General features: G+C 38.1%; 2 protein-coding genes across 8 annotated transcripts; one reads left to right on the plus strand and one right to left on the minus strand.

Annotated features, from left to right (window-relative positions):
* Positions 1–25,034: 25,034 nt before the first annotated feature.
* Positions 25,035–59,689, minus strand: TYW3 (tRNA-yW synthesizing protein 3 homolog). 4 transcript variants are annotated; one of them, XM_015142351.3, is made up of 6 exons: positions 59,129–59,689; positions 48,348–48,428; positions 46,293–46,391; positions 35,245–35,316; positions 31,656–31,789; positions 25,035–25,502 (listed from the first exon to the last, which is right to left on the minus strand). In XM_015142351.3, the coding sequence occupies exons 1-6, from the start codon at positions 59,171–59,173 to the stop codon at positions 25,286–25,288; spliced, it is 648 nt and encodes a 215-aa protein (XP_014997837.1). In that variant the 5' UTR covers positions 59,174–59,689; the 3' UTR covers positions 25,035–25,285.
* Positions 59,690–59,776: 87 nt separating this feature from the next.
* CRYZ (crystallin zeta) lies at positions 59,777–87,679 on the plus strand. Of its 4 annotated transcripts, XM_015142315.3 has the most exons (10): positions 59,800–59,884; positions 60,495–60,566; positions 68,004–68,120; positions 69,553–69,705; positions 73,454–73,617; positions 78,560–78,611; positions 82,963–83,112; positions 85,964–86,065; positions 86,181–86,276; positions 86,713–87,679. In XM_015142315.3, the coding sequence occupies exons 3-10, from the start codon at positions 68,010–68,012 to the stop codon at positions 86,872–86,874; spliced, it is 990 nt and encodes a 329-aa protein (XP_014997801.1). In that variant the 5' UTR covers positions 59,800–59,884; positions 60,495–60,566; positions 68,004–68,009; the 3' UTR covers positions 86,875–87,679.
* Positions 87,680–106,739: the final 19,060 nt, after the last annotated feature.

The following is a 106,739-nucleotide window of genomic DNA, read 5'->3' on the forward strand; positions in this document are numbered from 1 at the left end:
GGCCAAATATGATCTGCTGCCCATTTTTGTAAATAAAGTTTTATTGAAATATAGCTAAGATCATCTGCTTTTCCTAATGGCAGAGTTGAGCAGTTGTGACAGTCATTGTATAGAGTGCAAAGCCAAAAATATTTACTATTTGGCCCTTTACAGAAAGATTGCTAACCCTTGGTCTAATGTATCAAAATCTGATCTTTAAATTAACAAAAAAACCCTTAAAATTATAAAACAAATACATGTTTATTGTAAGAACTTTGCAAAATACCAAAAAGTTCCAATATTAATCCTATTTGTCCTTCATTTTCCCTCCCTAAACAATTGGATCTCAGAGCCCATAGGTGGAGCTGAGCCTGGAAGTTGGGTAAGGGTTTAGGAGTTGCAATGGCCCAGAGGAAGGGCACACCTTACCCATTCTCCTTAGTGATTAAGATACATTAGGAGGGCATATTCATAGGAAGACTGCCCTGCATGGGGAGTTAGAGCCCAAGCAAGGTAAGGAGGGCATTCCTGTGTGTGGACAGCCCAACATGTCTTACAGAGCTCCAACGGGATAAGAAGAGATTGGAGGGAGGGGGTTGCTGTGGGGTGTCAGATCCTGAGTAGAATAGGAGATTGCTACACACACGGGCATTAGTCAAATAAGAAATACTAAGAATCATGGGAACTAGGTTTCTCACTGTCAAGGAAGGGATTTGCAAATATGAAAAGGATGAAAATGGGAAAGAATCCTGTGAGATTTGCTTGGAATTGAAGGCATTGGTATTAATTTATAGATTTCAATAACTATAGGAATATATAAAAATAAATATAGATGTAAATATGGGTATAAATGCAAATGTTTTACAGCTCTGTATACTGACGGCCCAAGAACAGTAACAAGCAAGTAATTAGCATATTTGGCTCTAAAATGTTATCTTTTAAATGCCATTCTGCAGTAAAAGAGATCAAGACTCCTTAGAGAAATGACTTGGTCCAGGACTGGAGCAAGGAAAATATAAGATGAGCTCAGAATACCTTGCTGTGACAGAACGCAAAGAAGTACTCAACAAATGATGAGGCATGTAAGCTTCCACTGCTCAAACAGAGGACAAACTAAGCATCAAAATAGCATTTTTAATAGATTACAATAAAACAAAATAAGAAACCAGTTAATAAATTTGGAAGTTTATTGAGAAGTCTGATGAGAAAGGATATTAGCATAGTGCCAAAGTATCTGTCTATAAAAACACTTCTTAATTACAAGTAAGAATAGTAACTTTACATGGAGAAGCCTAGAGGACACAATTTTAATAAAATGATCAAAGTTAACATGATTTGTAATGCTGAGAAATCAAAATTGTGAACTACCTGATAGGATACAATGAGAATACATCATTGCTTCCTGTGATATTCGTGCCACAGATGCATAACCAGAATCTAATCATGAGGGAATTCCAGACAAACACCAATTGAGGGACAATCTAAAAATCACTTGCTTGTAAACTTCAAAAATACCAAAGTTATGAAAGTCAAAGAAAGCTTGAGGAACTATAGGAACTATTCCAGAATAAAAGAGACTAAAGGGACATGAGAACTAAATACAATATGTGATCCTGGACTGGTTTTCTTTTGCTACGATGTACATTTCGGGGGACATTTAATGGAAATTAAATGGGATTGAAGATAGATAGTCATAATGTATCAATGTTATTTTCATGATTTTGATAGTTTTCATGTGATTGGGTATCCCTATGAATGTCTTCATTTTTAGGAAATACAAGCTAAAGTAATCAGAGATATTGGAGGTAATATGTTGGCAACTGACTCTCAAATGGTTTGTGTTATGACCATTTGAGGGTTGCAAATTAAATTTATTTATATTATACTTACAACATTTCTGTTAGTTTGAGACTGTTTCAAAGTTTAGAAAAATATCTTTCTTTTAAGTTAAGAGAACAAAAGTCACTTGTCAGTTTTCTATCCAAAGATAGGTAACCATTTTTTTAATTAACTTTGGTTTATAGATTTCCAGCTTTTGTTTCTGTGTATGTATTCTAAAATATTATTTATTATTTGTAATTTTAGTAAACTGGATCATACCACTTTTAATATTTCATTTTTTTTTTACTGAAGATAGTATTTTCTCAATTTATTATTTGTTAAATAATCAAATATTAGTCTTCATTTTTCTACAAGTTCACCAATAATGGCTATTATAAATCATTTTATTTTTAGCAAAGAGTCAAAACAAAATATTTTAATTTTAATTTTTGATTATTAAATAGATTGTATCTTTTAGATATATTATTGGCCATTTGTGCTTCTTCCTGTATAATTATTTTTTGTCTTTTTTGCTAATTTTCTGCAACAATATCCCTTTTTATTGATTTACACATTCTCTTTATATGGAATGATTTTAACTCTTTTTTCTGCACACATATATAATAGGTATATTCTTTTTCACTTATATTGACATTGTTTCTATTTTCATTATTTTTAGGAAAGAAAAAACTTCTCAATTGTCATTAGTCTTAATTTTTTGTATTGCCAAATGTATTTATTTTCTTTAGAGTGAGGTTTAGAAAAGCATTTACCACCTGAAGATCAGATAAATATTTATCTATTTATATATACTATATTTTAAAAGTGATTTAAGTTTTTCCCAGAAGTAGCAAGTGAAGATCCATTGAGTCACAAAAGACAACACTTTGTTTTTGTTTTTGAGGCGGAGTCTTGCTCAGACGCCCAAGCTGGAGTGCGGCGGCGCGATCTCGGCTCACTGCAAGCTCCGCCTCCCGGGTTCACGCCATTCTCCTGCCTCAGCCTCCCGAGTAGCTGGGACTACAGGCGCCCGCCACCTCGCCCGGCTAATTTTTTTGTATTTTTAGTAGAGACGGGGTTTCACCGTGTTAGCCAGGATGGTCTCGATCTCCTGACCTCGTGATCCGCCCGTCTTGGCCTCCCAAAGTGCTGGGATTAGAGGCGTGAGCCACCGCGCCCGGCCAAAAGACAACACTTTTACAAACCGTATACTCTGCTCAGTTAGGTCTGCTCCTGGACTCTGAGGCTTTCTTCCACCCCAGAATAATCCTTGCTTATAGGCTTGGCTTCTTGGAGCTGGAGGAGCAATTTTCTACCTCCAGAAATAGAGTATGACCCTACAATTTGGGGACCCCAATCTGATGCAATGAAGATTTCCACATGATCATCTTTGTAGTTTTTAATGTTGTTTGTGGTTTCTATCTTGATAAAATAAAAATCTGCTTTTGTGGTATATCAAAACAAATAGAATTATAATAAGTTACATTCTAAAAATAATACAACTGTTTAATAAAATATCTGTAGTATTAAGAGGCAAACATGTCTTGGTGTAACTGACATATATTGTAACACCAGTGATTTGTTTGCTAATAATTTACATCCAAAGGTTTAGGATAGTCCAAGTTTAGCCTCAAACAGCTTAAGGCAAGAATAACTAAGATTAACCCTTTTGAGTATTTTTGGCACCTTGTTTTCTTTCTCAAATTTAGTTTTTAGTTTTATCAAAATTTGTTCGTAGGTTAAAGAGTAGAACACTAACACTAATAGTAGCAAGTGTGGTAGTCTTTAGTGCTTTTTGCCAAAATTTCTGCCTCTCTCTTTACTTCTGAATACGTGGTAGAATTGGATGTTTTTGGTTCCCTTATATTTGTGTGGAGCCAATGTGTTGTAAATAGAAGTGGGGTATGAGGTGTGTCACTTCCAGGCTGGAGCATTTAATTACTAATGTGAGGCTCTCCAGTACGTTTTTTTGACTGTGGTGCAGTGGCTGGCAACATTCAAGATGGTAGCTACTTCATCAGCCTGGGTCTATGGGAATACAATGAATAGAGACTGCTCCTGTCAGCAGTGGACATTTAATATGAGCAAGAATAAATATTGATGCCAAACGTCACTGAGATTTTGCGATTTTTGTTACTGCAATATAACGTAATCTACTCTGATACATATAATAATGGTGATACTATAATATATTGTTATTTTATATTATCTATCATAAGTATTTTTATGCTTATTTACTATTATTTTATCATTTTTAAAAACAGTATTATTTTATTAATAGGTTATATTACTTGCTAGTTTATCATTATTATAATAGCAAACAGTTATAATGATGTGTTAGGCACTATTCTAATGTTTTACCTGTATTAACTAATTTAATCTTCACAATTATTCATAGAAGTGCCGTTATTATCTCATTTTATATGTGACAAAACTGAGGACAAGGTGATTACATCACTTTTCAAGTAAGTGGTGGAACTGAATTGTGAGCCCAGGCAGTTGTTCCCAGATTCCAGCATCTTAACCACTAAGGCCGTTTTAGAAAGCTTCATTAGTTTTCTATTGTATAACAAATTACTCAAACTTAGTTACTTAAAACAACACTCATTTGTTATCTCACCATTTCTGTGGATCAAGTGTCTGAGCCTGAGTTCTCTGCCTCAGGATCTAAGCAGGCAGCAATAAAGGTATTGGTTTGGAGGCTTGAATGGGGAAGAATTTACTTCCAAGCTCTTTCAGATTGCTGGAAAGATTATATTTCTTGCAACTGTATTACTGACGAATCTGCTTTTTGCTAGCTGTTGGCTAGTGTCTACTCTCAGGACCGAGAGGGCACCTGCAGTTTTTTGCCATGTCACCCTTTCCATGGGCAGCTCATGACATGGAAGTTTGTAATGGAAAAGGTGGAAAACCTTCATGAAGAGATGAGAAATTTAAGCAAAGATGTGGAAACTATAAAATAGAGCTAACCTGGGATAGAGGAGCAAGTCTGAGTACTGTATGCTGCTTGACACTTAGATCAATATTCAGATAATCGCCATGGAGAGAGTGCTATAAATTGAAGGAGGAGAAGATGAAGCGGGAGGAGAAGGGGAAGGATAAATGAAAGGACAAGGGGAGAGGGAAGCGGAGGGGGAGAAGGAATGGAGGAGGTGAAGAAAGAAAGCACTTTTGTATTAAAAGTTCTGTAACACATTAGAGCAAGGGCAGATCTGCAGATGCATCAAATAGAATGTAGTGCAAACAGTCGGAGACATATGCCCCTTTACCATGCTTCTTTGGTGCATTGAGGAATGCAGTGCATTGGAGGTAGCCAGCACCTAGCAGAGCAGTGATAGGGCATGGAGAGAACATCAGGTTCCTGAAAGCAGGCAGTGTTAGTTTCTGACAGGAACAGTGGTGTTTGGTATACACTACAGTATATAACAGAAGCACAAGTGAAGATTAGCAAATGTGTTAGCATCCCAATGGAAACAGTAGTAAGCAAATATCTCAAAACAATTTACTTAGTTTACACATGGTATCTTCTGGAGACTCCCGGAAAAGGTACTGGGGACTTTTCAGGGCCCTGGTGTCTTGCATAGTATGTGGGGGCAAAAAAAAAAAAAAATGACACCTGGGTTATTACGGTTAGTATTCTAACTGTAAAATAGGCTGATAAGCCCTGCTTTTACTCCGATTTTGATAAATTAAATCTATTTCCCTTGTTGCAGAACTTTCATGATGAGAGAAAAGTGGCTTTTTTCTTTCCTGTGTATAAAGTTGCTCAGTTGATATAACAGTCACTTAAGAAATCAAAGAATATTCACTCTGTTTTAGAATAAGTCTTGTTGATCCAAACCACAGGTGTTATTCTGCTAATGGTTTCATTTGTTCTTGAAAGAAATCAACAGTCTTTTCCCCTTTCTATTTGGCATTCTTTTCTTTCCAGAGCATAGCTTATTGTTTGGGGGCTCTGCCTTTTCCATTTTCATTTATAAAAACTACTAGGCACTGCTTTAGTTACTTTACATTTATTGAGACAATTTCTTATTCTCAACTAACCTAGTTTTATTTCTGGTGAAACTTGACTATCCTTAATAGGCCTTTCTATTTTAATTCCTTGCTTATTAGCACTGCTTTTCAATGTCACTGGGTTGATTACAATCAAGAGCTTTAACTGCACCATCCTTCAGTTTAGGTTTCAGTGTATGGATTTGAACAAATTATGCAACTCTGTCAAAAAAGGATTAACCTGTCCTTAAGATTGAATCATATTCTTAGCAGAGTCTCCATTGAAAGTCACTTTTTAAAAAAGTAATCCAGGTGTCTCATAGTACCAAGTCAAGTATAAAAATAATAGAAATAATGACTTCTTTCTACTGTGTACAATGAAATTTGATGGAAATATTCAGGCCATACAGCACTTGCCATTTTTAACATTATATTTGCAATAACATTTGCAGCTATAAGATAAAATATAATAACGATAATTACTGAATTCTTAGTTATATCCACAGTTCTTGAAAAAAGAAACACTTTTAAGTTCACTAAGTCAAATAACAGTCCTTAATGTTTTGTGCAATTGTATGTTGTGTTTATTGGGTATTGTTGGCTAAATTCTTATTGGTAAAAGGGTAGAAGAGAAATGAGAGGCTTCTAGAGCGACCAAATTGTGTTATAGTTATATCTTGCTTGTGATATACAACAGATATCAGATGGAAATCTGGACTTACAAAGTAAATTCATTAAAAGTTGATAACTTGATTTCTAAAAGGATTCACTGCAAGGGGTTTTAAATTGTAGTCTCTAGAAAATAATGAAATGCTTATCAATTTTATTGCTAAAAGCAAGGTACATGTACCTCTGCTACTTTAGAGCTGAGCCGTGGAGATTACAAAAACGTTTTGGGTTTTCCTTACAGGTAGCTCCCGACATCTGCCCTCTGACCCCCTACCAAGGAACTTCAAAAGCAAATGAATTAATTACCAATAGTTTTGTCCACATTTCTACCACATTTGCCTGGTGAGCTTAATATTCAGCAATGGCTGTAAAGGTGCTGCTGCTGGTAATCAATTTTGTGAGTATTGCTTAGAAGAAAGCATTTTACAGATAACATCCTGCAGTAGGCTTGGGAGGGCAAAGCTCAGGGTCTCTTGCTTGAGAATAAGCTTTTTTACATCCTGATTTTTCCTGTCATTTACTGTTACTCAGAGGGAGAAGCACAGAGAGTGGGGTTTTGTGGCGTTGGGTTCATTTACATCTGCATTGTTCAAAACCACTTGTGACCTGAGCAAGGCTGAATTTTGAGATTCTGTTGACCTAGCAAGGAAAAGATTTAATGATGAACACGAAATTAGAAATGAAGATTTTAAACAACAACAACAACAACAAACTTGTTTTAGTGAAAAGTTTCATATTACTTTAAAGGAAATGTAATGCAAAACAACTTCTTTCTTCTCAAACTGACATGAATGTGATTGTTGATTTTGTTTTTAACCTTTTACTTTTCTATCCTACTCTGATTTTCTTTAAACAATTATATTAGGAACTGATGGGATATTGTTCTCCATTAAGAGTTCAAAAGAGATTTGCTCAAAGTTAAAAACTTTTGTGCTTTAGAGACGCTATCAAGAAACTGAGGAGTCAACCCGAAGACTGTGACAAAATATTTCCAAATCATATGTCTAATAAGGGACTTATGTCTGGAACATATAAAGAATCCTTACAACTCATTAGTAATAATTTTAAAACACACAAAAAATGGGGAGAGGACTCAAAGAGACATTTTTTCAAAGAAACATACAAATGGCTAATAAGCACATGAAAAGATTGTCATCATTAGTCATTAGGGAAATACAAATCAAAATCACTAGATAAAATTTTCACACACTAAAATGGCTATAACAAATAAGACGGACAATAACAAGTGTTGGTAAGGTTGTGGTAAAATAGGAACTTTATACATTGTGGTGGGAATGTATAATAATGCAAACATCTGCAAAACAGGTTAGCAGTTTTTAAAAAGTTAAACATAGGTTTATCTTATGATTCAGCAGTTCTGTTCCTAAGTATCTACACATGAAAACATATGTGTACACACGGATCTATACAGGAATGTCTGTAACAGTAATAAGGAGAATATTCCAAAAGTGGAAACAATTCACATCCAAATGTCTGTCACTGGATTAATAGATAAAATGTGATGCATTCGTATGATGGAATACTATTCATCACTAAAAAGGAAAAAAGGACTGTACATGCTACAGTATGGAGGAAACTCCAAACCTTAAAAATATCTCAATGAAAGGGCCTGACATAAAAGAACACATATCATATTATTCCATTTATATGAAATGTGCAAGAAAGACAAACATATAGAAATAGAAAATAGAATCATGGTTGCACAGGGCTGGGGGTGAGAATGGAGAATGATTGTAAATGGGTGTAAGATTTCTTTTTAGTATGATAGAAATAATCTAGAATTAGGTTGCAATGATAGTTGTGCAATTCTAGAACTATACAAAAGTTTGTTAATTCATACATTAAATGAATGAATTTTATGGTTGGCAAATTATAACTCAAGAAAACTGGTGAAAAATTCATTACGAGTTTTGACTCAGATTTTGGGGAACTACTACCTACCAGATGGTATTAATCTTTGTGAACTTCCTTTTATTACACAGGTTTATTATGACCCAGACTCAAGAGTGTTTTTAAGAAAATTCATTTTGTGGAAGTTATTTGGACATTTTAATTTGGGGGAACAGGAGCAGAAGAGGGGTGTAGGGCACAGATTCTTACATGTGTATTGTTATTTGAAGATGATCAGCTCATTCTAACATTGAAAGTCCAGTTTCTTTGGTGATTCTCTAATAAGTTTCAAGGTATAAAATGAGCTGAGTTTAACTCCTAATAAAAATATCCCTTACTGTTGACAAGAATATATCTTTTTAAACTTAGAGGAAGTATTAAGTAATTTTTGAACCCAATAATGTAAGTTTCTATTTTAAAGAGTTTTTAAATACCTTCTTTCTATAGGCTTTAAATATGGTGAAAAACTTATAAAATGCCCTCTAAAACAAAGCAAACAAGAAAGCTCTTGTTTCTGTATTATTTTCCAGAGAACAAAGACTATGCTAGTGTTAAAGTTGAGTGTGCCCTCTGATGCCTCAGCCCCAGCTTTGTACCACTATACCTGTTTGTTTGTTTGTTTGCTTTTTGGATAGAGAAATGGGAAATATGCTCTAACAAGCTTCAAGTCGCTTTCCAAACTTATTTATTGAGTGTAGAAGTTCAAGTTCCAACATGACTGTTATTTAGAGCGAAAAACTTCTCTCTGAAAATATAAAATAGGCACATTAATAAGCCAAATGTACATTCGTTACCTGCTCCCATCCCCCCCTCCTTTTTTAAAGAGAGATACATTCTGTATGATGGAGGCTAAAAGGTGGCAGCTGTGCCAAAGTAGTGGACCCTAAATCGCTGGGCAAAAAGGAGAGGGGGAGGCTCTGATTGCTCACAGTACAGGAGTGAATATGCGCTCTCAACCACAAATCAAGCAAGCTGAAGAAAAAAAAGGCCCAATCAAGGCAGTAATGGCCTCCACTTCACAATCAGACAAGTGCTTCTTACTTGAAAAATCCTACCATTTATAGCTGATTGCTAACCCGAGCCTCATTTCTAATCTAAAGGGCGAGTAATAATTTGGAAAAGGAATTATAACAACTTCCCAACAATTTAGCAAATTGTTATTATTTCAGGGGAGGGAAGGGTGGAAAGGAGTTGCTTTTGTAATGTGTTTCTCTTGTGGGCTACCATTTTCATGACATCAAATCCCATTGCCACTATGCTAGAATAACAACTAATATATATTGAAAATGTGCTTTTTAAAAAAAAAAAAAAAAAGAAGACAGAGAGAAAGATGATATTGTATGCCATGTCACATGTTTCAATGTGGTAAAATTAAGGGTCTCTAAAGAAGAAAGGAGGAAGAGGAGCTGTGAATTCTTTTGCATAATTTACCTATAATACTCCCAAATAAGTTTGGGTGATTCTCTCTCAGTAGCACTGTTTGGAAAGGATTTTGACCTTTCAGAGAATTTGACTTCACAAAAGATAATACCTTTAAATGCTTCACTGAGTTTGTTTTTCTTTCAGTGTTGATGAATTTGGATCAGATAAGGTTTTTATTACTGAAAATATTGTAATATACAGTCATTATCTGCAACCTTATTTTTTAGCTTCTAACTTAGAATGTGTATGTACATATGTACATATATTTGAAAGATATATATATAGCCAAGCATTTCATTAATATTTTAAAATGAGGCTCCTTTTACATGGATACCATTTTGGAGATTCAGCCTCTTTATTATTGTACAAATGAGAAAACAGAGGCTACAGTAAGGTAGTAATTTCCTAAAGGTCACACAGCTAGTCAGTGACAGAGATTAAAATAGAACTTGGTTGACCATATCTGACTACAATACCTTTTGTATTATAACTTACTTTTTCAAGATCATTCTTTCAAATGGCTTTAAATTATGCATTTTTAGGAATGTGGCACATTAGCCTCATGTATTAAAGGCATCAGTGATTTTTGGTAATAGAATATGCTTGACATTAACATGAAACTTTAAGCCTGAAGTGTAAGCATTAATATTGTTTCCTTGTGTTTTGCCACTTTCCATTATCTTTATAATAAAACCTATCTGTAATTTAGAACCGTTTTGTCCTCAGATCTGAGAATGTTAAATGCCATCTATTGAAAATATGCCTCGTTCTCTTTTATTTCCAAAATTAAAACAAGCTAATTAAAACTGAATAGATAATTAGCAGAACCAAAACACAGTATTGTTCTTTCATTTCCCTTTTATAGGTAGGTAACGAATAACAGAATTTGGTAAGCAGAATGCAGGCCTCTGCTGCAGTTACAGCTATATATGGGGCAACTGTCATATCTGGAAAATCAGGCCGTAATTTTGATTCTAAGTTAGAAAAAGGGCAATTCTCTATCATTTGCATCAATGTAAGCTTAATAAACATTTTTTATCACTTATTCATTTTTAGCAGAAAAAATAACTTTCTTTGGAATTTTCCATATGTTAGGATATGCTAGATATGGAAAACATATCTAGTTTTTGAATCAAAGGAAATATTTTGATTTTAGATTGAAAAGGTTAAACATAATATACCATGCTTTCTGAAGCACAGCCGATTTTAAGCAGATCTAAAAAAAATAGATTTAAAGAAACAAATAAAACTCTCTTTATTTATGTGTGTAACTTGAATAAGGCAGCTAAATTTTTCAGATATGCAGAAATGATTTATAGCTTGCAATTACCCACTCCATTCAATATAAACAGGATCATAATTCATATTACATAATCTAGAGCTCATGTGAAAATACATAATGCTATTCTGAAAAAAAATAGTTTCTTATGTCATCTTGCATGTCTAGCACCATGCCCTTAAAGTGATTTTTTAAAAATAAATAAGTAATTTATATTATTAAGTCCCAGAGAGGAAAAGCAAAGAACTTTTAAGAAACTGCTTGAAATTCTAAAAACTTTTAAGGGTAGAAAATCTGAGCTATAATAGAATGTGTTCATTTTGTTAAGGGAAGAACACAGTTCTATTCTAACAGATGCATGTGCTATACTTCAGAGCAGTTTGAAAATTAGAGAAAAATAAGTAAGACTTCCATTGTAACTCAAGAGGATCAGAATATAAGGGCTTGAAGAAAAGGGCCAAGCAAATCTCTAAAGATGACAAAATAGTAAATAGCAACCAGGGGCAAAAGGTGAGATGAAACATGATGCCTTCAGGAGTGGAACCTGAACATTTTAGCAGAATTAACAAAAATGAACTCGAGATAAGAAACCCAAAGCACTTTTCGGTTTTACTTTTGAAAAGTAGACACTGTAACAGAATCTGTTCACACCTTGACTAGGGGAAAAATTAGGAATCCTAGCCCAGGAAAATGTTTCTCCAGGATAATGTTTTCCTAGGAAATGTCATATTCCTACTCTCTTTTATTAAAACTAAATATCATACACTGTTGCCACAAGCTGAAATGACCCCTAGTGTTAGGAAATAGGTTCCTTACAGTGAATCACAGGCACCAAATATCATCAATAGATACAATAATGTTAGCACACATTTTGTCTGTGCCTCTAATATAATAGGCTGCTTTAGTTAATACAAAGAGACACAATCAAAGCGTATGATCAAGGAAATCACTTTTCTTTTGCCCATTAATAAAAGAATATCTAATCCTCAGAGCCACTCAAGCAATTTGAGATTCTTGTCATCCAGAAAGGACTTTGTTTTCATTATACAATATATATTTATAGCCATGAGTTATAGCAGATGTAACTACGAGAAGGAAAAAGGAAAGATTTTTTAATAAAAATTCTGGTAGCATCGTCAAGGATAATGTGTGGAAGAATTTCAAGACAAGTTTCTTGAGTAATAAAGTTACTTATATATGGGAAATCCTAGCTTTTATGGCTAGATGGAAAAGTACTCAAGCTGTTTTAGCTGTGCAAATCATTAGATACATTATAAGGAGACTCTGAAACTTAAGTATTTAAAAGTACTGTCTCATTAAACCTACATAAATGAAGTCTGTGGTAGCCACTTAAGTTTTATATCTTAAAGAGCAAACTTTGGGGTAGAAATATAATATTAAGGAATACAGTTCTCACAGGGTATCAAAGAAGTACAACATGTACATTGTATAGAGGTCTCTTTACTAAGAAAATTATTGCTGAAAGAGGATTGCATTACAATCCAATAATTAATAACTAAACTCTACTATGATTCTTTTTGTATTTATATCAAATAACCAAAGCTAGTAAACACCAATCAGTGTGGTTTATAGAAGCAAGGAGAGATTAAAACAAAAATTAACAAAAAACCTTCACTGATTATAATTAATGTGAAATGAAATATTAAAATACAAAATACAGGCATATACTTAAGCTTTTTAGAAATTATCAATCATAAATGAGATAGATACTTAAGAATAAGAGGTTTTATTTGCACTGCATTATTTATAAATGAAAAATAGAAAGAAATGAAAGTAAGAACTAATGATTTATAGATTTATGATATGGGTTAAAAATAAAAATTACTTACCTAACATCCAAGCACAATGTAATTACATTTAGAAAATAAATAATACTACATACATATGCATATTAGAAATATAGAAATCCACTTTCAAATACATGTTTTGAACTCTGCTCTGAGATTAATTCGAAAGCTTTCCTGGAAGAAAAAAAAATACCAACCTTCTTATGTGCTTATTGCTACCAGAGTAATTATCTAAGAAGAATATGCCATGATGATAAACTTCATTACTCAATAACATTAGTAAACATTAAAATATTTAAAGAATACTGTACTGTATTATGGTTTATTCTATTTAAATCTCACAATTATAGCAGTCTTTTCTAACTTGTATTGCTCTATGGAATGAATTGCTAGGATTTGATAATCTCCTGCTAATGCAAGCTGATATTATAGTCATATGACCTAATTAAACATTAGGATTCATATTTTAAATGTATAATTACCAGAGTGTCATTTTTAAAAATGTAATTACTAGTTTCTACTTTAATAGCAAAAATTGGTGTTCATGTCAACAGACTAAGGAAAGTTTTCTGAAAAAATGTCTTTTTTCTCTGATTGTAAAGAAACAATGAAAAATCTCAGTGTCGAAAACCATTATTAATATTATTTTCATGAAATAAATTCCCTTGTTTTTTATCATTGTGGAAATTTCTGCTTCCAGAATTACATTACATGTCATTTCTTATTGTCACTTAAAATTCATTCATCTTTTCTTGCAGAAGTATATTTTCATTTTTAGCATTTAAGAAATTCATCTAACAATGCTAACATGATATATAAGTGAAGAAACAAATTTCCATTATTTTAAAACAAAATAGACTTAAAGATTTGGGGCTTTGGGGAAGAATTTTTCATTTCTGAATTGCACAAAATCATTCATAATTACCTCTTAGTGATTTCGATATCACAAATCCCTTCTGATTAGCCCTCTTAAAAAAAGAGACAAATCTGCTTCGGAATTGTTTAGCCCTGTTGGAAGCCCTGTCTTAGAGAACGACAGATTATATAATTAAATTGAATCGTGTATTTTCCATAGAAAGAAGGCATGATACTGGAACTGATGCAAGCTATATGCTCATTTCTATATTTAGACGCTCAACATCAACAGGGCAGCAGCCCACTGACCAACCAACCGAGTTAAGGGATCATATGTAGCTTTACCATTTAAAAAATATGGAAAGGCAGAAAAAGAAAGTGACTATAGAAGTGGCTGATGAAATGCAACCCTTTTAAATAACCATACTTCATCCCTTGAGTGAAAGAATGTCCCCACAAATAATATTTTCCCATTTAGGAGATTGATTTACTAAGAGTGCAATATAGAAGTCTGGGGAAGCAGTTAAGTTTAGCATCCAAAACGGAGATCCAGGCAAGAAAGCAAAAACGCTAAGTTCACGGAGGAACACATGCCAAATACCTCCAAAAGTTTGTAAGTGAAAATACAAATGTGATATTTAAGAAAAATCCTGCTTTGTTTTTCAAATAAAAAGTGCAAACTAGAGATTACAAGGATAAACCAGACGTTACTGGGACTAAATCTAACACACACTAGCAGTAGCAAGGGAACAAATCGCTAAAGGCTTCTCAGAATTTGGTTATTTTTATCTTTGCATGAAGGACAATATTTCTTATCAGACTTTACTTCCAGAGTCTCTTAATTTATTTCTACTTTTCCGCCACCAACCAAAATTGTAATCCTAAGTACTCAGCTGTGCTGTATTTTGAAATCCTCAGCAGTGTTCTCTAAGCTGAAAGTGTATATTCCATTTTACTTACACCATCACAAAGAGAAATCAGTGTCACAAAATCCCTTAAAATTAAGAGATCAAAAATAATCTATCAATAGTTGTACAAAATCTAGAATAAGTTTCCATTAGGAATTAATTACTATCAATCTTAGAATGATTGTTTTAAACTGGAAGCAATGGATTATTTAGAGACTTGGTGGCTAAATGTAGGTAAATATTGTAACTACTATTTGTTATTCAAGTATTGAACATTACAGTTAACATAAAGAATAAACAGGACTGCGTGAGGAATGGAAATATTAAAAGTATAAAAGCAAACAGTTTGACACAAAAATCTATAATCCTAATACATTTAACTGTAATTGTTTAGTTACAGTTGTTTAGAACAATTTCCTTAGAGACTTATACACAAATAAATAAGCCCTGTCTATTATATATAGGCCTCTAATGAAATTGGATAGAATAGGATAAATAAGATTTATCCCTTGAATTTGTACAAAATGATGTTGATTATGAATTCCTTACATATATACATGATGTGTGAATAATATATCTAAAGATATGAAGATTTTTTAAATGATTTCACAATTTTAACTAAATGCAGGTTTTAGATGGAAACAGCCTAAAAATTTGAAGTAAATCTTGTTCCCAATATTTCTTTCATTTTACTCTTTAGAAATAACATAATTTTAATGGCATACTTTAATAACAAAGTGAAAACTTCTGGATAGCTTTTGCTGTTAAAATACCATACAACCAAATTATCCTTTGATGTTAGATAATTTAATTTATTAGAAGGATAAGCAGAAATTATGTTTTCCTAATGTTATTCTTTCTTAAAAATAAACCTATCAAAATATTATAGAATTGATTTTATAAAAAAAAAAAACACAAACCAAAGCCTACTCCGTCTTAAATGAAGCGCAAACTGCTGTGTCCACTGCGTGTAGTACTCTGCCACCTGGTGGATAATTGTGAAAAATCAGACAATGTGAGTGTTTGGTTTCTCCTTTTTCCTTCTTATCCACCGTTTCATAGAACCTATGAATTAAACTTCAATTTGACAATGTGCCTATTGCTGTGGGAGATAGTGGCTGTAGGAGAGATTGGTTAGTCTATGTGACTTATTCATTTGCTTTTGCCTCATTTCAAAGCATCATTAAAAATAACCATGAAGATTAACAGGTTTGAATAATGTATTGACAATTGTTAAGTACAATGAAATTAGCCAATATTTCTTGATCTCTGCAAAGTTATTTTCTCCAAAGAGTTAAGGACAATTTATTTAAGTCTTACCATGTCACAGAAAATAGGTAGGAGTTGGTATGAAAAGCTGAGGAATAAAGGAATTCATTAAATGAATATAATGAGACTATTTCAGTATATTAATGTGAACATTCCTGCTGCTATATGACAGAGAAATGAACTTAGTAGACAGCTTTATATGTCATTTCTGTCAACACATCTCATGGATGATGTAAACTCTAAGATCTAACCTTTGAATAATGATTATTTACTGATTATTATAGACTGATGAATAATTCTATAATTAAAAAAGAGAAAATGCTGTCATATACACACTTACTGCTTAGGAACTTTGTTTCTAAATGCCAGTTCCCACCAAAATGAATTGGGGTTCTTTGGCTGATTCTATGGCTGGGGGCAATGAATGTACAAGATGAGCCTGGAAAGCCTCCTTGTGCAAGATAATGAAGAAATGCTCAAACACTAAAAGAGATATGTTAAAAAGTAGACAGAGGTCAACTTGAAGGGACTCCCACTGGTCAAATCTGGAATAATATGAACATTAAAATAAATAATGATAGCAATGGATTATAAGCTTTTGAATCAAATAAGAATCCATGAGTTCATATGATAGTTGATGTGGGGAGAGTGTGTGAAAGTGAAGCTATCTTTTAAAGTCGAATGCCAATTAATAAATGTAGAAGGAATAATGGAGGTAACAAATCATTATTTTGCAATCATAGTAATAACTTATTTGCAGAAGAATAATCAACAGATGCTGAAACTAGTGGGTAAAAGTTGGATAAAAATAGGTTATTTACATATTCTCAAGGTAGAGCATCCTTCAAATTTCTTATTAATTACAAAAGGGAAAATTACCGTTAAACCTAGCAGACACCACATTAGCCAAGAGATCAAAGTTAACATAACCAATAATGGGACAAACTGAAATCCTGTACCTACTGAAGTCATGCTTTGACAAGAACACATCACTTATATGATATTCTTGCCCCAAATGCATAGTTTGAATCTAGTTAAAAATGAATATTAAAAATATAAATTGATGGCTATTAAATTTTCCTGTATTCTTCAAGCCTATAAATGTTATCAAACACAAAGGCTTATAACCAATTATGTACTTACTATTAAACAAGATTAAAGAAACATGAAACAAAATGCAATTCAGTTTATCCTACAAAGAATATCATTGGGACAATTGATGACATTTGAGTAAGTTTTGTAGATTATATAATTATGTTGTATAACTGTTAAATTTCCTGATTTTATAATTGTGCTGAGATTATATGAGACTGTCCTTGTTCTGAGGGAATATACATTGAAATATTTAAGAGTAAAAGTAAAATATCTTTAACTTACTCTCAAAAGTTTATATATGAAATTATTCATATGTACTATATGTCTATATATGAGAGAGAAAGAGAGAATGGTCACTCTGGGTACAGTATATTCAGGAATTCTTCATGCTATTATAACTTATTTATAGATCTGAAATTATTTCAAAATAAAAAGGCTTTCAAAAGGCTTAGTGTGAAAAAATAAAGACAAGATATATCACGTTTAGTCACAAGGTATATCTTGAAATACTAACATCTGGAAATTTGGATATTTCGTGAGATATAAAGAATAGTATTATGCACATGTTTAGTGACTTCCAAGTATCTTTTTTTTTTTTAACTTCAGTCATTTAACTTTATCAATTTCAAGATTCTTTCAAGAAGTGAATAGTAATAGAATTTGGTTAGGGATTTTGTCATTTGCTTATAAAATGATAAATTAGATAATACTCATGAACTCTCCCATCTACAATGCATTTATAAACCAGAATAGAAAGTACTTGTTAAAAAAACAATGACGTCCAAGACGCTGCAGATATAAAAATGTTGGAAAAACAGCTTTGTCCCTCAGTTAGTCAAAGTTTAATAGGATGGTGGTGATGGATACATACGTATGTATGCAATTAATAGCTATCAAGAGACTCCTTGGTTTGTGTGGTTATGTAAGTATAAACAAAATGCTATGTATATATAGTAATGGGAAAGTGCTATGGAAAAACAGGAATGGAAGAAGTTAATTATGAAATGAGCTTTTAGGAAAGCGTCCCAAAAGAGGTAACATTTGAGCTGAGCCCTGATTGATAAGTAAAATTTAAAGAGCACTAAAGATCCTAGGCAAGTGCCAACACAAAGTCTTTAATAACGTTATTAGAAGGAAAGCTCTGTGAAGGCAGAGACCTTGTCCTGTTGCATGTGACTGACATATAGTAGGTGCTCAATACATATTAGTCATGTAAATGAATAAATAATAAAAATGGCATGTAAACAATCTGGTTATTGAAAAATAGTTACTTTCTTCTTGCATGGCTTAGATTTGGTAGTGGTGATGACATTCTTTTCAATTATCCTTGGAATAGCTAAAGAACGTAGATCATTTCTGTAATATACAAGTGTATGAAATGTTTGTGTAAATACAATTTATTGAAATATCTGGGAAAAGGTATATAGAAAGAAATAATTATTAGAAACTTTAAATAATCTGTCTCTGATTTGAAAATGAGCCAAAAAGAACTAGAAATAATAAACTATAATCTTTGAAATGTAAAACTCAATGGACTGGATAGGCAGTAGATTAGACACAGTTGAAGAGGGTGTGAGTTACCTAAACAATAACCCGAATGAATGACACAGAATGACACACATATAGATGAAGAGAAACTGGTGAAGGGGGATTAAAAGATTAGACAATATGGAGAATAGACCCATAAGTAGGTATAATATATGACTAATAGACTAATAGTCCCAGAAGGAGAGAACAGAATTGAAGAGAGATGAAAAGAGGCATAAAATATGGACTTTAGTCAAGAAATATCAATATTGGCTTATCAATTGTAGCAAAAGTCCCATGCTAATGTAAGATGTAGGATAAATAAGATAATAGAGGAAATTGTGTGCAGGCAGATAAGTGGGTATGTGGGAACTATCTGAACTTTTCCTCTCAATTTTTCTGTAAACTAAAACTGTTCCAAAACTGTTATTAAAATAAATGAATAAATAAGTAAAATGTACAATGAGTTACAGTTATAGTTTAAATTCAACCACATTAAAGGCAAAACCAAAAAGGGCTGAGAAATACATGCTTAGCAAGAATAGAATGCATAAAAACCTAGGACATTAAAGGACTAAGTTTAAAAACATTAGCATTTGTGAATATTAAAATCCTATTGTATTAGAGAAGCGTGAATGTTGACAGAAGCACAGTAGAGTATGAAAAGAAGAGGGCTGAAGGTCAAAGCCCATTTTTTGAAGCCAAAAACTGTAACCAAAAAATAGTCACTACTATACACCTTATATGGGAGTGTAATGTTTACTCCCCGCAACTCCAATCAGATTAAAGCCTGCTCAAGGGCCCATCTATAAGAAGAATGATGGTGATCATTTTTCATGGTTCTTCAACACTTAACCCAGGAAATCATATAACTCCTCTCAAAATGGAGAAAGCCCTTGTTTTCAAAACGTGGTGCTCATCACTGCCTTTGTTCACATTTGAAATCAAGTGGCTCTGAAAAGGACAATGGTTTACTCCATCTAAGGGTAGCCACTGAGACCTTTGCCCTAGCTTCCAAAACATCCATCCTTGCAGGCTTCCAAACATCTACTCATTGTCCTGGAACCTAAGGATGCCAAATGTGAGCAGGTGTCAAGTCCTGGCACCTCACAGAACCTGCAGCACTCTGCATCTTTCTCAATGTGGGAAGCAGGGGTAAACACCCAGTTGAGTGGGAAGACACCGATTCCCCTTAAAGCACCAAGCCTCACGTATGTGCAACCTGTGCAGCTTGCATAGGGCCCCGTGCTTAGATGTGCCTGTACTTGATTTAGTGCTCTGCTGTTGCCATCTTGTAATTCTTAAATCTTTTATAAGGGGTCCCACATTTTCATTTTGCACTGTCCTTGGAAAATTATATAGCTGGTCCTGCTCTCATCTCTCATTTATTATATAATATACTAACATAGTCATAGAGTTTAATTCTCCCCAAAGATCTAACCAAAGTTTGCCAATGTTGGTGCCCACAGGGACCAAACAATGTTTAAATGATTGAAGCAGTTGTGACAGGGAACCAGTAGGGGGTGCTGGGTCTGGGGTGGATAGGAAACCAAGTCTTATCCAGAAGGAGGAGCTAGTACTTGACTGGCTAAGTGTTGTCCTGCGGGAATGCGAGACTGCTGTAGCCAGATCTCCCAATAAAATCACACACACAAAACAGAGATGCACTTTTTATTTTTAAATATGAAATCATGATATTTTAAAATGTTGATTCAATTAGAAAAAATATACTCTGTGTGGGCCAAACAAAACATATCTGCTTGGCCATAACTTGGCCAAGTCATAGTTTATGACTTCTGGCCTAGGACCTCAAAAGCAAAAGCATGTTCCTTAGTTTCCCTCTTTTTTTTTTTTTCAATAAGATTGACAACTTCATTTTTCCTCTCTCTTTTAGAACACAAAAGCAGTTAACTTGTAGGTGATATGGAGAATCCAGACCTTAGGAAGAAATGTTTGCCTTTATCCTGGAGGAAGGAAAAAAATTACTTTTATTTTGGATGGATCCACTACAATGAAAACCAATATAAAGCCATTCTCAATAGGTAGGTTATCGTGTGTATTAAATTATTACTAAACTGCTGTGTTTCAGTTATTGATATTGTTGATCAGGCATAAAGAAAATACATAAATAAAATAGTTGTGTGTTGTTTGACAATAGAAACATGTTCTGAGAAATGGGTTGTAAGGTGATTTAGTCATGCAAATATCACTGCTGGGCTACATGGTAGAGCCTATTGCTTCTAGGGTACGATACCCGTACAGCATGTTAATGTGCTGACTACTGTGGGCGACTGTAACACAATGATAAGTGTTTATGTACTTAAACATATCTAAACATAGAAAAGGTACAATTAAGATATGGTATAACAGGTGAAAAATAGCACATCTGTACAGGGCACATGCCATGAATGGAGCTTGCAGTACTGGAAGTTGCTCTGGGTGAGTCACTGAGTGGTGAGTGAATGTGAAGGCCTAGGATGTTCTGTATAAACGTATTACTCTATAAATTTTATAAACACTGTACACTTAGGCTATACTACCTTTCATTAAACATTTTTTCTTTCTTCAAGAATAAATTAACCTTAGCTTATAATGAACATTTGGTTTATAAACTTTAATTTCTTAAAACTTTTTGACTCTTTTGTAATAATGCTTGGCTTAAAGCAAACACATTATACAGCTATAGAAAATATTTCTTTATATCCTTATTCTATAAGCTTTTTTTTCTACTTTTTTTAACATTGGAAAAACCATTTGTGAAAAACTAAGATATAAACACACACATTAGCCTAAGCCTACACAGGGTCAGAATCCTCAGTATCACTGTCTTTCTCCTCCACATCTTGTCCCACTGGAAGGTCTACAGGAGCAATAACACACAGGAAGCTGTTATCTTCTATGATAACAATGCCTTCTTCTGGAGTACTTCCTGAAGGACCTGTCAGAAGCTGTTTTACAGTTAACATTTTAAGTAGAAGGAGTATACCCTAAAATAATGATAAAAAGCATAGCATAGTAAATACATAAACCAGTAACATATTTATTATCAAGTATTATGCCCTGTACATAATTGTATGGTCCACAGTTTTATATGACTGTCAGCACAAACATGTGAGTAATGTGTTGTGCTACAGCTTTACAATGACCGCATCACTAGCAATAGGAATTTTTCAGGTCCATTATAATCTTACGGGGCCACCATATGGTATATGGCATATGGTCCATCATTGATTGAAATGTTGTTACATAGCTCATGACTGTATATGAAGGAATGTTAAGGAGTGAATGGGATTCAATGTCTTCTCAGTTTTATGGCCAGCACCTGGTATCTCCTCACTACTAACCAAAGTAATTCTGTTACCTTACATAAACAGATTGGCAAGCAGCCCCTCTCTTCTTGGTCCTCATTCACATGTCAGTTTATGGAATCTTTAAAATACATAGTTCTTTTGGAGATCAGTTTAAATGAGTGAAGAAAAGTCAATGAGCCTCTTAGAGAGATTTTAACACTGTAGAATGTGTTGTCACTTCACCACAGGATAGGCTTGTTCCACCTGCACTCTGTCTTTCCTATGGTTCTTATTTATAACTTTTTTTTTTGTTACTATTCATTTCTCTTTTCATTTACTGTACTGCCAGGCAGATATTTCCATATTCTGTCCACTAGACTAGAAGAAATGCTCCAGGCATTCTGACACTGAGTATCCTTTCCTGACAAAACTCCCTTCCCAGAAGGGCTGCTGTATATGTTGGTAGATAAGGATGTGCACTGCACAACTTCAACGAGCGCCATTGACATTGTCGTCTAGGGGAATGTTCCCTCCCAAGTGGTACAGAGTTCAACTTACACAGCTGAACAAGTTGCCAAGGTTTCCTGGACACTGCCTTAGACCCAATGGTAAGGACTATAGCTTACCTAAGCTCTTGCTTACTCTCCTATAAAGTGTACGCATGAAATCTATGGCACAGGTACACTGCAACATCTGTTCATGTGACCCCCCCCTTTTTTTTTTTTCATTAGAAAATCTTCAATTTCTCCTCAAATGCTGTCTTCAGGAATAAGTCTGTTATCAGTGAGTTCTAAAAGTGCTGGGCTGATTTTATCAGAAAAACTTGGATGAGCTGTTTGAAAAATAAAGATTCCTAGGCTCCAGGATTAAGATTCTGCTTTGGAAGATCTGCAGCAGGGCCTATCCTCTGGGCAACAAAGTGATAGTCTGAAGCTCCACACTTGTCATTACTGGCTTATGAGACAAGGAGTGTGTGCACGTGTAGTGGGGGGTGCAGGAAAGACAATGAGTGTGTGTATGGTTGGTGGGGGGCACGGGATACAGGCTTCCAGGGATTTCCTTCTCTCCTTTAGGCTGGAGAGGATCCAGTAGCCTGAAGCGAGAGCAGCAAAGCACACAGGCTGGAAGATGGGGCACAGCATTGAAATAAGGAATCCGTGGCTATCTGAATGGCTTTGCAAAAGTGTCCTCAACAATGTACCCCAACAATTTGATATTTGATATTATCAGTACTTTCTTAAAATTAGACTTCTGATTCTGGGAAGATGGAATAGGCATACTTTTCTCTATTCCTTCTATTGACTGCAACTAAATACTCTGAGCATTGTATACAAAACAAACATAAGACTCTGACAGGTAGAGAGAAGAAAGTGGACCAGATAGGGATTTGGGGGATCTGAAGAACAACACAGTGGCAAGTTCCCGTTTTTTGTTTTTCCTCCTTACATACCCTAGACTAGGCACTGCAAAAGCCAGCAAACTGAAAGTGTCAATGGGCTCAGACAAAAAAAAAAAAAAAAATTCGCAACCAAGGGCTGTTCTCTGTAGCCCAAGGAAAGGAGAAGTCTAACAAGAGAGAAAAGTTTTAGAAAATAACAGCTCTACTGGAGAGATCCAGCAGTTAGCCAAAGCTTAGGAGGCCAGTCAGGGCAAGAAAGTTGGGAATCACCGTCTGATGGGTTAAGTCTACTGGAATTAATGTGATGGCTGGGATGAAGAAATGCAAAATGAGGGCCAAAGACAGACATCTGGTAATGCCTACAAAGTTATTACCCTTTGGTTTACAATTAAAACCACTTCTGAGTATATACATACACACACACACATATATATATATGTATATATGTATATATAATACCTAGTGTCCCTCCCTGGAGATTCCTGGGTTCTTTTTATATTTTTTTCAAGATGCAATAAATGTTGAAAACTGCTACAAGTATTGGAGGGAAAAAGAACCAAGGACTTGCCATAAACAGCGAGGTGATTCAGAAGACAGCATTCAGGAAGGCCCTGACAGGGCAGATCACGAATGCAAGAATGGCCAACAGCACCACATGCTGCAGAACAGCAAGGAGATCGAGGACTCAGGGGAAGTCGTTTCTCAAACAATGAAACAAAAGATTGTTTGAAGATGTCCTAAATGTTGTGGGAATACTAAAAGAAATTAGGTCAGTAAATATCAGCATCTTATTTTATAGGCCCCAAAGAGACCAGTCCAGAACAATGAAAAAAAAAAAAAAAGAAAAAAACCTGACAATAACTTCAGAGCTGCCTGGACACCGCCTCTGATTTTATTTAGAGGACAACAGATGTCCACGAATTCTACCTATTTGGAAAATGAGAATACAAACTGCTACCTGTTAAGACAAGCAAATGGGGGGCAAATCTAATTCACGTAGTTAACTTAGATAAACTATAACAATATTAGGAAATGCCCAAATCACAACTCAACGTTCACTACCTTTTATAATTTGACACTCTAGTATTTTTATAATTTATTAGTTCCATGATTAGCAATTTCCCTTTAAATATATATTTTTATGACTTGGTACATTCTGAAAAAATAGTATGAACTCATTCTCATTTTATCCTAAAACAGTAGATGTGCATAATGATCTATTAGTAAATGCTTTCGCATTTTAAAACTTGATACTGGCAACACTCCTATGGTATAAATAAGGCAGGTAATAGAATCACTATTATGGAGAAGAGAAAATAGAAGCCCTAGGAAATTAAATGATTTGCTCAAGGACCTCTAACTTCCATGTAGAAGTCAGAATTCAAACCCAAGGCTTTTGATCCTTAAAATTTTTCATAGCACATTCGTTCTATTAGGATGCTTGGTCTTAGTAGTCACTTCTCATCAGGCTTAGTGAAAAACTACGCCCATGTGTTTCACAGAGACTGTGTCAGTGGTAGGCTTTGTGAAAAATGCTGGGGAGAGAGGGTTCAGATATTTTGTCCTGAACAAAAATGTATCAGTTTCTTTATCCACAAAGTCCAAAGGGAGGAAAAAACTTGTTACTGGACTCCATGGCAACAGAAGCAAACTTTGACCCCTCCTTTAAAGGCTGGAGGTTTCAAAGTTAAAAGCAATATTATTATAATTTTTATTTAAATATCTCTGATGTTAAGCATTTCTTGAAAAGGTGTACTTAGTTTTCCTGTTTTACAGAAGTAGACATTAAAACAAATAAAAAGAGAGTCATTAAAAAAATCACAATTTTATTTTTGCAATAAATCTCTGTGACTAAAAAAGGCAGTATTCAATGAGCAAACACACAAAGCTATTTTAAAAAGACATCTATTTTCATAAGATAGGTTTCTCTAAAATGTAGAGAAATTACATCTTATTTTTCTAAATGGCTGGTACACTCAACAAACTAAAATACTCTTATAAAGAGCAGCTTTATAAAACCTACTAGAAAGGTTACGACCAAGACACGTCAGAACCAAAGCTTAGTAGCCTTCAGGGAAGATGGTAATATTGATTCCTAGATCGTCATCATCATTTTCAAGTTCTTTATCATTTTCTTTAGTAATACACTGGGCATGTGCTTTTTCTGGGTTTCTTTGTTTCTTATGAGTATATGATGAGTTATTTTTCTCTTTGATCTTGGGATGTAAGTTAGTCATAGTTTCCCTTTCCAAAGCATGATGTAGGCAGTTATAAAACCTGTAAAGAAATAAGTACTACTGTTATATCTGTGTGTACTGAAACCAAATGATGGAAATACACCAAGAGCTTATAAGTTATGTAAATCTGACTATGTCCCATATTAGCTTTATAAATATAAAATAAATCAAATGAATAATATGTTTTATAGGGAAATAAATGCACTTTAGTTCTTTAAGAACAGCCCTGAAAATTGGATTGGAATCACCTCTTGACAATCTCTGTCCTACCTCACTTTCCATCCCAAATGTAGGGGTCGAAGAAGAGGGTAAAAAAGAATGGAATTATAATTACATAAATGTAATGGCTCATTTTAGGTAATTTGTGTAATATATGGGGTTACAAATACAGATCACCTCTACATAACTAGAAATAACTGCTTTCAATATTTTTCTTTTCAGTTTATTAATGTAGTCTGAATTAATGTATTTATTAATCCATATACCTATTTTTTCACAATTAGAATATTACATATAAAGTTTTACATTGTTTTTTCAAGTTTAACATTTATTGAGAACGGCAGTATAACATTATGTCACCTAGATTGGCCTTTATTTATATTCAAAATTTTCCTGATACAAACAAAAATGTGGTAAGCATTTTTGAAAGTGATGTGAGTTTTTAGCCACTTCTTTACTACAGACACCTAGAAATATCATTACATGGTTAAAGGGCATAAACATTACAAGACTCTTGATAAATACTGCTTGTTTTCCACAATAGATATTCAAAGAAATATGCTTCTAATAGCTGCACTTGAGAGAGATCACTACACCCATACACTCAATATTCCTACCCAAAAGTACATTCTACCTGGATGAGTGGAAATGATATTGCATTATTTTAACTTTCATCTCTTTGTAAGTAAAATAGAATGTTTCTCATTTATTAGCTATTTGAATATTTAGTGTAAATTATTCTTTCCCTTTATTCATTTTTCTATTGGAGTTTTAGTGTTAGTTTTGTGATACAATAAACTGTAGGCTCTCTGAAAACCAGGCCTCGTTTCTTTTCTACCCTCATGTTAACACCTAACACAAAACTCTGTTTGACACAGTAGCCTTCAGTCTATGTTGGAAGGCAGCAGGCAGCTTGTGTGTTGCATGCATTTGATACCAACATTCCTTTGGGAAGGAGGATGTCAGCTAATTCCAATTAATTTCCCACAGTCTTGATTTTTCATATTTATAAAGCTGGATATTATTATCCTGTAGTTATCAGGGTTGTCACAGGATTACAGATGATATATGTAAGTACCCAGAGAATTAGTTATCAAAAATGACTACTTTTATAGAATATAGACTTCAAGAGACCAAGGATCTGTCTTCTGTTATATCTTAGCATGCAGTAGAGTGCTGGCATCCTCAGTAAGACTATATTGAATAAATGAATGAATAACCCCAGATTAAAAATGTAACTATAAATGTATTATCCTAGGTCCCAAATTAGAATGATCTGAAAGTTAAGAAACCCCCTTGCCACTGCAGAGATCTCATCTTACTTTTATGTCCTATTATAATGGGAGACTATGGCAGGAAATTTTTGATATCTACAGAATAGTTCTCTATTTGGACCAATTTTCATCTTTGTTTGATTCAATAAACAGGCTAAGTTCTACTTACAAAGCCTATAAAACTCGAAAACTCCAAATATCCACCTATTCCTAAATACATCACCTAACTCTAATACATATACAACACGATGAGTACATATCCTGTCCATTTTCAAGAACTTACACACTCATCACTGTACACGTTGATATCTAGTGCTGTGCTTGGCAAATAACAGATGCCATTCATCACATTAAAAAAAAAAGTAATTAAAAAAGAATGCATGCCTTACTTTAATCAACCGTTAAAGAACCTGAGAATTCAAAGCTAGGTCCTTAGGGTACCAAAACAACCGGTAAAATGGAACAAAGATCCATAAAACTGAATGCCTTTAACAGCACCCAAGTCACCTGTTGAATGCTTTGCTGCTTAGAAATTTCTTCTGCCCAATACCCTAAATCATCTCTCTCAACTTTAAAGTTCCACAAATCTCGAGGGCAGGGGTAAAATGCTGCCAGTCTCTTTGCTAAAACCTAACAAGAGTCACCATTGCTCCAGTTCCCAATAAGTTCCTCATCTCCATCTGAGACTACCTCAGCCTGGATTTCCTTGTCCAAATTATAATCAGCAATTTGGTCAAAGCCATTAGATAAGTCTTTAGAAGTTCCAAATGTTCCCACATTTTCCTGCCTTCTTCTGAGCTCTCCAAACTGTTCCAACCTCTGCCTGGAACTGGTACCCAGTTCCAAAGTTGCTTCCACATTTTTGGGTATCTTTTCAGCAGTGCCCCCTCTACTGGTACCAATTTACTGTATTAGTCTGTTTTCACACTGCTGATAAAGACATACCTGAGACTGGGCAATTTATAAAAGAAAGAGATTTAATGACCTTACAGTTCCATGTGGCTGGGGAGGCCTCAAAATCATGGTGGAAGGTGAAAGGCATGTCTCACATGGCAGCAGGCAAGTGAAGAGAGCTTGTGCAGGGCGACTTCCAGTTTTAAAACCATCAGATCTTGTGAGACTTATTCACTATCACAAGAACAGCACAGGAAAGACCTGCCCCCATGATTCAGTTACCTCCTTCCAGCCCCCTCTCACAACACATGGGAATTCAAGATGAGATTTGGGTGGAGACAAAGCCAAAACATAGCACTATCTCTTTCTCCTTTGTTCATGCTGTTCTTTTTTATCTATCATGCTATTTCCCCCTTCCGCAGAGCTCTTCATATAATAACCCTGCCTGCATTTTAGGCCCTGCTCAGTGACTTCTTCCATGAAGCTTTCTTTGATTACACTATACCACTTCTGAGTATATATCCAACAGAACTGAAAGCAGTGACTCAGATACTTGTACAATCACCATCAATCATCATTTATCACCAGTGATGTTCAGAGCAGCATTATTTACAATAGCCAAAAGGCAAAGACACTTTAAATGTCCATTGACAGATCAATGAATAACAAAATGCAGTCTATAAATACAATGGAATATTATTCAGTCTTAAAGAGAACCGAAATTCTGATACATGTTACAACATGGATAAATCCTGCATTAACTAAGTAAAATAGGCCAGATACTAGAGGATGTATATTGTATGATCCCACTTAGATGAATTATCTATAATACTGGAATTCATAGAGAGAGAAAATGGAATAGTGGTTACCAGGGGAATGCAGTATGAGGAATGGAGAGTTAGTGTCTAGTGGGAATAGAGATTTAGTTTGTGATAATGAAAACGTTCTGGAGATGGACAGTGGTGACAGTTGCATAACAATGTGAATGCACTTAATGCCACTGGTAAAATGGTAAATTTCCTATTACGTACATTTTATCACAAAATAGAGTAAAAAAAAAAAAAAAAAAATCAACCATTGAAAGTGGATTCAATTACTTTTCTTCCAGATTTGTTTTATCAACAATATTACATGACAATATATTCTGCCCTTTTATTATGCATTTTATGTAATATTTTCTCATTACACAGTTGGTGAAAAGAACATGCCTAGTTTTATGCTACTCATAGCCAGATGGTGGTTTCATCTGACCCATGTGCTGACTGCTTATTAACAGATTCAAAGATAGCCTTCCTCTTGTAGTTAGTCAATAGCTATCCAAAGTTCTCTAGATCGTTATGTATGGATTGTCTTCCTACATCTGGTGCCAGTTCCTGTCTCTTCCAGTCTCCAAATTAGCTGTTTATAAAGCAGGCTGCTGTTTGAAGGTCTTGTCTTGACAGCTCCAGAAACAGGAACCCAATGGATAAGTCTCTTCCCACTAAGAAGTGGGCTTAGGAATTGTTTCTCATGAATAAGGCCTTCTTTTTATTAAAAATATTTTACCTGTCTAGTTTTCACATTTCTACAATATTTCTTATTGCTGAAATGTTTCTCAAGAGTTTTTGAGTTTTTGAAATTCTCTGAATTGTGAAACTTTGGTCCTTTGGCAAACCAATCTTAGTACTTAATTAATGTCTGATTGCATAACTCATCACCTCCAGTATTTTTTTCTCTTGTCAACATCAGAAGAATAACTCTTTCTCTGCATTTGGTTGAACATACAGCTGTTCCCAAAGGAGCTCCTTAATTTGTTCTCACTTTCTAAATTCACATGTAATCTTCTAATCAGTATCTTAAGACATTTTTACCCTTCTTTAATTTTTCCCTGATTTTATATGATAAGCATGGCTCTTAATGGCAGCATGCACATTATAATCTCAAAACATATTTTTGAGTCAATGGATTTAAGCATAATTTGATTTTATAGTTGGTGAATGTGGCTCAATTAACTTCACCAGGTGTATAGTTAGTTGATCTTGGGCTCTATTTATAAGCTTGTTAAAATTCAAGTAAGGAAATGGAGAAAACTGATTTGCTACCTCCTATGTTTTAGCAAACAGTCTCACTGGATTACAATTTAGTAAGTGGTAAACTTATGGAATGGTACCAGTAAATACTTACGTATAGTAGTCTGTAGTCTGGTGGAGTGGGTTGTTGCTTATTTAAAAGTATTACTTTAGTTAGAATACTTGCTCAAAGCATTTTGTGGTCAGGTTTTTGGTTTTTCTCAACCAGGGTGTGGCTGGAAAATTAAGCTCTAGTATCCTAAGACATCCATTGTAAGTAATGAATTAACTTCTCTCCAACATATCTAAAATAGTACATGTTACATAAAATCCTTGAGAGAATTCAGAAAATAGTCACTCAAATAACTTGGTGAATTGTGTGGTTCAAATGAGGAACCCCAGCTGAGAAAGCCTGGATGGTGATATTTTTATGCTTATAGGTTTATTCTCCATCAATCAAAGACGGAGAAGGGCTATCCTGTCCTGAGAGTCCAAAACATAACAGGGTCAGGGCAGTCATTATAAATACACTACCTAATGAATATAATAATTATTCTTTAAGATAGGTATTTCCCAGAAGTCAGAGATAAGAAAATTGAAGTCCAGAGAGTTGAGCAATTTGGTGGAACCAGACTGAGTAACTCAGAACCAGGATTTGAACCCAGTTCTGCCTCGGTGGCCTACTTCTACTTCACTTCACCCTTTTACACTGCCACCACTAGCACTCCTGGCCTTCAATGCTTCAAAAAAAGTTCTAAGTATTAAAGAATCTTAAGCATGCAAGTTAAGCAATAGGAATCCTTTGCACTTTACAAACATGATTTGATAAAGAATGGCTTAGCAGACAGGCATCCTAGAAGCATCCTGAATGAGGCTATTGCGATGGTTGTGAAGGAGAAAAGCAGCAGTATGGATGGAGACAGAATGACTGAAGAGATATTCAGGCAGCGATTGACTGAATGGAGGTAGCCAAAAGGGTGGGGAGAAGAAAAAAAGAAAATTATAAATGACATCAAAATGGCTATTACTCCTTCGATAACTCAAAACTGTGCATCTAGCTGATGGCAGGTCAGTGGCATTACTTTCATATATGAAAGACAGCATAATATTTACTACTTTATATAAAATCTTTATTCTTAAGAAAAAGTTGTAAAAGAAAATAATATAAAAGTTTCCTTTGCCAGGAGGTAACGATGAAGAACAAAAGAAGTATGGAGATGTGAAGTGAAAGCTATACCTTCCTACTTAGAAAGTTACGGCAATTCTAGATCTAATCCATGACAAGAGTTTGGTATTAAACTAGCCTAAGCCAGAGAAGTGAAATATTTATCAGACAAAAAGTCAACCAGGCTGTTCCCCTAAACAGGAAAGTCTAGGTAATCTCTGATAGGTCACATCTAGGGGCAATGTGCACCTCTTCCCTGGCCGCCTTCAAATTGATCAGTTACGGTTCCTGTGGTGCTGGGCTCTTTCTGGAATGATTATGTTTCTCCCCTTTATGCCGGCTTCTGGTGGTCATGTGCCCTACCATTCCCCAGAAAGCCTCTCCCGTATGCTCCATTTAGTGCCCATGGCAGCCTGACCTACTCTCATCTATTACTTTGATCATCTTTTTATTATTAATGATAATAAAAGTATTTTTTAATTATCTACAAATAGATGAGCAATTAGCATTATAAACTGAAGATGGTATGTATTAATGTTTTCAAAGATGACCTAGGCATATAAGAATAACATGGAAATACCCAGTTAATATACCTCTCAATTCTTTTCTTGTTTTCCTCCATTTTTTGATTTGCCACATTTAACAGGAAGTCAATATATTCCTCTGTCACCATCAGTTTTCCTTTATGGCTTAATGGAACTTCTAAGCCATGTGTACTCCGGACAGCCTACGAGGAAAAAACAATTTAGATATGAAGACTTAGATACCAGAGACACTGAAAATAACTCAAGAAAAGTCCCAGTCAGGGCTGTGTTTGAACATACTTTAGTTCCATTACAGCAGTTAGGTTAGTGCTTTGATAGAATTTAGCTGAACACAGTTAAAGGAGATTAAATAAAATTTTTTCCATCATCTACAGTCATTTCTAAAGAAAGACATTCTATACATTATCTTTCAGAGAGGCAGATGATATCAAAGAATCAAATAACTTTTAACAATTTCAATCTCACTATAGCTTAGAAAGCCATAATACACAACTTAAAGAAATAAAACCTCAACGGAAATCTCAAGGGAAAATCAAAAGGAACTGGATGCCAAAGAGTCTCAGTGCTCCTGGAGCAGAGCACGGTTACAAGAGTAAACCACGCCTCCTCTATCATACACAGGAGCTGCTTCTCAGTGCTTTAGGGTTCACAGTCTTAATAGCCCTGTTGATGAAACAGTCAACGTGTTCCAAGTAGAGGCAAACACTGGATAGAGGTTAAGAACAACCATACAAATGCTGTAAAAATTATTATGAGAATAAAAATTCACTCCATAAACTTTTTTTTTTTTTTTTCAGAGTTTTGCTCTTGTTGCCCAGGCTGGAGTGCAATGGCACGATCTCAGCTCACGGCAACCTCTGCCTCCCAGGTTCAAGCGATTCTCCTGCCTCAGCCTCCAGAGTAGCTGGGATTACGGGCATGTGCCATGCCTGGTTAATTTTGTACTTTTAGTAGAGACAGGGTTTCTCCATATTGGTCAGGCTGGTCTTGAATTCCCAATCTCAGGTGATCCACTCGTTTGGCCTCCCAAAGTGCTGGGATTACAGGTGTAAGCCACCGTGCCTGGCCACTCCATAAACTTTTATTGAGCATCTGCAATGTTCTAGGCTCCCTATAAGGCATGAAGATACAGGGTGCCTATAACATGACCTCTGACTTTAAGAGTTATGACAAGACGAAACACACATGCATGCATGTACATGCACGTACACACACATACACACACAATGGCAAGAAAATGTTGAAGAGAAGCAACTAACTGAGTCTAAGAACTCAGCTTTATGGGAAAGGCAGCAATTGAGTTGGGATTTTAAAGGATGAGTGCAATTTCAACACACAGAAAAATTAAGAAGGGGCTGGGCATGGTGGCTCACGCCTGTAATCCCAGCACGTTGGGAAGCCAAGGAAGGTGGATCACCTGAGGTCAGGAGTTCGAGACCAGCCTGGCCAACATGGTGAGACCCAGTCTCTACTAAAAATACAAAAATTAACCGGGCATGGTGGTAAGTGCCTATAATCCCAGCTACTTGGGAGGTTGAGGCAGGAAAATCACTTGAACCTGGGAGGCGGAGGTTGCAGTGAGTCAAGATCGAGCCATTGCACTACAGCCTGGGCGACAAGAGCGAAACTCTATTTCAAAAAAAAAAAAAAAAACAGGCGGAGGAGGAGGAGAGGAAGGCAGAGGAAGAACTCCAGCCAGAGTCCAGCCACAGGGACAACTTATCTGTGGGCATAGAGATATGAAAGAGCATGATACCCTTGGAAAACAACTAATAGTTCTATGTGGCTGGAGCATAAGTATGTAAGTGGGAGATGAACATAAACAGGTAGATGCAAAATAGTCTGGGTAAGACCTTGAATACCAGGAAAATGTTTGGAGGACCTGAGATTTTTTTTTTTCTTTTTTTTGAGACGGAGTCTTGCTTTGTCGCCCAGGCTAGAGTGCTGTGGCACGATCTCGGCTCACTGCAACCTCTGCCTCTCAGGTTCAAGCAATTCTCCTGCCTCAGCCTCCCAAGTAGCTGTAATTATAGGCACATGCCACCATGCCCAGTTAATTCTGGTATTTTTAGTAGAGATGAGGTTTCACCATGTTGGTCAGGTTGTCTCAAACTCCTGACCTCAGGTGATCCACCCACTTTGGCCTCCCAAAGTACTGGGATTATAGGCATGAGCCACTGCACCAAGCCGAGGCCCTGAGCTTTTTAAAGGGGGATTCTGATAGCGCTGGTTGGACGGACTCAAGGAGAAGGCCCAAAGTAGGAAGACTAGTCAGGAGACAATGTTAAAGACTGAGGTTAGGGATCCTGAGGACTGGGCAGTACCAGAAGACCTAGGGTGGGGTCAAGTATTAGAAACAAGGGGCAGCATGGATAGGACCTATAATGAATTGAATATGGAAACAAAGAAGAAGGTGAAAGAATGGCTGTTTTCACTTGGGTTACTAGATGGAGTAAAGAGTGAGATGAGGACACAAACCAGTACCACGGGCTTTAATTTTCTTTTCTTTTTTGTTTGAGACAGAGTCTCGCTCTGTCCAGCTGGAGCGCAGTGGTGTGATCTCCGTTCACTGCAACTTCCACCTCCTGGGTTCAAGCGACTCTCCTGCTTCAGCCTCCTGAGTAGCTGGGACCACAAGTGCGCACCACCAAGCCCAGCTTATTTTTGTATTTTCAGTAGAGATGGGGTTTCACCATGTTGGCCAGGCTGGTCTCAATCTCTTGACCTCATGATTTGCCTGCCTTGGCCTCCCAAGGTGCTGGCATGAGCCACCACATCCGGCCAGGCTTTGATTTTCTATTTAGCCATGCTTTAAGGGTGTCCTCTTTTGTCATCCACCCCTATTTGGGAAATACGTTATTGTTAAAAATAGGTAGAAAATAGGAGAGTATAGGAAGATAGAAGGAGGGTAATCTCAGATAGTTCAAAAAATGCCATGCCAAACAGTAAATACCAAGAAATCAGAATAGGGCAAAATACCTAAAGGCTAGCTTGCCTAGAGAAGGACTCGAAAAGAAAGCAAGTCTTAAAGATCATCTAGTCGAAAGGTCGGCAAATCTTTTCTCTAAAAGGACAGATAGTAAACATTTTTTGACTTCGAAAGCCATATAGTATTTGTCACACCTACTAAAGTTTGCCATTGTCTCACAAAAGCAACCTTAGACAATAAGTAATCAAATGAGTATAGTGGGATCTGGCCCCATGTGGGCTGAATGTGGCCCTAGGATAGTAGTTTGCTGGACCACTGATACTGCTGAGAAAATTCAAAACCTGAGGGGCCGAGGAGCTTGCCCAAATTCACACAGTACAGCTGTGATCCAGCAGGTATCAGTACACTCTCTATGACTCTTTCCATGATGTCACAGTGCTTTTGGGCTTTGCCTACTTAATGAGGAGGGCAGAGTTAAGAATCAGGTTAAAAGTAAATGGAGAAGAATATTATAAAATAAGACCTCAAATGTAAATCTAAACTCTGGACTTAGCCCTGTAGGAAGGAGTAAGTCACTGAAGGTTTATGAGTAAGAGAATGGCAAGAAGATTTGAGAAAGGAGACATTAAAGGAAGGAGTCTAATTAGGTTATTCAATCTCTGGATCACTTTACACTAAAAAAAATTGCTCTTTGACAAAATATCTTACCAACATAATTTTTCCTCTCTTTCCCACTGTTATGCCAGAGTTCCTGAAACCAGAATCTATTGCCACGGAATGCTGTAAGAAAATAAAACTTGTTAAATTTTGATACTGTGGGTAATCAGATCATCTGTTTAGCTCCACAAACTACAGAAGCATATATGACTCTAAAACCTATTAAGGTTTTTAAAAATTTTTTTTTGGCCAGCCAATACTGACTATGCTTAAAAATGACTTTGATCAAACTCCTAACATCAGGAAAAGTATTTAAATATGAACTACAGACATGTCATTGAGAAAGAGTAAAAGTAGAATTCAATCACAAACAGTGACATTTGGCTAGTGATTGCTTCCAGAAAGCAGAATGTAACCAAAAAACAGTCATTCTTCTAATTGTGTTGTGTAAAAATAAACAAAACAAAATCTTTTAAAATAAGTAAAATGTTTCTCAGTTTCCTTTCTATTGCTTAAAAATCTTTGTTGAAATGATAGAAGAAAGCATAGAAAGCACAAAAATTCTGATCCGACTGGGGTGGCTTTGTAAGTTATTTTATCAGTCTCTAAATGTTAGAGAGCCCTGGGGAGCAGACGTGGGTCCTTTCTTTTCTCTAGCTCAGTAGTTCCTAAGCAAGAATAATTTTGAATCCCAGGGGCCATCTGGCAATGTCTGAAGACATTTTTGTTGTTAAGTTGTCACCACTCAAGGGAAGAGGAAGGGGGATCTCTAGCAAATAGTGGGTAGAGGTCAGGGATGCAGCTTAAACATTCTCCATTGTATAGGACAGCCCCCACACAAATAATTATTTGATCTGAAATGCCAGCTGCGCCATGGTTGAGAAATCTTGATCTAAGTACATGCTCTCCTTTTGAGATTCCCTGGTTTAAATATCATATATATACATATATGTTTACCTGTATATATGTATATCTATAGATCATCTATATACCTATAGATATATAGCTATATAGATGAATCCCATTTCCAATTCAGATCTCTACCCTGAAACTGATTCTCCCTAATATAAATCTATTTCTCTCACATCCAGTCTTTCTAATTTCAGTAAATGACACCATCATTCATCTAGCTGCTCAAGCTTCAAACCTAGAGAACCCTGATGCTTTCTACCTCTTCATCCCCTATACCCAATTCCCATTGATTCTACCTCTATGATTACCTCAAATTAATCCAGCTCCTGCCACATCCACTGCTCACTCTTTTCAAGTCTCCATCACCTTTCTCCTTAACTTCTGGAGGAGTCTCCCAATTAGTCTCTGCTTTCATTCTTGCCCCCTTCAAACCATCCTTGCAGACTAGCCAGCGACAGAATCCAAGCTCTAAACCATGACTAATGATGTTCTATTTGCTCTAGCCCTGGCTATTTTCTCTAACCTTGAGTGGCTTCCCTTCTGTTCTTTGAATATTCCAAACCCTTTCCTACATCAGCTTCTTTATTTTTGCTGTTCCTCTATCAGTACTACTCTTTTCCTGGCTGGTTTCTTGTCATTCATCCTGTTTCCATTTAACGCTACTGCCTAAAAAGGTCGTCGTCTTCTTTTTTTTCTTTTTTATTTTGAGATGGAGTTTCACTCTTGTCACCCAGGTTGGAGTGCAATGGCGCAATCTTGGCTCACTGCAACCTAGTGATTGCTTTCAGAAAGCAGAATGTAACCAAAAAACAATCATTCTTCTAATTGTGTTGTGTAAAAATAAAGAAAATCTTTTAAAATGAGTAAAACATTTCTCAGTATCCCTTCTATTGCTTAAAAAACTTTGTTGAAATGATATAAGAAAGCACAGAAAGCGCAAAAATTCTGATCCGACTGGGGTGGCTTTGTAAATTATTTTATCAGTCTCTAAATGTCAGAGAGCCCTGGGGAGCAGACGTGGGTCCCTTCTTTCTTGTAGCTCGGTAGTTCTTAACCACCCTCTTTAAAGGCAGCTCTGCCCTGACTGTCTAGTGGAGTGCCCTGCTTATCTCCTTCATAGCATGTCTCACAGTGAGAAATTATGTTTATTTATGTACGTACTGTCTGCCTCTGTCCCCTAGAATACAAATATAAGTTCCTTAGGTAAGGACCCCCCTCAAAAAGGGGCTGTGAAGAAATGAATTTCTCAGTTCCTCTAAGTCTACTTCAATTTGCTCCCTGAAATGTTAGCCTTCCAATGAGGCTTAGGCCCAGAGAAGAGCACAGCTGGGCTTAATCAGGATTAGCACAGAGAACAGAACATGGATATAGAAACAGGAGAGTTAAAGTCTGGAGACACATCAGGGATGTGATGTGGTATAATGAGACTAAAATAAGGTTAGATAAAAGTTCAAGGTTAGAGCAGAGACTGAAGCCATGAGCCACTGAATGATTAAACACCATGTTTTGGAGACTATCTCTAAATGCTCATGTTCCTCAGGCCCTCTTCTCTTTTTCTTCTGTACTTTCTCCACAGGTGATTTTATCTAGGCTCATGGCTTAAAAGAATAATTGTGTATTGGTGTCTTCTCAATGTTTGTCCCCAATCCACATGAGTTCCAGACTTCTACCCAAACATCTATTTGAAATTTTCACTTAGGTGGTGGTGTTAGGGACTGAATTGTGTCTACAGGGCTTCAAAATTCAAATGTTGATGCCCTAAACTCCAATGTGACTGTATTTGGAGATGGGGCCTTTAAGGTGCTAATTAGGGTTAAATGAGGTCATAAGGATGGAGCCCTGATCCAACAGGACTGGTGTCCTTACAAGAAGTAGAAGAGACAAGTGACGTGCATACACAGAGAAAGGGCCATGAGAGGACACAGGGAGAAGGCAGCTGCTGCAACACAAGGACAAGGGCCTCAGAAGGAACTACCCCCTGTCAGTACCTTCATCCTGGACTTTCAACCTCCTAACTGTAAGAAAAATAAATTTCTGTTGTTTACGCTGCCCAGTCCATGGTATATTGTTATGGCAACATTAGCAGACAAAAAACAGGTTTCTTATAGACATTTCACACTTAACATATGAATCACATTCTTGATTCCCATTCCTTCTGAGAGCTGAAGCCAACTGGACTTCCTGAGTCTACTTGGGAGTTGGAAAACTTTTCTGTCTAGCTAGAGGATTGTAAATGTACCAATCAGCAGAAGATTGTAAATGTACCAATCAGCACTCTGTAAAAAAGCATCAATCAGCACTGTGTCTAGCTAAAGGATTGTAAATCCACCAATCAGCACTCTAAAAATGCACCAATCAGCGCTCTGTGTCTAGCTAAAGGATTGTAAATGCACCAATCTGCACTCTGTAAAATGGACCAATCAGCTCTCTGTAAAATGGACCAATCAGCAGGACATGGGCGGGGCCAAATAAGGGAATAAAAGCTGTCCACCTGAGCCAGCAGTGGCAACCTGCTTGGGTCCCCTTCCAAGTTGTGGAAGCTTTGTTCTTTCATTCTTCACAATAAATCTTGCTGCTGCCCACTCTTTGGGTCTGCACTACCTTTATGAGCTGTAACACTCACTGTGAAGGTCTGCGGCTTCATTTCTGACGTCAGCAAGACCATGAATCCATCAGGAGGAACAAACAACTCTGGATGCGCCACCTTTAAGAGCTATAACACTCACTGTGAAGGTCTGCGGCTTCATTCCTGAAGTCAGCAAAACCACGAACCGACTGGGAGGAACAAACAACTCTGGATGTGCCACTTTTTAGAGATGTAACACTCACTGCGAAGGTCTGTGGCTTCATTCCTGAAGTCAGCAAGACCACGAACCCACCGGGAGGAAAAAACAACTCCAGACGCGCCACCTTTAAGAGCCGTAACACTCACTGCAAAGGTCTGTGGCTTCATTCCTGACATCAGCGAGACCACAACACCACTGGGAGGAACAAACAACTCTGGACGTGCCACCTTTAAGAGCTGTAACACTCACTGTGAAGCTCTGCGGCTTCATTCCTGAAGTCAGCGAAACCATGAACACACTGGGAGGAAAAATCAACTCTGGACATGCCCCCTTTAAGAGATGTAACACTCACTGCGAAGGTCTGTGGCTTCACTCCTGAAATCAGTGAGACAGCGAGACCACGAACCCACCAGGAGGAATAAACAACTCCAGACATGTCACCTTTAAGAGCTGTAACACTCACTGCAAAGGTCTGCAGCTTCACTCCTGAAGTGGGCAAGACCACAAACCCACCGGAAGGAAGAAACTCTGGACACACCCATCTTTAAGAACTGTAACACTCACTGCGAGGGTCCGCAGCTTCATTCTTGAAGTCAGCAAGACCAAGAACCCACCAGAAGGAACCAATTCCAGACACATTTTGGCAACCCAGATGGGACATATTTTGGTGACCCAGATGGGACAATCGCCTATTGCCAAGTGTTGAGTACCATTGGACCCCTTTCACTTTGTATTCTGTTCTATTTTACCTCAGAATTTGGGGGCTACATACCGGGCACCTGTGGGCCAGTTAAAAGTGACTAGCGCGGCCGCTGGACTAAAGACATGGGTGTCAGGCTTTCTGGGAACGGGCTCTCTTCAGAGTTGGGAGCGTTGGTTTGCCTGGAACCAGTTTCCACTTTTCCTGTACTTCCGGGCTGAGCCGAGGGTCGACAGAGAGGAAAGCCATTCAGCTCTGGGGTCCCAACAATAAGTTGGTTGGCCCTGCAGCCATGAGCAGAACTCTCAAAGTCACGTTGCCCAAGCAAGACTCACCCATCTATCCTATCTATCCTGACCCTTGCCTCCTGGGTCCTAATACCTGTCAGACAAACTTTCTCTTGTCTCTCTTCTCCAAGGCTAGTCCTGCTTTTAAAAACCACTCCCTGTCTCTGGTGCTTTTCTAGTTTCTCCTATAAGAATGATTTCTAGTATAAACTTCAGGACTCTGTTCCCTTCTTTAGGTACCCAGGCTCACCAGTCAGAAAGACATAATTTTTGCCTAAAGCCTTGTCAGGTTGGGGGAACTATCTGGAATTTTAGGATCCCTTCTCAGACAAGCAGACTAGCAAAAGCTATTTCTGAAGCTATGATATGGGGAGCTTCAGAAATGATATTCTTCCTATTCAAGTGAGGACAAAAGGCATCACTCTTCCAACTCTGGAGATACCTTCCCTCCCTCAGGGTATAACCCTCCACTTCATTTTGGGGGCATAACATCTTTACAGGACAGGGATAAGGTCCCAATACTAACAGGAGAATGCTTAGGACTCTAACAGGTTTTTGAGAATGTGTCGGTGAGTGTAACTATTCCAATCAGCAGGGTCCAGGGACGTCGCAGGTTCTTGGGCAGGGGGAGAAAGGAACAAACCAAAACCATGGCAGTTTTGTCTTTCTGATGGGAAACACTCAGGCATTAACAGGCTCACCCTTGAAATGCATCCTAAGCCATTGGGACCAATTTGACCCACAAACCCTGAAAAAGAGGCAGCTCATTTTTTTTCTGCACTACAGCTTGGCCCCAATATTCTCTCTCTGATGGGGAAAAATGGCCACCTGAGGGAAGTATAAATTACAATACTATCCTGCAGCTTGATCTTCTCTGTAAGAGGGAAGGTAAGTGGAGTGAAATATCTTATGTCCAAGCTTTCTTTTCATTGAAGGAGAATACACAACTATGCAAAGCTTGCAATTTACATCCCACAAGAGGACACCTCAGTTTACTCCCATATCCTAGCCTCCCTATAGCTCCCCTTCTTATTAATGATAAGCCTCCTCTAATCTTCCCTGCCCAGAAGGAAACAAGCAAAGAAATCTCCAAAGGACCACAAAACCCCCTGTGCTATCGGTTATGTCCCCTTCCAGCTGTAGGGGGACGGGAATTTGGCCCAACCTGGGTACATGTCCCCTTCTCTCTCTCTGATTTAAAGAAGATCAAGGCAGATCTGGGGAAGTTTTCAGATGATCCTGATAGGTATATAGATGTCCTACAGAGTCTAGGGCAAGCCTTCAATGTCTCTTGGAGAGATGTCATGCTATTGTTAGATCAAATCCTGGCCTTTAATGAAAATAATGCTAATAGCTGCAGCCTAAGAGTTTGGAGATACCTGGTATCTTCGTCAAGTAAACGATAGAATGACAGCTGAAGAAAGGGACAAATTCCCTACCGGTCAGCACTGTCCCCAGTATGGATCCCCACTGGGACCCCAACTCAAGATCATGGGGACTGGAGTCATAAACATCTGTTGACCTGTGTTCAAGAAGGACTAAGGAGAATTAGGAAAAAGTTCATGAATTATTCAATGATGTCCACTATAACTCAGGGAAAGGAAGAAAATCCTTCTGCCTTCCTCGAGAGGCTATGGGAGGCCTTAAGAAAATATACTCCCCTGTCACCTGACTCACTCGAGGGTCAGTTGATCCTTAAAGATAAGTTGATTATCCAATCAGCTGCAGATATCAGAAGAAAGCTCCAAAAGTGAGCCCTGGGCCCTGAACCAAATCTGGAGGCATTATTAAATGTGGCAACGTTGGTGTTCTATAATCAGGTCCAAGAGGAACAGGTCCAAAGGAAAAGCAAGATCAGAGAAACGCCACAGCCTTAGTCATGGCCCTCAGACAAACAAACCTTGGTGGTTCAGAGATGACAGAAAAGGGAGCAGGACAATCACCCAGTGGGACTTGTTACCAGTGTGGTTTGCAAGGACACCTTAAAAAAGATTGTCCAATGAGAAGCCGCCCCCTCGTCCATGTCTGCTATGCCAAGGCAATCACTGGAAGGTGCACTGCCCCAGAGAACAAAGGTTCTCTGTGCCAGAAGCCCGCAACCAGATGATCCAACAACAGGACTGAGGGTGCCCAGGGCAAGCACCTGCTCATGTCATCACCCTCACTGAGCCCTGGGTACGTTTAACCATTGAGGGCCAGGAAATTGACATCCTCCTGGACACTGGCACAGCTTTCTCAGGGTTAATCTCCTGTCCTGGACAGCTGTCCTCAAGGTCCGTTACCATCCAAGGAATCCTCAGACAGCCTGTAACCAAGTATTTCTCCCACCTCCTCAGTTGTAATTGGGAGACTTTGTTACAGATAGTAAGTATGCTTATCTAATCCTACATGCCCATGCTGCAATATGGAAAGAAAGGGAGTTTCTAACCTCTGGGGGAACCCCCATTAAATACCACAAGGAAATCATGGAGTTATTGCACACAGTGTAAAAACCCAAGGAGGTAGCAGTCTTACACTGCCAAAGCCATCAGAAAGGTGAAGGAGAAAAGGCAGAAGGAAACTGTCAGGCAGATGCCAAGGTCAAAATTGCTGCCAAGAAGAACCTCCTATTAGAAATACCTACAGAAGGACCCTTGGTATGGAGCAACCCCCTCCAAGAGATTAAGCCCCAGTATTCCCCCACTGAAACAGAATGGGGACTTTCACGGGGGCATAGTTTTCTCCCCTCAGGGTGGTTAACGACAGAAGAAGGAAAGGTACTTACACCCAAAGCTAGCCAGTGGAAAATACTTAAAACCCTCCACCAAACTTTTCATATGGGTACTGAAAACACTCATCAAATGGCCAAATCCCTATTTACAGGGCCAAATCTCCTCCGGACCATCTGACAGGTAGTCAAAGCATGTGAGGTGTGCCAAAGGAATAATCCCTTGGTCCATCCTCAGGCACCTTTGGGGGAACAAAGAATAGGTCACTATCCCGGAGAGGACTGGCAATTAGACTTCCACCCACATGCGTACGTCAAAGGGGTTTCAATAATTGTTGGTCTGTGTTGATACCTTTACAAATTGGATAGAAGCTTTCCCCTGCAAGACAGAGAAGGCTCAGGAAGTGATTAAAGTCCTAATTTATGAAATAATTCCTAGATTTGGGCTTCCCCAAAGCTTACAGAGCGACAATGGTCCAGCTTCTAAAGCCACGATAACTCAGGGAATTTCCAGGGCACTAGGGATACAATATCACCTTCACTGTGCCTGGAGGCCACAATCCTCAGGCAAGGTCGAGAAGGCAAATGAAACACTCAAGAGGCACTTAAGGAAACTAACACAAGAAACTCCTCTCCCATGGCTTACTCTTTTGCCCATGGCATTGTTGAGAATCCAAAATTCTCCTCACAAAATGGGGCTCAGTCCATATGAAATGCTGTATGGACGACCTTTCCTCACAAATGACCTGCTACTGGATCAGGAAAAGGCCAACTTGGTCAAAGATGTAACTTCTTTGGCAAAGTATCAACGAAACCTTAAAAATCTACCTGAACGATGTCACAGAGAAAAGGGAACAAAGTTGTTTCAACCAGGAGCTCTAGTGTTGGTTAAATCTCTCCCCTCTACCTCCCGATCTATGGATTCTTTGTGGTAAGGACCATACTCGGTAATCCTCTCTACTCCCACTGCAATTAAGGTGGCAGGAGTGGAATCTTGGCTTCACCACACCCCAGTTAAATTTTGGATACCCCTGAGAAACCTGCAGGACCATCAGCTCAGGAGTCCCAAGATCAGCCAGACCAGCCTCGATACACCTGCAAACCACTAGAGGACTTGCATCTCCTATTTCGGAAGGAAACATCCCAGACTAAAAAGGCTCCTATCACTGATCCTGAGGAAGAAAAACCCCTTCCTCCTTAAAAAAGATAAGTGAAAATCTACATAATCTTTAACACCTCTCCTTGTCCCTTTAATGGAATCCTTTTACTATTTCATCATATTATTAAGCAGCATACTAACCATACTCTTTGCCATAGGACTACATACCGTAGCCAAATGAGTTCAACTAACAACTTCTACCAAGGACCCCTGGATCGACCTGCTGGCCCTTTCACTGGCCTAAAGAGTTCCCCTCTGGAGGACACTACAACTGCAGGGCCCCTACTTTGCCCCTATCCAGCAGGAAGTAGCTAGAGCCGTCATCGCCCAATTCCCAGCAGCATTTGGGGTGCCCTGTTTGGAGGGGGGATTGAGAGGTGAAGCCAGCTGGACTTCCTGGGTCGAGTGGGGACTTGGAGAACTTTTCTGTTAGCTCCAGGATTGTAAATGCACCAATCAGCACTCTAAAAACGTACCAATCAATGCTCTGTGTCTAGCTAAAGGACTGTAAATGCAGTGATCAGCACTCTAAAAACACATCAGTGCTCTGTGTCTAGCTAAAGGATTGTAAATGCACGAATCAGCACTCTGTAAAAATGCACCAATCAGTGCTCTGTGTCTAGCTAAGGGACTGTAAACGCACCAATCAGCACTCTGCTAAATGGACCAATCAGCACTCTGTAAAATGGACCAATCAGCAGGACATGGGCAGGGCCAAATAAGGGAATAAAAGCTGTCCACCTGAGCCAGCAACAGCAACCGCTCAGGTCCCCTTCCAAGCTGTGGAAGCTTTGTTCTTTCATTCTTCACAATAAATCTTGCTGCTGCTCACTCTTTGGGTCCACACTACCTTTATGAGCTGTAACACTCACTGCAGAGGTCTGCAGCTTCATTCCTGAAGTTAGCGAGACCACGAACCCACTGGGACAAACAAACAACTCTGGATGCGCCACCTTTAAGAGCTGTAACACTCTTTGAGAAGGTCTGCAACTTCACTCCTGAAGTCAACAAGACCACGAACCCACCAGGAGGAACAGATAACTCTGGACGCGCCACCTTTAAGAGCTCTAACACTCACTGCTGCGAAGGTCTGTAGCTTCACTCCTTCAGTCAGCAAGACTGAGAACCCACCGGAAGGAAGAAACTCTGGACACATCTGAAGGAACAAACTCCAGACACACCATCTTTAAGAACTGTAACATTCACCGCAAGGGTCCATGGCTTCATTCTTGAAGTCAGCGAGACCAAGAACCCACCGGAAGGAACCAATTCTGGACACACTTCAACTTCAGCACATTCCGTCTGGATAAAGGCTACTACCACAGAGCCAGGGTCTCTAGCCAGACCTAAATAGTTATCCTTGATTCCTCTTTCTCCTCCTCCCTCTGGCTGTCCTTCCCCAGGCAACCTTACAAGTCTGTTGATTCAAATGCTGAAATACATTTTGAATCTATTCCTTTCTCACCTGCTTTGGTGCTATCACTTTAGGCCAACCCACCACCACTTCCCACTTAAATCACCACAAACTACTCCTAACTCATCTCTTTTCACTTACTGCACTCCTTTCTCTATGCTGGAGCAGAACTGAGTTTTTCAGAACAGAAACCTAGAAAGCCACTCTTTGCTTAAAACTGTCGCTTCAATAACTTTTCCCTGAACTCAGAAAGCAATTCAAACTCTTTAATCTGGTCTACAAAGCTTAACTGACCTGGCCTCAGCCTCCTTCTCGCACTTTCTTTCCACTCTCTAGACCCATTGAAACCTTGTATATACCTTTCCATCTTCCTGGAATGTTCTTTTCTCAGCTACATGCCTAGCTCTTTCTGTTCCTTGTAAGTCCTAGCTTAAAGAAACGTTTTCAGAGAAGCCTGTCTTCAAGTCAGCAGCTTTTTGCACTGTTCTCTATTACCAGATTGTTTTTCCTTTGGTAGAACATTTTGCAACTTGCAGTTTTTTTAAATTTAATTTTATTTTATTTGCCTGTTCACTTGTTTGTATTTGCTGTCTCCTAACTTTGGGAGAGGAAGCAAGACAGTCTCTAATCTTGTTTATCGCTGTGCCCCTAGTACTTGACACACTGAGACTCAATACATTATTGTTACTTAAAATACAATTTAGTTTTATATATAAATATACAAAAGGTATAAAAAGGAGAATCAAGACCAAACAGATATTTACCTCATGCTCATTTAAATGGGAAAAATGAAATATTCTTTAAAATGCTTAATTGCACATGTAGTTCCACAGTATTTTTTCTTAAAGCTTGGCAAACAAAAACAAAATATAGAATGCTGAAGTACAATTTATAAATAAAAATGTTAAGAAAGAAAACAGGAGCCATAACCTGGGACTTATATTTTCCTAGTAATGATTAGGTACTCTTTTTTCCTAAAATTAAAAATGAATAGATTGAGCAGACCAATTAATAATAAATATATAACTAGTTGAATAAGGTAATATCTCATTGATGTTTATAGCAGGTTAAAAGCTTAAAATTGCATCTACCCACATATCTATAAATTTAAGTACAATTACAACAAAATTTTACCAGAATCCGTGCATCCTGCAATTGTTGACACTGCACGTGAAGAATAAATGGTTCAAATTTCAAAGTGGCATCACCATTTGCTTTCTTCAGAGCCACAATCTAAATAAATGAAAAGTGGTATCAGACACAAGCCTATGGCTTGTCCTTTGATTACCCTTTACCCCATACATAACTTCAATTTCTCTTAGAAATTTTCAGAATCACTCAGCGTATTTTTTTTCTGCAGTAACTTTTCCCTCTGCTTTCTTGGTTCTTTTTCACCCAAAATTTGCTTATTTTCTTAAAATTTCTAGTTCTCCCATAAATCTTCTATACCATTCTTTCCATCTATTAGTGTACTTTGAAGAAGTAAACTACTACTTTATTTAATTCTGTAACAGATCTTTCATTAAGGAATGGAGTATAAAAACTGTATTAGGATTGTTTAAATTTTTTGTTAGATTGAGATACAGAGAAATGTAATGTAAGAGAAGGGTCCAAACAAAGCCTAACTGCCACCCATGTTCCCAAGAAGCATTCTGTACCAAGCACCAGTGCTTACCAGCTGCACTATTAAGCTCACAAATAGCCGTGCATGCAAAGAGCTCAGTGCACAGCCAGCAAGTTCCTGTTCCCTCTGTAATAGGCACACATACAATTCCCTTGGAACTGCTTAGCTACATGAGAACAAATGGCTCCTGAGCATGTTCCTAGCTTTCTGTATTTCAGACCCTATGGGGCAGTGGTCAGGGTCTGGGGGCTACTGCAGCACAAAGTGGGGTACATGCCATCACTCTGCCCTGATCAGCTGTGGAACCCATCTGCTAGCCATGGGGACTGACACATTGAAGGGCTAGATCTTGTGTACTCTCTTTCCTCCTGCTATAAGCAAATGTTACAACACTTGACCCTAGCATGCATGTTTGTTGTTGTTAGTGACCTTAAGTCATGTACTAGTCTCTTCCCTAGGTAGCACTTGCCTGCCTTTTAACTTTGGCTGCACCGATGTTACAGTGCATCCAGCGGCATAGTCTGACCACCTAGTGAAACATGTAATATTGTGTCTGAGCTATAATTTATACAAGACAGTTATTATTTCTGTCTGCCCAGTATCCCTGGGCAACATCGTCCGTCCTTCACGCCATTTGATTTCTGGTAGGGCTGTCAATCATTACCCTGTCACACATCACTCTCCCTATCACAGTATCAGAGGTGCCAAGTGCTTGCTTATGTCTGATCAAGGATATTATTATAGTCCACTAGCAAAATTAATTGACCTAAGAGAGAGAGCACCTAATGTAAGCAGGACAACTCTGAGTCCTTCTCTAGGATGAATACATGAATTGCAGGAAAAGGAATTCTTTTTCTACTGGTGTTGCTGGCAGCTACCATTTCTGCAACAAAGATTATCTGCAGCAGAAGAGAATAAAGGCACATTGCAAAGAGAACCACTGCCCAAAGATGGAGATGAAGTGGGTACTCAGAAGATAAGATTTGAACATCTGAATCAGCAATACTTGATTCAAGCTCTATCCGTCCTTTCCAGTTAAATAATCTTTTTTGCTTAAAACAGAATTGGATTTGTAAATTCACTGGGAATAAAAAGTGCCTGGCTGATAAAAACTTATGAATTCATCTAAACTCTTTATCTTAGAGAACTCAATAACCCAGCAGAGATATGAAGATTTTCAAAAAGCAGTGCAGGTAAGTCATGTATAATTTATTTATATCAGTAAAGCTGGTAACACAGAGATAGTGCTAATCCCCTTCTCTTTCTACAGTTTGTTCTAGGTTACAGGGTTATCAAATAGCAGAATTAAAATTCAAAATTTGGATCCAATAGGTGTCCAATATCTATGAACTTTCTGCTATGTCCAAAAGGATGTGTTGAGTAGCAGTAAGTAATGCTTCCATACTTTTATCTCCTACAACCCAAAAAAAGTCATTGTAATGAAAGCTCTCTAGGTTTCATAATCTTCAGCCATTATAATTCTGCATATAAATTACTTTGAATTTTCTATTCTTGTCATATGTATTTAAAGTACCTGAATTTAAAAGTTTATTTCCAAAACTTACCACATCATCTTTTTCACAAGGTTTGTGTGTAACTAGTAGCCAGCCACAGTTTTGTTTCTGAACCTCAAAACCATTTATACCCTAAAATAAAAAGTAACATAATTTGTTAATCATACAATATTTTACAAAAATAATAAGCATAATGTATAGCATGTTGTAGGCTTTCTTAAACTAATAATCCCAAGTTAGGATTTTAAGTATTAATAAAAACAATTCGGTATTTTTGGGTAATGTTAACCCAGAATAAGAATGAGCCCAAATAACCTGAGGTAGAAAATTATTTGAAAGGTAAAACTACTTGATAAACATCTTCTGAAATACGGTCATGATTTTGCAACAAGAAAAGGGATTCGTACAAGGGATAATACTAGCAGCACCTGAGTTGTACTCTATTTGGCTAGCGAAGTATTTAAAAAATGAAAAAAAAAAAAAAAAGAATTTTAATTCCTTTTGTAGGACAGCACTGTCCTAATTCCACACAAGACCTACTACCCTTAATTGTACCTATGCCATTTACACATTTATAATACTTTCTTAGTTTCTAGAGGCATAAATTCGTGACCTCTGAATTAGACTGCATATGTAGTCCTGAAGGATGGGGCTAAGACTGAAAGGTCAAAATTTCAAGAAGGCAAACATTTTAATATTAACTTAAATTGGACAAATGCTTATTTGCAAAGTTCTATTAGGTACTTTGGGTATACATAGAACCTACCCCTCAAGGACACTGGAAAGAGGATGCAGGAAACCACATGAACAGAAATCACTATACTCAAAGTAACTATAATTCATACGATGGATCCACAAGAGACTCTGCTGTCTGGCCTTGGAACGGGGAATTGCTATGCATGTCCTAAGTAAATATTCTGACTTCATTGTATGACTTCGGTGATGATGACTTATGTATCTGATGTTGTGCTGGCTACTCTAAATCTTAGAGCCAAATATATGGCCCACTTCTAGCCACTTCACAGAATCTAATGGTAGGATTGGAAACTAATGCCATCACTGGCTTCATCTTATCTATATTTTCTTTATTCAGATTTTCCCACTTTTTATTTTTTTTTGTGTGTTGCCTGTTTGTAAGTTGCCCAAAATCCTTACTGAAATAAGGCAGATTTTAAAATAAACTATAATACAAGGTGTAAGATAAGAAATAAAAGTCTAACCAGTTCAGAAGCAGTCATTATTCCCAAGTAGGTAGTATGGGTTTGTGAGTGTGTTCAAGTGGGAGAGTGGAGTTTTTGGAATCATGCCTCAGATATGCAGAGATGGGAAAACATTTCAGGAAAAAAAAAACCAACACCCAAAAACGTGAGCAAAAGCAAACAAATGCAAGATGAAAAAGAACAGTTCAGTTTCAGCAACTAGCTAAAGATGAAGGAAAGCAATGAAAAAAAAAGGTTGAAAGGTATACTAGAGTAAGCATTTGGATATTCCGATGTAGAAAAATGTGTAATAAAATACAACATAGGTGAGAGGTAAGCAGAGTTGTGATTTGTCAAACATGGTTTGGAGAAGAGCAGTTAAGTGGCTTGTTAGAGAATCATTGCAAAAGTCAAGGTGAGATAGAGTTGTGGAAATGGGGCAAGTGAGAGTGTGTGGCAAGAATGCCATTGCTCTGGAGGTAATGGAAGTGATTTAAAAATGAACAGGCCCTGCTAACTTGAGAGATGAGCAAATAAATGATCAGTCAATAATGGACCTAAAGAATGAGCCTAATAACGTGCTGTCTTCCATGCTGTTAACCTAATATTACAAATAAAATCAGTACATAGCCAACTTTTACAGTGCATGGGCCAGGCACAATGCCAAATATTTCAAATAAATTATCCTATTTTCTCCACACAAAATCCCTATAAAGCAGATACTTTTCATTATCCTCAGTTCATAGAACAGGAAGGGCAGAGTTGAGATAACTTTCCTAAGGTCACATTAAAGAGAAGACCACCCCTCATACCGTCTTATGCCCAATTTCTGCCTCCAAAGAAAGAAGTAAAAACTAAAAGGCAGAAATGAAATCCACGGCAGACAGCCCGGTGCCACGCCCTGGGCCTGGTAGTTAAAGATCGACCCCTGACCTAATAGGTTCTGTTATCTATAGATTACAGACATTGTATAGAAATGCACTGTGAAAATCCCTATCTTGTTTTGTTTTGATCTAATTACCAGTGAATGCAGCCCCAGTCACATACCCCTTGCTTGCTCAATCAATCACGACCCTCTCACATGCACCCCCTTAGAGTTGTGAGCCCTTAAAAGGGACAGGAATTGCTCACTCAGGGAGCTTGGTTCTTGAGACAGGAGTCTTGCCGATGCCCCTGGTCGAATAAACCCCTTCCTTAACTTGGTGTCTGAGGAGTGTTGTTTGCGGCTCGTCCTGCTACATTTCTTGGTTCCCTAACCAGGAAGTGAGATGATTGGTGGACGGTTGAGGCAGCTCCTTAGGTGGGTTAAGCCTGCCCTGTGGAACATCCCTGAGTGGGACCCCAAGCAGCCGGAGCGACCCGGATCCTGAGAGCACTCCCGGGTAGGTATTTGCCCCGGTGGGGTGCCTTGCCAGAGCAGTGTGTGGCAGGCCCCTGTGGAGGATCAAAGCAGTGGCTGAATACCTGGAAGGAACGGGCACTTGGAGTCTGGACATCTAAAACTTGGTAAGACTAGTCTTTGAAACTTGCCAACTCTAAGTGGAAGCGTGGCCTGATCACCCATGGTGTGCCTTTATCAGCACTTTGGTTTTGGTTTTGACTTGGTTTGAACTGCTTGACAGGATTGGTCTTGGGAACTTGCCTACTCCATTTGAGTGGAAGCGTGGCCTGATCACCCATGGTGTGCCTTTATCAGCACTTTGGTTTTGGTTTTGACTTGGTTTGAATTGCTTGACAGGATTGGTTTTGGGAACTTGCCTACTCCATTGGAGTGGAAGTGTGGCCTGATCACCCACGGTGTGCCTGTACCAGCACTTTGGTTTTTATTTTTGACTTGACTTGGCTTGCTTGATACTTTGGTTTTGGTTTTGACCTGGCTTGGATTTCTGGATACTCTGATTTTGGTTTTGATTTTGGTTTTGCGCAAACTGCAAAAGTGTGCGTGTGCCCTTTTTACTCGTTCTCTGTTTTGTGGTGTGCGTGTGGTGTGAGCGTGGTGTTTTGTCTTGAAGAAGCGTAGGTCAGGCACAAATAAGTTCACCCTACTAGGAACCATGTTGAAAATTTTGAAAAAAACATTTAAAGGAGACTATGGAGTACTATGACACCAGGAAAACTTAAAACTTTGTGTAAGATAGACTGGCCAGCATTAGAGGTAGGTTGGCCATTAGAAGGAAGCCTGGGCTGGGCACAGTGGCTCACGCCTGTAATCCCAGCACTTGGGAGATCAAGGTGGGTGGATCACGAGGTCAGGAGATCGAGACTATCCCGGCTAACACGGTGAAACCCCGTCTCTATTAAAAATTCAAAAAAATTAGCCACGTGCAATGGCGGGCACCTGTGGTCCCAGCTACTCGGGAGGTTGAGGCAGAAGAATGGCATGAACCCAGGAGGTGGAGCTTGCAGTGAGCCGAGATCGCACCACTGCCCTCCAGCCTGGGCAACAGAGAGAGACTCTGTCTCAAAAAGAAAAAAAAAAAAAAAAAAAAAAGAAGGAAGCCTGGACAGGTCCCTTGTTTCAAAGATATGGCACAAGGTAACCTGTAAGCCAAGGAACCCAGACCAATTACTGTACTTAGACACTTGGTTACAGCTGGTTTTAGACCCCCTGCCCCAAACACACAGTGGTTTAGAGAACAGCAGCATAAGCAGCTGGCAGAGGCAAGGAAAGATCAGCAGAGAGAAAGAAAGGAAAGAGGTAGAGAGGAAAAGAGGCAAAGAGAGAGAGGAAGAGACAGACAAAGAGGGAGTCGAGGAGAGAGAGAAAGAATGAGAATGGCAGAGAGAGAATGGCAGAGACAGAGAAGAGATGGAGGCAAAAGGAAAGTCAAAGAGAGAGAACAAAGTCAAAGAGAGAAAGAACGAGAGATATACAAGTAGTTAAAAAAAAAAAGAAGTGTACCTTATTCCTTTGAAAGTCAAGGTAAATTTAAAACCTATAATTAATAATTGAAGGTATTCTCTGTAACCCTATAACCCTCCAATACCACTTTGTTGTCAGTGTAAACAAGGGCATATCCCGAAAGCACTGAGGCTTTCCTATCAAAAATCCTTAACCCAGTAACCCATGGATGGCCCAAATGCATTCAATCTGTAGCAGCAACTGTTTTGCTAACAAAAGAAAAAGAAACCAAGGGGGGGGGGATGGGATTTATATAAAAAGAATGTTATATAGTAAATTCTTGTCCTGAAATAAATTAACTGGTTGTTTAAAGAAAGAAATGTTTGTAATAAGTCAGAAAGTTAAGGCATGTCAAAAAATTGCCTGTAAAAGTCATGAAAGAAAAAAAGGTTATTAAAAAAAGTTATAAAAAAGAATTTATGCAAAAAATGTTGTATAATTTAAATGTAACTAAGCCTTCTGAATGTAAAACTATGGGGGAATAAAACAGTTTATGTGCAAGGTGTATAAGAAAAATAAAATATACCTTTGGTAAAAGGATTATAAGGTGGCATAAGAATGTACATTTTTACCTACATTAAAAACTTTTTAAAAAATTATTGTTTTGAAGGTTTAAGCAAGTTTTAAAACATTAATTGTAAAGAAAATTCTGTGTGTAAACATATTAAAGTTAAAGAAGTATCATCCAGTTTTTCTGTGAACTGGACATTAAAGTAAAAGCATAACACATTTTTCTTAAAGCACCAACCTTCTCTTTAGCAAATATTATAAAAGGTTAAAAAGAGTCTACAAAATCTTACCTTATGGTCAAACATTAAAAATTAGATAAATATGTCTACAAGGTTTTATTACAATTATGTTTAACATTAACAACCCACTAATATAAAGATAAAATTTAGCTTATCTCGTATAAAAATCATATGAGAAGCACTGTTAAATGTAAAATGGTATTTGGCTTTCTTTGGTTTAAAAACTAATAAAAATAGGTGCTAAAGGAAATTTCTCAGTAGGCATTAAGGACTATGAAGTCCACTGCCAAGGTCCCCACATTTGAAACAAAAGGTCAATTTCTTAAACATTATATACTTAGTTTATCTTCCACTTTCCTTTGTCTCAAAAAACAAAACAAAACAAAACAAAAAAACACTAAAAGTCTTTTAGCACATGTACCACCCCTAGAATTTCTGGTAAACCAGCACCAGCCTGAAGATCACGTTCTCATCTAAAGGTAGAAAGAAGAAAAACTTGAACCAGCCTGGGAAGGACCCTACCTTGTGCTGTTAACCACCAAGACTGCTGTTCATACAGCAAAAAAATAGACTCATCACACCCAAGTCAAGAAAGCACCACCCCCTCCAGAGTCGTCGGCCATAGTCCCAGGGGAAAACCCTACCACATTAAAGCTAAGAAAAATTTAACTCTTTTCGTCTATTCTATTACTCTTTATTCTTTCCTTGTTCTACTGCTGACCATCTAGTTATTAACATAACCAAGTCAATTTCACCTCAAACTATTGCATTTAATGCTTGCCTTGTTATACCCTGTGGGGACTTGCCAAGTCAAAGACAGCTTTCTACTTCAGAAAAGTACTTCTGTCCTCCTGACTCTCCTCAGACTGGGCATTAGTAAACTAGGACCATTTAATCCAGGGAGATTTCGATAAAGACCCCAGTGCCAACCAGGAGTCTTGCCCCCCGATGTAGTCTCCATAGTTGGTCCAATGTTCGGTGGACCACTAAAGAGCAAGGATGGACTGCCCCAACTGGATTTTGTAATTTCCTAAAACCATATATTCATTTTACTAGAGGATCACAGAAGTTAAAGACTTAAAACAAACTTTAGCAATTAAGACTGGGTACCAAGATGCAAACGCCTGGTTAAAATGGATCAAATATTCCATTTGCACATTAAACAAAAGCAATTGTTACGCTTGTGCACATGGCAGGCCAGAGGCCAAGACTGTCCCCTTTCCACTAAGGTGTTCCTCCAGTCAACCAGGTGTGGACTGCATGGTAGCTCTTTTCCAGGATTCTACAGCCTGGAGTAATAAGTCATGCCAAGCTCTCTCTGCTATATCCCAAAGTCCAGCACCCCACGGGTCAGCCCCCGAAAGCCATCCAGCCTCCATCTCCCAAGTTCATTTTGTGTCTCTCACGATAGGGAGGAAACTTAGCATTCCTTGGAGACCTGAAAGGATGCAGTGAGCTTAAGAATTTTCAAGAGCTTATCAATCAGTCAGCCCTTGTTCATCCCTGAGTGGATGTGTGGTAGTATCATGGTGGACCTTTACTGGGCACTCTGCCGAGTAACTGGAGTGGCACTTGTACTTTAGTCCAATTGGCTCTCCCTTTCACCCTAGCATTTCATCAACCAGAAGGAAAAATAATAATAAGACATCAAAAATCGAGAGAAGCTCCTTATGGGTCTTTGAACTCTCATGTCTATTTAGACGCAATTGGAGTCCCACGAGGAATACCAGACCAATTTAAAGCTTGAAATCAAATAGCTGTAGGATTTAAGTCAATATTTTGGTAGGTGACAGTTAATAAAAATGTAGATTAGATAAACTACATCTATTACAACCAACAGCAATGAGGTTTTCATGAGTTAAAAGAAAAACTCATGTCGGCCCCGGTCCTGAGGCTACCTGACCTGACAAAACTCTTTACACTCTATGTGTCAGAAAGAGAAAAAATGGCAGTTGGAGTTTTAACTCAGACTGTGGGGCCCTGGCCAAGGCCAGTGGCCTATCACTCAAAACAACTAGACAGGGTTTCCAAAGTCTGGCCCCCAGGTCTAAGGACCCTAGCAGCAATGGCCCTTTTAGCACAAGAAGCAGATAAACTAACTCTTACACAAAACCTGAATATAAAGGTCCCCCCTGCTGTGGTAACTTTAATAAATACCAAAGGACATCACTGGTTAACAAATGCTAGATTAACCAAGTACCAAATCTTGCTATGTGAAAATCCCCAAATAACCACTGAAGTTTGCAACACCCTAAACCCCACCACTTTGCTCCCCGTATCAGAGAGCCCAGTTGAACACAACTGTGTAGAGGTGTTGGACTCAGTTTATTCTAGCAGGACTAACCTTCGAGACCATCCTTAAACATTAGTAGACTGTAAGCAGTATATGGATGGGAGCAGCTTCACCAACCCCCTGCAAAGTGATTCCGAAAAAGACGACAAGCCCTGCTCCAGTCACACCCGGAAGCTGACTGGTCCACGCACAGCCAAAGCATGAGGAAACTCATCGCGGAACTCATTTTCCTTAAAATTTGGACTTGTACAGTAAGGACTTCAACTGACCTTCCTCAGACTGAGGGCTGTTCCCAGTGTATACATCAAGTCACTGAGATAGTACAAAAGGTTGCTACGGTCCTATAATTTTACGGTTATTATAAGTCTCCTGGAACTCTAAAAAGAACTTGTTTGTATAATGTTATTCTATACAAGGTATGTAGCCCAGGAAATGACCAACCTGATGTGTGTTATTACTCATCTGAGCCTCCCATAACCACAGTTGTTAAAATAAAATTAAGAACTGAAGACTGGTAGGAGCTCATAAATGATACGACTAAAGTGTTAGCCAAAACAGAAGAAAAAGTGGTGCCCAAACAAGTCACCTTAAAATTTGATGCCTGTGCTGTCATTAACAGTAAGTTAGGAAGGGGATGTGGCTCTTTTAGTTGGGAAAAAGGCTATATGACTGAAAATAAGTATATTTCACATGAATTAGGACTGTGTGGAAATGAATGTGGATCCTGGTCTTCTGTCATTTGGGCCACTTGGATAAAAAATAAAAAGGATCCAGTCCACCTTCAGAAAGAAAAAAATGGCCCTTCCTGTACTAAGGGACAATGTAACCCCTTAGAGCTAGCAATAATGAATCCCCTTGATCCTCATTGGAAAAAAGGGGAGTGTGTGACCTTAGGAATCCATGGGGTCAGACTGGATCCTCGAGTAAATATCTTGGTTTGAGGAGAAGTTTACAAATGCTCTCCTGAACCAGTGTTTCAAACTTTCTATGATGAACTAAATGTACCAGTACCAGAAATTCCAGGAAAAACAAGAAATTTGTTTTTGCAATTAGCCAAGCATGTAGCCCAGTCTCTCAATGTCACCTCATGTTATGTATGTGGAGGAATTGAATGGGAGATCAATGGCCATGGGAAGCCCGAGAATTACTACCTACAGACCCAGTTCCTGATGAATTCCCAGCTCAAAAGAATCACCCTGATAATTTCTGGGTCCTAAAAGCCTCAATTATTGGACAATACTGCATAGCTAGAGAAGGAAAAGAATTCACTCACCTGGTAGGACAACTTAGTTGTCTGGGACAGAAACTGTATAATGGTACCACAAAAACAGTCACTTGGTGGAGTTCAAATCAAACAGAGAAGAATCCATTTAGCAAATTCCCAAAGTTGCAAACCATGTGGCCCCACCAGGAGTCCCACCAGGACTGGACAGCCCCCACTGGATTATACTGGATATGTGGGCATAGAGCTTATACGAAATTACGTGACCACTGGGCAGATAGTTGTGTTATTTGCACTATTAAACCATCTTTCTTCCTACTGCCCATAAAAATAGGCCAACTCCTGGGTTTCCCTGTCTATGCTTCCCACGAAAAGAGAAGCATAGCTATAGGAAATTGGAAAGATGATGAATGGCCCCCTGAGAGAATTATACAATATTATGGGCCTGCTACTTGGGCACTAGACGGCTCATGGGGATACCAGACTTCCATTTACATGATCAACCGAATAAGGTTACAAGCTGTCTTAGAAATAATCACTAATAAAACTGGCAGAGCCTTGACTATTCTGGCCTGGCAAGAAACTCAGATGAGAAATGCTATCTATCAAAATAGATTGGCTCTCAACTATTTGCTAGCAGCTGAAGGAGGGGTGTGTGGAAAATTTAACCTTACTAATTGCTGTCTACACATAGATGATCAAGGGCAAGTAGTTGAAGACATAGAGATATGACAAAACTGGCACATGTGCCCGTGGAAGTGTAGCATGGATTTGATCCTGGGGCCATGTTTGAAAAATGGTTCCCAGCGCTAGGAGGATTTAAAACTCTTATAATAGGAGTTATAATAATAATAGGAACCTGCCTACTGCCCCCTTGTTTGCTACCTGTACTTCCTCAAATGATAAAAAGCTTCATCGCTACCTTAGTTCACCAAAATACTTAAGCACAAGTGTACTATATGAATCACTATCAATCTGTCTTGCAAGAAGACATGGGTAGTGAAAATTAAAGTGAGAACTCCCACTAATAAAATGAGTGAGAGTCTCAAAATAGGGGAATAATGGAGGAGACCACCCCTCATATTGTCTCATGCCCGATTTCTGCCTCCAAAAAAAGAAGTAAAAATTAAAAGACAGAAATGAAATCCACAGGCAGACAGACTGGCACCACACCCTGGGCCTGGCGGTTAAAGATCGACCCCTGATCTAATCGGTTATGTTATCTATAGATTACAGACATTGTATAGAAATGTACTATGAAAATCCCTACCTTGTTTTGTTCCAATCTAATCACCAGTGTATGCAGCCCCCAGTCATGTACCCCCTGCTTGCTCAATCAATCATGACCCTCTCACATGCACCCCCTTAGAGTTGTGAGCCCTTAAAAGGGACAGGAATTGCTCACTTGGGGAGCTTCGTTCTTGAGACAGGAGTCTTGCCGATGCCCCTGGTCGAATAAACCCCTTCCTTCTTTAACTCAGTGTCTGAGGAGTTTTGTCTGTGGCTTGTCCTGCTACAACACAGCCAGTGGTTTTTACTCTAAACAATATCACTCCCAAGCAGCTTTATCCTCAGGGGATATGTCCCCAGACCCCCTAATGGATGCCTGAAATCTCAGAAGAATGAATTTCTTTTTCCTTCTTCACAATTTCACTGACACAGACTCATTCTTTCCATAGATCTTAGCAACCTCAGCATATGTTGTTTTTTCTTTCCTTAAGAACTTTCACCTTTTCACTTCAAAGGAGCACTTTATGACTTACTGTTGTCAGATCCAAATAGCCAGCATCATTACTCTCATACTTTGGGGTCATTATTAAGTAAAATAAGAGTTACTTGAACACAAGCACTGTGATACCACCACAGTGGATCTGATAACCCAGAAGGCTATCAAGTAGCTAAAGGGCAGCAAGAGTATATAGTGGAATATTCCGGACAAAGGGATGATTCACCTCCCATTCTGGAAGGAGCTGGTTGGCCCAACATTTTATCACACTACTCAGAACAGCATGCAATTTAAAACTTACTAATTGTTTATTTCTGGAATTTTCATTTAATATTTTCAGACTGCTGTTGACTGGGGTAACGAACCTGCAAATAAGGAGGTATGGCTTGTACAGCTGCTTCTTGATTTACGATGGGGTTACATCCCAATAAATGCGTCATAATAAGTCAAAATGCATTTACTACCTCTGTAAGCCCATCACAAAGTTAAAAATCATAAGTCTAACCATCCTAAATTATATACAATCTTACTTATCTGCCTAAAACTACCAGAAGGGTAACAAGAGTTGTAATAATGGAGGGGCTCACTAGGAGGCAGTGAACTCCTTAACCCTGGTGATGTTCAAGCACGTAGTAACAATGTCAGAGCTGTTGATGAGCGGATTCCAGCATTCAATACCTTGGCAGGCTACAAAGTCTTTAAATTCCCTTAGTATTCATAAAATAAAATCAATTTTCTAACCTTTGCCACACAAGATAGTTCCCAGGTCAGCAGTTTCAACATCATTTGGGCACTTGTTAGAAACGCACAGGATCAGGCCCTACCCTACACCTGAAGAATCATAATCTGTATTTTAAAAGATCCTCAGCTGATTAATTGCCACATTAAACTTTTAGAAGCACTAATCTAATCCCCTAAATTACACATATAAAGAAACAGACCACCCTGCGGAGGAACAAACACAGACATGCTGGATCCGGTCGTCACTGGGTGGGCACAGGGCTCCTAAAGTTTCGCACTAGAAGGCAGGCGATGGACGGGAGCAAAAGGGCCCTCACCCCGTCAAGGAGTAGGATGCGGCCAGCGCAGGAGCTAGTGGTGAAAAACTGATCTCGCGTGTTCAGAAACTGCACAAGCTCTACCACATCCTTGTCCACACTGCCCTTCCGGCTGAGGTCCGCTTTGCTCAAACACTGCGCCTTCCATTTCCTGAACTCCGCGCTGCGATCCATGTGTGAGGGACTCAGGGTCCGCGCTCTGCTCCTTCACGGTTGCCTAGTCGCTCCCCGGGGGCGGCCATATTGAAGCGAGCGGTGGCCGAAAAGGTCCAAACTTCCTCTGCGTTCTTAATTTGGGAAATTCTAGTGCCTTCGCCTGGGGTTGGGGAGAGGCGCACAGCGTGGGCGGAGCCTGCAAAAGTTGGAGAACTTGTAGCAGACCTCATCCTGTGGAATCTGAAGAGGCCCACGCAGATTTTAATTCCCACTCTAGATTCTGGTAAGTGGTTTTAAAAACTCTCCTTAGTTGTTCAGACAGCGAATCTCCCCACTGCTCGTCCAAGTGCAACAGAGGTTGATTTTGGCTGCACTCCTTTCCTGCCCTCTGTCCTCTCAGAGAATTAGTGCGTAAAGACCTCCAGACCAAAGCCATTCCCCTCCAGGGGCTGCAAGTTCCCATCCATAAATCACGTAGGGAGTTTTGCGCTCTGGTCCTGCGTTTAGTGTCTGAGTTTAGGCTACCACACCATGAGGCGTTCGTTGGAACTACCCCTGCCCAGCCTCCGCCCCCCGCACTCCCCGACCCCCAGTCCCACGCTGCATCCCCCACGCCAGTCACCCGCTTGATTTTCCCTGCAGCCAGTGCCTGGGTTTGGGGATTCCTGCAGCAACGCGCAGCGGTCTGTCCGGGGCCCCTTCCCACAGCCTAGCTGTAGGGGATTTCTCCTAGGTAGGGCCCCTTCCCACAGCCCAGCTGTAGGGGATTTCTTCTCCTAAGTAGGGCGCCTTCCCACAGCCCAGCTGTAGGGGATTTGATTTCTTCTAGGTAGGACCCCTTCCCACAGCCTAGCTGTGGGAAATTTTTTTCTCCTTGATTCCCACAATTACAGGTTTCCCGGAGCTTGCCGCCTCGTCTTCCTTGAGCTTTGTCATCAGGATTGCAGTCTTACTTTGAGAGAAATGTATGTTTTTATTGACCCTGTGACGCCCCCCACTTAGAATAATCTTCAAAAGAAAATTACGAAACACCCTGTTAACACATCGTTGGATGTTCATACTGAGTTTCTAGAGGAGACTCAGTGACCAGGGAAGGTGTGTCAATGATTAAACCTAAAGGCTAAAGTTTGGAATGCTTGTCCGTAGCTAATGGAAATTGCTGTGTGAGTCCCACTGAAGCCACTGTGATTGCGTGTCTGGTTAGCGCAGTGAGTTCAGCAGCAAATCTCTCCGAGCTCTACTCCCCCAACATTAGGAAACAGACTGCCCCGTTCCATACCATCAGGGAACCTGGAGGAGTCCGGAATTATCTATTAAACTCCTCCCTTCTTCATACCCCGTCCTGTCACAAGTGAACAGAAGTGGCCTGATAAGATCACACAGCCAGGAAGAGACTTTCTCTGACCACTTGTAATTCTTGACTTTTTTACCTTCTGGATTAATAATAAACCATATGCTTACATGAGTCATTTTTTATTAGCAACAGAACATTTTGTAATGATTGATTTTTTTTCTAAGTTTTCAGTTTTTTAAATTCTTGCCAGAATTCTTATTTAATTTTACTTTTGCTCTTGTCTCATCATGTTCCTTTGTCCTGGCTTTGTGAATTGATCTGTTCTTCCTATGTTAAAATATAATCCTAATATTTTCCCAATTCCTTTAATTTTCATTTAAATCAAATGGATACAAGCATGGCCAGGAAAAAGATCACTGTTGGAGGAGGGATTTTAGATTTCCTATTTCCTAGATTTGTAAGGCATATTGGCAACCTTTCAGAGGTAAAATAAAACCAAAAATTAAACCAAGGGACTCCAATTTTTAAAAGTTTACATTTGATAAACAGGAAGGCCTGTTTGAAGTATAGTTCAATTAAAAACCACAAGCAATGGAAAGGTCTGTCCTGTCCACAAGGATCCGATGCTAGGGAGTAATTTTTTTTACACATTTTAAAAAATAGAATCATGTCCTTTGTATTTCTGCTGCATTCCCTGACTTAGTGGGTATTTGAGAAATTTCAAACTCTAAGCAGATGCCTTAGTCATAAAATATGTGATTCTCCCCGCAAGTTAGTTTGATTTCACATTTTCTAGCTCAATCTTCCTCACTATCACTATTGTAAAGTTTCTCTTTCTTTCTTTCTTTCTTTCTTTCTTTCTTTCTTTCTTTCTTTCTTTCTTTCTTTCTTTCTTTCTTTCTTTCTTTCTTTTTTTTTTTTTTTTTTTTTTTTTTTTTGAGGCGGAGTCTTGCTCAGTCGCCCAGGCTGGAGTGCAGTGGCGCGATCTCGGCTCACTGCAAGCTCCGCCTCCCGGGTTCACGCCGTTGTCCTGCCTCAGCCTCCCAAGTAGCTGGGATTACCGGCCCCCGCCGCCTAGCCCGGCTAATTTTTTGCGTTTTTAGTAGAGACGGGGTTTCACTGTGTTAGCCAGGATGGTCTCGATCTCCTGACCTCGTGATCCGCCCGCCTCGGCCTCCCAAAGTGCTGGGATTACAGGCATGAGCCACCGCGCCCGGCTGTAAAGTTTATTTCTATGAAGTAAAGGGTCTTATATGCCAGCATCTCAAAGGGTGAGATGAAAAGGATTGTAAACTTAAAAAAAAAAAAAAAATCAGCTAACACCATTTAATTATAGGACTTGGGTTCTAGCTTTGCTTCTGTGTGACCCTGGCCAAGTCTCTTAACCTCTTGTGATGTTTTCTCATCCATAAAATGGATGGCGATTTTATTTTTACTTCTGCATAAAATAATAGTTTAAATAACTTCTCTACTTGTTGTGAAAATAGTTATGTCAGTGAAAGTGAGAGACTTACGCTTTTTAGAAGAAATCCAGTATTACAGGAGTTTAAGTATTATCCTATTTGCTATCAGTATGCCACGTTATTTTATTATTTGTATAATCTCTTTTGACAGGCTTCATCATTATGAAGCATATAATGATCCCGTGGATAGGTGAGTTCAAAGGCAATGAGTGCAGGTTGGAGCCTGATCAATCAGAATGCTAAAGGCTCAGTGGGAAATAAGATCAGCTGAAGCAAAGTAGGAGATAGTGTGGTCAGGCCATGCCCCATCACTTTGAAGCCCACTAGTGTAATGTGGTAGTTTAGTACTGGGCAAAGCAGATGAGTCCTCTTTCTTTATTCCTTTCTCTCACTTAGCCAATGCCAAAATGTGTGTGTTTGGTGGGGGGGGGGGGGGCGCCCGGCGGTGTGGGGGGGGAGATACAGCTCCTGTTTCAGAGTAATTTTACTTTTATTATTACAACAGTTTTTTTTTTATGGTAATTGTGAGATGTGAGTGAAAGACATAGGTAGGAAGTAGGTAGATATGGAAAATGGAAAAAGAGCAAGCATCTCATAGGGTATGTGTGTAGGTGTGTGAGAGAGAGAGAGCACCCAGCTTACAGAAGCTAGGGGCAGGGTGGGGCATATTCTCCTTGCTCTTTGTGTTCTCTGAGTTTAACACACTGCTTCATGCACAGTTAAGGTTCAGAAAAATACACATTGGGTAACAACCAATGTTTGGTATTAATGTTTTGTTTAAGTCATCTTCACCGAATTCTTTGAGAATAAGAGCTGGTTTTGACAACCAGAGTCGTGTAAATATCATTATATTAAATTAAAGATAATTACAGAACTATAGAGTATATTTTTTTCATAACATTTTAGTGACTTCTGTAGTCTGCTTTTTTTTTTTTTTTTTTTTTTTTTTTTTGGGACTGGGTCTCAAACTGTCATCCAGGCTGGAATGGTGCAGTGCCACGATCACAGCTCACTGCTTCACTGCAGCCTTGACCTCCTGGGCTCAAGCGATCCTCCCAGCTCAGCCTCCTGAGTAGCTGGGACCACCCGTGCTTGTCACCACATCTAGCTAATTTTTTTTTTTTTTTTTTGTAGAGATGCCATTTTGCCATGTTGCCCAGGCTGGGCTGGGTCTCCTGGGCTCAGGCAATCCTTATGATTCAGAAACTGAAAAGAATAGAGGGGAAAACAATAATAATGTCTACTATATACAAGAGCATGTGTTTGCTAAGTTCTGTGCTTGGTGCTTGCCATGTCTCTAGCATATAACTCTGAGTGGGAGCCCAGATTTCAGATGAGGAAACAGCATCAAGAGGTTGACTGCCTTGCCCAAGGCCATGTGGCTGCTACATGATAGAGCTGGGACTCACACCTCGAGCTGCGTATTCCAAAACCTGCTCTTCCCATAACACCATGTTGAAAAAACAAAACAAAAACAACCTCTGTGTTCTTATATCCACCATCTCATCTGGGCAACCTGTTTCTTTTTTATTTTCTTGACACTTTCACTTTCTTGTCTAAAGAATTCTCAGCTAGAGTGAAGACCTGAATGGAAGTAGAGTGGTGAGATTGCTGAGTAGGAGTGGGCTGTTTTTCCCAGCCCTGCCCTCTGACAGATCATCTCCCTGTCAGACACTGCCAAGCTGTTTTAAAGTGCAATCTTTATGCCGTCTGCCTGCTTCTGCCTCTTTTTTTCCCCCGAGGACCACCCTTCAGGATATGTCATTGCTAAACAACCTTTGGAAATGTCACTTTCTCCTTTGGGCTAGACACTGTGTTAAATCATTTTAAGGGTTTTAAAGGGACACAAACTTTTGATTAATTATATCAGGAACTTTCCATCAATAACACTACCAAAATACTTCTGATTCCACCCCCTGCCCCAGCCACTGTATGTGGAAATGTGGAATGACATTTTATAGCCAGTATGGGCTCTGTTCTGAGTAGTCCTGTATGGAGTTCTGATACAGTAAAAGTCTGAAGTCTTTCGTATCAGGTCCTGGTTTCTGCAACTCTTCTTAATGTTTAAACTTCTTGTGGTTAAAGCAGATGTTTTAGGTGATGGCAGAATCTAACACTATTTGGTTGATTTCAAGAAATTATGATAACCCACAGATATAATTATGGGGATATAGTCAAAACCTTTCATTACATCTTTACAGGTACAGAAAATTTTCTAAGATTATATAATTTTCTGTACAAATGTTCTTTGTCTTTTTATAGGTTATTTGAACTCTGAGTTTCCATTTAATTTGATATTAACAGTGATATGACAGAAAGGTTAGCTGTGCCCTTGTAATTTATAAAAGATTGCATATGGTGCACTGTTTTTAGTGTTTGACGTTTTCCCCTTTTGTTAAAATGAATGAACTACAGAAAGCCAAGTGTTTCGACATTGATAAATCTCAAAAACTTAATGCTGAAAGGAAAAAGCAAATTGTAGAATTCTTTTTCAAATCAGAATTTGCTTTTTCCTTTCAGCATTAAGTTTTTGAGATTTTTGTGTTCCCTAAACTGTATGAATTTTGAAAACATGCAAAACAATAACACATTGTTTAATATTACATACACATGTAGAAGTGATATTAAATGTTTGAGAATGATGAGTACTGAATTCATGGTTATAGTCACCTCTTGAAAGGGTGGGCCAGAAGCAGGTTTGGCTTCAATTATATCTATAATAGTTTAGGTTTTTTAAATGTTAAGATTTGTTAAAGCTGGGTAATATGGTTTGGCTGTGTCCCCACACAAATCTCATCTTCAACTGTAGCTCCCATAATTTCCACGTGTCATGGGAGGGACCTGGGGGAGGAATTCAATCATGGGGCAGGTCCTTTGCATGCTGTTCCCATGATAGTGACTACGTCTCATGAGATCTGATGGTTTTTTTTTTTGTTTTTTGTATTTTTTTTTTTTTGACAGTCTTGCTGTGTTGCCGAGGCTGCAGTGTAGTGGCTGGAGTGTAGTGGCACGATCTCAGCTTACTGCAAGCTCCGCCTCCCAGGTTCATGCCATTCTCCTGCCTCAGTCTCCCAAGTAGCTGGGACTACAGGTGCCCACCACCACACCTGGCTAATTTTGTTTGTTTTGTATTTTTTAGTAGAGACAGGGTTTCACTGTGTTAGCCAGGATGATCTCGGAGATCTGATGATTTTATAAAGGGGAGTTCCTCTGCACATGCTGTCTTGTCTGCAGCCATGTAAGTTGTGCCTTTGCTTTTCCTTTGCCCTCTGCCATGATTTTGAGGTCTCCCCAGCCACGTGAAACTGCGAGTCCGTTAAACCTCTTTCCTTTGTAAATTGTACCCAGTCTCAGTTGTTTTTTCATAGCGGTATGAAAATGAACTAATAATAGTAAATAGGTACTATTAGAGTTCGGTACTGCTGTAAAGATACCTGAAAATGTGGAAGCGACTTTGGAACCGGGTAACAGGCAGAGGTTGAAACAGTTTGAAGGGCTCAAAAGACAGGAAGATGTGGGACAAAAGTTTGGAACTTCCTAGAGACTTGTTGAATGGCTTTGACCAAAATGCTGATAGTGATTTGGACAATAAAGTCCAGGCCAAGGTGGTCTTGGATGGAAATGAGGAACCTGTTGGTAACTGAAGCAAAGGTGACTTTTGTTGTGTTTTAGCAAAGAGACTGGTGGCATTTTGCACCTGTCCTAGACATCTGTGGAGCATTGAACCTGAAAGAGATGATTTAGGGTATCTGGCAGAAGAAATTTCTAAGCAGTAAAGCATTCAAGAGGTGACTTGCGCATTGTTAAAAGCATTCAGTTTTATGTATTCACAAAGATATGATTTGGAATTGGAACTTATGTTTAAAAGGAAAGCAGAGCATAAAATTTCAGAAAATTTGCAGCCTGAAGATGCAATAGAAAAAAATCCATTTTCTGAGGGAAATTCAAGCCAGCTGCAGAAACTTGCCTAAGTAAGGAGGAGCCAAATGTTAATCATTAAGATAATGGAATGGGGAAAATGTCTCCAGGGCATGTCAGAGACCTTTGCAGCAGTCTCTCTCATCACAGGCCCAGATGCCTAGGAGTTAAAAAATGGTTTCTTGGACTGGGCCCAGGGCGCCCATGCTGTGTGCAGCCTAGGGACCTGGTGCCCTGCATCCCAGCCATGGCCTAAAGGTGCCAACATACAGATCAGGCCATTGCTTCAGAGGTGCAAGCCCGAGGCCTCTCAGGCGTTCATGTGGTGTTGGGCCTACCAGTGCACAGAATTCAAGAATTGAAGTTTGGGAAGTTCCACCTAGATTTCAGAGGTATGGAAATTCTTGAATGTCCAGCCAGAGGTATGCTGTAGGGATGGAGCCCTCATGGAGAACCTCTGCTAGGGCAGTGTGGAAGGGAAATGTGAACCGGGAGCCCCCACACAGTGTCCCTTCTGGGGCACCACCTAGTGGAGCTGTGAGAAGAGGGCCACTGTCCTCCATACCCCGGAATGGTAGATCCACTGATAGCTCACACTGTATGCCTGGAAAGGCTGCAGACACTCGATGCCAGCCCATGAAAGCAGCCAGCAGGGAGGCTTTATCCTGCAAAGCCACAGGGGCAGAGCTGACCAAGACCATGGGAACCCACCTCTTTTTTCAGAGTGATCTGGATGTGAGATGTGGAGTCAAAAGAGTTCATTTTGGAGCTTTAAGATTTGACTGCCCTTTTGGATTTCAGACTTGCATGGGACCTGTAGCCCCTTTCTTTTGGCCAATTTCTCCCATTTGGAACAGCTGTATTTACCCATTTCCTGTACCCCCATTGTATCTAGGAAGTAACTAACTTGCTTTTGATTTTACAGGCTGATAGGCAGAAGGAACTTGCCTTGTCTCTGATGAGACTTTGGACTGTGAACTTTTGAGTTTATGCTGAAATTAGTTAAGATTTTGGGAGACTATTGGGAAGGCAGGACGTGGTGGGAGGTAATTGAGTCACGGGGAAGGGAGTTCCCTTGCTGTTCTAGTGATAGTGAATAAGTCTCACTAGATCTGATGGTTTTATAAAAGAGAATTCCCCTGCACAAGCTCTCTTGTCTGCCACCGTGTAAGACATGCCATTGCTTCCCCTTTGCCTTCCACCATGATTGTGACACCTCCCTAGCCATGTGGAACTGTGAGTCCATTAAACCTGTTTCCTTTATAAATTATCTAGTCACCAGTATTTCTTCATAGCAGTATGGAAATGAACCAATACACTGGCTGTCACGTAAATGTTTGAAATGTTTCATAATTTAACAAAAGGAGGGCGGTTTACCTAATGTTAATAAAACTAAACTCATAAAATTTCTAAAATCGCAACCCAAGCAAGAAAACCTAAATATAGTATCATGCTATGTCTATCCAGATGTTTTTGTTTGCATATTTGATTCCTTTGTTGAAGGCACTGAATCCCTACAGTAAGTATCATGAAGTATTTTGCTTTGTAGCTGAGGGATTTGTAAGATGAAAGGTCCTTAAACATGAAATGAGATCAGTGGTAAGCTCATGATTTAAATTGTTATTTGAAAAAATTGTTTGATCTGCTCCCTCCAGGGGGGAAAAAACATGATGATATCTTAGATACAACGTGACAATACATTAATTTTTTTCTTTCTTTGTATCTAGATCACCATGGCGACCAGACAGAAGTTGATGAGAGCTGTTAGAGTTTTTGAATTTGGTGGACCAGAAGTCCTGAAATTGCAGTCAGATATTGCAGTACCAATTCCAAAAGACCATCAGGTAGAAATAAAATTACTTTATTGAGGCCATAATTATACTGAGTGTGAGTCTCTTGCAAATAGTGTTCAAAAGAAGCAGAGTCACAATTATTTTTAAAGACATTGAATTAGGATGCAATTTACACTACATATACATATGGACATTGATAAAGTTAACATAAACCTGATAATTAGTGAAGTAGATATATGAAAAAGAATAACCTTTGGTTATAAGAAAATTTTTGATGTAGGGAATGATCTGTGTAGTGCAATAATTGGATTTTTCTGAATGGACACATAAGGAGTTTTGAATAAGTTATTCTATTACAAACATTCATGATTTTTATTTTTTGCATGCTGGGAAAACAATTTTCTTTTGCATTCATGCTTTTTCATGTGTGATTCATGAGAATTTAAGTGTATAGTTTAATCACCTCCAATGACTTTAATAATATACTTTTGATTTTAAATTATGTATTTTTATTACTGCACCCTCCATGCCTCCCAAGTCTAATTTTCTTAGCAAGCCTATGAGAGTTTTTGCAGTTTGGCTGTAACCTATCTTTACAAATTTTTTTCTCATCACTCCCTCTCCATATAGAAATATAGTGCTGTAACAACATGAGATTTTGTCCAGTTTCCTTAAGACTCCCTTTCATTCCTCTGTCTTTGCACATGCTATTTTTTTTTACCCAAACTATCCTTTTTCTCTCATTCCTAATTTCTACTTATATTTTAAACCGTAACTCAAATACCACTTCCTTTATAAAGCCTTCTTATAGCAGAGGTAATCATTCTGTGTTAATTAAGGTAAAATTAGCTCCTACAATTGCTGTAACCTAAAAATTACAATGGTCCAGCCAGGGATAATTATTTCTTATACACTAAATTTAAAAGTTCTCAAATGTGGGTGGGTAGCTGTTCTCCAACAGTGACTTAGGGACTCAGCTTCTTCTTTCATGTGGCTCTGCCACCTAACCCCTGTCTTCTGGGGTCTCCATAGAAGAGGAAAAGCACAGTGTGGCTTGGCTAGGAAGTTTTAATCGGTCAGGCCTGCAAGTGTCTGCTGTCACTTTTGCTAACATTCCATTGGCTAGAACTCAGTCACTTGGCTAATCATAACCATGAGGGAGGTGAAGAAGCACCACTCTTTCTGTGTACCCAGGAAAAGGAAAAAATGGGTTTGACGAACATGCAGAGGTCTCTACCACATATCCCCTTAAATATTTCTTTCACTATTTTCCCCAAAATGTTTTTAATACAGTACATAGCCATTCTGTCATACTTATTTATGTTAGCCTGTAAAACTGGAATGTGAGGTTGTTGAAGGCAAGCACTTACTTGTTTTGCTTTTTTCTCCCATTTTGATAGCTCCCATAATCAGCACAGTCCTAGCATAAAGTTAAATGAATGCCTATATTCTTTCTGTGAACTAAAATACATTGTCATTGCAGGTTCTAATCAAGGTCCATGCATGTGGTGTCAACCCTGTGGAGACATACATTCGCTCTGGTACTTACAGTAAAAAACCACTCTTACCCTATACTCCTGGCTCAGATGTGGCTGGGGTGATAGAAGCTGTTGGAGATAATGCATCTGCTTTCAAGGTATTGCATTTTTAATTATTTCTATTTGGCTTAATTTATTTCCTTAAAATATTTGAACATAGCTTTCAACTGCATCTTATTTAAGGCTTTAAAAGGCCCTGTTACACAATTTCTGCCACTTGGGGGACTCCTCTAGTCAAAAAAGAAATTAGATTTTATCCAGAGGCCTTATTTGTTTACTACATTGTTGTGAATAGGTGCTGGATGATTTCTGTATCTTCATGTCCCCACAGAATGAACTGTGATTTTTTTGATTTAATAGAAATATGTAAGGAAAGAAAGCACACAAGGAAGTTAGACTATTTCCCAACTCTTGATGATACACAAGCTAAAATAATTTTTAATACCTTTTATAAATTTTGCTTCATAAGATAAGGTTAATTCTTTTGAAAAATAAGTAAAACATGAAAAAATGCAAGGTCACTATACAATTTTGGAGCTCTGACTCAGTCACTGAAAATGTTATGATCAGGATATATATATATGTGTGTGTGTGTGTGTGTGTATATATATATGCCAAAAGGCATATTCATAGTAGACTCATGTCCTATCATCTTTCTTCATAATTCCTTGACCTACTCAACTTTGGCAGCACCTTACCAAAATTAGGTTGAGACAGAGAAGATTACTGTTCCCCTGTACAGGAAGACTCGCAAATTCATACAACCTTCCACTCCTCAGCCTGTGGCAACCTGGTTTCTGCCCCCATCACTCCACTGAAAGGACTCTTGCTAATGTCACTAATGGCCTCTGTTTTGCTGGAGTTAATGGGCCCTTTTATGTCATTATCTTTCTTGACTTCTCTGTGACATTTGACACTCTCAGCCACTTAACTTTTTCTTTAAAAAACTTTTTCTGCAGCTTCTGTGACATCATTTTCTTCTGTTCTCCTCTCCCCTTCCTTTCTGGGCCTCTGTTTTCCGGCCTCTCTTTTTCTCTGGATATTCCTCAAATCTTGGTGTTGCCTAGGGCTCTCAGTCTCTATTTAGACCTCTGCTTTCTGTATTCTTTACCTTTTTCGCAATCTCATACACTCTCTTTGTTGCCGTTATCACATGTTACATCTTTAGCATAGAATTTTCTGCTGAACTCTGGATCTGTGCTATCCAAAACGGTAGCCACTAGCCACATGTGGCAATTTAAAATTCAACTTAAATTCATATTGAAAATTCAGTTCCTGAGTCACTCTAGCAACATTTCAAATGCTTAATAGCCTTCTGTGTCCAGTGGCTGCCCTGCTGGACAGTACAGATGTGAACATTTCCATCACTGCAGAGAGTTCTGTTGGAGACACTGGACTCACATGGTCAACCTCCAGAAATCTCGTACAAAACGTGTCTAAAACTAGCTTATCTTTTCTCACTGCAGATAGTGCCTCTCTTGTGTGACTGTCCTGGTGACTTCTGGGATTTGAGGATTACTCCTCGCTTTCCCTTACTAGAACTGTTTTCTCTCTCCTTTCCATTTCCACTGCCAGTAGTTTAGTTCAGGCTATCTTACCTACTTAACTACACCCCTGACCTGGATTTCTATAATGGCTACATAACTTTCTCTTTTCCCTGGAATTCGTCCTTAATCTAGAATGAATCATTTTATAAAATTTAATTATGATTGTTATACACCTCTGTTTTTATTCTTGCATCCATGTCTTGTAGACTTCAGGAAGACTCTTAAAATTCCTTATTGTTATGAAATAAGACTGTTTCATGCTCTCTCCCATCTATTTTTCCAGTCTTACCTCCCACTCCTCTTCACAGTGTAGTTTATTCTTCAGTAATGAACTGTTTGTCCTTCCCTGCACATCCCATGCTCTCTCATCTCTGTGTTTTTGTTCATATTGGTTCTTCTAATGAACAAAATTTAATTGAAACTTAAAAACATGGATTCAAAGGATTTTACACTTTAGCTTCAGTTTCTTTTCATTTTATCTCCTGAAACGGTTACATACCACACGTTAGTCTGCTTACTCATTGGTAATAAATGCTGCTAATTTCTTGGCATTTATTCCTGTCCCTATCATTTTGCCAACTTTGTTTCCTTCACCCGTAATGACTCTTCCCCATTCTAGTTTTCAAAATCTTGTCCTGTTCTTCAAGATTTACCTCAATTATTAGCTTCTCAATGAAGCTATTCCTAATTTCCTCTACTTAGAAGTAATTTCTTTCTTTTTCTTTTACCTATCCTCAGTGGCTAATCATGTTTGCCTTGCTTTTTATAATTATTTCTATCCTTTGCTTTTCTCTCCCCCTAGAGTCTAGGATGCTTGACATTAGGGACAGTGGTATTGATGTCCCTCACATAACTTGAAATAATGCTTTCTATATAGTATATTCGCAGTAAATGTTTGAATTATATTGAAATCAATTCAACATGTTTTTTAGCTGTAAAAACAGGATTAATCTTCATCATATTTGACATTTCTAGGCAACCATATTAAGTGGTGGTACTTGTCCTTGATTCTTGGATGGCTTCTGAATCTTTTTTGTCTTTATCCTATCAGATAGCATTTCTACATTTTCAGATTTCTGTTAAAGTATACTGAGCAATCATTGCCTTAATAATTTGCCTCTTCTAAGGAATATTTACTTTTTTTTAAGAAGGAGGAGTTAAGGCAGGTGGTTATAGTGGGCAGTCCAATTTTCCCTAACGTGCGAATTACATACTGGACCAATAATGCCTGGCTGGGGCATTACTTCCCCCTGAGTCCTGCATCTGCTTTTTAATAGTGAGGTCCAACAGACATTTGTTGAGACTTTACTGTGTTTCTGGTGCCGTGTCAAGAAGAAGGCTGTCCTGGGTCATCATGCTGTCAGGGTCCTAGTATGGTTTTCTGCCTTTGGGTGTTTGCATGAGACATAGTGGCAATGCAGGGGTGAGGAAACTCATGGATGGGATTTAGAGGAGGTGTTTGGTGTGTGGAAGAAACTTCAGATTTTATTTGTTTCTTCTCCCTAGCATTTTGGGCAAAAATAACAGTTTATGTTGACTGCTATTTGCTAGCTGCTTGATCTGAGGAAATTATTGAACTTCTTTGTTCCTCAATTTCCTCATCTGTGTAGTGGGGATTGCTCTAAAATAAGAGAGAATAAACATGCCCACCTCACTGGCCATTGTGAAGATGAAATTAGATAACACTCCAGAGACACTTAATGCAGTGCCTGACATAGCAAGCTCTTCATGGACTGAGCCATCAGCATCATCATGATGCCATTCAAGGAAGTTTATCCTTCCTTATGTTTTTTTCTGTTTTCCTTAGATTTTCTTCCCATCGGTTCCCATTATTAAATATTTTTAAATGTTCAGTATTTTAAAATGATTTATGGCTGGGCACGATAGCTCACACCTGTAATCCCAGCACTTTGGGAGGCCAAGGTGGGCAGATCACGAGGTCAGGAGTTCAAGACCAGCCTGACCAAGATGGTGAAACCCCGTCTCTACTAAAAATACAAAAATTAGCTGGGCGTGGTGGTGCGTGCCTGTAATCCCAGCTACTTGGGAGGCTGAGGCAGGAGAATTGCTTGACCCTGCGAGGCAAAGGTTGTGATGAGCTGAGGTCATGCCATTGTACTCCAGCCTGGGTGACAGAGCAAGACTCCAACTCAACAAAACAAAAATTATTTATATGAGACCCTAGATATAGAGAACAATAGATAAGTACTCACTTATTTCTTATTATAAAGGATTATACCTATTTTGATGTAATATTTTTAGAATACAAATGCATGTATTCATTTGTCTCTTCCCCTAGAAAGGTGACAGAGTTTTCACTAGCAGCACGATCTCTGGAGGCTATGCAGAGTACGCTCTTGCAGCAGACCACACTGTTTACAAACTACCTGAAAAACTGGACTTTAAACAAGGAGCTGCCATCGGTATCCCATATTTTACTGCCTGTCGAGCTCTGATCCACAGGTAATAACACACTTTGTCAATTTTATGGCCAATGCCAAATGAGGGCAGTGTTAACTGCCTCCCTTCTAGTTGTCTGTCCATCCATCTGTTCATTATTTTTGGTTACCATTTACTTACCATTAAACATTTATATAATGGAAACTGTGAATTTGGGAAATTGTACTAATCATTGGGGATACAAAAAAGAGCGAATGCTGTGTTCAAGATGCTCATAGTCTGGTAAGGGAAATGACATTAGAATGATCATATTTATATATAATGTGGAAAGTACAGTGGTAGAAATGTACATAGAGATATATAGGCTCAGAAGGCATGTGCCTATGGTGATGAGGTAGGGCTTCCTGGCAAGGTGTAAGACTTATTATTTTCACGGTGGCTAACGCCTGTAATCCCAGAACTTTGGGAGGCTGAGACGGGCGGATCACCAGGTCAGGAGATCAAGACCATCTTGGCTAACATGATGAAACCCCATCTCTACTAAAAATACAAAAAATTAGCCGGGCGTGGTGGCAGGTGCCTGTAGTCCCAGGTACTCAGGAGGCTGAGGCAGGAGAATGGCGTGAACCCAGGAGGCGGAGCTTGCAGTGAGCTGGGATCGCTTCACTGCATGCCAGCCTGGACGACAGAGCGAGACTCCGTCTCAAAAAAAAAAGAAAAAAAAGACTCATTATTTTAACTTACTGTTTTAAAGCCATGGTTCAAGAATCTTGTTATCCATTAGAATCATCCAGGCAGCAATTTAATAGTACACTATAGGGCCCTACCCCAGACCCTCTGGTCAGTTTCCATAGCTGGTGCCTGAGAATCTATATTTTAATCCCATCTACTAAGTATTTGAAAAGCATCAGAGGGAATTCACCTGAGGAATGGTAACTAGAAGGAGAGAGGACATTCTAGACATTGGGGATAGTATGGGGAAAAACAGTGTGGTGTGTGGGAACAGCTATAGCAACTTGATTTTGCTAGAGAGGAAATTTCAAGAGAAAGAGTAGTGAAGAATAAAGTTGGAACAGAGTAATCTTTCAATAAATGTTAGCTGTCATCAAATAGATAGAATTCAGATTGTAAAAGACAGATTATAGAGCTCATCTATTGCACTGTAAAGGACTGGAAGTAATGAAATGCTTTATTCAGGAGACTACCATTGTGATATTTGTGTTTGATTGAGATCACTTATCTGCTGTGTGTAGGATGAATTTGAGGATAGGAATGGAGAGAGAGATAGGAGTATCTTATAGGAGTCTCCACTAGACAAAATCCTTATGGGTCAGAGCAAGGGTTCTGGTAGAAGAAGTAAGGAGAGAGGAAAGAATAACTATTTAGTGGGGGTAAAATCAGGGGTATTTGGTGATTATTTGCAGGTAGAGAATGAGGAAGAGCTTAAGAGAAGTCTAGCTTTCTAGCTTGGTTCATGTTTAACTGTGACAAAGAAAAGAAGGAGAAAGTTTCAAAGGGAAGCTGTATTCAGTTTTGGATTTGAAATTATGAGAGACACATCCTAATGGAGAGGTTCAGTAGCCTATTGGATAAAAAAGTCAGAAGCTTGAAGACTGGAGATAAAAATTTGGGGATAGCAGCATGTAGGTAAGAATTGACAAGATGAAAAGTGATTGAAATCCCTCAGGGAGTGAGAACAGTGGAGTGAGAATAAAACCCTCGTGAACATCACCATTTAAGAATGTAGTCAGAGAAAAAGGATAGACTCGTAAGAGACTGAAAGGATTCCATGGCCGGCAGAATCTAGAGGTCATGGTATCCCTTAAGCATCCAGTGAATGCATGGGCTTTGAAGACAGAAAGGCCTGGGTTAATGTCTTCACATAGTGCTAGTTGTATGACCTTGGTTAAGTTACTTAAACATCTCAGGTGCAGTTTACTGGTTTGAGAAACATAGATAATAACAGCACCTACCTGCTAGGGTGTGGTAAGAATTATTTGGAGGTAATGTGTATAAAGTTCTTAGTACAGGGCTCACACAGGGTAAGTTCACAATCACTGCTGGCAGCTTTAGGAGTGGCAATTGATAGTGCTACTAAGGAGGGAGGCCAGCTGTCAAATGCAACACAGAGGTCTGTTCAGAAGCAAATAACAGTTGGGCCCAGCAATTAAGAGGTCATTGGTGACATTAGTCAGTTCCTTTTCAATAGAATGGTGGGAAGAGTTTGATTGAGTGGATTGAGGAAGGAAGAGGAAATCAATTCCTTGAGTGACGACTATTCTTTTAAAAATCGGGGAGACAAGGAAGAGAGAGTAGAAGGTTACCTGAGGAGAGTATGTGGGAAAAAGGGATTTTTTTTTTTAAGGATAGGCAAGACTTGAACATATTTACAGATCGAACAAAATCTGCATAACGTAAGATGGAAAGGACTTAGGACATAGGTAGAGAGACTGGCTTCCAGTATGGAAAGGACAGCTTATCCGTAAAACCTAGAGGGGTAAAGATGATATAATTATGGGAAATATTTATGGGTAGGGAGGTGGAGTGTTGAAGGTACTTGTATGTCATTGCCTCACTTTTCACAATTAAGTAGGAGGCAAAAAGTGATATTTTAACAGTCAGAGCTGAAGTGGCACCAAAATGCATGGTCATGTGATTTTTTTTTTTTTTTCTATAATACTTAGTCATTTGAATAAAGTATCAAGGAAGCTAGATTTGAACATTAATCCAGGGCTGGAATATTGGTGGCAAAATAGAATGGTGCAAAGGAAATGAGAGCACAGGGGACTGCGGGGAGAGGAGGTTGGGCAATCTACTATGGAATCCAGGCTGAGGAGGGATGGAAGGAAGGCCAGGAGCAGCAAGTGGACAGAAATGGAGTTGTTGAGAGTCAGTAATCTCTGCATAGTTGAAGAAAGATTTTGAGAGAATATGGGTTTTCAGAATTAGGATAGATTAGTGTCATAATCCTGGTTATTGGCATCTGGTACTTCTCAGGGGGAATGATTGCTGATAGTTATAGCCCTGGGAGACAGTGGCTATAAGTGGAGGAAAATTCAGGAACTGTGGTGCTTGATTTTCTGGGGAATGCTGAATCTCCTTGATTGGAGCTGGATTTGGGGTGGAAGAGAAAGGCTATGTGCCAGGTCTTAGTCTTCAGTGACTAGAAGATGGTAGGGAACAGCAGCGTGGAAGGCCAGGCTGAGTGCTGTGAGCGCCAGGGAAGATGACTGTATTAGTCGGGGTCCTCCAGAGAAGCAAATAACAGGATGTGTGTCTCTTTGTCTGCCTGTCTATCAGTCAGTCATCTATCTATTTGATCTATCTAACCTATCATTTATCTCTGTATAAATTCCTTAAGAGTCAGTCACTGTGTACACACACAGACACACACACACACACACACACGTGCGCACGCACACAGATTGATTCATTTTAAAGAGTTGGCCCATGAAATTGTGGAGGACTGGTGAGTCTAAAATCTGTTGCAGTGGGCCAGCAGGCTGGAGACACAAGGAAGAGGTGCAGTTTAAATCCCTAGAAAGTTTGCTGGCTGAATTTACTCTTGCTCATCAGAGGTCAGTCTCTGAGAACAAAAGCCTTCAGCTGATAGGATGAGGCCCACCCACATTCTAGAGTGTCGTCTGCTTTACTCAAAATCCAGCTATTTCAGTGTTAATCTCATTTAAAAAAACAAAACAAAGCAAAACAAAAAAAAAACACTGTTACAGAAACATCCAGAGTAATGTTGGAACAAATATCGGGTTCCTTGGCCCAGTCAAGTTGACACATAAAATTAACTGTCACAGCGACTCTGCACAAGGATTCAGGAAAGGATTTGCCTGCTTTTTCTCCCCTCACCCCAGGCCTAGAGATTTTTATGAGAATGTGTCTTTAGTGTTTGAGGGACATCTTACAAGAATTTTTGAAAAATTTCGTTGGAAGTATTTCATATCCCATAGTTTAACACTAGTGATCCTATCCCCTTATGTTTATGTTTTACTTTAACATATTGTCCTCAGTCTCTTTAGCTCCAAGCAAGAGTGTGGGAGAAAGCTTCTCTTATTGCTCATTGTTGCCATTTCTCAGTTGTTGGTGCACAGCTGGGAGCAGGACTCTGGTTACTGTGTTCTCTTTCCCAGATGGAGCATAATGTTCCATAATGTCTCTACAGTGTGGCCACCCCACATTGTTCAAGGAAGTAAGAGATCCTTCCTAAGAGTCAGATCTGGATCCCACAGCATCTGCTGGCTTGTGACATTGGCACTGTCCATCTGGAATAGTGAGGCATCCCCTCATGCCTTGCTGCATGTCCCTTCTTTTCAGTATATACTAGAAAAGTAGTCATGTGAACCAGAAGTAAAAAGAAAATGCCATTTCACCAGAGAATCTGGACATTTTAGGGGATGACATGGGAATCTTTGTGATAGGATTTATTGCATTTCCTACTCTCTGACCTTTGCTGACTCAGCTTTGCTCTCTGAAGTGAGAGTACAAGGCTGGTGCAACCTGATGTTCGGAGACATGGAGAAGAAAAAAATACTTTCTTTCCTCGGGCAAAAAAAATAGCTACTATGTTTACTTGGACATTACTCTAGACCACAGAATAAAGACTGAGCTATAATAAACCTGCTTTGAGGCCCTTTCTGTGGGGATATATGGGAATGAGAGATTCCAGATCCTCCAGGCTCAGCAGTTTAACTTCATGACCTACAAGGACTGTAGCTACTCAGAAGTAGCGCCGCATAGTGATCCCAGTGTCCAGTAGCATAGTGCCTGGAACATAAAAGACTCCCAGTAAATACTTGTTAAAGGAATAAATGAATTGAAGGCTTTGTTTATTCTGTGAAGCTTAGGGAATATTTGGGGCTGTATATCAGGTTGCATTTGCTCTTTGTGTTAGTGTTAGCCAGACTAAGGGTAGAAATTCCTTATGATGATGAAAACACCTAAGATTAATTAGCTTCAAAATATAAGATGATGTAACTTATACTTTCTTTTGCAGTGCCCGTGTGAAAGCTGGAGAAAGTGTTCTGGTTCATGGGGCGAGTGGAGGAGTAAGTATTTTTTTAGTATATTTTGAAACAAGCTTGAGTTTATTTCATTATAGTTGCTTTGGTCATTTTTAAAAGTCAGATTTATAAATATAGTCAAAGATGCTTTTTTTTTTATGTAGTAAAACTTTTTTGATTTTGGTCTTCTGAAGGTGATATTTAGTCATTAGTTTAGTATTTCTTGGTTAATAAACCCAACAGAGCACCCCTTCAAAAATATGTTAGATTTCCCACATATAGTGGGTGTGGACTAAGATAAACTGGCCTTGTTTTTGCCTTCAAGTAGCATATAAAAATATTTATTTAGAATTTTAAACAGTTCTTTAAGGTCGATATTAATTCCATATTCCCTTAGATAAGGAAACTAAGGCTCATTAAAGCTTACCTATGTTGCCCCAGACAGCACGGTAAAGCTACACTGTGAATTCTTAGTCCTCTATATCTCTCTTCCGCTGCTTGCCTGCTGTGCTTTGACGACATTCATGGAGTGCAGTATACAGGCCTGTCCTTAACACCACAACCCATGGCTGAAAATGCTAATGTGGGGGAATGGGGGAGGAGGACTGTCAACTTAAAATAAGCCCTTCAGTGAAATCATCCAACACACGGCTGTGAGAAACCTCTTCAAGAAACTAGCTGCCAATCTGTCTCTCAGGAGCTTAGAGTGAAAAGTTAGACCTCTCCAGTTAGAATTTAACAAGAAATCCACATGAACTCTATCAATGGATGCTTTGGAAATTTTGGAGATAAGATTTTGCATTTTAAAAATAAAAGGCCTGGGACTAGATACTTACTTTGAGGAAGCTGTTAACCCTTACAGAGCACTGTGTATTCTGGAGAGTGGATTGAAAGAAGTAACATATTAAATGGCTCGTTGTCCCCTGAATAATGATTGGTATCTTGAAAATGTGAATTTACCTTTAAAAGTAAAAGAACAGGTAGTTTCAGTCCTTTTTGTCTCTGTTTCTTAGGTAGATGAATCACGAGGTTTCACACCTAGCTTCCTACACTTCCAATAGATCAATTCTAAAGGATTTCACAGATCAGACAATTTATTAAAAAACACCAGGATTGTCTTTATGGGGCTTGAGAAAATATGACAGATACACCTTGTCCAAAACTCCCATTGTTTAACTTCACTGAAGAGGCTATTTTTGGGTTAAATTAAATTTAACCCTAAATAACGAAAGGATCTGTCAAACACATAAATTTATTTAAATTACCCTGGCTTTCAGAGAGCTAACATCGGGCTTTGTGCAGAAGGGAAAGATTTCAGTAGAAAGGGGAGAGAAGAGTTTAAAGAAAATCTCTTTATATTCCCTTTACCCTCTTGTAAAAAGCCCAGTTGCTTCACCATGACTTTTTTTTTTTTTTTTTTTTTTTTTTTTTAAGGTAAAATCCACACTGTTCTCTGAGCTGGCTGAGTTTGTTAAATCCTCGGCTGGCAGGGATAGGCTAGTGACCTGGTGTGTGAAGCGCTTCTGATCCTCCCTGTCCTATCAGAGGGAAACAGTACTGGGTTTTGCCTTGCTTCTGTTTGTACTTTCTGTCCTCATTTAATTCAAATTCCTTGGGGATTATGTTGTGTGTTTAAAATGGTGTGGAATTTATGAACACAGCTATTATCCAGATATGTTGGTGAGGAGTGCCCTATTTTAGTGTTAGCAAAATAAGTAGAAGAAAAATAGTTGACACATAATGGTGCATAATCTGTTGAAGGAGTATTGCTGGTATAATTGTTGACAAGAATAGAATAAACAGTGCCTTTTTTAAAGAGCTATTGAGTACCCTTTTAAAGCAGTTAGAACATCAGGAGATGTAGTTACATTAGCTTTTTAAAGTATGGTTTTATTAGAGGTCTTCTATTTAAATTTGAAAATTAAAGTAGAAAATCAGTTGGGCCCACCCCATAGTGGATTGCGTTTTATCTAATTAGATGTTTCTCTCCTCCGTCAGACAGTGAGTTCTATGTATTTGTTTGTTTCAGTTAAGCAAATTCCTGCCATAACCTGGCTGAGTCCAGCCTCGTTATTCCCCTGTGCCATATAATCTTTAAGGTCCATTTCAGGCCTGGAAATCTGTTACAACTTTAATCTGTTTCTATCATTAGTTTTCATCTTAATTCTTTTCTTGCCCAACCCGGTCCTCCCTATAAATGACTGATTATGAGTAGCGGGTGATTTTGCATCATTTCTCCTTCCGCTCTGGGACATTTGGCAATGTCTGAAGACATATTTGGTTGTCACAACTTGGGGAAGGGTTTCTGGCATCTAGGGAGTAGATACTCTTCAATACATGGGATAGTCTCCCACAGCAAATAATTATCTGGCCCAAAATGTCAATAGTGCCAAGTTTGGGAAACTCTATTCTAAATGTATGTGACACTTATTTGTATAATCATTTGTCATCTAATCAGACATATTTCCTAGTATTGTTATTTAAATAATTGCTCTTTTGTCTGTCTTCTTAAACTACTTTGATTTCTCTTTTGTGCTAAGCTAAGCACATTGATCTGGTATTCTAGTGATTTCTTACAATCCCAGCACTTTGGGAGGCTGGGATTTTGCCAGGTTGCCCAGGCTGGTCTCGAATTCCTGACCCCAGATGATCCACCCACCTCAGCCTCCCAAAGTGCTGGGATTACAGGCATGAGCCACCATGTTCCACTTAATCCTTTGGCTTTAAATACCGTCTGTAAGATAATGAATCTTTAATATATATCTCCAACTGAACTCTTTTGAGTCCATACTCATATTCACATGATTGCTGAACATCTTCGCCTTTAAGTAGAGGAGCACTGTACAGCTCAACATGTTCCAAGTGGTTCTTTTATTTTTATTTTTTAGAGACAGAGTCTTGTTCCATTGCCCAGGCTGCAGTACAGTGCAGTGCAGGATCACTGCAACCTCAAACTCCTCAAAGTCCTGGGCCCAAGTAGTCCTCCCACCTCAGCCTCCCACATAGCTGGGATTACAGGCATGCACCACTACACTTGGCAAAGTGAAATCTGGAGATTTTCACAAACTTAGTGCTCTCCAGTCTTCTTCTCAGTTACTCTACCCAGTTAATCTGGCCAAAGACATAGGAGACATCCTGTATTTTTCTCTTTTCCTCTGTGAGGAAGTCGCATTAGCTTACTTCTAAACTATATCTGAATTTGTTTATTTTTTCCAGTGCCACCACCTTTGTTCAAGCCCGCTTCATCTCTTATCTAGACTGCTCTAACAGCTACAAACGGATCTTCCTCCTCCCATTTTCCTCGCCGCCTTCGTTGTGCCTCACATATAATTGGAGCAACCTTTTTAAAGCCTGAGTCAACCAGATCATTTCCTGGCTTAAGCTCTCCAGTGGTTCTGCATAGTTTTTAATATACTCAGAAGCCTCTACCTTCACCCCTCAGATCCTATGTGACTCGGCATTTCTGGCCTCATCTTCGACCCTTTCGCACATGCCCCTCCCTGAACCACACTGCCCCTCTTTCTGTTCTTTGATCCCAACTGCATTCCCACCTCCCCAGGTTACCCGTGGCCATTCACTCTGCCCACGGCATCCTCCACATGGCCGATCGGATGTTCTTGTGGCTTGTTCCTCACTTTTTTCAGGTCTCGTTTTTTCAGTGACCCTTCTTGATGACCTAAATAGCCCCTATTCCTATCTCTCTAACCCAACAGCCAGTCTTATTTTTTCTTAGCGCTTTTATTTCCTGAATTTATTTTATTCATTCAATTTGTTCATATGACGATTATCTTCCTCCACCCTTAGAATGTAAATTTCTTTCTTACCTTAAGTACCATGTCTAGCACATCGTAAACACTCTCTAAACATTCACCGAATGGATGAATTAGTTAATTTGCCCGTATACCTGTCTCTTCTACTTAAATGTTAGAAGCCTTACATTTGTTATTTAGAATTTCGTATGCACAAAGAAGTCAGAGAGCATGTTCTGATCATCTTTAAACCCTGCAAACATATTGATGCAGTGGTTAAAAACTCAAGTTCTGCAGTCAGACTGGTCTAGCTCTTCCTGTTTCCATCTCTGCTTGTGACTTGGCCAAATTACTTATAATTTGAAGCTTTAACTTTCTTATCTGTAAAATAGGGACAATAATAGTATCTACTTTATAGGGTCATTGTGAGAATAAAATAAAGCAATATGTAGAAATTATTTAGTATGGGTCCTGGAATATTTTAAATGCTCAGTTAAAGTTAGCTGTTTTTCTTATTTCTTCATTTACACTCTTAAGTTCCTTAAAGTTAGGGTGGGTCCCATAGGAATCTTAAGTTCCTTGTATGTATTTAAGTGTTTGCAGGAATGCAGAGAATATGTAACTCTTGGGTTGTATTTGTTTTTCAGGTTGGATTAGCAGCATGCCAGATTGCTAGAGCTTATGGCTTAAAGGTTTTGGGCACTGCTGGTACTGAGGAAGGACAAAAGATTGTTTTGCAAAATGGAGCCCATGAAGTGTTCAATCACAGAGAAGTGAATTATATTGATAAAATTAAGGTAAAATTTTCCACCATTTTACAAATGTCAAACTTTGTTCCTTGGAGACTTACGTGGTTTTTTAATACGTTTTTAACCAACTACTCCTTTAAAGCTGTTTGCTTCCGTTTTTCAGTGCCTGGATGAATTTTTATGCGTGTTTTAAAACTTTATTTAAAAAACAGAGATGTCTAAGTTTTAAACCTTCACTATCATTTTTATATTGTTTATGTGTATTAAGTAGAATATAGCTTCTCTAGAATCTTATAGCTATAAAAATTGATTTTTTTAATGCAAATAACTTTTTAAGTACAGCTGCAGCTTTGTATTTGCAGCTGTGAGGTATTCTTAATATAATTTCAACTGATGTGAATTCTCCATGGAAGGTGAGATATCCATAGATTACAAACCGGATCTGTGTGGCCCAGGGAATGAAGTTCATTTGTTAGCTGGATGTTTTGGAGGAATAATCACTACTGCATCCAAAATGGTGAGGTGGCATTTAGTTAGTTGCTGCATTTAACAGAATTCAAGCAGATTCAGAAGTTCTTCACTTGTACTATAGTAGCAGTTTGCTAAACACTTATTGCTTTGCTAATCCTCAACCACTTCCTCATGTTAGGGAGATTAGAATTTCCCAAATATTGAGTACTGTGTAAACTAGATCATTACAAATGAAGGAAAAAATAGGAGTGAGAATTTATTACCTTTTTGGCAATCATCTTACCAAAAAGCCCAGCAAAAGCACTCCTTTGTTATACGTCTGGGAAACCTAAGATCTAGCACTCACTGCTGATACCATTATCCAAGAATATTCACAAAGATGAAAAATGGCCTGTTATTTTAAGAGTATGGTTTTTGGTTAGCAATAATCTAATTTTAAGATCATGAGGTCTTGGGAGCTTCAACTGACTCCTTCTGCTTAAGTCTCTCCCATTCTCAAAAACATTCTCTTAACCTTTATCTCATCCCCCTCTCTCACCTCCTCTTTCCCACAAAACTTCTTGAAAAAGTAGTATTTATTGGTTTTACTTCCTTACCATCCATCACTTCTCACTGCAGTTTTGCTTATAGCCCAAGTATTTATACTGCTTCTCAGAAGTCACTGAGAAGCTCCTAATTAACAGTCTGCTGGTCTTCTTTCAGTCCTCATCTTGTTTGATTTTTCAGGAGCATATGACCCTGACCACATTTCTTTGAAACTGGTTCTCTTCTTACTTTCCTGACTTTTCACTTTCAGTCTCCCCCTCTTCATGTTATTTAATATTCATATTCCTTAAGTTGTTTTTGCTTGGTCTCACATCTTCCCTGGTGCTAGACTTTCATCCTGATCAGTCTCATATACTCTTGTGGCTCCCTTAATACCCATATGCTGTTGATTTCCAAAACTGTCTTTGGCGTGAGTTGACTTCCTTCATGCCATCAACCCGCTAGACATTGCTACTCATCTGGTCCCCCAAGAGAAAAACCTTCATTTTATTTGTTTTTCCTGTCTTTTAATTATCATTTTCCCTCCCACCCAGCAAGTTGGTTACCTCATTTTATCAGTTTCTTCTCTGACATGCCTTTCAAATGTATTTCCTTATCTCTATTCCACTCACCACCATAACTTAGTTTAGGCCTCAGTTTCTCCAGCCTTGACTGTTATTCATAACTGAACTAATAAAAAAACTACAGAAACAACTAAAATGGAAGCTTTATGAGGACAGCAGTTTTGTCTCTCTGTTCCCTACTGTACTTGCACGTGCAATAATAAACACCTGTAGAAAACAACAACAACAAAAACACAATCCAAATCCTTTAACATGGCATTCACTGTATTTTCGCTATCTGTCCCAACTTACAGTCTCCTCTCTCCTACCTCTTCCTCTTCCTGCCACTCCCCCTTACCTGATTATGTACTTCAGCTCCGCTTGTATTTCAGTCCTGTGGTCTCAGTCCCCTCCATCTTTGCTTTTCTGTTTCTTTGGTCCAGACTGACTCAGCCTCAGATCTAACTTCCCCTTACTCATCTTCCTTTCTTTTGGCTTAGGAAACTCCTATTCATCCCTCAGGGCCAAGTTCATCATCTCTGTGGAACTTTCTCTGACCGTGGCAGGCAATCAAACCTTAACCTTTTTTCTCTGTATTGTATGATTTATTTCTGCTAATGTGTTACTTAGCCCATTGCATTACAGCTATGACTGTAGTATTTCCTGTCTTTCTCACTAGTTTTGTTTTGAGCTCCCTTTGTTTGTCTTTGCATTCCTAGTACCTAGTGTAATCCCTGGCACAAGGATTCATTTGTGTGTGTGTGTTAATATAAAATGAATATAATGTAGATGTGTGTAGCTTTTTCTAAGAGCCAGCATCCATCATCCAAGAGCCCAAAAGAATTAGTGCGTTAAACAGATTATAAACCATTTAGAACAAAACCAGATGCACTAAAACAACAAAAATCATGGAAAACCAAACAGCTAATGATATTTTCTTTTGCTTTTTGTTTATTAATAAAAATGGGAGCCCCCTGGGGCTTTGGGACTTTTGATTTGTTGTTTCTTTATGAAATTTTATTTTAAAGATAGAAAATTTTCAGCTATGGAAAAGTATTTTATACTCAAGTTGAGTCTAGCACCTGAAAATTCCAGGCAAATTTTATTTCATTACAGCAATGTATTTAGTACAAATCGTTAGCATTTTAGATGTTCTGGCTGGTACCTTGGAATTACATCATAATTATATAATTAGATTATTTAAAATTTTGCATTACTAGTTTCAAAGATGTAGCATTTATATATCATTTGAAACATTTTTATAATATCTTGTATAGATAGTAGCTATTTTACAGTTTTTCACTTGCTATCTTACTCTACATTTCTCTTTTATTATATAGAAATATGTTGGTGAGAAAGGAATTGATGTAATTATTGAAATGTTAGCTAATGTAAATCTTAGTAAAGACTTGAGTCTTCTGTCACATGGAGGACGAGTGATAGTAAGTATTCCTTTTCTTTTTTTTTTTTTTTTTTTTTACCATTTTAATGTTTTACCACAATTTAACACTATTTTGCAGTAATCTTTAACTGTAGACTTGCCGTTTTTCATATTAGGTTGTTGGCAACAGAGGTACTATTGAAATAAACCCACGGGACACCATGGCAAAGGAGTCGAGTATAATTGGAGTTACTCTCTTTTCCTCAACCAAGGTAGGAAAAGAAGTACTTCTGATTTTGATAACTTAAACATTGGTACAGTTTGCCTATTCAGGCAAACAGAAAGTTTGAGTAGATGTTAAACTTAGTTATATGACTGGAGGGAGTTGGTAAGGATTAGTCACCAGAAGGACAGCTAGGGTAACAATATAATTTATATCCAAGTAAGCATACTTTTTGAGATAGAAATGTGATACTAGTAATTATTTCAGGACAATAGGTATTTTGTACACTAACACTGTCTCGGGCAGATAGGATTTATGGTTATCATGTAGAGAACTACTTTTTCTATTGTTATGGACAAGTTGACAAAAGTCACACATTTGTAAGAGGCTATGGAATAACACTTAGATTCTGAAGTTTTTTTAATGCTTCTGAAAATTAAATCATGGTTCACTACAAAAAGAAATTTATTTTTCCTTTTTCTTAGGAGGAATTTCAGCAATATGCAGCAGCCCTTCAAGCTGGAATGGAAATTGGCTGGTTGAAACCTGTAATAGGTTCTCAATATCCATTGGAGAAGGTGGCCGAGGCTCATAAAGATATCATTCATGGCAGTGGGGCTACTGGAAAAATGATACTTCTCTTATGATGAATTCTTTCATGGATTTCCTGTGTAATCAGAGGTACTGTCTTTCCCCCAGTTGTACTTACCCTATCTTTTCTTTAATTAATATTCGATTGCATGAGTTTCTTACGTGAAAAAATAAGATTTTTCTTTAAAGAACAGAGGCAGAAGAGTAAAATTCATTGTATTGCTAGCAATATTTTTTTTATGCCATCTGTCTCAAATCAAGGAGTCATCATAGTAGGAAATAGCATGTTAGTCATCGTTTGGCATGAGGGTGCATTCCAGTAATTCTTAATTGATACTTGATTAATTCCATACCTTTGATTAAAACATGCTAGTTCAAAATAAGACTGCTCAGTTTCCAATGGTTTTCAAGCCTGCTTACCTTTGTAAAGGTTCTCTAGTCTCTGATTAGCCATGGCTGTATTGGACTTTGAACATTTTCTGGACTCAAAACCTCTACTCTAAACTAACCTCATTTGGATGTGTAAGTCTTTTGTAAAGGCAAAAATAAATAATGTCCAGGATAATTTATTAGTTTTCTCAGTATTTTCCCAAATATTAGAATATTTACTTCATTATTGGTTGGCTGCCAATGACCCCATATGTTCTGTGAGAATACGAGCTTTATCTTTGATATACTGCATAGTCTCCAAATAGGTAATACTTCTCAATTGATTAGATTTTCAGAGTAAATTTAGAGTTATCTGTTTGTCTGGTGAGGGTCATATATTTTGTTGAAATAATTAAGCTCACAAATTTGATAAACGAAGAATTGTCTTCATTTGTCTCAATAATGTGTAATAAAATCTATAGAAAATCAAAACCTGCTTTTCCAGTTTTTATAGTATTTGCCTCTCATCACTTCTGCATAGCTCCTGACAGTTACTTCTTAACAGTGTTCTATGCTGGAAGCCTTTATCTAAACTAAATACAGGGATGACCTCTTAGCAATCTTGCCATCAATATTGTATTCAAGGAAATAAAAGTTTGATTATTTGTTATTTTTGTTTTTCATCACATGAGCACATCCTTTTGTTGTGTCACATTTTGTGGTTGATTGTTTTGACCTGATTTGTTCTGTTGAATGACAATTTCTGGCTTGAACATGGAATCCTGTTTCAGTAATAAACAGAAAATACTGCTAATTTCTATAGTTGAAGGATATTATTGGCTTCTGGCTGTATGTGCCATGACTGAAATGTTTTTGCTATTAGCATTTTCCAAGTTTATCCACTGTTTCTCTTATAGGTTAAATGCCCTGTAAAATTACTTAAAAAAAAAAAAGAAAAGTGTTAAGGCAATGCCATCAATATAGGCTAGCATTTTATGTGCATCCTAAAATGGAGGATTCCTTTCCATGCAACAAGGTAAAAGAATAATTATTCTGTAAAAGTCAGTTTAATCTGTTTGTACATTTGCCTCATCTATAGAAAGAGCTAAAGCATACAGATGACTTAACACTTCAAAATACATCGATACAGTTTAATTAATTTTGAAGGTAAAACTAGCCAAACTGTATGCATTAACTACCATTTTTATGAATATGTAGCACTAGGTATGCTCTCTGCATAAATCTCTATGGTTTTAGTCTTGTTCCAACTTTCAACCAACTGCATTCACTACTTGGTTGGTGCCTGTGGCCTTAGGTCTACTACGTAGTCATCAGTGCTCGTTCTTGATGAAGAGTAGAGAATAACCTGTATAATAAACAAACATTATTTAACTCAGTCTTTTGAATGTCTGTTCTTGGTTGCTTTGACTTCTGTGACCTAGTCATATAATGTTTTAGAGACCAAATTGGTCAGCACCATGAGCCCAAATAGGTGAATCAACATACCAAAGGTCACATGACTAGGAGATTCAAATTCAGCTGACTTTTTTGTAGGCTGTCAATATAAAATCATACATTTAAATTTCCAGGCCTTTGGCTTTCCTTGCTCACTGTACCTCTGGCTTCTCTAATAGATTATTCTATGCTTCCATTAGTCCAACAAGTATTTATTGAGTACCTAGAGTCTGAGAAAGTACCCTGTTGAATTTTGAAAATACAGAGATGTATAAGACAGAGTCCATATCCTTGAGCTTATAGTTGAGTAAGGATGAGACCCAAGTAAAATATTTTAGAATATAAGAGGTGTCATACAGGGTTCTCCAGACAAGCAATCAAAATACAATGAGATGTGTTTGAAAGAATTTGCTTATGCAATTATGGGTACTGGCAAGTTAAAATCTGTAGGGCAGGCCAGCAGGCTAGAAATACAACTAGTTTCTATTGTTGCAGTCTTGCAGAATTCTTTCTCTGGGAAATAGTTTTTCTTCTTAAGGCTTTCAACTGATTGGATGAGGCCCACCTGCATTATTGAGGGACATCTCCTTAAAGTCAACTGAAAATTTTGTATAAACACATAAGTAGGACATGATGACTATGTTGACACAGAACTAACCATCACAAGGGTTGGGCTCTTAGTGTAGCTTGGGATTTGCAATCACACCTTTAATACATTTGATGTTAGCTGTCTCCCTCCACGGTAGCTTTAACCATAGAGGTAAAAAATAGGATGCTTCTGAAAGGAAAACAAAAACAAAAAAACTAGCATTTTATAATGCCCTTAACTCAGCCTGTTGAGGCAAGAAATTATATGTGTGCCAAGGGGCTTCCCCAATTTGTAGTATAAAGAGCTTTCTTTTTCTACACAATTTCCAAGAACAGCAAAACCTGTCAGGTCACTTTGACCTACCTCTTTCCACCTCCTCGACCGTATCTCGCAAACAGAAAAACACCTCAGCTCAATGCTCCATCATTTCTAATGCTTTCATTTTTTTAGTACAGTGCGTTAAAAAGTCATTTAAAAATTGTCATATGACAATTTTGCTAATTCATAGGGCTCATACTGTGGAAACTTCCTACATCCAAGGACAAGGCCTAGGAAATGTTATAGAAAGAAACGTAACTTCACTTTGGTCTGTGTCGACCCCTAAGTCATACATAGAGACAGTCCATGTATGTCGTTAAAAGTGAGTCTAATACTGATCCCAAAGTTATGTGATACGGATGTTCATTAAATGTGCTAAATATAACTACAGGTAGCAGTCCCTGATTTATTCATTCCCAACTTCACGTAAAAATACCCACAAAACTCCAGTAGTACAAGACAGTGAATAGTAAACCATGTGCCAAAATCCACTGGGAATTTCTGACATCAGTGTCAATTTGATTCGGTGAACCAAATTATCTACAGAGTAGGCAGGAAAAAGCCACAAGTCAATCACTGCCTCTTAACTTGGGACACAGGAGGTACACTGCTTGGAAAACCAAGCCCCCCCGCCCCCCACCACTTTTTTTTTTAAACCAGAAATCATCTGAACTAGCTAGAGTTGAGGTCTAGGTCCACCCCACAGTATCCTTCAGCTCCTTGCTTTCACATGCATTTTAGAGTCTACAGGTTTCAGTTTTCAGTACAGCTATAGATTAAGGAGGAAGACGGAGTGCACCCTCAGATGTCACCACAGAGAAAATCTTGCAAATGGATGGAGAGTGGAATTGCTGGAGAAATACAAGACTTGTGCAGACAACATTTGTCTGACTCGAGCAAAGCCAGATAATGTAGAAATTGGAGCAGAAGATGCCCATGCCTTAGTCCAGCAGGCCCTGGAATTGACACAGAGTATTGAAGAGGCTAGCTCACTCCAGATATTGATCTGGAAGAAACTGAGCTCTCTTATGGGCAGGGAGGAAGGCCACAGGTACAGCTCTGGTATAGTTGTCGAGAGCATGGGTTATGAAGGCAAAGAAACTGGATTTAAGCACTATTATTGACCAGCTATGGAATCCTAGGCAAATTAATTATTTGGAGCTTCAGTTTTCTCTTACGTAACATGGGAAGAAAGGGAAGTCAGAATTGTAAGAATTAAATGAGCTAATGGTCATGTATTACTTAGCACTCTGTCTTGCACAAACACGTGTTTAAATAATAACATTTTTGTTAGCCAAAAAAGAGTAAATTGGGGCAAAGAGGAGGAATGAAGAGAGAGCATCCTGAAATATGAAAAAAGGAATCCCAAATGCAAATCCCCAGAGGAAGTGCAAACGAGCATAACTAACATTACAGAAAACTTGGTCACGTGAACAAATTTCATAACTCTCCAAAAGCGTAGAGAAAAATGAAGAAAATAATATGATAGAACAGACAAAAAGCAAAAACCTTTAAATTATAGGGATGGCCCCTAAATTTCACAGAATAATGAAAGAAATAATAATTAAGGAAAATTCCTGGACTAAACCAAAGAGCTAAGTTTATTCACTGGTAATATTAATTAGGTTTGTGTAAAATTAATGAAGACCTGGAAATAAGATAATATCCTTTAAATGTTTAAATTTCACATAGATTTGGAAGGGAGCATGCCAAAGGATCATTATTTACAATTATGTTATTCAAAACCTAGAAAATGCAGGAGAACAAATAGGAAAACTATTGATAAATTAAGAAAACTGGTTAATTATATAATAAATATATATAAATTAATATGCATCAGTAATGATTCATATTAGAAAATTAGAAAATAATGAAAAAAGATCTCTTTCACAATTGCCATGCCACTACTATCACTAATTTTAAAAGCAGTGAGAAATACCTTATGTGTATAATTGGATTGTTTGTAATTCAAAGGATAAATGCTTGAGGGGATGGATACCCCATTCTCTGTGATGTGCTTATTTCACATTGCATGCCTGTATCAAGACATCTCATGTACCCCATAAATATGTACATGTGCTATGTGCCTACAAAAATTTAAGAACAAACAATTTTTAAGTAGTAAAATACAAGCTACCAAATTTACGAGAACACACAGGACCTTTACAAAGAAACCTACAGAAGTCTCATGGAGGACAAAGGATTACTCAAAGAAATGATTCTTGGTCAGATTCATGTGAAGATTCTCCCTTCATACGCTAGAATGTCAAAGTGATTTATATCAAAATCTCAATAGGAATTTTTAGAAACTTGACAACATATTTCTAAAGTTTTTTTGAGGGGGAGGGGGGAAGGGGAGGGGGTGGCAGGGGGAGAAAAAGGCAGCCAGAAAAAATCAGAAAAGAAAATGAGCTGGAACCAGTCCCAGCAGATGTGAACATTTTTTTCCCAAGTTAGAGTTACTAAGGTGGAATCGTATTGGCTCAACGATAACTAGATTAGTGGAACAAAATAGAGTCTAGGTATGCTGCTCCCTTTTGCGGATGGTAAAAATGGCTTTTCATTGGGGAGAGAGGTTATTCAATAAGAGAACTAGCTCCCCATTTGGGAAAAAAAATAAATATTCGACTACACTTCGAGCATCAAAAACTTTTAGATGAGCCAGGTGCAAGTGGCTCACAGCTGTAATTGCAGCACTTTGTGAGGCTGAGGCGGGCGGATCACCTGAGGTCAGGAGTTGGAGACAAGCCTGACCAATATGGCAAAACCCCATCTCTACTAAAAATACAAAAAAAAAAAAAAAAAAATAGCTGGGCTTGGTGGTACACGCCTGTAATCCCAGCTACTCGGGAGGCTGAGGCACAAGAATTGCTTGAACCCAGGAGGCAGAGACTTCGGTGAGCCGAGATTGTGCCACTGCACTCCAGTCTGGGTGACAGAGCCAAGACATGGTAGAATATTTTTATAATCACGCGGGATGAAAAGCCTTACACCATTACTCAAAATCCCAAACTATGAAAGAACAAGAAAAATGGGAAAAGTAGAAAAAGATCTCCAATAGCAGATAAAAATATTAACCTTAAAAAATTCTCCAAACTAATTAGTAAATTCAAAACATCCCACAAGAGAAATGGACATGAATGGATACAAGACAAAATACATATAACCAGTGAACTTATGGAAGGAGTTGTTTATTCTCACTAGTAATAGAGGAAATGGCACTCATGTACTATTGGTAGGAGTATAAAATTGTTTCTGTTCTGGAGAGCAGATACGTAATGTCTTTAAATTTTAAAATGTGGATTTCCTTTGATCCATTAATTCCACTACAGAAATTTATCCTAAAGAGATAGATACATCTGGAAAGATGTGCCAAAATTGTTTTCATTGCAGCATTGCTTATTATAGTACAATATTGGAAACGACTTAAATTTCCATCAACTGCATGATTAAAATGCCAAAACATCCATACAGTGCAATACAATGTATCTATTATAATGACAAAGTAGACCCATAGTTCTAGACATGGGAAAATGTTTAAGGCATAGTGTTAAGAGTATTATTAATAAGTTTAAAAAGCAGATATGGGAGGTATGTAGTATACTTCTACTTCTATATAATTCTTCTTGTGTATGCATTTCAAGAGATTCCTAGTAGATAGTTATCAAAATGATTTGTCTTAGTGCTGAGATTATAAATATTTTCCCAACAATTTTAAAACATTTTCAAATTTATTATTTTTAATAAAAACTTATTTATGACAAATTCAATTTAGGAAGAATAATTTATTAAATAATAAATATTAACAAAATCTAAAAACTTAATATCAAAAATAAAAAACTACTTCGAATTTCCAAATATATGTATATTTATATTACCTTGAATCTTCTGTAATTGTATGTCTGTGCATTCAGATTAACAGTTGTCCCTCAATATACATCAGGGATTGAATCCAGAACCCTTGAGTACGCCAAGATCCTCACATACTCAAGTCCCACGGTCATCCTTGGGGAACCTGCGTACATAAAAAGCTAGTTCTCCGTATTTGTGGGTTTCACATCCTGCAAATACACCTGCCTTTGGTTGAACAAAGTCTGCATATAAGTGGACCCACACAGTTGTTCAATGGTCAAATGTATTTCTTACTTGTGCTAATAACTTATGATTTATTCTATAAACATGCTCAGTAAAAAATTATAGTGTGTTTGTATTGAATTTGAACTAAGTGGATCATAATGATTTACTTATTTTTGTTTTATTGAAATAATAAATTGTCCTTTGAAAATATTCCATTTTATTTTCAAAAGATAAAGTATTCGTCAGGTGATGAGAACTATTCTTGGGGGAAAACTCTGTGTTTGCATTTCTCGAAATAAACTATTAGACTTAACTCATAGTTAATACAAAACCTAAAATTAACTTGGTCTTATTGATTTGTTTTGGATGTTTATTGTGATTGTAGCATCACATTTGAAATCCAATTGTAAGCATCACCTCTAATCAAAGCTCTTTTAGTATGGTGTGACAAATGCATTTTAACAAAATTTTACCCATGTTTTATGTGGTGAAATAATATTTTGCTTAGGAATTAGCACTGTAATTCTGTTTTACAGTTTATCCATGTAATTTGAGTTTTTACATGTCTTGCAGTTTCTTTCATCCTAGAGTAGCTTTTGAGTTTATTAGCTGGTTTCACTTAGTCTTGTTTATAGGCCTATCACTATAGCTTCTAAGTGCTTCTCAGATTATGTTCCCTTTTATGTCTATCAAACTGCGTTTCCACATAAATGAAAACTCTTCAATTGCTGGAATTCTTTGCTTCTTTATTGTCAGCCTACTAGCTAACCACATGAGGAACACTACTTTCCAGAGTTTTGTTCTACCCTATGGTAGGCAATTTATCTGGATTTTTTTTTTCCAATGAAGGAAGTAATCCTATTCACACTTACAATTTTATTTGCATTCTTTTGTCCCATTCTTCTGCTTCATTGAAAGTGATGGCCTTCCTTCTTACTAAGCACAATTTCTCTAAATCTCATTGCTCTGGCCTCTCCATGAACTTTGCTTAATCAGCCCCTGAAACTTGTATCTTCATCTTCTTTCTAAAAATGTAAACATCTCAATGCCTTTCCCATCCTGACTTTCAGAATATCATTCTCCTGGTATCCCTGGACCTTCTCAGCTTTATTTGCAAGCATCACTTCTTCCACTCACTTTTAAAATGTTGCTATGCTTTACTTTCTGTTTTTTATTTTTCCTCTACACATTCCCTCTGGCTGGCATCTGAACCAGGCCTCAGTATCACTGGGTATTGGTGACCCTCAAGCCTTTATCTCTAGCCTGTTCTATGCCCTAAGGTCCAGATATTAGACTGACAACTGGTTATCACTCAGATGTTTCAAAAACTTCTCAAAATCGACATGTTCCAAATCAAATTATCCCCAGTAACAAACCTGTTCTACTTCCTGTATTTCCTATCTCTGTGTATAAAGACACTGTGTACCTAGTTAGCCAAGCCTGGCAGTCATTCTTAATGCATCCCTCTGCCAAGAACCCCTTCCAGACTGAGTGCACAGTGGAAAAGTAGCATCACCTAAGTGCAGAAGAGCAAGGAGAAGCAGAGGAGCAAGACTTAGCAGCTGCAAGACAAGGAAAAGTAAAATTGGTCTAGAGAACCCTGGACCCCCAGAAGTACTTGGTGAAGATTTTTCAGGGAACTCTATGCCCTGAACCAGGCACTGGGGTCACTGAATAATATAATTTGCATCATTACTATTTCTGTGGCCTCATTTGCCCTACCTGTTAACCCCCAGGTGGTGAGGACTAGAAAAGGTTGTACACCTTTCTAAACTCAATTAGAGAGGGAGGAAATCAAGTTCTAGGGCAGAGCTTCTAGACCTTCCAGATGGCATTTAAATTAGCCTCTGAAATACATGTTGTGGGCCAGGCTCAGTGACTCACGCCTGTAATTCCAACACTTTAGGAGGCCGAGGCGAGCAGATCACAAAGTCAGGAGATCGAGACCATCCTGGCTAACACGGTGAAACTGCGTCTCTACTACCAAAGAGTCATGGTGGCACGTACCTGTAGTCCCAGCTGCTCAGGAGGCTGAGGCAGGAGAATCACTTGAACCCAGGAGCAGGAGGTTGCAGTGAGCTGAGATTGCGCCACTGCACTCCAGCCTGGGTGTGAGACTCCATCTCAAAAAAAAAAAAAGAAAAGTACATGTTGTGGATATTAAAATCATGGGTCTTAGTCCATTTGGGCTGCTATAACAAAGTACCTTAGACTGGGTGGCTTCTAAACAACAGAAATTTATTCCTAACAGTTCTGGAAACTGGGAAATGGAAGATCAAGGATCCGGCAGATTCAGTGTCTGGCGAGGACGTGCTTTCTGGTTCATGGATGGTGCCTTCTCACTGTGTCCTCACATGGTGGAAGGGCAGAGCTAGCTCTCTGGGCACTCATGACCTAATCACCTCCCAAAGACCCCACCTCCTAGTACCATCACCTTGGCACTAGGTGCTTGTGCCTGTAAATTTTGGGGGCACAGAAACATTCAGACCATATCAATCATTTTCCCTCATTTCAATTTTACCTGCTCTTTGACCTCATTCGGTCCCTCTCTTCATTTAATCTCTCATTGCCAATCTCAGTCCAATGGCCCTAACCAGCTCTTACATCCCACTAAGCTTAAGTTGGTCACTAAAGTACCCTCAATTATCTTGAATCACCATCCTTCTACAAAAGTCACTCATTGAAATCTAGCCCTGGATGGAACTTGTAATCTACCTCCAACTTCCAGCTTTTTCACCACTTCATATATCATAGATGTAGCCAATCATAAGGAGCAGGTGCTGTTCTGCCTTCCTCTCCAATTTGCCCTTCAAACCCAGCACTCTCCTGCCTCTAGTTCTGCTCATGCCATTTATTCCCATTTATTACCTTTTCTCTGATTAAATTTGAAAATTAATCATTTGATTAGTTTTAGGATGATCTGTGTATGTCTTTGTGTGCAGTATTTAGAAGATGAGATAGGCATCTTTCCCTTTGGGAGGTGAGTGGAATAGTGGGAGCAGCTATTCATTAGATGTCACTCTAGTCATGATGGAAAGGGAATTGCTATAAACCTCACAATAGACAAAGAGATGGACTGTGTGAAGCTCATGCAGTTGCTAATCAGGAGGAATGAATATTTTCATTTTAATTTTAACTTTTTTGCCCTATAACTTAAGGAACTTGAGATGATGGATAAGACCTAGCATACCCCAGGCACTCAGATGTCAGATGAGTGAAAGATTATAACAACCTGTAATTATACAGGTTTTCCTACCTGTACAATTTTCTCTCTCAGGATTAATGTGTCACTGATCATTAGAGAAATCCAAAGCAAAACCACAATGAGATACCATCTCACACCAGTCAGAGGCTGAGGCGGGCGGATCACCTGAGGTTGGGAGTTCAAGACCAGCCTGGTGGTCTTGACCAACATGGTGAAACCCCGTGTCTACTAAAAATACAAAAAATTAGCTGGACATGGTGATGGGCGCCTGTAATCCCAGCAACTCTGGAGGTGGAGGCAGGAAAATCGCATGAACCCAAGAGGTGGAGGTTGGAGTGAGCCGAGATCACGCCACTGCACTCTAGCATGGTGACAGAGCAAGACTCTGTCTAAAAAAAAAAAAAGGTCAAAAGATAACAGATTCTGGTGAGATTGTGGAGAAAGGGAATGCTTATACAGTGTTGGTGGGAGTGCAGATTAGTTCAACCATTGTGGAAGACAGTGTGGTGATTCCTCAAAGACCTAACGATATAAATACCATTTGACCCAGCAATCTCATTACTGGGTATATACTTAAAGGAATATAAATCATTCCATTACAGACACACACACACACACACACACACACACACACGTATGTTTACTGCAGCACTATTCACAATAAGCAAAGATGTGGAATCAACCTAAATGCCCATCAATGATAGAATGGATAAAGAAAATGTGGTACATATACACCACAGAATACTGTGCATCCATAAAGAATGAAATCATGTCTTTTGCAGGGACATGGATGGAGCTGGAGGCCATTATCCTTAGCAAACTAACATAAGATCAGAAAACCAAATGCCACATATTCTCCCTTATAAGTGGGAGCTAAATGATGAGAACACATGTACTCATAGAGGGGAACACACACTGGGGCCTATCAGAGGATGGAGGGTGGGAGGAGGGCGAGGATCAGGAAAAATAATTAATAGGTACTAGGCTTACTACCTGGGCAATGAAATAATCTGTACAACGAACCTGCAGGACATAAGTTTACCTATGTAACAAACCTACACATATACCCCTGAGCTTAAAAGTTAAAAAAAATAATATATTTGCGTGTTTATGTGTGTGTACATATATACATACATATGTATGTATACATATTTAATTTGAAATTTAAATTGTATTGCAGAACACCACACAGAGGTATATATACATGTTTGTACGTTAATTGTAAAGTAGAAATTTGACATTTGACAAATCAAGTATGAAAAAGCTGGCTGTATGTGGCTTTATGTGCAACGAAAGCTTAGCTCTGGGCACCTGTCATCTTGCTTCAAAGCAAAGCTTATTTTTGATGTTTCAGAGAAATAAAATGGAATTAAAAAATAAGTAAAACCAATCTATTAAAATTATTTTTCTTTATTATTTTGTTTAGGTGAAACAAGAATCTGCTTCTCTTAACCTTATTCAATTTTTTACCTTTAAAACTTTTAACAGCCTAACTCACATTCTAAATACTGAAAGTGCATAACATAGGTCAGTATTAATTTTTTAAAGTCAATTCAACTTAGTAGAAAAAAGCAATTGATGTGCTTCAGTAATAACTTCCACTTGTTTTAACTTGTTATATTAGCGCTTGCAGTTCTATTTAATTGGCATGTAATTTAATTGCCACATAAGTTATTTAATTATATACTACAAATGGGAAAAGTTGTTTATAGGCAATCATATCTCTTTTGCTAAAATCTGGAATACTGAATCTTCCTCAATCTTGTGTTTATGTGTCATTCCTTCATGCTGATTATTTGCATTGCATGGTTGAGTTATATCACATATTAATTCATTCTGTCATTGTTTATAGTGGGGTATATATTTATATTTTTAGTAACAAATTCAGACAGTCAAATTTCAATCTACTTTATTATTAAAAACAAAGGCACTAAGACCTGTGTTTTTCTCTTTATGGAAATTACAATATCACAATAATTCACACATGTTATTTGTTCAGGCCAGCATGCCTTACTCTCTTTCTTTGCCTAATTTCAGCATATTACTTTTGAAGGTTTACCATAGGTGTTACTTTTACTTAGAAGGCTTTTCTGACCTCACTAATGATCAGGTGGCTTTTCTCTGTGTTCCTTTCAGTACCGTAAAAATATAGAGTGAGACAGAACTAGGGTATAGTCTTTATTTTTCAGTAGTGTGGCAACCTTGGACTCTAGCAAGATATCCTTGGAAAGCCTCAGGTTTTTTGGTTGTAAATCAGGGATAATAGTTACTTATTTGATTGTTATGAAAGATATATTAAACCTTATTATGTTTTTGCCTGATGCCTGGCACATAGAAAAACTGAAAAATCTGGCCTTCTCTTTAATGTTCAATAAATAAAGGTTGAATGAATGAATGGGTTACAATTATTTATTGACTTATTTGACTTCCATTGTTCTGTTCATTTATTCAGGAATGGGTCTGTAATCTCTTGTCTCATATAAGACAGAAAATAGTACTTTCCTCATAGTAAGTGGCTGACAAGTTGTAAAAACCTTTTGCTTTTCCATCTGACTAAATCTTCCATAAGTATTTCAAGTAAATATTACTCATTTAACAAGTATTTGTTAAACCCTTACTCTGAGCCAGGGATTGTTCTGCAGGCAGGTTGTACTTCAGTGACAAAGTCTCTGGTTTCATGGAATTTGCAATTCAATGGAGAAAGACTAACAATAAGCAGATAGACAGGCAAGTACACTGTCCAGTGACGAGAAGAGCTATGCAGAAACATGAGCAAGGGGTCAAGAGAGTATCAGGAGCAGTTGCTATTTTTATGCAGCATAGTCAGGAAAGATGATATTTGAACAGGAGACCTAAAGGAAATGAGGAAGTCAGTCCTGTGGACAGATATCTGGATACAGAGCTTTCCAGGTGGAAGGAATAGCAAGTATAAGAAATCTGCACTTGTGCCTCTTAAATATATAACAGTTTTTAAAAAAAATTTAAAAGAAACCTTGGCTTTCTAGCATTTGCTATACAAGGTGGTAGGCTAAGATGCTCCAGTAGTTGCTGAGACCCTATCAGTGGCAATCCACTCAAACCACTCATTATTCATCACTGGCAGTCATAGGAGGGTATTCAGGAAATACACAATCTGAGCTGGGTTTTAACAAGACCACTCCCGCTGCTGTGTAGGGAACAGACAATGGAAGACCGCTTAGTGGCCACCTCAATAATCCAGTGAAAGATGATGGGGCTTTGGTGTAATCTTGTGTTTGAAAGAAATGTTATAATCTAACCCAACTCAGTCATTAAGCTGATGTCATTCATTCATTCATTCAACAGTTTATGTATCTTATAATTTAGCACATTGTATCTGTAATTCTTAAAGATATATATCTGTGTGGTCTTATTCAAAACAGAGTAAACATTTCTATAAAACCAATAGTGAAATTTGTATACCTATGTGAATTAAAGTTTAATTTTAAACCATCTTTCCAATGATGATAACCTACATTGAAAAATTCAAATACACTTAAAATAGTTTTCTTGCATTTTTTAACATCACAAGATAAACTAGTTTATCTCATCCACTTGGCTACATATAAAGCATGTACAAACTTGTAGGAGGTTGAATTATAGGCAATTACTCCTTGCAGGTTTGATATAGGACACTTGTACATTTGGCAGTATTGCTTATTTACATGACCCTCATGGAAGCTCATTATTTTGTAGATAGGGATGTGGTAATCATTCCGATGAAGAAATCAATATTATGTAGCCAAATCTGGTTCTTACAGGAAATTTTATTTTTTACCATTTTATTTTTTCAATACTTAAAATTTATTCAGATTGACATAAAATTCCAAAATATGAATAAATGCCAGCAGATGGCATTTAAATTGGCCTCTGAAATACATGTTGTAGATTTTAAGCAGATGATTAAAAAATAGACTTCATAATAAACATAATTTTTATTTTTCGATCAAATATTTTTGTAGGTAAAAATAATTCAGCTTCCCTGCTTAGTTATAGTAAGATATGTTTTCCCAGGTGATAGTTTTAATTACATTAGCTGGCAACATTAATTCACTCTATGTTTGAATTTTTATTCCTTTGTACCTCTTTTTAATATATTCAACACATACTTTGTTTTTCAAAAGAACACTATAATAATTATTCCTGTGGAACCATGTAATGTATTGAGTTAAATGATTTTAAAATACATATATCTTTGTACATAGTACCCACACAAGTAAATATATATGTAATGTTTATGATTATTATATTATAATTTTGTTGTTAATTCAAGTTTATTTTTATTTTTATTAATTTTTTCTTTAAGTTTCTGTAAGTTATATTTTAACATACTTGACTAAATAAGTGGTATTATAATTAAATACTCTGTTCTCACTAGTCAGCTGTCAGGTAAAATATGTCTAATACATAAGAAAATTTTCATTGTTTATTTCTAGAATACTTCCTCACACTTCATGGGTTAAAACAGATGTATACACACCCTCATACACATGTGCACACACACATACATATGTATATATTGTATAAATATATGCAATACATATATATACACACACACTTTAGTAAATGGGACTATCTGTTCCTGGAAGCTGAGGGATTTATATTATTTTTAATACTTTTATCTTAGTTCATACATACAAACACTCAGTAAATATTTGTTAAATAAATGAATGTAAGTGCATGCCCTTGTCTGATTCTGAATGGGAAAATGTATTCCTCTGAGTTACTTTGACAGAGAGGAAAATCATGGCCTCTTTTTCACTATATTTAATTTCTCAATGTATAACTATAGCTATTGGTTTAAGAATTTTAGGATGGGTACAGTGGCTCATGCCTGTAATCACAGCAGTTTGGGAGGCTGAAGCAGAAGGATCACTTGAGCTCAGGTGTTCAAGAATGCCACTATGGCACCACTGTACTCTAGCCTGGGCGGCAGAGCAAGACTCTATCTCTTAATAAGTAAGTAAGTAAATAAATAAATAAATATTTTACACCTTCCTTTGAAAAACCATTTATTACGGTCATCCAAATTTCTCAAGGACCTTGAGTGTGTTTTTCATTGGAGCACTTAAGCACTGTTGACACAAATTGGTGTCTCTGCGTCCTTGTCTCCAAATTGCACTTATTAAGCACTGTCTTCAGGTGAGATCAATATTTTTTGAAAGTCTCCAAATTTACTTTATATAATTATGTGCTTGGATTTGCAGAGCAATTATGCTCTCATAAGATGTGAAATATTTTAACTCTTTCCTAAGTCCACACACAAAGAAAAGAAAGCTATCTGCACTAAAAAGCCAGACTCTCTTTTTTTATTTTTTTATTTTTAAGAAAAATAAATGGCTCCTTTTGTTTGTAACCATATGGACATAAAGGATCTTTTCAAAAATCCTTCTTCTTTCTCAGAGTCCACACCCAAAACGTGCTTTAATATTGGCTGATGTTCTTTCCTAAGAAAATTTTCTACTTACTGCATCTCCACATTCCCTGCCGTAATTTAGGCTTGACCTCTCCCGAGCTTTCTCAGCAGCTTCCTGTCTACCTTTTTGACCCTAACTAGTCTCTCTCCCTTCTTTCATATTGCGGTCAGGGTGATTTTTCTAAGGTGAAAATCTGATCCCTTCACTGTTATGCTTACATCTTCCAGTGGGTCCCTGGCTCCTCCTCCTTCAATATTTCAGCATCCCCTTCTCTGTGACACCGTCTCTGATTCGTGAGAGAAGGTCATCTCTGTGGGCCCTGTGGTATCTTATAGGTACTCAACCCAACCTGACAACCTTGACTATAGAAAATAATCTCTCTATATTTAGGTGAGTATATAGGGATATTTCTTCCCCGGAAGTCTGTGAGATTCTTGAGTGTAAGGATCAGACCTCCGCCTATCAGTTCCAGTGCCTGTCAGAGCACCTGAGACATACCAGATATTCACAAAAGATAGATTTGTAGGAATAAAATCTATCCATTGTCTCCATTTGTTTTTGCTGTTGTTGACACAATGCACTTTGTTTCTTACCAGCAGGTGTCGCAATAGCTCCATGTTTTCAGCACGATTTTTGGCTTTTCAACTTTGCTGTAACATATTAATTGGGCTGTTATGGGAAGGAGATGATAATTTAGGCACTGTTTACAGAATAAAGCTGATTTAACCTTCAGTTTCTCTGTGAACATTTTTTTTTTTTCAAACGTAGTGTTCCAACTGAAATTGCCAAAGTAAAAGGAAGACTTCAAATTTAAAAAACGATTAGAGTGAAATAAAAATTCAAGCTAGGGCATCAAGTTAAAAACACAGGAAAAATGTGAAGCACAAAATCAACACCTCAGAATGGTAATGGCACAATGATAGCTATAGCCACACAACTGTTTCTTTCCATCTCACAAGCAAAAAGCAAATTGTGTTTGGTATTTTACCAAGAGAGCTCAAAGGAAAAACATGGCCCAGAGTGAAATGTGCCTTGTTTTTAGGGTTCTTTAGCTTTGAAGAGCTCAAGATCCTGACAAAAACTTTAATTCATGGACCTATGAACATTAGAAACGTAATGCTTTTATAAGCTGAGAACCAGGGAAAACGAAGAAACAAACAGAAAAAGAAACACCAGGAGATGATAAATCATCTCCGAAGATATGAAAACATAATGAAGATAATTTTTTAAATAAGATGTGCAGTGGTCAGGTACACATTACTGAATATTTGCAGCTCAAGGTAGTAAAGGGAAAAGAAAGTCTTGGAATCAGACAATCCAGGTGATGGAGTCTAAAATTACCAGTCGTGTGACCTGGGGCTAAATTGACCGTGGTATCTCAAATCGTCCGTATTTCCAAACATTAAATAAAGCCCATTTACAAAGGGTGTTGTGAGGTTCAAATAAGATAAGTCATGTAAACATGCTTCATGTTCTTTAAAATGCTGTATTTGCATAAAACAATATTAGAGAAGGATGAGACAACACTTATTGAACATCTGTGGTGTGGCGAGTGGAGTGCTGGATACTTTACATAAAATCACATGCAATTATTTTCCAGTGGGGAAGATTCTCTCCAAAGTTTCCTAGTCCATAAGCTGCAATCACAGCTCCCTCCTCCTCACATCTCCTTTCTGTCATGGCCCTGTCACCATATTCCACTGAATACCTCTGAAATATGTAAATGATAGATATTACTGCTAGCCTAAACACTGAAGGAACTCAATGAGGGGTGAGCTTTATAAGAACTAGTAATTTTCAGCTTCCAGAGGCATTGTGGTAGGGGTGAGTTAGAATTAGTGCTTCTAAAGAAGCTCTGGATATATTTGCCAACAAATTCTGAGTGGAAACTTCCTTTTGAAGATGTAAAGGAATTTATCATCAGATCAAGATCACATATACCTTTTTAGACCTTTTTATGTGGATAGAAGAGACTTTTTAAAAAAAAATTCAAAGGTTTCTTCTATTTCAGTTTAAAACTAGTTTTGGAAAATGACGCTTTGAGACAATAGGAATAGCCTTACCCCAGATGAGCCCTCAATGATTTTTTTCTTAATAAATTAAGATTAGGCCATATACCAAGCAATACAGCAATCTGTATTTCTAAGGTTATTAATTTCAGTATATGCACAAAAGTATAAGTTGTTTAGTAGTTTGTAATTTCCATTCCAGAAATAATCAGACTTGAACAGGCAAAATATATCATCTTATATATATATACTTTTGGGTGCGTGAGAGTCAATAGTGTTATTCTAATGAACATCACATGGGCTGGGTGAAAAAAAAAAAAGAAGCCAAAAAAGAGTGAAAGAGAAAGGAAACTCTAAGATTTTGTTCAGTTTAAGGTACAGAAAGTGAACCTTACAGCAGTGAATGTGCTTAATTCCATGCTAACTTTCTCTCCTTTTATTGATCTTTGGTTTTAAATAAATTATGCTTGAGCTATTTACTGTTAAAAGAAGCCAAATAGTGCCAGAAATCAAACTGTTCACCCTAAAAAATTTGCAGAGGTTTGAATCATTATCACCCAAACACTGTTAGGACATTAGCAATCTATGCAATAGCTTATAACTTCCATAGATTTTCTTGTGCAGTTCTGTAAAACTTCATTATTTCCATGACTGTTGAACTGGAACTATTTCCAGTTGCTAAAAAGGCAGGTCGAATATTATGTCAATTGCTGATTAATCGTTCTATTTCTTGACAAGGTTACCGGTGCTGCCATTTGATGTTTTGCACCTAGTGGAATTAATGTTATTCAGGGAAGTAATGGTAATGAACTAAATTTCATATCTACAAAGAAGCCTGGACAGCGGGGCAGTCTTGCACTTTGGTCTTTATCTGAAATCAGATGCCTTATCACCACAACTCCTGTCTGTCAAGCTCCCCCAAATAAGCTGGATTTATTACGAGTTGTTACTCTTTGTTCCAATAATGAGCTCCACTACTGGTGGTGGCTCAAAGAACCACAGAAAAGCAAAGCAGAGGACCTGTCATTAGATAGCAGACTACATAGGCAGCGGGAATTGGATATGGCTTTTAACTCCATGCCATTGATGGTAATTTTTGGTTGCTTTGCTGATTTGCCTAGGGCAACTAAAAACATCACCTTAGTTTTATTCAGGCTAATTGTCAGCCTGTGCAGTGGTGCCAAATTTGAGAAATGATTGACAACTAGATACATATCCTCAGATGTATTACCCTCCAGTTCATAGTCATTAGCACTCCATCACAAGGCTGCTCTGCCTCAAAGACATTAGTAGAGGGCAGTGATCTGCTGAGTTCAAAGAGCTCTGGGGAGGAGAAGCAGCATATTCCCACCCAGGTGTTCACAATATTTGTTGCATTATTGACCATCTTGCATAGGAGAAGCCTGATGGTGTAGGACCTATCGATGACCTTGTTTGACACCCATTTGTGTGCAGAGGCAGCTCAGGCTAGATGCCATCTGTCCTGACTTGCTGGCCATATCGTCATGTAGCTGTCTATTTGTGTTGATGGATTTCTTCGATTAGCTGAGTGAGTCGAGCATTAGCTAAGTCCATAAAAAAACAATGTAGAAACCCTGATGTTGCTTATCACATTTTTTCTCACTCTGGAAAATCCTAAAGACTGTGTCTCTGAGACCTGTCTGTATTTTAAAGAAATGCACATGATAACAAGGAGAAAGAAAGATACATAGATATTACATCCATCAACTTTAAAATCTAAACATATCTCAAACTCTATTCTTTTCCCCTTTGTTCTTTTTAAACACATTCCCCACACAGTGAAAGAGGATTACCCTGTGCCTGTCACTTTTTTCGGTGCTTCTAGTGCTTGGTTGTGTAACCAAACATATTAAAATTAAAATCCATATGAACAAGCTGTTGAAGATTACATCTAAAAACAGGGCTGATGGCAAATGTGCTATGTACTGAAGGTTATCTTTGTCAGGGAAAGACACTTGAAATGATAAAGTAAATACGACTTTTTCCCCAGTCTGAGGGAAACAAAAAAAATCATGCAAAGAATTAAAGCTTTCACGGGTGTCTTCTGGTGGTCATCCCCACTTTCTAATTTTGCTATACTTCCTTAGGTCTCTGCTCCTTCCTAAGAATGACTTTCTCTTCAAACTAGGCCTTGAGAGTCATTTACCCTTTGGGAAAAATCCACTCCCCACCTACAGGGGCTGATGTTGCCAGATGATCCAGTGGCCTTCCCAAGTCTGAGCTATTTCTTCCAGAGAGAAATACTCAGGAGCTTCAGCAAGACAGTGAAGAGGGGTCTCTGATCCTTCAAGTCCTGCAAAGCAATCTCATGTGGGAGGCGTCACTCTAATTGAGTCTTCTTCAGATCTTCCAACCAGTGTGGTTGTTCCTACTTTTCTTTGTCTTCATTTGCCTGATAGATACCTGCTGGTTGATATGGAGACATATATGTGTGCATGGGCTT

This window comes from Macaca mulatta, chromosome 1, assembly GCF_049350105.2.
Source record: "Macaca mulatta isolate MMU2019108-1 chromosome 1, T2T-MMU8v2.0, whole genome shotgun sequence".
In the NCBI taxonomy this organism is placed as follows: domain Eukaryota; kingdom Metazoa; phylum Chordata; class Mammalia; order Primates; family Cercopithecidae; genus Macaca; species Macaca mulatta.

Excerpts from the sequence above, each read along its gene's own strand:
- CRYZ (XM_015142315.3), top strand. The coding sequence starts at position 68,010 with ATGGCGACCAGACAGAAGTTGATGAGAGCTGTTAGAGTTTTTGAATTT. Across the intron at positions 68,121-69,552 it reads CAATTCCAAAAGACCATCAG|GTTCTAATCAAGGTCCATGC; the intron begins GTAGAAATAAAA and ends TTGTCATTGCAG. Across the intron at positions 78,612-82,962 it reads TTCATGGGGCGAGTGGAGGA|GTTGGATTAGCAGCATGCCA; the intron begins GTAAGTATTTTT and ends TTTGTTTTTCAG.
- TYW3 (XM_015142343.3), bottom strand. The coding sequence starts at position 59,619 with ATGGATCGCAGCGCGGAGTTCAGGAAATGGAAGGCGCAGTGTTTGAGC. Across the intron at positions 31,790-35,244 it reads AGAGAGGAAAAATTATGTTG|GCTGTCCGGAGTACACATGG; the intron begins GTAAGATATTTT and ends TTTTCCTCGTAG. Across the intron at positions 25,503-31,655 it reads AACAAGAAAAGAATTGAGAG|GTTTTATAACTGCCTACATC; the intron begins GTATATTAACTG and ends ATTTCTTTACAG.